This window comes from Chanodichthys erythropterus, chromosome 3 (assembly GCF_024489055.1).
Source record: "Chanodichthys erythropterus isolate Z2021 chromosome 3, ASM2448905v1, whole genome shotgun sequence".
Lineage (NCBI taxonomy): Eukaryota > Metazoa > Chordata > Actinopteri > Cypriniformes > Xenocyprididae > Chanodichthys > Chanodichthys erythropterus.
This window is the reverse complement of record NC_090223.1, coordinates 9,495,616-9,639,794: the sequence shown is the minus strand read 5'-3', so window position 1 is coordinate 9,639,794 and position 144,179 is coordinate 9,495,616. Positions and strand designations below refer to the sequence as shown.

At 38.4% G+C, this 144,179-nt stretch overlaps 1 protein-coding gene across 3 annotated transcripts; it reads right to left on the bottom strand.

Moving 5' to 3' along the window:
* Positions 1 to 28,703: 28,703 nt before the first annotated feature.
* On the bottom strand, positions 28,704 to 124,414 carry LOC137017032 (muscle M-line assembly protein unc-89-like). 3 transcript variants are annotated; one of them, XM_067380928.1, is made up of 13 exons: positions 124,374 to 124,414; positions 124,069 to 124,276; positions 104,852 to 106,136; positions 104,157 to 104,498; positions 101,844 to 101,972; positions 97,406 to 97,735; positions 82,172 to 82,483; positions 74,140 to 74,433; positions 63,767 to 64,075; positions 48,747 to 49,043; positions 47,521 to 47,832; positions 29,702 to 29,731; positions 28,704 to 29,138 (listed from the first exon to the last, which is right to left on the bottom strand). In XM_067380928.1, exons 3-13 carry the CDS (start codon positions 105,099 to 105,101, stop codon positions 29,038 to 29,040), a joined length of 2,706 nt encoding a protein of 901 aa, XP_067237029.1. In that variant the 5' UTR covers positions 105,102 to 106,136; positions 124,069 to 124,276; positions 124,374 to 124,414; the 3' UTR covers positions 28,704 to 29,037. The 3 variants fall into 3 exon arrangements, with proteins under 3 accessions (XP_067237029.1, XP_067237028.1, XP_067237027.1); XM_067380927.1 differs by having other exon boundaries at positions 124,069 to 124,273; XM_067380926.1 differs by having other exon boundaries at positions 124,069 to 124,411.
* Between the last annotated feature and the right edge of the window lie 19,765 nt (positions 124,415 to 144,179).

Below are 144,179 nucleotides of genomic sequence, written 5' to 3'. Positions count from 1 at the left end.
AGCAGAGTCTGTGTCCAAAGTTGCCCTGCCACACCAAACCGATGCTAAACAGCCGAAGGCCAAGCAGCACATCAGTTCTGTGCCTGCGTGAAATGAAATGCCTTTCCGAAACAGCAGGTGGCAGTAACTGAACAGCCAATCAGAATGATCAGATGGCCCGACGGACCGACGATTCCACATTTCGAATTGGCCGAAGAAAAGGCCGACGAGGACAAACTTCAGCCGACGGTGCGGAACACACTGAGAAAATTTAGTTGGCTGACGAAGAAAAACTGCCCGACGGCCGACTGTTGGCTTGGTGTGTTCCTGCTTTTAAACCTCCAGAATCAATCAATATGTATATATAGCTCCAAGGAGGGAACAGTGGTGAACCAGAGACCGGGTCATGGGCAGTTAAGGCCCATTGATGGAGAGTGAAGGCTGGCCCGTGTCCTGCCACAAAGCAAAAATGTTTCAGGAAAATTGTTAGATTTTGCTGTATTTGGCCGTGCAGTCGTTTGGGTGGCTCGCCAATGTACTAGATTTCTCTAATACATAAAATAAGTAAGCTTGGCCAGAGTTCTTGTGGGGAGAAGAATTTATTGAAAGTAGTAATGTAGCACAGTTCTTCAGCATCGATTTCAGTGTCTCAGCCTTCAAAACATCTTAACCCAAAGTTCTGTCTGTGGGACAGAACATTATACATGAAAACAAAAGGGCTACAAACAATAGAACACTGTTAGGGCCTCCCACAGGAAATCGATCTACCCTGCAATCTACTCTGAGGAAATGCCGTTTGTTTGTCATTCACACCCATCAGTTTCCATACGTCTGTATGGGCCATTTGGTTCACACCTTTACAAACACAGACAGTTGATTGCATCTGAAGCACAGTCACAATGTAAATGCATCTAACTAAAGATAATGAAAATACACAATCTTTCACAGGAATGGTTTGAGGAGCACAACGACAAGTTTGAGGTGTTGACTTGGCCTCCAAATTCCCCAGATCTCAATCCAATTGAGCATCTGTGGGATGTGATTAGAATGTTCAGTGCATCACATGATCAACTGACAAATTCAAATGTGCTTGAGCACTTTGGCTGTCGATAAACCAAAGACGGACACGCAGCACTATCCAGTGTTTTCAACTACTTAATGTTTATTTGAGGTTTTATTTAAAAGGTGCAATATGTAAGATTTTTGCAGTAAAATATCCAAAAACCACTAGGCCAGTGTTATATATTTTGTTCGCTTGAGTACTTAAAATACACCAAATCTTTGCAACTATTTGTAAATCATGAGAAAATTGCAATTTTAACCAAAGCTCCAGGACGTGTGAGGAGTCTCCTGTCAATTGCGCCATACCCACTAGTGATGCGTGGGTCAGCTTTTTTTCCAACCCGCGGGTCCCACTTTTATGAAATTATTTGGCCCATGCCAGCACGCCCTGAACCACTGTATACATGTATATTAGGCATTGTAATGTAAATGAAACAGCCTTTATTTCAGCCTGAAAGTGCTTGGAAACATCGCCCTTTAAACTGGCAACAACATACGATTATGAATATGAACAATAAATGTGGTCATATTAACAACAAGATAATGATAAACATTTTCAACATTTACAAAGCATGTTTGTATAATTTTTCACACGAGTTGCACTTCACGTAGCCGATACTGCTGTTGTCTCCTGCTCTAATTATGTAAATTCCTGACCTCAATTTCTCCCGCACCTCGTCTTCCATCTTCACTTTTATTTCTCCGCTTTCGTGACTTGTCACGTGATGCCAGAGTACTGCGGTGGTATTCTGGGTGGTTTCTAGGGTGTCGCTATGTGGTTGCTAAGGTACTCAGGGTGGTTGCTAGGCTCTTTATATGCAGTTGGAAGGGTACTCAGATTGGTTGCTAGGGTGTTGCTTTACAGTTGCTGAGATATTTGGAGCGGTTGCTAAGGTGTTGCTGTATGGTTGTTAAGGTACTCACGGTGGTTGCTAGGGTGTTGCTATGCGATTCCTAGGGTGTTGTTATGCAGATTCTAATGTACTCGGGGTGATTGCTAGTGTAGCATATGTACAAGTATCAGACTAGTCAATAAACTTTGGAATTTTCAGAATGCTTTTAGCCTCCTGAACTGTGCATGTAAATCACTAAATCAGCTCCGGCCGTCCAAGAGTGACTGTGACTTTTGGCACTTTTGTGGACCCACTGAGGTTAAACAGAGAACCCCATTTCCCAGCTCTGGAGACGTTAAAGGAGTCCCTCATGAGGCTACATTCCAGAAAAGCCAAAACCCAATACGCACACACAGAGACACCCACACAAACATGTTTAGAGATTGAATGTACAGTTATTCTCAAAATATGACTGTGCCAAAATGTACCCGTCGTGTATGTCAAGTGCATATATGTATCCCGAGTGTTTAAACCTAGTTTAAAATCACTGTAGTTGTGCTAGTGTCATTTCTAACGATAACATTTAACTGTAAACTATAACTTCTTTTATATGTTTTTCTTACATGGCAAGTTTGGTTTCGTTATAAAGCTCTCTGTAAGCCTCATTCAACAATGTATGTCACATTACTGTAAAATGCATTGTTCTATTTTTAATACTGTGAAGAAAGAACAATCCGATCTGATACCTCATAAATTATGCAAATCATGCCACAAGACAAAGAAAGTTTTGCCCGCCAAACACTGCACTCTGACCATTGGTTGTTTCAACCAAGGAGGCATGTTGGCTTGTTTGTCCATAAAAGACAAGCACAAACAGTTTTGCTTTGTCTCTCAATTGTCCTTGAATCATCCATCACCCTCTCTTGTGCACGTCTCTTCCGGACATCTCAGACGGCCGCGCTTCCATCACGCGCTCATCTTTCGGGACCACCATCTCCAGCAAAACAAACTTTCAAGTCCTCAGTTCAAATCTTCCCGCGGAAACGGAAGAAGCCAACGAACTGCAGCAGCACTGAACCATCACCTGTATCTTTTGAAACTCAATGTAAACTAATGCAAGTACTGTTTCTCGATCATTAGATGCAATACATCTAATACGACTTAATGAAACAGATTTTCTGTGCTGGCTCAAGGACTGTTAGTAAGTTTTGCTACTTGTCCTCTCTTTTCCTGCCTTTACTTTCGCTTCTGTATATATTTATATCCTCTTGTGCATATTTAGCCGTATAACCTTTGTATTATCAATTTCATATATTAAATACATTATATTCATGCTCGATTGTTCTGTTGCTGATTCATAGAACCCAGGTCATTTTAACATTTTTTTTTTTTTTTTTTGCGATCCAGCACTATTGCTTTACGCTTTGATGCTAAAATAGGAGTATATTCTCGTGGCCAGAGAATAATATTCCTTTTATAATAGTCTGTGAGGAAACTAACAGTTTGCTGAACAAATTTGGACAGTTTCACTAAACAACTATTAAACTAGGACTGATCATATATGTAACTGATTATACTTCGTTGTAATTGATTCACAATATATGTGAATAATTCCCTCTTGGGTCGACATATGTATCATAATTAATCATAAGGCTTTATGTTTTATTATATTCATATATTTCACCCATAAATTGATTAAATAACTGTACGATTCGTTACACTAGGGTGTTGCTATGCGCTTGCTAGGGTACCTGGGTTGGATGCTAGGGTGTTGTTATGCAGATCCTATGGTACTCAGGGTGGTTGTTAAGGTGTTGCTATGTGGTTGCTAGAGTACTCAGGTTGTTTGCTTGGGTGTTGCTATGTGGTTGCTAGGGTATCTAAGGTACTCAGAGTGGTTGCTAAGGTGTTGCTATGCAGTCACTAAGGTACTCAGCTCAATTACTAGGGTGTTGCTAGCATGATTAGCAAGTTATATTATTATTCTTACTATATATTATTATATATTATTATAACATCCTTAATCCCCCCCAAAAAAAGTCAGTTTGGTGTCAAAATGACCCCAAATATTATTTTTGCTACAGAATATGTACAGAACATTTAGAACATTTAATCATAGTAATTTTATGTTTACCTAGTTGTCAGACAGTTAGATTAGCCATTAAAGGGTTAGTTCACCCAAAAATGAAAATTCTGTCATTAATTACTCACCCTCATGTCGTTCTACACCCATAAGACCTTCGTTAATCTTCGGAACACAAATTAAGATATTTTTGTTGAAATCTGATGGCTCTGTGAGGCCTTCATAGGGAGCAATGATATTTCCTCTCTCAAGATCCATTAATGTACTAAAAACATATTTAAATCAGTTAATGCGAGTACAGTGGTTCAATATTAATATTATAAAGTGACAAGTATATTTTTGGCACACCAAAAAAACAAAATAATGACTTATAAAGTGATGTCCGATTTCAAAACACTGCTTCAGGAAGCATCGGAGCGTTATGAATCAGTGTGTCGAATCAGTGTTTCGGAGTGCAAAACATCACGTGATTTCAGCAGTTTGGCGGGTTTGACACACGATCCAAATCATGATTCAATACACTGATTCATTATGCTCTGAAGTTTGTTTTTTGTATGTTAATGAGCAGACCTCACTGAGCCATCGGATTTCAACTAAAATATCTTGATTTGTGTTCCGAAGATGAACGAAGGTCTTACGGGGAACGGAACAGCATAAGAGTGAGTAATTAATGACAGAATTTTCATTTTTGGGTAAAATAACCCTTTAACCCCTGGAGCCGTGTGGAGTGTGTTTATGATGGATGATGTGGATGGAGACACTTTCTTCAGCTCAAACTCATTGATCCTGTTCACTGCCATTATAAAGCTCGGATGTGTCAGGATATTTATTAATATATCTCACATTGTGTTCATCAGAAAGAAGAAAGTTATGCCTACATAAAGCAATCACATTTTTTTTAGCAAAGAAATATTTCAAAGGATGTGTTGGATTTCTTCATGAGAGGAGAGTGAAATAATTGTATCATTGTCTTGCGATTGTAAAACCAGCCTGAGACAATTAGCTGGTCTTGGTTTGTTTTTGCTCTGGCCTAGCTGGTGTTCAGCTGGTCAGTGGTCACATTCTGACCAGTTAAACAAAAAGAGTGATCAAAAACCCTCAAAACCTGCTAGACCAGCTATGAGCAGCCTTGAAGTCAGCAGCTTCATCTGATCCTCCACAATCCTGTTCAGCTCCAGCAGAGTTACATTGGGGTCAGTGCGTGTGTTCAGAGAGGTTTAGCAGCCACTAGATGGCGCTCTGGCAGTGTCAGACATCTGAAATTATGTGTATCATTTCTAAAGCACTGAGAACTACAGTGAACAGAAGTTAGTGTGTGTGTTTGGAGATGGGTTTGTGTTACAGTCAGTGAATTTTTTAAATAAATATGGAAACACATTTAACACGTCGTGCATTAACATGTATGGCCTAAAAAAATTAAGATCTGAGTAAAATGACGCCCCCTGATAGCACACGTTCATCTCAGAGACGTCCATCTGTGTTTGTTCATCTGCGTCTCTCTAAGCTGAAGACTGCTCTGAGACTAACTGATTTTCTAACACGTTTATCAGTTGATTTTCCAGATCTTTTCTAGATCTTTAGTAAACATCTTAGAGAAGTATTTGTGGATCAAAACACAAATGATGAAATGATTGTGTGTCATCAGCCAGTTTTTCCCTCCAGGAGACCCAGATTCAGCGCTTTATCTCCCCCTTATGTCTGAACACAAAAATATGTTATTTCAGCACTCTCACTAACATGCCAGCTAATAAAGGTTACATAATACAAATTGTCTGTTATTTTTGTAATTGTTCACACAAACCACACTCAACCAAACCACAGACGTCGGGATTGTTGGTCAACAACTCACAGCAAAACAACCACAGATGAGTTCAGTTCAGCGATCTGAGTGATTTACATCAACTAAACATGAATGTTTGAGCAAATATAGTAGCAAGTGATCAATTGAGAGCAGATGAGAGAGAAGAACTGTGAGTGTCGAGACACTTTAACCTTTAAACACACTGTGGTTTAATACGCTTCTGCTAAAACAAACGTTCATAAGCAGTTTCAGACGTCACTGATGCCTTCAGGAGCCACAAGTGTCAAAAAGAAGCTGATGTTTGTGTGTATTTGCATGTGAATGTGTGAGAGAGAGATGAAGTGTGAAAACCAGCAGAAATGCAGTGCACGAGAAAATTATTTTTAATAGTGAGCAATGAAACTCAATTAGACCCCTGCAGCTTAAACCTCCAGAATCAATAAATAGATAAATACCAGTCTGCAGTAGTCAGTATCTATCAAAAGTGCTCCAATAAGGAACAGTGGTGAACTGGCGACAGGGTCTTGGGCAGCCGAGGCTCATTGATAGGGAGCGAAGGCTGGTCTGTGTGGTCCGATCCAACAGATGAGCTCCTGTAGCTCAAACTGCTCAAGAAGTTAATGCTGGTTCTGATAGAAAGGTGTCAGAATACACAGAGCATCACAGTTTGTTGTGTATGGAGCTGCATAGCTGCAGATCAGTCAGGGTGCCCATGCTGACCCCTGTCCACCGCCGAAAGAGCCAACAGTGGACACGTGAGGTACTCCCTGATGTCTGTGGCCTCTTTCAGCAGGATAATTCTCCTGTCACAAAGCAGAAACAGTTCAGGAATGGTTTGAGGAGCACAACAACGAGTTTGAGGTGTTTACTTGGCCTCCAAATTCCCCAGATCTCAATCCAATCGAGTATCAGTGGGATGTGCTGAACAAACAAGTCCATAGTGATGTCCGGTTCACGAACAAATTGATCTTTTTAACCGGTTCTTTTCAGTAAACCGGTCGAACCAGTTCACCAAATCAGACTGAATCCTTCCAAACAGTTCGCATCACCAGTAAACAAACACTGATCCACAAATTACTGAAGTTACTCACTTTTGACGTGCCTGACACTACCTCTCGAAATAAACCAACATCCCGGAGTTATTCAGTTACTCCAACAGTACACTGACTTAACCTGCTGTAAAGAGAGAAATGATGATGATGAGCACGAGCAGCTGATATGAGTGAGCATGTGCAGCGCACACAAACGAATGTACACGGCCTGTCACCGTTCTTCTCAAGTCAAGAATAGGTGCAACAGTTTTCGGATCACCAGGACAACCGAGAACCGCTTCTTTCGGACATGTCTGATTTGAGAACCGATGAGCTGATGATACTGCGCATGTGTGTACTTTTTCAAGAGAACGAAAAGCATGTCAAGTTTTGTTGAACATCGGAAAGTGTGATAATATAAAATACACTGGAAATATGTTTATGACTTAATTCAAAATAAAAAAAAAAATGTATTGTGCTTTTCCAAATACACCATAACAGATTAATAGCATACAAAATACTGTACATAATACTGTACATAATAAACTACATGCCAGCATAAACATATTTTGTACACAGATCAAACTAATGTTCAGAAATAGTTCTACAATTTTTTTTCTATATTAATGAGAGAATAATTCAAGCTACAAGGGAATCTGCATACTGTAAGTGTTTTTCTGTTGTTTCTAGTTTGATTTTACTGCTGTGTAGTTGTTACGAAGTTTGTTTACTGTGGTCGCGTGGCAAATCGCGTTTGTTCTCATTTTGCTCTGAGTCAGTAAGGCGTGGCCTGCTAAACTAACTAACATTGTAACAAGTTGGTATAACTGTGTAAGTCTACCGTGGCAGCGGACACAGCAACCCTTGTGTGAAACCCTCCTCGTGTGAAGGACGAATAGTGTAAAGACCAGCGACTCTACCTGTGCGACTCCACCAAGCAAGGACACCGACAAGGCACTTGAGTATTGCACTTTTCTTTTTCCTTCTTTCCTTCCACTTTATATCGTGTTCTTGTCTGTCTGTCTTTTGACCTGTTTTAGATACGTGCTGTTAAATTCCCACTATTACGAACACTCGTAAATCACATGCTACACGTTGGAGGCAGTGCAACCATAACAACCTACGTATTTTACCCATGTCATCTAGTACATAATTTTCTATTTCTATTGGGCTCTGGAAATGTCAATCTGCTGTAAACAAAGCAGACTTCATTACATCTATTGCTACTTATTCAGATCTCCATCTCATGGCTCTGACTGAGACATGGATCAAACCAGAGGACACTGCTACACCAGCAGCCCTCTCTTCTAATTTCACTTTCTCTCACACCTCACGCCAGATTGGGAGGGGTGATGGTACTGGTTTGCTTATGTCCAGTGAATGGAAGTTCAATCCTTTACCATCTCTCTGTGACAATGGCTCAGTTGAATCACATGCAATTACCATCACCTACCCTGCTAAAATCCATGTTGTAGTTGTTTATCGTCCCCCAGGTCAGCTAGGTAACTTCTTGGAGGAGTTAGATGTGTTACTCTCATCCTTCCCTGAGGATGGTACTCCTCTGCTTGTACTTGGAGATTTCAACATCCACCTAGACAAACCTCAGGCTGCTGACTTCCACACTCTGCTTGCCTCATTTGATCTCAAGCGAGTGGCCACCTCAGCTACCCACAAATCAGGTAACCAATTGGACCTCATCTACACACGCTGTGGCTCCACTGACTATACACTGGTTACTCCACTACACACCTCAGACCACTTTCTCATCACTTTTAATCTGAACCTGCCCCCTAACTCAACACTCACTCCACCACGTTACTTTTCGGCGAAACCTACGCTCCCTCTCACCATCCCACCTATCCTCTTTGGTCTCATCCACACTTCCTCCCCCTAACCAGTTCCACACTTCCTCCCCCTAACCAGTTCTCATTACTGGACACTAACAATGCTACTGACATTCTTTGCACCACTCTAACATCTTGCTAAGATGACTTCTGCCCCCTTTTAACCAGACCAGCCCGCGCCACCCCCTCTGCCCCCTGGCTCTCTGATGCTCTTCGTGAGCATCGGTTGAGACTCAGGGCTGCAGAGAGGAAGAGGCCCAAATCTAAAGATCCTACCGACCTTAGCTTATATCAGTCACTCCTTTCTTCTTTCTCTTCTGATGTCTCCAATGCTAAAACCACACACTATCACACTAAAATTAACAATTTGACTGATTCCCACACACTTTTCAAAACCCTTTCTTCTCTTCTTTGCCCTCCTCCCCTTCCTCCCACATCAGCTCTTAGAGCTGATGACTTTGCCACATACTTCACACATAAATTAACAACCATCAGCGGCCAATTCTCCACACCACACACTGACAATAACATCTTAACAGAAAACACTGACAAATTCTCTCCTCCTTCTCCATGCTCTCTGAGGCAGATGTTTCAAAACTCATCCTCTCCAATCACCCTACTACCTGTCCGCCAGACCCTATCCCCACTCCTCTTCTTCAGGCCATCTCTTCCTCAGTTCTACCTGCATTCACTCACATTATCAATTCTTCCCTTCACACTGGAACATTTCCCACAGCTTTTAAGCAGGCTAGGATTACCACACTGCTTAAAAAACCCACTCTGAATCCAGCACTTTTAGAAAACTACAGACCAGTATCCCTTCTTTCTTTCATTGCTAAGACACTGGAGAGAGTTGTATTCAACCAACTGTCTACTTATCTCACACAGAACAACCTCCTTGACAACCACCAGTCTGGTTTCAAGAGTGGCCACTCAACTGAGACTGCCTTGCTCTCAGTCACTGAAGCCCTGAGACTGGCAAGAGGAACTTCACAATCATCAGTACTCATCTTACTGGATCTGTCTGCTGCTTTTGACACTGTTAACCACCAGATCCTCCTGTCAACACTCATGTCGAAGGGCATCTCGGGAACCGCACTCCAGTGGTTCGAGTCTTACCTCTCAGGTAGGTCCTTCAGGTTATCTTGGAGAGGTGAGGTGTCCAAGTCACATCATCTTGCTACTGGGGTACCTCAGGGCTCAGTGCTTGGACCACTTCTCTTCTCCATCTACATGTCATCACTAGGATCTGTCATTCAGGATCATGGTTTCTCCTATCACTGTTATGCTGATGACACACAACTCTACCCCTCATTCCAACCAGATGATCCGACAGTTGCTAGTCGCATCACAGCCTGTCTGACAGCCATTTCTGCCTGGATGAAGGACCACCACCTTCAACTGAAGCTTGCAAAAACGGAACTGCTTGTGGTCGGTGCCAACCCAACACTTCATCACAACCTTTCAATTCAACTTGGGTTGTCAACCATTACTCCTTCCAGGACAGCTAGGAATCTTGGAGTGGTGATGGATGATTGTTTAAGCTTCACAGATCATGTTGTGACAACGGCCCGGTCCTGCAGATTTGCCTTGTGCAACATCAGGAAGATTAGACCCTTCCTATCGGAGCATTCCACACAAATTCTTGTCCAAGCTCTTGTTCTATCCTGGACTATTGTAATGCTCTCTTGGCTGGCCTTCCAGCATGCACTATCAAGCCTCTACAACTGATCCAGAATGCTGCAGCAAGACTGGTCTTTAACGAACTGAAAAGAGCGCATGTCACTCCTCTCTTCATCAGTCTGCATTGGCTGCCAGTAGCTGCTCGCCTCCAATTCATGGCTCTGATGTTTGCCTACAGAACGACCGCTGGCTCTGCACCGCTATATCTTAACTCACTCCTTCAGACGTATGCGCCCCTCCAGAAACTTGTGGTGCCATCACAAAGGGGCACAAAATCACTCTCACGGACCTTCTCCGGGTCTGTCCCTGGTTGGTGGAATGACCTGCCATGCTCTATTCGAGCAGCCAAGTCTCTAGCCATTTTCAAAACAATGCTAAAGACATATCTTTTTCGTCAGCACTTGACCCAGTAATAGTAGCACTTACCTTGATTTCTATTCTTCCATCTATTCGTGTATTTAATAAATAAATAAATAAATAAATAAATCCTCCTGTGACTTCACACAACACTTACATACTGTTGTTCTCATGTTGATTTGATTGATTCTACTATTCTCATTTGTAAGTCGGTTTGGATAAAAGCGTCTGCTAAATAACTAAATGTAAATGTAAATGTTAAAAAGCAATATAGTAAAAATTGTGCAGTTGTGCTTTCAAGTAAATTTTTTTTAAAGGTTGGAAACAATTGTTTGTAAAACTATCAAACTAAACATTTGTTTCATAAATAATCCATGGACAGCTTATTTAATTTCTAAACAAGGTGATATAAAGATAAAAAATTACGTAATCAAACTACAGCGAGGGCAAACAAACGACTCCTTTTGAATCGCTCTCACGGTTCTCAAATCTCAATTTAAAAAACGTTTTTTGGATCACCAGTACACAACTGAGAACCTCTTCTTTCGGACGTGTCCGATTTGAGAACCGGTGAGCTGATGATACTGCGCATGCGTGATTCAGTGTGTGATCTGAAGCTACAGAACAGTAATGACTGTCACAGCACCGGTTAACTAGGACAACCGATGCTATGAAAGGACTCGAATGAGGGCCCAATCTGGCGAAACGTATGTTTATTTTCAATTACAAATAAATCAATGTAAGAGGATCATAGTTTCTGCGCTGATGAAGACTAATTTATTCACTTTATAACTGCAATGTTACAATGCTTTAGATGCAAAACTAAGTTGTAAGAAATGTTTCAGATTATAATGACGTTTTATTTGACTGATGTTATGATTAATGACTTTATTTGAATGTGTTAAGTGTTTTTTCATCCTGGCCCGCGATAGACGACATAATCGCAGATGAAGTCATTACGTCAGAGCGTAAAAGAACCAGTGAACCATTTTTTTCAACCGGTTTATTGAATCGAAATGTCCGAAAGAACCAGTTCGCGGAAAAGAACCAAACTGGTTTGTCCATGGAGGCTCCACCTTGCAACTTAAAGGCCTTACGTGAGGGGACGTTTTGCCAATGAGCAAATTCTCAGGGGCCCTGCGGCCACCTTCCTAATATTGTGTTGGTCCCCCTTTTGCTGCCAGAACAGCCCTGACCTCGAGGCATGGACTTCTCTAGATCCCTGAAGGCGTGCTGTGGTATCTGGACCAAGATGTTAGCAGCAGATCCTTTAACCCCGGAAATCCCTCACTGGGCCCTCAATATTAATCTACAACAATAAGTCTGGCAGCACAGGGTGTCAAACATTTACCATTAATGAAAATAACAGTTAATGATCGTTCAAAAAGAAATGGTCAATGACTCCACTCAAACATTCCCTAAATCACACTCTGTAAAATATAAATCTCTCTGATTCTGACCATTGTATGATGACTGATTCATCAATAAAGTAATCAACTTCATCTAACCAGTTTCTCTTGCAATTTGTGTTTAATCAAATGTGTTACAGCAGCCAGAGAAACATTAAAGGTGCCATAGAATTGAAAATTGAATTTACCTCAGTTAAATAACAAGAGTTCTGTAGTAACATCTGGATCTGCACAGCTGAATCATCAGACTAGGTAAGCAAGCAAGGACAATAGCGAAAAATGACAGATGGAGCAATAATAACTGACATGATCCATGATATGATATTTTTAGTGAAATTTGTGAATTGTCTTTCTAAATGTTTCATTAGCATGTTGCTAATGTACTGTTAAATGTGGTTAAAGTTACTATCGTTTCTTACTGTATTCAAGGAGACAAACACTAAACACTTGCAGTCTGTATAATTCATAAACATTCTAACTATAATTTCTAATTATGCCCCAAAATAGGCAGTAAGAAAAATGAATAAAAAAAAAAAATCTATGAGGTATTTTGAGCTGAAACTTGACAGACACATTCAGGGGACACCTTAGACTTATATTACATCTTGTGAAAGAATGTTCTAGGGCACCTTTAAAGTTAGGAGGTCAAGGGTCAAGAGCCCAACTAAAGCAAACACTGACCTCCATAGCAGTGACTTCAACTGTGATTTTCAATAAAACTTTTAATTTAATTTACTGCCAGTCATTTGACCGATTTATCTTCTTACTGTTTTGTTATTGTATTAATTACAGATTATTTTTGTAATTTTTAAAGTTGCTCTGGGCCCGATTGGGCTGATCCACACTGGGCCATCATGGGTTAATGTGGGCAGTTCTCTGGTGTGGGCTGATCACAGAGAGGCCGCAGTGAGCCCAAAGCTGTAGGCCTCGCCTGGGAAAGCCTGTACTGGGCCTGTTTAGGTTTGATGTGGGCTGGACCTAGAGCACTGTGCCCGCAACGAGTAGGGCTGGGTACCGAACTCTATACTTTTTAGGTACCGATCGAATTGCCTCGATACTATCGAGTATCGAAAAGTGTCTTGTCATTCGGTACAAAATTTCGGTACCTCAGAATGGAGCCAGGGAGAGCGGGCGGAGAAATGCTTTCGCTGTCTCGTTGAGGAGCAAGTAATGTTGCACTACATTATTTATATTTATAACTAAATATATAACTATGCGCGCGAGAGAGACCTTATGTGCGAGAGGGCGAGTAAATCAACGTTTTCAGTTTATCTCTGAATGGACGGGTGAGAAACTGCTGTTTATGTGAGCAGCTGGTTCACTACAGATACTGTTAACAGAAAACAGAAGTGTCGCACTGCCTGCAGAAACAGCGGGACGCGCAATGTTTTTTATAGTCTAGTTATGGACAGGTACAACACACAGCAGCTTTACATCAGCGTTCGTCCCTCAAGTCTACAACACGCGGCCAGTTCGTGACAGGCTCTAGTTCGCCTGCATGAGCACAAGCTCTGTCTCCAGAACGTGAACAATTCTGCTGGAAAAGGGATATTAGCATCCTCCTGATACTGTCATACTGCAGATAATCTGCGGGTCGGGCCAAATAATAAAAAAATAACATTCCAATTGCGGGTGGATGAGAGATGAATCATTAATGTGTTGATTTTAATAAAGACACAGAACTCTCATTTCACGGTAAGACGCGACGAATGTGCGTCACTCTTACTTCCACTTTGATCTTGTTCATAATAATTAATTTTTTGAAGAAGAACAACAATTGCTGAGTGATTTAAAAAGATCTGCAGTGAGCCTCACATACTGAATTTTTGCATTGAAAACTAAACTGTATTAAAACTATTTGCACTGATTTATTGTGTTGGGTAAATTTTGTTCATTTGTGTTTTTTTATTCCCTGCAGTGGCTCAGGAGATGAGTCTTTGAGTCTGAAAAAAAGTCAACAAAGTTAAAATATAAACCAAAGATTTTTTGAGGTAATGTAATCTTGTTAAAACAGATTTTATAAAATTGGTATCGAAAAAGGTATCGTTCAGGTATCGGTATCATCTCGGTATCGAAAATTTTTGAACGATACCCAGACCTAGCAACAAGTCAGTATGGGCCCTGCAGGAGCATGTTTGCAAGGATATGAATAGCCCCCCACATTTCTAACATAATTTAACACATTGCTATCTTGATATTAGACTGTTGTGGTTGCTAAGGTACGCAAAGTGGTTCCTATGTGGTTGCTAGGGTCCTGGGGTGGTTGCTATAGTGTTGCCCTGCAATTGCTAGTGTATAGCTATGGTATTCTGAGTGATTCCTGGCATGCTATGCGGGTGCTAGGGTATTCTGGGTGGTTTCTAGGGTGTCGCTATGTGGTTGCTAAGGTACTCAGGGTGATTGCTAGGCTGTTTATATGCAGTTGCCAGGGTATTCTGAGTGGTTGCTAGGGTGTTGCTTTACAGTTGCTGAGATATTTGGGGTGGTTGCTAAGGTGTTGCTGTGCGGTTAAGGTACTCACAGTGGTTGCCAGGGTGTTGCTATGTGATTACTAGGGTGTTGTTATGCAGATTCTAAAGGTACTCGGGGTGATTGCTAGGGTGTTGCTATGCGCTTGCTAAGGTACCTGGGTTGGTTGCTAGGGTGTTCCTAAGGTATTCTAAGTGGTTGCTAAGGTGTTGTTATGCAGATGCTATGGTACTCTGGGTGGTTAAGGTGTTGCTATGTGGTTGCTACAGTACTCAGGTTGTTTGCTTGGGTGTTGCTATGTGGTTGCTAGGATATCTTAGGTACTCAGAGTGGTTGCTAAGGTGTTGCTATGCAGTCAGTAAGGTACTCAGCTCAATTACTAGGGTGTTGCTAGCATGATTAGCAAGTTATATTATTATTTTTAATATATATTATATCATCCAACCCCCCCTTGGAAAAGCCATTAAATATGAATAATAAAAAATTATGTCAATCCTTTAACATTGAATGGGGTCAAATAAACTCTGATAGGAACATTAATAACAATGTTTAGCTCATGAGTTATTGATCCAGGAAATCAATAATCTGTGAATATGTTGCCAACTTTACCGATCTGATCCAGTTCAGGTGTCTTTCACTTACATCAAAACAGTGTCCTTGAACTATAAACACTGAACATATTTCTTTATACTTAAAGGATTAGTTCACTTTCAAATGAAAATTAGCCCAAGCTTTACTCACCCTCAAGCCATCCTAGGTGTTTATGACATTCTTCTTTCTGATGAACACAATCTGAGAAATATTAATAAATATCCTGACGCATCCGAGCTTTATAATGGCAGTGAACGGGATCAATGAGTTTGAGCTGAAGAAAGTGTCTCCATCCACATCCATCCATCAATAACATACTCCACACGACTCCAGGGGTTAATAAAGGCCTTCTGAAGCAAAGCGATGCATTTGTATAAAAAATATATCCATATTGAACAAGTTATGAAGTAAAATATGTAGCTTCTGCCTGATCGCCTTCCGTATTCAACTTACTTTTTCAGCTATGAGCAGTCTGGAAGACAGCAGCTTCATCTGATCCTCCACAATCCTGTTCAGCTCCAGCAGAGTTACATTGGGGTCAGTGCGTGTGTTCAGAAAGGTTTTGGCAGCCACTAGATGGCGCTCTGGCAGTGTCAGACCTCTGAAATTATGTGTATCATTTCTAAAGCACTGAGAACTACAGTGAACAGAAGTTAGTGTGTGTGTTTGGAGATGGTCTGTGTTCCAGTCAGTGAATCTCAAGTTTGAAATGAATATGGAAAGTACATATATAAAGTCTGCAGATGATTAACTGTTCTGATAGACCAATATTATTATTATGATGTTCTTTATTTTTGATATATCTTACCTTCATATTTAACACATCATGCATTAACATTCATGGCCTCAAAAATTAAGTAAAATGACGCCCCCTGATACACACGTTCATCTCAGAGACGTCCATCTGTGTTTGTTCATCTGCGTCTCTCTAAGCTGAAGACTGCTCTGAGACTAACTGCTTTTATAATACGTTTTTTTCAGTTGTTTTTACAGATCTTTTGCAGACATCTTAGAGAAGGACCTGCGTTTATGGATCAAAACACAAATAATGAAATGACTGTGTGTCATCAGCCAGTTTTTCCCTCCAGAAGACCCAGATTCAGCGCTTTATCTCCCCCTTGAGTCTGAACACGAAAATATGTTATTTCAGCACTCTCACTAACATGCCAGCTAATAAAGGTTACATACTGCAATTTGTCTGTTATTTTTGTAATTGTTCACACAAACCACACTCAACCAAACCACAGACGTCGGGATTGTCGGTCAACAACTCACAGCAAAATAACCACAGATGAGTTCAGTGCAGCGATCTGAGTGATTTACATCAACTAAACATGCATTTTTGAGCAAATATAGTAGCAAGTGATCAATTGAGAGTCGATGAGAGAGAAGAACTGTGAGTGTAAAGACACTTTAACCTTTAAACACACTGTGGTTTAATATGCTTCTGCTAAAACAAACGTTCATAAACAGTTTCAGATCTCACTGATGCCTTCAGGAGCCACAAGTGTCAAAAAGGTGACAATGTTTCTGTGTATTTGCACATGAAGGTGTGTGTGTGAGAGATGAAGTGTGAAAACCAGCAGAAATGCAGTGCACAAGAAAATTATTTTTAATAGTGAGCAATGAAACTCAATTAGACCCCTGCAGCTTAAACCTCCAGAATCAATCAATAAATATATCTATGTTGGTCTGCAGTAGTCAGTATCTATCAAAAGTGCTCCAATAAGGAACAGTGGTGAATCGGCGACAGTGTCATGGGCGGCCGAGGCTCATTGAAGGCTGGCCCGTGTGGTCCGATCCAACAGATGAGCTCCTGTAGCTCAAACTGCTCAAGAAGTTAATGCTGGTTCTGATAGAAAGGTGTCAGAATACACAGAGCATCACAGTTTGTTGTGTATGGAGCTGCATAGCTGCAGATCAGTCAGGGTGCCCATGCTGACCCCTGTCCACCGCCGAAAGAGCCAACCGTGAACACGTGAAGTATTCCCTGGTGTCTGTGGCCTCTTTCAGCAGGATAATTCTCCTGTCACAAAGCAGAAACAGTTCAGGAATGGTTTGAGGAGCACAACAACGAGTTTGAGGTGTTTACTTGGCCTCCAAATTCCCCAGATCTCAATCCAATCGAGTATCAGTGGGATGTGCTAAACAAACTAATCCATAGTGATGTCCGGTTCACGAACAAATTGATCTTTTTAACCGGTTCTTTTCAGTAAACCGGTCGAACCAGTTCACCAAATCAGACTGAATCCTTCCAAACAGTTCGCATCACCAGTAAACAAACACTGATCCACAAATTACTGAAGTTACTCACTTTTGACGTGCCTGAGACTACCTCTCGAAATAAACCAACATCCCGGAGTTATTCAGTTACTCCAACAGTACACTGACTTAACCTGCTGTAAAGAGAGAAATGATGATGATGGGCACGAGCAGTAGAGCAGCTGATATGAGTGAGCATGCGCGGCGCACAAGAACGAACATACACGGCCTGTCACTGTTCTCGAGGCAAGAATCGGTTGCAACGGTTTTTGGATCATCAGTACACAACCGAGAACAACTTCTTTCAGGCATGTCCGATTTGAGAACCGATGAGCTGATGATACTGCGCATGCGTGATTCAGCTTGTGATCTGAAGCTACCGAACAGTAACATCACAGCACCGGTTAACTAGGACAACTGATGCTATGAGAGGACTCGAATGAGGGGTCAATCTGGCGAAACAGAAGTTTATTTAATTACAAATAAATTGTAATGTAAGAGAATCAAGGTTTCTGCTCTGATGAAGACTAATTTATTCACTTTATAACTGTAAAACTTTTTTGCACATCACTGCCTGTATATGTGTTTGGATGCTTTAGATGCAAAAAATAAATTGTAAGAAATGTTTCAGATTATAAAGACGTTTTAGCTGACTGATGTTATGATTACTGACTTTATATATTTTAATGTGTTAAGTGTTTTCATCCTGGCCCGCGATGATTACATCACTACGTAAAAGAACTGGTGAACCGTTTTTTTAACCGGTTTATTGAATTGAACTGTCCAAAAGAATCGGTTCACGGAAAAGAACCGAACTTCCCACCACTACTAGTCCAATCCATGGAGGCTCCACCTTGCAACTTAAAGGATCGGCTGCTAACATCTTGGTGCAGATCCCACAGCACACCTTCAGGGGTCTAGAGGAGTCCATGCCTTGACGGGTCACGGCTGTTTTGGAAGCAAAAGGGGGACCAACACAATATTAGGAAGGTGGTCGCAGGACCCCTGAGAATTTGCTCATTGGTAAAACGTTGGCCTCTTAGCGTTGGCCTTGCACGGTCAGCTCTCCCTTAACCCCGGGAATCCCTCACTGGACCTTAAATATTAATCTGCAACAATAAATCTGGCAGCACAGGGTGCCAAACATTTACCATTAATGAAAATAACGACTAATGATCATTAAGAAAGAAATGGTCAATGACTGCAGGGGCGTCTGTCACTCAAACACTCCCTAAATCACACTCTGGAAAATATAAATCTCTCTGATTCTGACATTGAATCATCAATAAAGTGATCAACTTCATCTAACCAGAGTTTCTCTTGCAGTTCTTGATTAATCAAAAGTGTTTCAGAAACACACAGTTACAGCAGCCAGAGAAACACTAAAGTTAGGAGGTCAAGGGTCAAGAGCCCAACTAAAGCAAACACTGACCTCAATAATGGTGACTTCAACTGTGATTTTCAATAAAACAACATCTAAAAGTTTAGTATGAAAGAAATAGTCAAACTGGATTGTAGTAAGTGAAGATGTTGAGATCTAGACACATCTGTTAGTGTTTAATGTTCTGCTGCTGATCATGTGACAGTGTTTTCAGCTTATTTAAATAAGGAGATTTTACTTTATTCCAGTCATTTGACCGTTTTATCATCTAACTGTTTTGTTATTGTGTTAAAGAATTAGTCCACTTTTAAATACACTGTTCCTGATAATTTACTCACCCCCATGTCATCCAAGATGTTCATTTCTTTCTTTCGACAGTCGAAAAGAAATTAAGGTTTTTGAGGAAAACATTCCAGGATTTTTCTCCATATAGTGGATTTTAATGGCTACCAATAGGTTGAAGGTCCAGACTGAGTACCTTACGAGTACGCTGAATGTTCTACGCCTTCCCTATTCTACTTACGGAAGGAACATGGTGCCAGTTTAGTTTTTTTCCGTAAGTAGAATAGGGAAGGCGTAGAACATTCAGCGTAAGCGTTATGAAGAATGCAGAAGCGGAAAGTACTTTCAAGGCGATATTTTGTGTTTATAAAGCATAAACGGTTGTATTTTTTTCAAAAATGACCGATGATTTCTCTAGATAAGACCCTTATTCCTCGTCTGATATCGTTTAAAGCCCTTTGAAGCTGCACTAAAACTGTAATTTTGACCTTCAAATGTCTGGAGGCCATTGAAGTCCATTATAAGGAGAATAATTCTGGAATGTTTTCATCATTCAACTGAAGAAAGAAAGACATGAACATCTTGGATGACATGGGGGTGAGTAAATTTATCAGGAACAGTGTATTTAAAAGTGGACTAATCCTTTAATTACAGATTATTTTTGTAATGTTTAAAGTTGCTCTGGGCCCGATTGGGCTGATCCACACTGGGCCATCATGGGGTTAATGTGGGCAGTTCTCTGGTGTGGGCTGATCTGGGCCTGTTTAGGTTTGATGTGGGCTGGACCTAGACCACTGTGCCCGCAACGAGTCAGTATGGGCCCCACAAGAGCATATTTCTAAGGTACTTGGGATGATTTCTAGGGTGTTGCTATGCACTTGCTAGGGTACCTGGGTTGGTTGCTTAGGGTGTTGCTAAGGTATTCTAAGTGGTTGCTACGGTGTTGTTATGCAGATGCTATGGTACTCTGGGTGGTTGTTAAGGTGTTGCTATGTGGTTGCTAGGGTATCTAAGGTACTCAGAGTGGTTGTTAAGGTGTTGCTATGCAGTCACTAAGGTACTCAGTTCAATTACCAGGGTGTTGCTAGCATGATTAGCAAGTTATGTTATTATTATTACTAATTATTATTTATAACATCCTCAATCTCTTCCAACCCCCCTAGGAAAAGCCATTAAATATGAATAATAAAAAATGTCAATCCTTTAACATTGAATGGGGTCAAATAGACTCTGAAAGGAACATTAATAACAATGTTCAGCTAACAAATTATTGATCCAGGAAATCAATAATCTGTGAATATGTTGCCAACTTTACCAATCTGATCCAGTTCAGGTGTCTTTCACTTTCGTCAAAACCGTGTGCTTGAACTATAAAAACTGAACATATTTCTTTATACTTAAAGGATTAGTTCACTATCAAATGAAAATTAGCCCAAGCTTTACTCACCCTCAAGCCATCCTAGGTGTTTATGACTTTCTTCTTTCTGATGAACACAATCTGAGAAATATTAATAAATATCCTGATGCATCCGAGCTTTATAATGGCAGTGAATGGGATCAATGAGTTTGAGCTGAAGAAAGTGTCTCCATCCACATCCATCCATCAATAACATACTCCACATGGCTCCAGGGGTTAATAAAGGCCTTCTGAAGCGAAGCGATGCGTTTGTGTAAAAATATATATCCATATTTAACAAGTTATGAAGTAAAATATGTAGCTTCTGCCTGATCACCTTCCGTATTCAACTTACTTTTTCAGCTATGAGCAGTCTGGAAGACAGCAGCTTCATCTGATCCTCCACAATCCTGTTCAGCTCCAGCAGAGTTACATTGGGGTCAGTGCGTGTGTTCAGAGAGGTTTAGCAGCCACTAGATGGCGCTCTGGCAGTGTCAGACCTCTGAAATTATGTGTATCATTTCTAAAGCACTGAGAACTACAGTGAACAGAAGTTAGTGTGTGTGTTTGGAGATGGTCTGTGTTCCAGTCAGTGAATCTCAAGTTTGAAATGAATATGGAAAGTACGTATATAAAGGGATCTGCAGATGGTTAACTGTTCTGATAGACCATCTAAACATTTTTCTCTCCCCATCCCTTCAGCAAATTTTCTGTAAAAAGTAGTTGAGCGTTTAAGCAATCCTGGTTGAATGCGTTTTCAACTACTTCTGGAAGTGTTCGAAAGTGGACAAGCTCAAAATGTTTTATACCCCGTTCACATCTGTATAGCGTCGTCCACTTGTGATCCTAATTTAAAAATATATGTGCTTTTCCCGAATGGACTCGAGAAGTCCCGAATTCTTTTAAACTATGTTGGGCATTTAACACAATTCTATTTAAAACAATTCTAACTCACTTTTTCTAAGTTCTCTTTGAACAATCTCTTTGCGATTCTATGCACAATGCATTATACGCACGGCTGCTTCCGCATTTAGACACAGTTGCTCCACATTTTTGCCTACCGTTCAACAAGCGCCACCAGCATGGATTAAACTTTTAAAAATCATCTTGTGGTCAGGTAAATAAGAGTTTGATTGATCAAAACCCATCTTAAAAGCAGGTGGAAACAGTATAAACTTTACTCAGCAAATGACTGTGTTCTCATTTTGTTCTGTTCCCGAGAGGAGTAGTCATGAGTTCCTCTGTATTTTGTAACTTAGCACTATTCTGTCGACATTGCGGCAAAGTGAGCAAACTAAGTTAGGCTGGTTCAAATAAAGTGTGCTGAATTAATGTGATCAGATGAGCCACTCAGATATTTCGAGGTGTAACCCAGTCAGAACTAGACAGCTATTTTTGATCACTGTGACTGAAGTACGAGAAATTCTCTTAATAACACTTTTAAGTATGTTTGCCACATGAGTTCAGGTGGAACTGAAGTATCTAGTGTATATATATATATATATATATATAGGGAGCAACAAACTAATTGGTATTGTGTAATGTAATCGTGTGTACTTATTGCACAAGCTACCTATTACCCTTTCTACATGTGTCATCGTGTGTCGTCCACATCCTGAGCGTCGAGTTGATCTGCTTTTAGTGAATGCAGGAATTTTAACTTCCGCGCACATCATTCCTACACTGTCTTTAATATCCAAGCCTCGGTCCGCTAACACTAAAGCAACAGGCAACAGTTTGTTAAGATAATGTGCTTGTCAGATGCTCGCCCCCACCCCCATCCCTTTGAAATAAATTAAATTTGGCATTGGGGTGTAATAAATAAATAAATAAATAAATAAATAAACAAATAAATATTTATTTATTACACCCCAAGGCCAAATTTCATTTATTTCAAAGGGATGGGGGTGGGGGGTGGGGTTCATAACAGAAGGACATATTTTGATTTGAAACATTTTCCTGATATGCTGATATATGACAAACAATTGGAGAATTTAAATGATAAGTACAAAATATTATCATAGTTTCTTTTCACTTTCACTTTATCATCGCCCTCTACCGGTGAATCATTGAAGCGTTTAGAAACAGTGACGATGTAATGAAGCCTCGTCATAGACTGTAAAAAAAGATGGACGACGCGACGTCGCTTCCTTCCATTGTAATGAACTGGAGCCAAAATGGCCGACCGAATGGGCGCTGACATGTTACGCAATACGTCAAAAAAAAAAAAAAGTTTGGAGCCTGGGCATGCGCAGAAGGAATCGTCAGTTGAGCCAGAGGCGGAGTCGCGATATCAAACTTCCGCCCAGACGACTGCGTCATCATTCTAGTATTTTAAATAGACTATAAAAATTATGCACAATTTAAAAGTCTACCTATAAAATAATAGGCTATTCTGTTTCTAGAGCAATAATATTTTTGAAACAGCAAATTCAGTAGATAAAATCAATATAATATGCCACTAGAAACAACTCTAAATCGTCAGAAACGGTCCTGCCATTTTAAATCAAGTTCAACTAACGTTACAGGAGATCGATTGCTGTAATTAGAGTAAGCTATCATTAGTTTTGTCCTGCTAATTAGCCTATTATTTTATACCCATAAAAATAATAAGTAACTGCCAGATAACGATCACCTGCTTTTTCCCGACATGGTTAACATTAGGTGTGTTATCTTAACTAATAACATTTATTAATTAGCTTATAACGCCCACATTTGATGTTACAGAAAAAAAGTTCAGTGATCCGTCAGATCCTGTAGGTCGGTTAGTACAGTTTACTGCTGAACAACTCATTTTGTTGGTGTTAATGACAAAGAAATCGAAAATTAACAGTTAATACATCTTCAATCTCCCCTCGAAGCTCCGACAGTCCTCAGACAACCTGTCAATCAACTTCGAATCATGACGACACGCCCCGTTTTTATAGAATCAAATTGCTAGCTAAAATCTAAATCATCACAAAAACGAACAATTGAATATATATCAGTGTGATAACAACTACCTTAAATGACCAAAACCATCTTTTAGAAAGTTTTATTTGAAGCAGAATTTATTTTTAAGTTTTCACTGAAGTCTCATTCGACTGCATTGAGAGGGCGGTGTTTATGACCTGTACTGCATCCAGCCTCCAGGGGGCGATCAAAGAGCCCGTGGCTTCACTTTTCAGAACGTATGAGACACACCCGAGCCTCGTTTACTGAAATCACGTGACTTTAGCAGTTTGACACACGCTCCGAATCACTGAATCGAATCAAAAGATTCATAAAGATTCGGAGGCGGATCCTAATGATTCGGAGCGTGTGTCAAACTGCTAAAGTGTGTGTCGAAATCGACCATCACTGGCTGTTCTTCAGCTCTTCTGTCGCTGTATCACCAAATCTTCAACGTTTATGATCACATGATTTGTGGTTGTGTTCAGGTGTGTTTGTTGCTGATGCAGTGAAGTCAGAGTCAGTGACTGAGGGAGAATCACCCTGCATTCCAATGTCCATACTATCCATCCTAAATAGTATGTGAGATTAAAATAAGTGTGTCCCAAAGCATAGTATGTTGAAAAGAGCATGCCAAAAGTCCCCGGATGGTCTACTATTTCCGGTAGATTTTCGAAGTGTAGATCCGTGCACACTATAAAAGTTAATATTGCCCACAACCCATTGCGCATTGGACGAGGATTCAGTTCAGAACTACAAACACGATTAAAAAGTGTTAAAAAACTACAAAACATGGCGGATACGCGCGTTCGACGCTGAGAGGTTTGAGTGACTAATAATCAGTTTAACCTGATAGAAAATATATATTTAATGTTACCCGTGTTATTTTTCATCTGCAAATACCAATGTGGACTTTTATAAATATCAGAATGGCCATTAACTTTTAAATGCATCATTATGCATTAAAATGAGGAGATTTCTCTCCGATACGATAGGAAATTAACTAAATGAAATGTGGAGGATGTAAGATGATTGACAGGCCAGTTTACGGTGACAGGATGCGACAGAGAGAAAAGACGCGATTGTATGACGTGTTAGTATGTACCAAAGCTTGTCTACTCTTTTGCTACACACTCAAAAGTAAGTACTTTTTGTTCACCAAAAGAGTACATACTTTTAGGGCGTAGTATAAGTAGGCGAATTGGAACGCAGCATATGTCTCTCTGAACTCTAGTTTCACTCAAATACAGACACTATTACCTGTATGTATGTGTGTGTATATAATTCTCAAGCATCATTTCACTGAGTGTTTGTTTCTGTCATTATTGTTGAAACAGAGACTCGAGCAGAAGAAATCACTGATCCCACATTCAACAGAAGAAACAGAAATAAATCAGTAAGATCTTTGATTTCAGTGTATGGTGTGTGTCTGTGTTGTTTCGGTCTGATTTTAGCGTGTGTGTGTGTGTTTAATGATTCACACACAGCAGCAGCACAACATATATTGATAAAGCAGTAGATGTGTTTGTGGATTTACACTGTAGACCTTCATTTAGAGACACACAAACATTAGTCCGCTGACACACAACTTTAAAGTACAGCAGTGAATCCTAAAGATAAATCCTTAACAATTTAGTCAATTTCTAGTTAAAGTCACTCTAGACTTGTGACATTTCTACAGACACTGCTATGATCGCGATATGATGTCACACTTTATAAAAACATAAATTCAGCATATAACTGATGATGATAAATCCAAATGTACAAGAATAAAGTTCAGCATAAGCCTGTGTTTGTTGGTGTTCACACTGTGACAAGATTCAGTGTGTCAAAAACACATGAGAGGATCCACAGCAGAGAGAAGCCGCACACGTGTGATCAGTGTGGAAAGAGTTTCTCTTTATTAAAGTCACCTGAAGAAACACATGAAGATCCATGCAGTGGAGAAACCACATCACCACAGTCTGAGATCACGGTGAGTATTAATACAAATATATATATATATATAATTTATTAAACACAGAGTTTTTCATTTCAAAAGCATTACTAAATTCAGTTTATATTTCTAATAAACAAAAATGCTGGTGAAAAAACTGAGCTACCACCAAATCCAAACATTTCTAACTTTCTCTATGTGGTGATGTACATCTCTAAAAGCTGACACATGGACAATACTCACACTGAATAGAAATATAATACAGATATATGAATGTACATAATAATAATAATTTGCTGTCAGTTGGTAACAGTCTGTTTGTGAGCCACCAAGTGGCAGTTTTATGTAACTTCAGCAGCTCTGGAAATGTGACCAAAATCATGAATCTTATTGGTTTGACAGTATTTTTCACAGTGCAGTGAAGAGATGACATCACTTCTGTAAAAACAATGAATGACACATGAGTTACAGTTGTTGTTTTCATAAAAGTACATTTACTTGTTTTACATGTAGGTATATTTTAGTCAGTTATCGCTCTTCATCTGCTTGAGCTCATTCTGTAAAGTTGAACAGAGATTCACTCGCTCTCAGCACAAGCATTTGAAGGGTTAGTTCACCCAAAAATGACATTTCTCTCATTAATTACTCTACACCAGTAAGATCTTTGTTCAGATTCAGAACACATTAAGATATTTTTGATGAAATCTGAGAGGTTTATGCAATAAAATCAACGCTTTTAAGGTCCAGAAAGGTACTAAAGACATTGTTAAAACAGTCATGTGACTGCAGTGGTTCAACCTTAATGTTGTGAAGAGACGAGAATACTATTTGTGAGCAAAAAATAGCGACTTTATTCAACAATCTCTTCTCTTCTGTGTCATTCTCATATGATGTTTATGTCCAGCGCTTCCAGATTCTACATCAGAACTCTGACTCATTATTGGCCAAAGCTGGTCACATGATCAGCACGACGTGTGTGATGCTGACACAAGAGCCGACCAATAATGAGTCGACGATCTGACGTAGAACCTGGAAGCGCTGGACTTAAACAACATTCCTCTCAGATTTCATCAAAAATATCTTCTCACTGGAGTGATCTAGAATAGAGGTGATTCTGATTAATTCAGCGACACTAAGAAGGAAAAGTGATCACTGTTACACCATCATGACTCAGTTAAAGATGTGGCAAATGGACCTTGAATGTAACTTTGATGAAGTCCAGTGATGCTCTATATGTAAGATTGTTTTTACCTCAGTATACTTTAACAAAATTACAGGACAGAATTAAATTCCTCACCTCACTTTGAGTAAAATGTATCACCTATAGGTGGATCAATTGTGCAAATCTTCTGGGAATGTAGAAAACAAACATTTTTAGAAAAAAAGGTTCACCCACGATTGTGGGTATGCTTTAAAAACTGCATGATCATATTTTTGCTGAAACTGTATTTTTTTTCTTATAAATGTAATTTTTACTGTTATTATTTACTTTTAATATTATGACCATAATTGTTCTATCATCTGCTGCTGTTTCTATTGTTGTTTTTGTTATTTCTCTTTTCTTCTATGTAAAAATATCAAAACAATAAAAAGACAATAGAAAAAAGATAAAAGTGCATGTTGAAAGCCTTTTCTTGGCACTGGGTGAAAATGCAGTTCTTGAATTAGCAATAAAAAGAAAAAAACATTCTAGATTGTGCTGATTTATAGTTGAAGAAAAGTACAAAGTTATTATTTAGAGCTCTTGAAAGTTGAACAACAGCTGATTAAAGTCTCATTTTATTGCTGGACATTTGTCATTACAATCAACACAACTAGACAATAATTCATGTTAAAAGATTTATTAGGAAGCAAAAACTGTAAAATCAGTGTTTGTCCACTAGAGGACAGAAGAGATCAGACATTAAGATCAGCAGTACAGCAATATTCATCAATCACATGCTTATGAAAAAATAATACAACAAAAGAAAAATGTGGTATCATGTCACTAAATATTAAATCTGAACAAGTTTTTCCATCTTTCAATATACTGTAAGTGCTTCAGCATGAATATAAAGGCACTATAAATTCAAATATTCATTAATAACATGCTTATGAAAAAATAAAAGAAGAAACAACAACACTACAATGGTATTATGCAAAATGTCTCTTTTTCCATCTTTTTTTTAAATAGTTCAATAAGGCTACTTTAAGTTCTTCAGCATGAATATAAAGGCACTTTAAATTCAACTCACATTTACAATCAGACATGAAGATTCACTTCACATCATATCTTTAATATTCCCTTATTCAAGCATAATTACATCATAGAGCAAAAAAAAGCCATACATTTAAAACTTAAAAAGAAATATAAAAAAAGAGTCAGCTTAAGTAGTAGGTTATAATTATAATTATTTTTACAATAATACTGTGACTTACAGTGAAGCTGAATAACACTGAATGTGACACACTAATGCATTTCTACACATGAAGAGAATCTCAAAGACATGTGATTAGTTCTGAACTTGAACGTTAATCTGACACTGGTGGCCAGCAGCCATATCACCCTGTAGCCCAAGACTGGTTGCCCACTGAAGCTAAGCAGAGCTGAGCCTGGTTAGTACCTGGATGGGAGACCTCCTGGGAAAATCAGGTAGCTGCTGGAAGAGGTGTTAGTGAGGCCAGCAGGGGGCGCTCACCCTGTGGTCTGTGTGGGTCCTAACGCCCCAGTATAGTGACGGGGACACTGTACTGTAACATCTTTCGGATGAGACGCTAAACCGAGGTCCAGACTCTCTGTGGTCATTAAAAATCCTATGGCACTTCTCGAAAAGAGTAGGGGTGTAACCCTGGTGCCCTGGCCAAATTCACTCCAATCACGGCCTCCTAATAATCCCCATCCATTGAATTGGCTCTTTCACTCTCTCTCCTCTCCACCTTCAGCTGGTGTGTGGTGAGCGCACTGGCTGCACACTGGTGGTGGATGAGGAGAGACCCCTGATTGTACAGTTGTACATAGGAAAGCACTATATAAATGCCTCATTCATTCATTCAATTACAATAAACATCAAATTCAAATACTGTGGTAAAACATCTTATAAAAATCATATTCCTCACTGTCGATAATCACACAATCAAAGCTGTGAGACTCACACTAGTATTGTGTTAAAGGGATAGTTCATCCAAAAATGAAAAGTTGATGTTTATCTGCTTACCCCCAGCGCATCCAAGATGTAGGTGACTTTGTTTCTTCAGTAGAACACAATTGATTATTTTTAACTGCAACCGTTGCCGTTTGTCAGTCAAATAATGCATGTCAATGGGAACTCGAACAATAAGAGTACTGAAGAAACAAAGTCACCTACATCTTGGATGTGCTGGGGGTAAGCAGATAAACATCAACTTTTCATTTTTGGGTGAACTATCCCTTTAAAAGTGGTACAGGTATGAAGTGTAACATTATTAAAATGATATAAGAAAGTGTTACTATGTTTCTCAGTTCATATAAAGTAATTTTTACATGCAGGTTCATCATCTCAACAGACACGGGTTCATTTCTCACTGTAACTGGACGGATTCTAGAGGATTATGAAAACTGAAATGTGTTTTTGTTGTTGGAGATGAAGTGTTGATGATGTCAGAGTGATTGACACTGGTGGGCGTGTCTAATCTCATTAAAGTGTTGATGATGTCAGAGTGATTGACACTGGTGGGCGTGTCTAATCTCATTAAAGTAAACTCTCCTGCTCATTCACTCCATCCAGATCCTCTGCTTTCAGCAGCGGCATCACTACAGCGACTGATTCGTTCCCTCGTTTTTCTGTGGAGTCTGTCAGAAAATACACAGACAATGACAAATTAAAAGAGATGTACTGATCTGGATTCAGTCATATTATACGAGACATCAAAACTAAAGTCAAGCATTTACGTGTATAAAATCATGTAACACAGACTGTCAGAAGTTCATCTCACTTATTTGACAAGTTCAGTCTGGTTTAAGCACTTTTCTCACAAATGAACATCATATTTATTGTTCTTGTGAACAATGGGTTTTTTGAATGGGTTTTTGCCTGAAATAAGGTCTGTGGTTAACAAAGCCTCTAAATACTTTCACGTTTTGATCTATGACATAAAACACACCAGTTATAACCCACTTGTGATTTTTTAAACTTTTACTGTGTCTTAAAATCGGCAGTTGCTAACAAATTGCTAAAATGGACCGAGGTCCTGAAACTCAAGCATCTACTAAAATAAGCAACTAAAATATAAAGATAATTCAGACTGTGTTTGAAATCTGAAAACTGAATAAAAACTAAAGTGAAAGAAGCCGCATCTCACACATCAATCATGATCACATTTTAAAGATATTCAGCACAAGCGACAAAATCTCACCCTTCATCAATGATCTCCTCTCCTCTTCATCTGTGACAGCGGCACATAGAAACAAAGAAATACAAGGAAAATGTTTCCATTAGACCAAGTGTGCTTTTGTACTTAAAAACAATGAATATGTGTTTGACATTTCTACATATGCATCATTCAGATGCTGATTTATCAGTGTGAAACAGACAAAAACAGTTTTCTATTTCTGGCAAGAAGAAAACAATAAACATTTGTGCTTCATCTACAGAGCACTGATATAAATAATGCTGAAGCAATTCATTGAGGTGTTGCAGCAACTTAAATCATTCTGAAACTTTAATCATTAATTCGGCACTGTAGGTTTTATATAGGGTGAATTCAGGTTGATTGGGAAACTTTTTACCATTGAGATGACTGATGACTGAGATAACTGATATTTATATTGACATAAAAAGAAAACGCATACCTATTCAATACTTGGGTAAAGTTGGTTTTATATTCGCACATTCGGACATCCTTGTTAATCACACTACATTGGACATTCAGTGGACATTCACAAGTAAATATGCCATTAAAACAATACTTGCCTATTTTGATCCACTGTGAAAAATGTTGCAAGTTGACAATCGTTGGTTGTCAATATCATGTCGCTGCTTAAAATTTGCAAACATTAATTTATTGCACATTTATTGGAAAGTCTGAATTTATCAGAAGTTCGAATGTGCGAATATAAAACCAACTTTACCCAAGTCTATTCAATTGCACCTGCTTCCATTTATTTACGATCACAAGAATGCACAAAACAACTCCACTAAGGCTTTTAAATCCAAAGGCTTAAACATTTAGGAATATATTGATAACACACCCTATGTTTACGTCACTTTTCTGAGCCTTTCTATTGATTTTCCTCTAAATTATCTCCGTCTATCTATCCTGATCCTTTCAGCCAGAGCAACAGAGGGAGCTCATGAGAAGACAACAGGAGTTATGAGTTATACGAGTTAACCGGAGTGTGTGAATCTGTGAAAGATATGCATTTGTCAGGAATCAACAGGCACAGGAAAGAGACAGATAAAACATTAAACTAAATAAATACACGATTGTAATCATATAAGAATTGTCTTCGTTCCTCAAGCAGTCTTTGATATTTTCCATAAACGTGTGTATTTATCGCAATAGAGTGCCCCAGGGATGACGCATTTTTGTAGGCAAAACCCGGAAGTGAGTTAGCATTTTAGGACTTCCGGTTCCAACGCCGTCAAGTCTATAGGTTTTTTGAAGGGGTGTTTGCTAAATCGCCTGAAATAAGGTCTGTGGTTAACAAAGCCTCTAAATACTTTCACGTTTCGATCTATGACATAAAACACACCAGTTTTAACCCACTTGTGATTTTTTAAACTTTTACTGTGTCTTAAAATCGGCAGTTGCTAACAAATTGCTAAAAGGGACTACTTCCTTTGGCGGGGACTTTAGACGTCATCATTAAAAACGGGACATTTGGACAGCATTTCTCATGAAAAAGTGGATAAGTATTAATAACAGCGCAGATCATAATCAGCGAGCATGTTTATAAATAAAGTTGTTTCCTAAATAAAGTTTGAGGAAGCTTGGCGGTGACGACGTTGATCCGCGACCATGGTGTGCTGTAGTCTGTTTATAGCCTACTGTTAGCCTTTTACATCTGACCACTTTATTTAGGCTTCAAAATCTATAAATGTTGTGTTAACTTGTAAAGATTATCTTGATAGACAAAACGTGTAAGTGTCATAACCCTTTGTTAAACACAGAGCTTATTTTCTGTGATTTTCCAAAAGTCTATGGGAAAAATGCATAGGCCTTCAACCGAGGGAACCCGTGCGCCGCTAACTTCCGGGTTGGCCTACAAAAACGCGTCATCCCTGGGGCACTCTATGGTTAACATAAGTAGCCTTTAGCATCGCATATATGACAGTGGAAACGCGACTGGCTCTGGCACACACGACACGTTAGGAGTAAAATATCACATCATAAGGCTTTGGTGCATCAGTGACAGGTAGGGTGACCAGATGAGATTGGCTGAAATTCGGGACGGGGTTTTCTACGGTGTTCTATGATATTAGACTGCGTAGCATATAATAAAAGATAATGAATTTCAAACCTGAACCAAACATATTTTTATTCAAAGATCAACAGTCTGTCATTAGTCTTTAGTCTGCCACAAAAAAAACAACATTAAAATCATGAACTCAAATGTCATTGTGAAAAGAAAAACAACAATGACTGTTGTAAGTAACAGTGCATAAATCAGACCTTCTGTATAGCCTAACGCTAATAAGCTTAAACGAAAATAATGAAATAATTGTGTAGTGAAGTATTTTTTTGTACACAGTGCTGCGAACAATCAATCACTCCGTGTACGCGTTCATCACTGTCCTACTCGCGGCTGCAGCAACTTGCGCTCTCTTCATCAAGGCTTAAAACAAAAAGGACATGCATATCTAAATTCGCGCCTAGACGCCTACGGTATTTTTTTAGAACTTAGAAAAAAGATGCTGCAGCCAATAAGCAGCCGACGGGGGCTGGTTGCAGGACGACTCAACCTCCGCAGTTTTTAATGTTTATCAGACAATAACTTCTCAAGATTTTGCTTTAGTATAATTTTCGGGACAATTAGGGCCAGATTCGGGATTCGGGACAACAGTTTAGATTTCGGGACGTCTGGTCACCCTAGTGACAGGTGAAGAACAGACAGCGGGTTGTTCATGTATTGCAGGGTCAGGATGCTCTTATAGTCATGCAGCAGCACTTTTGTGGAAGGTCAGTAAAGTAAAGAGCAATTAAGGGCACGAAAACTGTTTATTGTATTGTGTCCGATTGTTTAGATTAAAATATCCAAAACCACTAGAACAGTGTTATATATTTTGTTGACGTGTACATTAGCCCAAATGTTTCCAAGAATATTTAAATCCAGAGAAATAAGCGTGTCCGTACGTTGCCCTCCAATGACATCATACCTGCGTTACCATTGGTTTCCGAGGGTATTTATTTGTAGAAACCATAGAAACACCAGAGATGCTTTAATATATTCTGTGTTTTATTAGACAGGTGAGCAACTGTTTGGATACATTCATCAACAGAAACCCGATCATTGGTATATAGCTCAACACAGTCTTATTGTCTTATTGTTTTCTTGATTTACAGCTAGTATTATGTTTTACCATGACTAACATTGATCTCTTACTGCAGTGTGACAAGTGTTTCATAACAGTCGCCGAGTGAACGCTCAGAGCATTATAACTTTCAACACACAAATGTATCTAATATGATAAACAGCGCTGCGTTACTACACACATACGCTTGAGCAGAAGAAGCAGAAGTGACACCTGCGGCATAATAAAAGCTCCACTGCTCTCGCACTCGTCTCTCATTAGCAATCGCTCCAGTGTCCTCGTTCCGCTTCAACATTTTTCAGCCACACTTTGTTTAATACTACAGTAATGTTAAATCTTAAATACATTTGCTCATCAATGAACATGATTTCTGTCCAAGTCCTGTCCCGATTCTTATCCACCAGCTGTAGACATGAAGACAACACCTCCCATGATTCAGTGAAATCAAGGAGTCATCAAGCTGTTTTGAATAAGCGACCTCTAGAGGTGAAAACTACACAGTGTGCCTTTAACAAAAACTAGGAGAAAATGAAGAAGCCATGGGGAAACTAAGGACACTCTTACTGTAACATAAGAATCAGGGTGATCAACTCTATAAAAGCAGGAAGAAGGAAGATTATTCACAAGTGGAAGCTGTTTGAAACAGACACCAGTCTTCTCAGGAGTGGACGTCCCAGCTGTATCCTGTATGTTTTCACATATGGTTTTCTTTATGTACCGGAACCATTTCCATATAAGGAACAAGGCTCTACTAGGATAGAATGGGAGACAGGGAATGGTCCCTGCTTTCTGCATTACAAGCATAGGAGAAGGTCTTTGGGATAGCAAGGAACTCCTGGATAGCTGACCGGGAGATGACCATATTTAGACTTGTTTTTCTATATGTATCACATTCCTATACCATGAGCTATATGATGTATTCTCTCTCTCTCATTGGCTGAAACTATACTACACCCCTTGTACTCTTTCTATATATTCTCTCTTTTCTTATCAATAAAATTAGACTATATTCTCCCTCAGCGCTGAGTGATTGCTCATTCAATTGCCAATTAAGAGGTCTGGGATGAGGCACGAATTAGGAGCAAAAACCTAACAATTACATTTTCATATCTTATCTCATTATGGAGTTGTAGACTGTTGAATAGAGAATGTGCACTTGTGACAATTTGCCCCATCGGCGGGTAAATTGTCACACTAGATTATCTAAAAATAAGAACAAAACTACTTAATTGTTATTATTGATTTTATTTTTTTAAATTCAAACCAGAACTGGAAATATAAACAATCATGCCTCGAGAATTTGGAAAAAAAAAATTTCAATCCAAACAATACACATTTCAATCAAAACACATTAAGTAGCAAGACCACTTTACTTTGAACTTTAAACTCAAACGTTCTCTGGCTTGCACATAGATCCATGATAACCGAATGAAATACTGCAGATAACTCGCTTAACTTAACATGTTTAATCTCTGAACATAACTGCATGAGCATGTTCTATGTGTTTATTTGTACTGGGGCAAGTTGTCACATGTGACGACTTGCCCCAAAGTCATTGAGACAACTTGCCTCAAACTGACATGTGTGCTAATGTTGGCTAAATCTCAAGGATAGCTCAACATATAAAGTATCAAAAGACATGTTATTGTCTCCTCTATGTTGTGCAAAATAAGAATTTTTAACATTCATATCTAACAATGTTGTATTGCATAAAATTTAAAGTGCAAATTTTTTACATTTTAAGCCACAAAAATAAGAAAATTGTGCTAACCTCAGATTAGAGCGATCTTGACCACATGTGAACAGGAAGTTGACTATAGAAGAAGAAGTCACACAAAGTGGCTATTTGATTTTTGAGATAGAGCCTCTAGTTCTGGAGTTATGAAGAGTGTGACAACTTACCCCGCTCTCCTCTATACACTACCAGTCAAAAGTTTGGACATGGTAAGATTTTTAATGTTTTTAAAAGAAGTCTCTTCTGCTCACAAAGGCTGCATTTATTTAATGAAGAATACAGTAAAAACAGTAATATTGTGAAATATTATTACAATTTAAAATAACAGTTTTCTGTTTGAATATGTTATAAAATGTAATTTATTCCTGTGATCAAAGCTGAATTTTCATCATCATTACTCCAGTCTTCAGTGTCACATGATCCTTCAGAAATCATTCTAATATGATGATTTGATGCTCAAGAAACATTTATTATTATTATCAATGTAGAAAACAGTTGTGTACTTTTTTTCAGGATTATTTGATGAATAGAAAGTAAAAAAAAACAAACAAAACAAAACAAAAAAAAGCAGCATTTATCTGAAATACAAAGCTTCTGTAGCATTATACACTACCGTTCAAAAGTTTGGGGTCAGTATACATTTTTATTTTAATTTTTTTGAAAAGAAATTAAAGAAATTAATTCTTTTTTTCAGCAAGGATGCATTAAATCAATCAAAAGTGACAGTAAAGACATTTATAATGTTACAAAAGATTAGATTTCAGATAAACACTGTTCTTTTGAACTTTCTATTCATCAAAATTAGAATAATACTCAGAATAAGATCAATAACATGCATTCAGAGAACAGATGGACAGATGTTTTGTTGTTAAATACGTTAATAAATGATCTTGATCTATAACGCGAGATGGGCACCGCCATGTTTGTTTGCGCAGCTGTTCAGAGAGTCCCGTCGGTCAGATTTACAGCTCATGAATTCATCAATTTCTCCCGAAATCCATGTAAGTGACCGCTGATCTGAGAGAAAAATAGTGTAAACTTTATAGTTACTTAAATTATTGTGTCTGATATGAATAAAACACGTCGGCAAATTATATTTGAATTTATTGTTACAGCTGCTTCCATAGACATCAGTATGTACTTTACAAACTCTAAATGTATTGTTTTACTAGTACTTATGTATATTTAAATGTCTAACACCTAAAATAAACATTATGTTGTTGAAAACAGCCAAAGCGCGAAAGCACACTTTGAACCTGGCAGTCAAGTGACGTCACTGAACGTTCTAAATCCCATATTTGGGACCGTACTCTCAGGGGCACATGAATAAAAATCCCATATGTGGGACTCAAAAGGTTAAAAGAGATGGGCACAAAAATGACCAGATTTTCTCTCGTTTGTCTCGCCCCACTTGTCATGTCTCTATTCCTCACCAGTGGGACGTGCCCCACACTTTGAGAAATGCTGGTGTAGTGTACACTAAGACAGACAGGCTAAGACTAAAGGAAGTTATAACTGAGCTACTGACAGTTTTTACCATGGAAATGTACTAATTAACAAAAACAAAAAAAAAAAATCTGAAATTTTTTTCTGAAAATCTGCAGATCTGGGGCCGTATTCACAAAACATCTTAAGGCTAAAAGTAGCTCCTAACTTGCCGATTTAGGAGAAAATCTTAAAAATAATGGGTGTGTCAGTCCTAATTTTAGGAGTCCTAAATTTTTGCTTTTTTACTCTTAGTGGTCATCAAGGGCAGTATTCACAAAACATTTTATCTCACCACTAAGAGTAAAAAAGCAAAAATTTAGGACTCCTAAAATTAGGACTGACACACCCATTATTTTTAAGATTTTCTCCTAAATCGGCAAGTTAGGAGCTACTTTTAGCCTTAAGATGTTTTGTGAATACCATAAAAGTTCTTAGTAAAGAGTTTCCTCTTAAAACCTATTCACAAAGCTGCTGAGACAAACTTTTACTAAGGAATAGAGAGTCTTAAAATAAGAGAAAGAGTGGGATTGACCTCATTGCTATGGATGATGTCATCACGCTTACTAACTATGATTGGCTGATGGGGAGGAGCCTCTGTCAGTGATTTAATATGGTATCATGTTTCCATATTCAAATAAAGATTTAAAAATAAAATGTTGTCATATTCAAATAAAGATTTAAAATGCAGGCTAAGTGTCACTAAATTGTCAAGCCTCTGCGTCTCGAGAGATTGCAGAATTAAAGCGACAAATTATGTTTTATAAACAAAGTCCAGGAGGAGTAAATTCTAGGGCTAGACCAGAACATTTGAATATTCATTTGGTAGGTTGGTATTCGATTTTCAATTTTGAGATTTGAATTTCGTGTGTTTTTTTGTTTGTTTGTTTGTTTTGTTTTGCACATCTGGCATTCCCCTCGCGAAACGGTTCTCATTCATGCTTGAATGTTTACAATATAAAATCTGGCGAAATACAATACTCTTTTTACAATTATCTTATATAACCTAGCCGTTTTAATATGATGGACAGTTTAAGAAAGCCAACCATTATACTTAAAAAATATATATGTTTCTTAGCCTACTAATGTGTTCCCTGCAACTGGAGTATTCTCTGTCTGAAGCGCACAACTGATGAAGTGATTTGTTTGTCAGAAATATGTTAGTCTACTTTATTAAAAGTATTGCTCTTAACAGACCCGTGTAGTTCAGTGTCCGTTCTCGTAGCATTTAAGCACTGCCCACGTGAGGCGCACCGTTTCTGGCTCACGCTGTTCTGTAGTTTATTAAAAGTTTATTAATTTTGAATGTGTTCTCGACATAATCAAAATGCAAACAGGCAGACAGACAGACACACAGAGATTCCTGCTGTAGCGCTGTGTCTAAGGAGCATATAGGGATAATGTTAGCTCACTTAGCTTGAGTTATTGATACCGCACAGACTTAACAGAGGCGATTGACATTTCACAACTGGCGCTTTATTCCCCATGAATATCCGAATGTTAAGGTAAAGAAAAAGTCAATGACTGTGCTTCTTGGGTCTGCATGCAAACCTTCTGAGCACAGATTAATGCCTCAACCAAAAGAAAGAAGTCGAAAATGTATTGCTCTTATTGTTGCAACAATATGCATTTTTTGGATCAGTGTGCTAATTTTGTCAAGCTTACTATGGAGCAGAAGAGACTGGATAAAGTCCAATAACTGTTGTTGGAAATGTGGATTCCGACATCAAGCTGCTCAGTGTCGTTTAAGGATTACCTGCTGCATCTGTAAAGGTAAACATGTTCAAGCATTGCATGAAGTAAATGCCAAGCCAACAGAGAATTTGAATGCAGCAACTTGTGGTCTGGTTAGTTCTGCTCCAATTGACATTCTTTATCTGGACCGGAGAGCTGGATGTTCTCAAGTATTATTGAAAGTCATTAAGGTTCTTTTAAGAAATGGCAATCACACCCTTGAAACCTATGCTATATTGGACGACGGCTCAGAAAGAACGATTCTCCTTCAAAAAGCAGCAGAGAAGTTGAAGTTACAAGGTGAATCAGAGAGCATCACTCTAAGAACTGTGAGACAGGATTTGCGGGTGTTGCAAAAATCTTCAGTGACAATCTGCCTGTCTTCTATCAACCAGCCAAACAAATTTTACACAATCAGAACGCGTTTACTGCAAACCAATTGGGTTTGGCGGAACATACCTACCCAGTAACTCGACTTCAGCACCAGAACAAGCATTTGAGGAAATTGCCCTTACCTCATTTAAACAATGTTAGACCACTTATACTGATTGGGTCAGATAATCCACAGTTAATAACTCCTGTCCAACCAGTGAGAATAGGACCACCTAGAGGTCCTGCAGCGGTCAAGACTAGACTTGGATGGACGTTACAGTGTCCAGGCAAAGGTCTTCCATATACTGGTAATGTGACTCCCTGTTTGTTCACTTCCAGTGTTTCTCCATCATCTGAAATCTACTGTCAAGTAGAAAAATTGTGGCAATTGGATGTATTGCCATATAGAAGTGAAAAACTGGTTACTAGATCCAAGCAAGATCACAAGGCCATGGATCTCCTGCAAGCTAAAACAATCAGAGTAGAAGTGGATGGAGTTCTGAGGTATGCCACCCCTTTACTGCGTGTAAGGAATATGCCCACTCTGTCAGCACCTCCTCAAGCAGTTTTGCCTAACCTTCGTCACACCGAAAAGCACCTTCTCAGAGATCCAGAATGTGCCTATAATGCAGAAATTGCCAAACTTGAACATGCAGGATATGTAACCAAGGTTGGAAGAGAAATGGATTGCTCCAAAGAATCCTGGTTTATACCACACCATATGGTAACACATAATGGAAAGAACAGAATTGTGTTTAATTGTTCATTTTCATATCAGGGGCACAATTTGAACGAGTTACTCTTACCAGGGCCAAACCTAACATCATCCCTTTTGGGCATTCTACTGCGTTTCAGAGAGCATTCTTTCACTCTAAGTAGCGATATTAAAGGAATGTTTCATCAGGTGAGGCTGTTACCATCAGATAAGTCAATCTTGAGATTTCTGTGGCGTGATCTTCTGAGGGAAACCCAACCCAATGTATATGAGTGGCAAGTACTTCCTTTTGGTACAACCTGCTCACCGTGTCATGCCACTTATGCACTGCAAAAGTATGTCATTGAACAAGGTCAATCAGAAGATGTATGCACAGCTGTACAGCAGCTATTTTATGTTGACAACTGGTTACAGAGTTTTCCTGCAATTGAGATGGCACGAGCTCTGTCTAATAAAATGAGGAGGTTACTTTCTGAAGGAGGCTTTGAGCTGAGACAGTGGGCTAGTAATGTTGCAGACATCATTCAGCACTTGCCCATGGAACTGCTATCTCAAAGTGATGAACACTGGCTTAATCAGAGTGATATGGAACCTCAAGAACCAGCTTTAGGACTTCACTGGCTGTGTCAGTCAGACACTTTGATGTACAAGTCTTACATACAGAAATCTTCCCCCATCACTATGAGAAATATTTATCGAATGATTGCTAGTTTATATGACCCTCTTGGATACACCACTCCTTTCACTACCAGGGCTAAAATAATAGTGCAGCAATTGTGGAGCAAAACTCGTGAATGGGATGATCCTTTACTCCCTGCAGACCTCTTAGAGTCTTGGAAGAAATGGGAAAGTGAGCTCCAACACTTGAATGGAATCAGACTTCCTCGATGCTATGCGAGTATGGAAATAGATCATGCTGATTGTTTGCAAGAAATTCACATATTTTGTGATGCTTCAGAACGTGCGTACAGATGTGTGGGATACCTGCAAACAGATGATCCACTGAAAAGGGTGGAAGTGGCCTTTTTAACAGCACGATCACGAGTTGCACCGTAAAAGCAGCTGTCGATGCCAAGACTAGAATTATGTGCAGCACTTACAGGAGCCCAACTTGCTCACCTGTTAAAGAAAGAACTTACTATCAAGATATCCAGGATCCATTTGTGGTCAGACTCCACAACAGTCTTAACTTGGATTCAATCTGATTCATGTCATTTCAAGGTATTTGTTGGAACCCGAATAGCAGAAATTCAAGAGCTGACTGACTCCCTGGATTGGTGCTATGTAGATTCATTGAATAATCCAGCAGATGATGTCACAAGAGGTTGGATGTTACAGGAGCTTATGGAGGAAAGTAGGTGGTTCAAGGGTCCCACTTTTCTATATTTGTGTCCAGAATACTGGCCGAAGAATCCTTCAGCCTTAGTAAATTAAGATACAGAGGAACTGTGCAAACCGATCATTTGCCTAAATGTAACTACAGTCTCAGGCTATTCAATTCCCGAACCCTCACAATTCAGCAGCTTCAAGGATTTAATTCATGCTACTGTAAAATCTCTTCATGGAGAAGCCTCTGCAGAGAATCAAAGTCCTTACGCTGAAGAGTATCAGGAAGCAGAATTGATGATCTTAAGATCTGCACAGAGAGACAGCTTCCCTGAGGAGATTCAAAGTCTTACCAGTGGGAAATCTCTGTCATCATCAAGTCGTTTGGTAACGTTAGCTCCAGACTTTGACAAGGTAATGCAAGTAATCCGAGTGGGAGGTAGATTGCGTCATTGCGATCAGTTGGAATTAGAAACCATTCACCCTATAGTTCTAGATCCAAGACATCTTGGATCTAGAGCCAAATTATGTACCAGTAATTTGGCTGTCTCTCAGCCAAATTATGTACCAGTTATCAATGTAAAGCTGCTTTGACACAATCTGCATTGTAAAAAGTGCTATATAAATAAAGGTGACTTGACTTGAATTGTTACCAAGCTGCTTATTCGACAGTATGAGTGATTTAAAACATCCTGGTGCTGAACGTTTATTCGCAGAGTTGAGAAAATACTGGATTCTCAGAGGTAGAGAGGCTGTGAGAACAATGTGGCTGTGCAGAGTGTCAAAAATGGAGAGCTCAACACATATCTCCAAGAATGGCAGATTTACCTCCGGCACGTTTACATTTACATCAACCACCCTTCTTCTCTACAGGAATGGATTGCTTTGGGCCATTTATTGTCAAAATGGGCCGAAAAAATGAGAAGAGATGGGGAATATTGTTTAAGTGTTTAACCACAAGAGCTGTACATATTGAAGTTCTAACCAGCCTTGATATTGATTCCTTCTTGATGTCCTTAAGATGTTTTATTTCCAGAAGAGGAAAGCCGGCTGAACTGCCATCTGATCAAGGAACAAATTTTAAGGGGGGGAAATCGGTAACTCGCAGATGCCTTTAATGCCATGCACTCATGCCTGAAAACCCAGTTAGCAGAGTATCAGTTCAAATTTTCCTTAAATCCACCTCATGCACCCCACTTTGGAGGCTCTTGGGAGAGGGAGATTCGGTCTATTAAATCTGCCCTGAATGTTACTCTCAATTCATAAACTGTAACAGAAGAAGGTCTTACCATTGTTCTTGTGGAAATTGAGGGGATTTTAAATTCCAAACCTCTGGGATATGCGTCCACTGATGTGGCTGACCCTGACCCTGTTACCCCAAATCTCCTCCTTATGGGGCGGCAAAATCCTTCGCTCCCACAGGCAGTCTACCATGAGTGCGATTTGCTCAGTCAACTACGATGGAGAACATGCCAAATACTTGCTGATAGGTTTTGGTCACAGTTCATTAGGAATTATTTGCTGACTTTACAAACTAGGTCAAAATGGCAAACCGACACTGATGCACTTCAGTCAGAGACTGTGGTCTTAGTGGTGGACCCCCAGCTGCCTAGAGCACTTTGGCCTGTAGGCCATGTCATTAAGCTAATTTCTGGTAAAGATGGAAGAATACGCACGGCAGAAGTAAGGGTGAAAGATAGAACATATCTACGACCAGTTAGTTGTTTAATAAGCCTCCCTGCAGTCCCTGACAGTAGTAGTTAGCTTCATTGTAAGTGCAAATTTGTTGGACAAATTTGGGGGCAGCTGTTGTGAAGGGGATGAGTCAGTAGGGGGCGATACTGTTTCTTTAAATACCCTGCAACTTGACATCCTCCTTGAGCACATGGTGGAAGCCATTGGAAGTTGACCTAGGCCTAGGAGAGTGGTCTTAACTCCCTCGGGTCGGCGGTCACGCCGGCGTGATCACTGCGTTTTTTTTCTAACCAGTGTGAAAGAGAGTCAAAATACTCCATCAATGTTGCACATACAATTAAGAGCTATACACCATTTTAATCTGTGGAATATCTTCTTTTATTTGTGTACACTCAGGGCAAAAAAAAAAATGTTGTGCTTTTTGTAAAATAACGAAAACTAACATGATGCGTGATCTCTCGTCTCCCTCTGAACGAAGTCCAATCTGATAGTTCTCAGAAAATGAACTGTAACTTAGTGAATACTAATAACAAAAAAAAATAGACTTATGTCTAAAAGAACGGTGAAATGTCAGGTTTTAAATCGTGTAAGTCAAATCAAAAACAAAAATTCTGTGTTTATGAAATCTGTATGAAAAGAGAGCCATGTCAGAAGTCCGTGATTCAGCTCATTATCTGCTAATGCGGCCACGCCCACGGAGCCAGCGCTATTCAGACGCAAATACTGAGGCAATGCATGCATTCATTGTCTCAATCGTGTATTTATTGTCTTGAAAAGTGTTTTGAATAGCCATAGTTAGCGATCTCTGGCCTCTGTTAGTTCAGTAATTTCCCGCATTGCCTATTCTTCTTTAGCATTGGCATTTGTGGACTAAAGGTGCACAGAGCGCCCTCCGGCTGCAAGTATGAATTGAAAACAGTATCCAGCATTCACAGTGATGACAATAAATATTGAATAAATATTAGGCTACTCCTCTGTATAGAAAATTGACATAAACATGAGAATCCATCAATATTTCTCCAAATGTGCATGCTTTTAAGGTAAAAGCCTATATGAAATGCCATAGAGGTAACATAACTGTTCAGACACTTTGTAGCCTATCATAGAAATGCATTATATTTTAAAGAATATAATAGAATACCATTGTTTTAAATTGTAATAATATTTCTTAGTATTGCTGTTTTTTCTGTATGTTTGATTTATATTATGATGAGCTTGAGACATGATCAACAGAGGGTTTTTACACAGCCTACCTGTCTGAAAGAGCTCATTATTTATGCAGGTTATTAGAGGTTCTTTATGCGATTCTTTTGTCTTCTCAGGTGAGAATCACCCATTATTCATGATGATTCACGCCTCCACGCATACTGTGTTTCTTGACCAAAGATGTTTTAGAAAATTTAAATCTCTCTATTGTTTTATATGAAGGAGTAGGAATGATAATTTTTACATAATTTTGAAGTAAAAACTCTAGTCTACAACCCTACAATACCCAGAAGTCTTGTGAACACAGATTTAATATATATATTTTGGCTTTATTTCAGTGACTGAAGTTTTTTGTTTTTTCAATAACCACACATAAACATTATTCCTTCAAAAACACAAACATGTACATACATGTTCCTCACATATTATTGTAGCCTAGTTTGTGCTGAATACAGTGTAATGACCCTTTTTCCATTAATATGTTTATGAACAACTGAAAAAAGCACAAATGTCAGGGCATGTCAAAAATCCTCAGACCCCTGAGGGTTAACTGGCTTGTTTATGGGGACTGTGTGTGTGCATCAATTGTAAGTTAAATATGTCTTTTCTTGAGGGGTATGTGTGTAAGTATCTATTGTTGTATAAGACTACTGAATATTTATACTGATTTTCTTGGATTTTAAATCTTTTAATCTGTGTTGAATACATGTTGTTGCTTGCATTGTTTGACCAATTGATGTTGGTTACAATTATTGAAACCTTTTGTAATCTATGATTGTTATATATATTTTAAACTAATATTCATATTCTTGTTGCTTCTAGAAACCACATTTGTTCCACTGAGCCTTCAATAAAGAACTTTGCATTCTAACAGATGCCCCACAGTGATTATATTTCCAACCAGCATTCATGAAACTTTATGACAGTGTCTATCTGTTCCCTACAATGCCTTTAATAATTTGAAAGAGGTTTGGTAAAGAAAGAATGCATGGGTAAAATGTTAAAGACACTATTTTAACACTGTACTTTATTTGGCATTAGTTTATACATGCAGCATGTGACAAATAATAGGGATATTATTTGTTGAATGGTAAATAAGCAATTATTTATCACCATTTAGAGAGCCATTAGGTGGCTTCCACAAGAAGCATTCCCATACAATTCTCTTCCATTCTACATTCAGTTCAACAGCATTGCATTTATCCATTCTGTGTTCACTTTATTTATTTGTTCTTTGATTATTATTTTACTATCTTTTAGAAGTGCATATTCATTTTCATTATTAATTGTTGTGGTATTTACTCTTGCATGTCTAATGTTAATAAATTTCATTGATTTTATTATCCATGGGTTTCAAAGACGTCACTTCCGCTACGCCCGCCGCCATATTTGTGTCCGAGATGGCAATTAACACAGCAGCGCTTCATTGTATTGATGATCATCTGAGCGCTCAAACAGCAACACAAAACATTATCTATGATTATGGCTGTCATATTAATAACATTTTATTTGTATACAATATTGTATTAAAATGTTGTTAATTCTAGTTGCTGTGTTTTGGCGTGTTGTTACAGGAAGAACGCATCCACAACAGGAGCTATTCTGACTACGTTACTAGTTCAAGTTCATGCGTGCATGATTTAGTGCAAATATAAGTTGTAATATTATGTTTATCTTCTATAAATATATATGAATTACCCTTAATGAGAGCTCTGTAGTCTCACCAATAATTCACCAAGAACGTTCAAACATTTTCATGACATTTAATTCGAAAAATGACTTTGATTCCCGAGCTGGTTCTGATCGAGGCTATCTATTACTATAACAGGAAAAACTTTTACACAGCGTGGATCGTTCCGGAAGCCAGAATCCCCGAAGTGTGAAATTGGCCTATAGAGAGAAGAATATCTTCAGCCCCCTCCCGCTGAAGCTTTGAATATTCGGTGCTGATTCCTACCGAACTTCGAAGCTCAAAAAAAAGTATTCGGACCAGCCCTAGTATATTCACATGATCTATCCTGTCAGCTTGGCATTCTTGGCAAGGCATGTATACAGTGGCTTAACTTTGTTTTAAAAAGTGGGTGGGACAGGAAGGGGGGGTATTGCAATTGTATTATTACAATAATAATAATAATAATATGATATTAAAATTAATATGATAGTTTCTTCCTTACATCTACTATAATACAATATGTCTCGAGAGTATGTATATTAGTTAATAAATACGTGGATCCGCTGTTCCAAATAGATTGTCCTGATGGACCGGAGGCATTATTTTCGTTTAGCATGCAAGAGGTTCTGGGTTAGAATCCAACCACGTATGATTTTTTTTTTCTCTCATTAAAACCCAAAGATGTTCGTCAGTGATTGTATATCAAGAGCAGGGACACGTTTATTTGTATTTTGTTTTGTGATTCGACGTAACGAATAGAGAGTCTCTGCAACAGTTAAGCGATAGATTGAAGCGCTCGTCCGTGTGAACACTGCGCTGTGTGCACGAGCGCCAAGAAAACACTGTTGCGACAAGGAGCACTCAACATGATTTCAAAAACAACACATCCCAGCGCCAGATCGCCTATTATTAACACAAATTGATAATCAACTAGAGGTGTTTCTTTTGTATTAGTTATCCGCGAGATGTTTCAAAAAGTGGTGGAGACATGTCCCACCCTTCCCACCCGCAAATTACGCCTATGTATATACATATGTGAACTCATGAAAACATTGCCACAGGTAATGGAACATTATATTCTTATTTACTTGTTTATTAAGATTTATTTTTGACGTTTTTATTATGATAGGACAGTGAGTAGACAGGAAACGAAGTGCAAGAGAGAAAGGGGGGACGGGATCGGGAAAGGTCCACGAGGTGGAACTCGAACGTGGGTCATCCGAGCTGCCCACAAGACTATCAGTGTCAATGATCAGATGTTTTCATTCAGTGCATATTGCCTGTACATAAATGAACCTTTATGGTATGCCACCATAGACTCAAATCTATAAATAAAAAAAAATGTATTTTATAAAGAAAAGGCTCAGATTCAAGACTTTATCACTATTGACTCAATGGTGTTCAGTGTCTTTGGGCAGATTGCTGAGGCGAATAATCGGCAACAGCCGTTTTAGGATTGTTTGTGATTTGGTCTTAGTGCATAGCTGTCAACCCTCCCGTTTTTTCCGGGTTTCTCACGTAATTTAGCTCTTTTCCCGTTTTAGTATTTTCCCGTAAAATATCCCGTATTTTTACGCTCTGATTGTGTTAACTCAGAACACGCAACTATCTGTGTCTGTGAAGTGGCTTGCACTTGACCACGGGCGATGCACGTATGCATGCGCCGAACGAGTCTTTCCGCACTCATGGAGTTTCTTTGAAAGGCTCGCGGGAAATGTAGTATATAAATTGTAATGGACATCGGGAGAAATGGGAACACGGGGGCACTGCGATGCAACTGCAAAGGGCACTTTCACTTTCACGATCAAAGTGCACGCCATTGATAAGCATTGTAAATGCAGTATTACAGATTAAACGCGCAGGTCTCCTCTCGTGCGTCCTCCTCACTGGACGAGGCAAATATCTCACTTTCAGATATCTCTTTCATAGATGCCATCAATGCTTTTACCTTTCTAGATGTATTTACCGAAATCAAAACAGTCCATAAACTATTATCCTCACGAAAACTTCAGTCAAGCCAGCTTGCGCCTCAATCTGAGAGATCAGCCTTCAGTTTCTCGGTTTCTGAATGGGCGGTTTGGCTTGATTGACATTATATACCATCGACCTGTCCAAAAACGTCAGCACGCTTTGATCGATGGTTTGGAGATCGCGTGTTTCTCCGTTCGAGAGCGCATTTCCGTTGATTGTTTACGAACGAAAGCTCACAGAAACGTGAAAATGAAAATGGTCTCATTTGAAAGAAAATATCCTAAGCTAAAAGTTGATATAGTGTGACTGATTGAAGCAACCCTTATCAAAAGTGCAGGGGTCCTGACCCCCTGTCCCCAGTGCAAACGTAATAATCGTGTAAAAAAAAATCCCTTATTTTGGGGATGGATCCCGGAAAATCTCCCTTATTTTCAGTGTTCAATGTTGACAGCTATGTCTTAGTGACTGAGGAGTCCTCTTGACTACTGCTAATGTTTCACAGTTTAAGGAGCTGGTTTTAGTGAAAATGCTTTGTGAAATACTCAAAGAGCAAAAATTTAGAATGTCCAAGTTCAAATCAAATTCAAACTGCTGAAGTATGAGGAGTTTTTGAGCTTTGAAGTTTTGTTTCCCCACTTTCAAAGGATTGACAGAAATCTTGTGATGAATAAAAGTCTTGTGGGTTCAGGACAACGTGAGGACATTTTTGGCTGAATTATCCTTTAAGAACGACACAATGCTGATCTAAAATAAAATCATAATTACAATGAAAGTACATATTTCACTCACCAGAAACAGTAACATTGAATATCTTGAATGAGGCTTTGCCATTTCCGATGATCTTTAGTTTGTATATTCCAGTGTGGACAATTTCAGTTTTCTTGATGGTGAGATCTCCAGTCTGATGATTCAGATCCACATTGTATTTAAATCTAGAATCCCAGTACTCATACTCTTCTTCACACTTCTCTTCTGTGTTTTTAGCTACAGGACTGTTGTGATCTCCAAACATCCAGAATATCTTATCTCCTGTCTGTATTTCAGTATTGGCACGTAGAGTCACATCCGCCCCCTTCATCACTGACACTGAATTCACTTCATCTGTCAAAGAAACAGAAAAATACAGAAGAGAAATCAGAAGCAGAAAACCAACAGCAGCAGAAATAAACAGAAGAAACATTGTCATATCACACCTGACATACTGGATCACAAACACATCATTTACTCTATTTTAAGATGAAAAGAGCTCAACTTGTCATTGTAGAAATCTGAATGTAAGTATAAATCTCTACAGCTCATGTGTGTTTGACTGATGAAACTGTGTTGAACTCCAGTCTGTGTTTCTAAGAGTAAAAATCCACTCAAATGACATGAAATATGAGTGTGTTGAATTGTGTTTGTGTGAAGAAGCGCTTCTGAATGTTTGATTTGTGATCAGATAATGACTGTATTGCAGTTCAATAATGATCAGGAATAATGAGGAGGATTGTGACTGATAAAGTTGATCAAACAATCCTGCAGACAGAAGCAACACAGTCTGTGTGAAGAACAGATTCAGAACAGACAACAGCATCTGAAAGAAGAGCTGCTTCATTGAGGAACCACATCTGTCTGAAACACCACAAACCAGCTCTGACTAAATACATTAATAAATTAATTCATTATTCAATTCAAATTAATTAATCTGCAACTGCCTGTATTTACAGTTGACTTCAGTTGACCTTTCTGAGTCTTCCAGCTTTGATAAAATAGAGACACATTTGAACACATTTTCAGTCCAGAATGATTGAACTCTGTACATTAATTCCTCTAGAAGCTCTTGATCCTGACATTACAGTGTGTTGATTTCTACATCAGTATAGATCTGCTATGGAAGCAGTGCAGTGATATGATGAACAGCTCAGAGTTTCTCCATCATTAATATAACACAACTGAACACTTTTATCATCATATTTTGACACAAGGTCTGTCATATACACTGCTGCTGTTTCACTGAAAGACTTTGTGTTACTCACCACAGACGATAATCCTGAAGAGTCTGAATGTTGAATAATCTCTGGTCTTGATCTCTAGTTTATATAATCCAGTGTGTTCATGTGTGGTTTGTTGAATGATGAGAGATCCAGTCTGAGGGTCCAGCTTCATTTGGTCTCTGAATTCATCAGACCATTGAGGATTCTCACGGTTCTCTCCAGTCATTTCAACTATGAGTTTCTCTCCAAACTTCCACTGTATTTTATCATCCTTCTGTATATCAGTATCAGAGTTCAGAGTGGCAGAACTTCCCTTCAGCACTGATTCATTCACTGGTCCTGCAGCAGCACAGAAACAGAGAAACAGAGATCAGAAATCAGAACCAGAAACTAACATCGTCTGACAACAAATCATTACTGATCAATTGTTTAACATCTCAAATGTTTCATTCACTCAGTTTATAAATATCAGTAATGAACTCAGTTTTCTCTGATTCTACCATATTATAGAAATCTACATGAAGATATAAATGAATTAAATGAGTCGACCTCAAATCTAATGTGTGTTTTGACCAACAGAACAGCCTGAAATCCACACAACAAACATCAGACGCACAGATTTAGTTGAGCTTGACTATTTAAAGATCCTCTTTTACACTAAAAGAAGCAAATAGAAGAAAAAAGTCTGAAACAAAGTCTGAATTCTACAGTGGCCCAGTAGTGCACAACACAACAAAATTAAAAAAGCAAACATAAGTTCACAATGCAACAAAATCGAACAAGTGTTGCCAGGGAAGTCACTAAAGATGGTGGATTTGTTGCTAAAAGTCATTGTGGGATGACGTCATCATGTAACTGTGATGCAAAACTGCATTATTGTGTAAATACACATAAAAATATGAATTGAAACCTGTTAAATCAGATTTGTTCATAATATAAATATAATATAAATATATTTATAATAATATAAACCTATTTTATTTGTAAAAGTAATAAACATCTTTTTGATAAAATATTTTTATTTTTAAATACAACATTGAATTACTGAACAGTTACACATTTTGAACAATTATAGTTTTAAGCTGTGTATAGGTAGTTAAAAATAGGGCACAATGTACTGTGTTAATATGAAGGAATTATCCATGTTGATTTTTCACAGGTGTTTTACCTGTATTATAATTTACACATTACAGGGTTACAACTTAACAGATCTTGTCCTCACAGAATATTACCAGAACCTTTTCTGTTTTTCTACAGTTTACAGTGTACCTAACCGAACAAGAATTATAGATACAAGCTAATAACATGCTGTATCATAAATCAACAATTATTATTGAACTATTTCAACTATCATCTTAATTCACATATGAAGTGTGTACTGTCATCTTTCTTCAGCTCTCTCCAGGCTGATGTGCTGCTTGACTGACTGTTCAATGCTTTCCTCTTTTTGAGTCATTAAGATGGTTTAAGTCACTTTTCAAAAGTTGATAAAAGTTGCCAAATACATTTTAAAAATATCTAAATTTGTTGCTAGGTGCTTTAGGTGCTTTGTTAAGGTAGTCTGAAAAGTTGCTAAATCTAGCAACAAAATTGCTAAGTTGGCAACAATGCACCTGGTAATCAATTCTGCTTTGATAAAGGTCTATTGGTAAGACTAACTTACTAAAGGTGAAACTGTACCTTCCTGTATGTGTTGGCAACATGTAATATGATTAATCTGGTGCACCTTCACACATCCAACACATCTAATTATAGGTTATACCTGCAACACTTGTGGTGTTAAAGGGTCAAGAATAAACATAAAATGTAGCTAAAAAAAAAATCAATACTTAATTTTGCCAACATGTTTCGGCACAGAGGCTTTAATCAGGGCTAAAATGTTACAGGCTCCTTTAAATACAAACAGAGTAATATAATATCATCCACCAATCACATCCTACTGAGAAAAAAAAAAAAAAGGTAACACTTGAAGGGGTGTGCATAAGACTGACATGACACCTTCATAATCTTGACATGACACGTGTCATGAATATGAAGGAGGTTTTATGCATGTTTATGACAACTGTCATCAAGTGTCATTCGCTTAATTATGTCATTTTTAATGCAAAGATGACATTGTTTGAGATGTCCGAGTTATGACAACTTGACATAAACCAATATATCATAACCTGTCATAAACATGACATAGCAGATTAATTATCAAACTTAAAAAACTACTTAGCTTTATGGGTTAACATTACATTACATTATTTTGGTAACACTTCAGTATATTCACTATGACTTTTCCCTCAATAAACTATCAATTTACTGCTTATTATAGTTAATTGTTAGGTTTAGATATTGGGTAGGATTAAGAATGTAGAATATGGTCATGCAGAATAAGGCATTAATATGTGCTTTATAAGTACTAATAAATAGCCAATATTTTATCCATATGAATGCTAATAGTAATAAGCAACTAGTTAAAAGGCCCTAAAATAAAGTGTTACCATTATTTTATAACAGTGTCATCTTATTTATGAAATTTGAAATTGTCTATTATCTGACCTTCTGTTGGAGGAAACTTTAAAAAAAAAACAAACAAAAAAAAAAAACATGAAATGCAAAATAGTCATGACGCTGTTATAAAATTATTTGTCAGAGTTTTGTCACTTAATGACATTTTAATGACAAGTTCAATTTGTACCACTGTACTTGAGCTCAAGATGCATATTCATGACACTATTATAATGGCCTCATGACAGCCAATGTCAAAACCAACCACATGACAGTTTAATGTAATGTTAACCCATAAAGCTAAATGATGTCAAGTCGTCATGCCAAAGACACTGAGAGTTATGATGTATTTGTTTATGTCAAGTTGTCGTAACAAAGACATCTCAAACAATGTCATCTTTGCATTAAAAATGACATAATTGAGCGAATGACACTTAATGACAGTTGTCATAAACATTCATAAAACCTCCTTCATATTCATGACACGTGTCATGTCATGATTATGAAGGTGTCATGTCAGTCTTATGCACACTCCTTCAAGTAAAGTGTTACAAAAAAAAGATATTATATATAATATATATATATATATATATATATATATATATATATATATAGAGAGAGAGAGAATATATATATATATATATATATATATATATATATATATATATATATATAGAGACAGAGATACAGGTATGTGGTATGGGCAAAAATACATCAAAATGTATTTTAAAATAAAATACAAAATACCTTAATTTTAAATGTATCAAAATAAACTACAAAATACAGCAGCCAAACCATGTATCAAAATAAACTACTATATTTTTGTATTTTGAAAATACTACAAAATACTTTTACAAGGGAGCATAAATTTCTTCGCAAACCTTCCATCAATTGGCCTCTTTGATCTATGCCTTCACCATTACACTGACTTGATTAAGTAAACAATGTTTGATAGCAACGGCTTTTCTTTCCCCGAGTCATACAATAAATCTGACATATGCAACCAATTAAAGGCACAAATTAGGGATGCACCGATTCGATATTCAGATCGGTATCGGTTCCGATACTGCCATTTTTGCCGGATCGGGTATCGGCCGAACGGGACCGATCCAAATCCGATACTATGCGTGTACTATTCTGTGTTATTGTTAAGCTCCACAAAAAGCACAAAAACATTAAAAAGCACCATAAAGTTTCTGTGCACTATATTCCAAGTGTTCTGAAGCCATTCCATAGTTTAATTTGAGGTACAGATGAATATTTAAGTGTTTAAAATTAAAGTTCACGTAAATGCCTCCCTCCGCTGCGGCTGTCAGTCATTCTCCATTCAGCATTCAGATTGCGTGTCGCGTTCAGCTACGACAGTCAACACAATGAAACACTCTCCAAGATGAATGGAGCGCTGCCGTTGCACGCTGATTCCATGGTGCTTCAAGCACATCATTCTGCACACGGGATGCGCATCAGCGCTTTGTCCCGCTCTGTATGGGAGCCGTTCATATTATAATACTTTTGCACAATGAAAGATTGTTAATATTTTTTTTTTGTTCTATTCTATCTATCATATGTTGCTGCATCATTTCAATTTTTATACTTTAATTATAAGACATTTAATAGCTTCTGATTTCGTCCACGTTTTTATATTTATTTACAAACTTATAGGATAAACAAATAGGCCTAGGCTATGCATTTATTTATATTATGAAAAGAAAGTATTATGAAAAAAAAGTTAAACGAAGTCTGCGTCCATGACCGCGGTGGCGCTGTTGTCATGTCGACCATCACAGCCCTAAGTGAGGCATACAGTTTATTAGGTAATTTAGCACTTATCTTATTACTTGAATATTGGATTAGATCGGTATCGGCTGATACTGAATCCCAGGTATCGTTATCGGAAGTGAAAAAGACGGATCAGTGCATCCCTAGCACAAAAATTTAGGATTTTTAGATTAAAATATTCAAAAACCACTAAAACAATGTTATATTTTTTTGTTGACTTGTGACCTTACATTATATTCTAAATCCAGAGAAATAAGCAATTTTAACCAGGACACACACCGTGTCCATGTGTCGCCTATCAATGACATCATTACCCTCGATTTCCCATTTTATTTTGTCGGAAAACCATGGAAACATCAAAGACACTTTAGTATTGTATACTATGAGTTTTATTAGACAGGGAAGCAACTGTTTGGATACATTCATCAACAGAAAACTCATCATGTTATATCGCTTAAAGGTACAATATGTAACATTTTTGCAGTAAAATATCCAAAAACCACTAGGCTAGTGTTATATATTTTGTCCAGCTGATTACTAACAATATCTCTAATGTTTTCAACTACTTGTAAATCATGAGAAAATTCCCATTCTAAACAGTGACACGGGGCAGTGTAGTCGCCTGTCAATTACATCAGTTACCCTTTGTTACCGCCTTTACTGACGTAGAAACCACATGACAACAGTGCCGTGGACAAATGCGGAAGTAGTGTCTAGCTTCCAGCAAACCACTAGCTTGCTTCAAGCAGTTCCTTATTTACTTCTTGCACGTTTTATGGTGGATTGTGTTACTTATTTATGGAACATAATTACTGTTTACCATCTGCCGCTGGTTCTGTCGACAAGGACAGCTCCCGTAAACTCATGACCGGAAAAGCGGAAGCGGCGCCGGCGACTGTGTCATAATAAAAGTCCCGCTGCTCGTGAGGCGTGTGTTGATCAATCGCTCCAGCTCCTCGTTCAGCTCCCGCAACACTCGGTCCTGCTCTGCTTCATACTACAGTAACGTTAATAATCGCATCCACGAACATGAGTTCTTCCAGACTCCAATCCCTATTCTTTTGCACCGTCCGTTGAGATGGAGACCACATGTCCAAAGATTCCGCTCTAAAACTTGGCGTCATCAAACTACGCCTTTGTTTTGAATAGGCTTCTAGCGACCTCTAGCGGAAAAAAATATCACAGATTGTACCTTTAACACATTAAGGGCCAGATTTACTAAATGAAGCAAATTACCATGAGAGCACAATTCCACAATGTGTTGATGGGATTGGCAAGTTTTGCACGTGATCTGCTGACATGCAAATATAGGCCAACATTGCTTGGCAAACGATATGTTCAGATAAGGTCTTACTCTGGCATTTCAAAGAAATTAATAATCCTTTTACCACATGTTCTCTGTTCTCTGCGGTGTCTCCTCCTAACAGCAACAATTGCAGCCATGTCACAAAATGGGTTCAGACATGCTTTTTTAGGGTGTTAAATAATGGAGTAAATACCAGTAAATTGACTAGGGATGGGACGAAATATCGTTTGACAAAATATCACGATACAAAACGTGACGAAACGCATCGAGGTCGAAAAAAATGGATCGCGAAATAAAGATAGATGGCACTGCTGCATGATTTGCGTAGTATATAAATAATTGAGTGTATTATATTTGTGTGTATGTATATGGGGCAGACATACAGTCTATGGTGGCAGGGTAAAAAAAAACTAAATGAAAAAAAAAAAAATTATATCCGGGGAACGGTGCGGTACGTCGTAACGTCAAGACAGCGCATGTTGCAATAACAACACTGCAGCGAGCTAACAAATATTATTAGCATTAGCACCAACTGCCTTGCCTCCAAACAGCCGACCATGGAGTCAAATGAGGACGAAATTGAGGACGCTCCGCCTGGATACAAGTCATATGTCTGGCAGTATTTTGGCTTTCTCATTAAAAAAGACAAAGACGGCAACAGAGTAACTGACAAGACTAAGACTGTGTGTAAGCTATGCCATGCTGTCATTCCGTACACCACATCCAACACATGAACCACCACCTTCAACGTCACCATAAAAATGTGAAGACGGCCCCGGAGAAAACGAGCCTACCGAAGGGACAGCTGACCATGAAACAAGCGCTGACACCAACTCTACCTCCGTCAAGTCCGCGTGCAAAACAGATAACCAGGCTCATTGGCGAATTCATAGCGGACTATATGGCTCCATTTAACATGGTAGTGAAACAAAAATAAATAAGTTGTTGTTATACAGTAATATTTTCTTCTTTTTTTTTCTTTTTTGATGTCGTATCGTGACGTATCGTATCGTGACCCTGGCATATCGAGGTGCATCGTATCATGAGTTTAAGTGTATCGTCCCATCCCTAAAATTGACGAGCGCAAACAATAGTAAATCGCATTGTGCGATTCATTTAAATACGCTCCTCCCGTTTTGCATCTGAAAGGGAAACTCCTAAAAATGCATACGCAATAAGGTCAGCCGCAAACTCAGTCCACACATTTTCAGCGCTAATTTTACACTGCGTGTCTTTAGTAAATCCCGACAGTAGTTTTTTAATGCCGAAAGAGGGTTTGCGCTGGCACAAGCTGTTAGTTTTACCATGACTAATATTGATCTAGCTTACTGCAGTGTGCAACAAGTGTCTCAAAGCAGCCGCCGAGCGAAAGCACAGAGTAGCACTATACCAACTTTCAACACACAAATGTATTTAATATGATAAACAGCGCTGCTTTACCCTATGTGCACATGACCTAAAGAAGCGGAAGCGGCGACTGTGGCATAATAAAAGATCCACTGCTGTCGAGGTGTGTGTTGCACTCATCTCTCATTAATCGCTCCAGTGGGCTCGTTACTGCTCTCACAGCATTCGGCCCTGCTCTGCTTCATACTACAGTAATGTTAATAATCTCTCCATAAACATGATTTCTGCCTGAGTCCTGTCCCGATTCTTTTCCACCGGCTGTAGACGCGAAGACAACACATCCCATGATTCTGTGAAATCAAGGTGTCAACGAGCTACGCCTTTGTTTTGAATTCGCAATCTTTAGAGGCAAAAAAAAATGTACATATTGTGGCTTTAACAGAACAAATATTCACATATCCCTGTGATCTCCCAGATGAAGGTTAGTTTAAAGTAACCAACAGTATAATGTTTGCAAATGACTCATAATTGTATCCTAAATTAGTTACTTGATGTTTGGTAATGAAGGGCCTACTTTGCATCAGCAACACTGACTCAATTTTCTGTTCTGGTCACAACAAGTCTCTGCAAACTATAGAGTAGGCACTAATCAGAGGCCGCAATTTTATGATGTCATTATGTAGACTTCTTACAAAGTATTTTACAGTAAAAATACAAAACACTAAAGTATTTTGATACAAATTACAGAATACTATTTTGTTTTTGAAATACGTGTTTGAAATACATGTATCATAAATACTGCCCATCCCTGTATATATGTATATATATATTAGGGCCTTTTAAACAAGTGTATATATTGTATATGTTTGTAAAACTACATACATGATTGTTGTTATATGGAAGCCCTAAACGGCCATGGATTATAATTTTTTTCTATCTTATTTTCTTGTGATCTCGAGATAACAAAAGTTGTTTTGTCGTGATCAGGACATAAAGGTTCTTTTTTCAATGATTGATTCTGAAACACACTCTACCTGGATTCTGCTGTAGCTATAGTAACGAAAACAACTTTGACAACTTTGCTCTTTGACGCGCATCTGATCGACGGATAAATCATGCGCCCTTATATCTTGCGGATATTTCATCTAAATGTTTACTTTACTTAATAATAAAGTTTACAATAAATAAATGCATATACCTGTAGGCTAATCAATCACTGTTCAATAAATGTGCACTTAACATTTTGTTTGTGTAATTATCTTATTTAATTATTATTAAAAACTTTTAGATTAAACCAACTTTATTTTCTTCACTCATTTGAAACAAAATTATATTACATAATGTGTGTTATTTTTATTCGTCATGTAGGATAGGCTGTGATGTGCGTTAAACTGTCTTCCTCCTATCTTCCATTAAAAAGAGGTGCAATACTCCAGATTTCCAAAACAAAAAAAACTTCAATCCACTTGATATAGGCTAAAACAATCTTGGGACGCTGTTTGAGAATGTGTATGTGTATATTACTTTACAGTAATGCAAATACTTGTTTTACTAATGTAGCATATGCACACTTATCAGGACAGTCAATAACATCTGGAATCTTCAGGATGCTTCTCGCATGCTGGACTGTGTTGTAATCTGACCTCGGCTCCGGCCGGTCCAGAGAAAAAAAGACACTTTGGCATGTTTGTTACCCTCCGAGGAAAAACAGAAGGCCCAATTTCCTAGCTCTTGGGACATCAAAGGGGCCCCTCATGTGAACTGAGTGCCAGATCACATTCCAACACACACCACACGCACACAGACACCCACACACAAAAACACACAAACATGCATTGAAGACTGTATATGTAAAATATAACTATGCCAAAACGTACCTGTCATGTATTTCAAGCGTATGCATGTTTTCTAGTGTTTAGACTTAGTTTAAATGAGTGTATTTGTGCTAGTGTTCATTTTAATGATGGAATTTTGTCTGTAAACCATAACTCCTTCTACATGCTTTTCTTATATATCAAGTTTAGATTCATTTTAAAGCTATTTCCACGTCTCATTCATCTATGTATATTACATGGCTGTCAAATGTATTGTTCGATTTGTTTAATGATGCTGTGAAGAAAGTACTCCATCTCGAAATCCGATCTGATAGTCATAAAGTATGCAAATTCAGCTAGGAGGCCAAACAAAGGAACTTTGCCCACCAAATAGTGCTACGCATCTATTGGCCGTTACAATTCAGGAGGTGTGTTAGCTTGGTTTTCCATAAAAACAACGACACACAATTTTTCCTTTGTCTCCTGATTGTCTCTCGACTGCCCCTGAACTGCCTCAGGCGACAGCGCTGTCATCACGCGCTCAGCTCCTTCCGGACGACCATCTCCTTGGACTCTCTCTCTTCGGTTATTTTACTCTTAAGTTTAAACCTCGTTTGAAAACCCAGCCGGAGCAAACCCTCTCGGAAAGGACCAATCGATCCAAGCTGTGCACTGAAACTCTACTGCACACTGACTTGAACCAATATGCAAGTATTATAATTCCTTTAAAATTCATTTAAACTGATTTCTGTGCTGGCTTCTTTGATCATCTTTCTTTTCCTGTCTTTACTTCCACGCTTGTATATATGTGCATATATCCTCTGTATATATTTAGACGCATAACCTCTGTACTAGTAGTTTTCATATATTAAATACATTATATCCATGCTTTTTGTTCTTTTGCTCGTTCAACAAAAAAACAGGTCACTTTAACGTTTAGATCCTATACGTGCTTTACGTTTGGATGCTAGAATAGGAGGTCTTTCTCGTGGCCAGAGAAAAACCTTCCTTTGATAATATTCTATGAGGAGCTTAGTTTGCTGGACAAACGAACAGTTTCTCTAAATAATTATTAAACCAGAACTAATCATATATATAATTGATTATAATTCATTGTAATTAATTAACCATATATGGTTAATTCCCCCTTGGGTCGGTATGTGCATAATAATTATTCATAAAGATTTATGAATTATTATATTCATATTCCACCCATAAATTGATTAATAACTGTACAACTGCTACAGTAACGTCTACAGTTACCCCAACCCTAAACCTACCCTTACAATAATGCAAATGTGTAACACAGTTCGTATATACGGGAAAGAGGAGGTGGGAACCGGCAACGTTTAACAAAACTTTAATATAAAATAAACAAAGAACAAAACGACCCTTGCGGACGTCTGCCGGCCACACAAACAAAATAAAACATGAAATAATATCCAGGCCTGGTCCTCTCTTGTCCTTCACTGTCATCACTCCTCCTTTTATGCCTCCGGAGCTCCTCCGTGAGAGGCCGGTGCGCCTCACAGGTGAAGATCATTAACACTCGCGTCACCGGCCTCGCGCAATTCCCTCACATACCCCCATGGCCCCTCACAGGCCGGAGGTACTCCAGAGACTCCGCTCTTTTTGGTTGAACTTCACTTTTTTTTCAGAGCAGCGGGGTCAAAGTCCTTTCTTTATTTTCTGTCTTTTGTTTTGTTTGCCATTATTGAGCAAATAGCTGTTTTGACAGCGTCAAAAGGCTGTTCTCACGGCCGGTACGGTGCGCTTTTGAGCGCTGAAAAGCCGTTTTTACGGCTGGTAATGGTGAGCGCCTTCAAAGAGAAAAAGAGAGCACACGACAGGCTGCACACAATCCCTGTCTGTGTTACGGCGGCCGTTCCCCTGCATGCTTCAGCACTTTTAAAAGAGTAAAGAGGCAAACCTCTTGCTCCTCTGCGTGTTGTGTGCCATCGAGCTGCCTGGCTGCAGCGCGGGTTGTCACGGCAACCCAGTGCTCACTCAGCGCTCTAGATGTGCGGTTCCCTTGTATAATCTCCATTGTAGCACCCTCTCTGGAGGTCTACTTTGCTGATATGGCTTGGGTGACATGAGGTTGAGGGGTTCCTTCGGGGAAACAACCCCCTAGGGCCCCTCCCTCTCTAGCGCATCACAAGCTGTGCAGTTTTTGGATTGGATTGCTGGTCCTTCTCATAGGGGAACCTAGCATTTCATTCAGAGCTCCAGCTGAGGGTCAGACGTCGATTGCAGCATTGGAGAGAGTGCTGTTATACTCTGGAAATGAGGGTGACACTGCCCACTGTAATGGTGTGCTTATGCTGACTCAGATTCAGAGTTTACAGCCATGTTTTCCCGGTTGTTCCGGATGTGCATAGAAAACATTGCAGTATGGAGGTATTTTGGTGCCATAAATATGGAACACCAAAAGTGCCAAAATCTGCATAGGTTTTCCTCTCTCACTACCCTCTTGGATGAGGTGGCTGTACACAGACCACACCAACCCTGCATGTGAGGCCAAGGCACTCTTTATGTATGAGGGTAGTTCTGAGCTGGGGTTGAGCTGTGCTTGTTGACTAAACGTGACCAAAGTCACGGCGCAGGCCTTCGGCCAGACGATGTCCACCTCAGTGGTCCAGAAGCGCTCCCTGGCTTACCTTGCGGAGGTGCGAGAGGTTGTCAAGCTAAATGCTTTCTCAACACTCCCATCTCACAAGGTGGCCTTTCCGGTGACACTGTCGGGAACTGAGCCCAGCAGTTCTCCTCAGTTAGTAGCAGACTGGGGAGCTTCCTCTGACAAACCATTGAGTTCCTCGTGGGCCACCCCTCAGTCTGCTCATTGCCAAGGGTGTCATCCCCTGCTGGAAAACTTCGGCTCAGCCTGTTCTACTGTCTCCGCTGCGGGGGGATGACGCCTCCAGTCTCTGCTGCTGTTTAAGTGGTTAGTGAGAAATCACTCCTGAGACGGGTGACCCAGAGATGGGTGGGGCTGCTCTTCCCCTCCAGAGGAGGGCCGGGTGATAAACCCTTTTGTTGGGTTTGTTTCTGTTCCACCGTTGGCCCAACAGCCAGCGGTACCCTAATTAAAAAAAAAAAAAAAAAAAAAAAAAAAAAAAAGAGCAGTTCCTCCATCTCCAGGTCTGAAAAGGGATTGGATAGCAGTGGGAGGAGAAAAACCTCACCACTCTCATCCCCCTCTTCCTTTACCAGAGGGCAGTAGCGTGCCATTCGAGAAGGTAGCCAAAGCCTCTCCCGCTACGGGCCGCCTCACTAAGAGAGCCTCCAGAGCCGCGTCCCTGCGTTCCACCTCGCTGCCCCATTGCGGGTACGCCTACGGTCCCTTTGATCCTGCTTGTACGGTCTCTGCGAGCCTGGTTAGCGCTCCCCAGTCCGTCTCGCTGGCTCATTTTGACCTTCAGGCTCGGCTATGTGATTTAGCTCGCCCGGCGTCCCCCCAAGTTCAGGAGCATCTACTTCACTCTAGTTAAAGTTTCAATGCTCATGTCTTGCGTGCGGAGATCGCAGTCCTACTGGCGTAAGACATGATAGAGCTGGTCCCTCCAGCCAATATGAGGTCAGGGTTCTACAGTCCCTACTTCATTGTACCCAAGAAAAGCGGTGGGTTACGACCGATCTTGGACCTGCGAGTTTTGAATCAGAGCCTCCACAAGCTACCGTTCAAAATGCTCATGCAGAAGTGCATTTTCAAATGCATCCGTCCCCGAGATTGGTTTGCAGCGATCGACCTGAAGGACGCGTACTTTCATGTTTCGATTCTTCCGCAACGCGGGCCATTCCTGTGATTTGCGTTCGAAGGTCGAGCATATCAGTACAAAGTCCTACCCTTCGGGCTGGCCCTGTCTCCCCACGTCTTCACGAAAGTCACGGAGGGAGCCCTTGTTCCCATGAGAGAACAGGGTGTTCGCATTTTTTGAACTATCTTGACGACTGGCTCATTCTAGCTCAGTCGCGGGATCAGTTGTGCAAACACAGGGATTTGGTGCTCAGACACCTCACCATCAACCGTCAAGGTGGTCTACGCTCCGGTCGCATGTCGTAATTCGCCCGCCATCTCCTCCTCTGGAGTCAGAAGCATCTGAGGTCACTTCATGCCATTCATGTCCTTGGTACGCTCAACTGTGTGGCCAACGAGCTGTCACGAGCTGCGCTGCCAGGAGAGTGGCAACTCCACCCCCAGGTGGTCCAGCTGATCTGGAGAGAGTTCGGAGAGGCTCAGGTAGACCTGTTTGCCTCACCAGAAACCTCCCACTGCCAGTTGTTTTACTCCCTGTCCGAGGGAACACTCGGGACAGATGCACTGGCACACAGCTGGCCCCGGGGCCTTCGCAAATATGCGTTTCCCCCAGTGAGCCTACTTGCACAGACCCTGTGCAAAGTCAGGGAGGACGAGGAGCAGGACTTGTTAGTTGCACCCTATTGGCCCAACCGGACTCCTCGCGACAGCCCTTCCCTGGCCCATTTCTCTGAGGAAGGACCTTCTTTCTCAGAGACGGGGCACTCTTTGGCACCCACGTCCAGACCTCTGGAAACTCCATGTCTGGTCCCTGGACGGGACGCGGAGGTTCTAGGCGACTTACCCCCCGAGGTACTTAACACCATCACTTCGGCACGTGCACCGTCTACGAGACGTGCTTACGTCTCGAAGTGGAACCTGTTCGTCGAGTGGTGCTCTTCTCGCCGAGAAGACCCCCAAAGATGCTCGATCAGAGTCTTGCTTTCCTTCTTGCAGCAAGGGTTGGAGCGTAGGCTGTCCCCCTCCACTCTCAAAGTCCATACTGCTGCTATCTCTGCTTACCACGACCACATAGTTGGCAAATCTGCTGGTCAGCACGACCTGGTCGTAAGGTTCCTTAGGGGGGCGAGGCCGTTAAATCCTCCTCGACCCCCCTCCATACACTCTTGGGACCTTGCTCTGGTGCTAAGAGCACTCCAGATTGCTCCCTTTGAGCCCTTGCAATCAGCAGACTTAAAGATTCTGTCTATGAAGACTTTGCTGCTGGTTGCATTGGCCTCCATCAAGAGGGTAGGGGACCTGCAGTCATTTTCGGCCGACGAATCGTGCCTAGAGTTCAGGCCGAGTGACAGCCACGTGGTACTGAGACCCCGGCCTGGCTATGTGCCCAAAATTCCTACCACTCCCTTCAGGGACCAGGTAGTGAGCCTGCAAGCACTGCCCTCGGAGGAGGCAGACCCAGCCCTGGCTTTGCTCTGTCCAGTTCGCGCTTTGCGACTGTACATACAGAACCAACGCTTCAGGACCTCAGACCAGCTCTTTGTCTGTTACGGAGGCCAACAGAAGGGAAAGGCTGTCTCCAAGCACAGGATGGCCCACTGGATAGTGGATGCCATCGCTCTGGCTGCCGCCTGCTTGGTTCGGCTCCTCAGCGAAAACCTGAAGATGCAACGCACCTGCTGCTCATTATATACCCGCGCTGCGAGGCGAGCAGCTGATGCAGCTGATGCCAACGTACGTCTCCATACCCTCCTTCAGGGTAATATACTGCCACCTGTTGGCACATTTGTGTAATTTAGAGCAGAGATTATGTCATGATCAAAACAAAACAACTTTTGTTATCTCGAGATCATGAGAAAATAAGTTGTGATCACAACAAATGTTTGTATTTAAAGTACACATGAAATCAAAATTTACCTGATTTATTTTGTTAGCTCATTTTGCTAGTTTTGTGGTGAACAATTCACCCGTGCCACGTCAAGTCAATCCACACAAAAAAATTGTTTGACTTAATACGTAATATTTAATCAAAATCTGAAAATGCTCCTCCCCTCTGCAACGGTGCCCCTTCTCTGATGACATCAGTTTGACGGCTTGGGGTCTAAATAACGCCTCGCGTTAAACCACTCCCCTCCAACCGTTAGTCTGCTATGAGCGAGAGATGGAGAGGAGGAGAGCTGAAGTAAAACTCTGCCCTCTATTAAATATTCCGTTTCACTTGGAAATACGTCACAGCACTGGAGAAAACTCGTTTGCAACTTCCGGTTCATGCAGACTTTAAAGGAACCTACACACACTTGTAACATTTTAGCCCTGATTAAAGCCTCTGTGCCGAAACGTGTTGGCAAAATTAAGTATTTATGTTTATTCTTGACCCTTTAACACCACAAGTGTTGCTGCTATCGTCTATAATTAGTTTGTGTTGGCAAAATGTCACCTGTATTTTTACAAGCATGAGTACAAGTAGCCTACATGAGTTTAGTATCAGGCCCAAAACCGATACTGGTATTGGTGCATCCATAATTACAATGAAAGGTTAGGTTAAAAAAAAAATTGCACTCACCAGAAACAGTAACATTGAATAATTTGAATGAGGATTTGCCATTTCTGATGATCTTTAGTTTGTATTTTCCAGCGTGGACAGTTTCAATTTTCTTGATGGTGAGATCTCCAGTCTGACGATTCAGGTCCATGTTTATGAATCTATAATCCCTGTACTCAGACTCTTCTACACACTTCTCTTCTGTGTTTTTAGCTACGGGACAGTTCTCATCTCCAAACATCCAGAATATCTTATCTCCTGTCTGTATTTCAGTATTGACACGTAGAGTCACATCCGCCCCCTCCATCACTGACACTGACTTCACTTCATCTGTCAAAGAAACAGAAAAATACAGAAATCAGAACCAGAAAACCAACAGCAGCAGAAATAAACAGAAGCAACTGTAACCCAGGTCATTAACCCAGGTCACTAGCATTTATTTGCAATTTTATATAACTATTATTGTTATAAAATATATAAATATAAAAAAAAGAAGAAAAATGCAGTAAAATTGCTTTATAAATTAAATTTAGAAATGCTCGAGCCGATTGCTCATTGGTGTCATTGGTGAACTGAAAAGTTAGTCCCGCCCCTTTCCGAAAGTTAGCGGACAAGCAGGCAGAACGAGAGTGAACTTGAACAAGAGAATACGCAGTTGCACAAATTGTGATTAAAATCCTCTGTTTAGTAATCCAGCGATTGATTATTAACGAGTTGAACTTACAGAGTAGCAAAATGTGAAGTACCCTAATTGTCAATTGGAGGTGTCGAGCTCTGTAACGTTAAATGTAACAATTTTTGGATGAGAAGAATCCTTATTAAGAAGTTAAGCTGTCACCCAAAATCATTTTTTAAATGGAAAATAAATTATCCTTATCTTTCTACTATTAAAGTATGGTCTGGTATCAATACATTTTTGTTACGTAACAAGATGAAAGAACTTTACTATAAAATTCTTCATAATTACTATCCATGTAACTCTTTTCTTTCTAAATTTAAATTGGACATTTCTTCACAATGCACATTCTGTAATTCTAATCTTGAAACAATACCACATTTTTTTTTTGAATGTGATTATGTAAATGATTTTTGGAAAGAAGTAGCCTGGCTTATTTTCTCTGTTTATAGCAAACTTTTTATTTTTGAAATAATTAATGTTCTGTTTTTGATGTGGGAAACAGGATCAAAGGAGATGAACAATGTGTTAAAAGTCCTGACAATATGTGGACTATTTCATTTGCATAAATGTAAAGTTACTGAATGTAAGCCCAACATTACGCTTTTTTGTATAGATTCAAAACTATTTTATGACTCTCTTTGTTCATCATTCAACAAGAAAGCTGCAAAAACTGCACAACTGCTAAAAATAATTATAATGTCATTATAATACCTCCTGTATATTTCCTGAAAATGGAAGTGTTTTTTTTTTTTTTTTTTGCTTAGACGTGTTAATTTTTTTCTCTCGCTTTCTTGTTTATGCGTTCTTTTTTGTATTTTGTTTCAAATCTATTTCATGTATCCCCTGTATGCTGTTTAATAAAATATATAAATAAATAAATATTAATGAGTTGAACTTGCATCTGTATATATAACTTTGAGAAACTCGACTCGTTTTGAGAATAGTATTGTGTGACGACGTTTGAACGGGATATGACGAGACTGACACAATAAGATATACATCTTTTCCCGGGGAGAAACAACCTTTTTTTTATTATTATTATTCTCCTTGGTGAGTACAAACCTTGTTATAAGAAGTGTATTCAGTTATTTTGATTGCAAATACTGTGAATTGTAATGTGAAAAAGGAATTTAAAAAAGAAATGTGATGTAAAATTTTCAAAAATGCTTTAAAAGTGTTTCAATATGATATGTGACTGTATAGTCGTGTTTAAAGGGTTATAGGATGTTTTACGTGTTAGACAGAGATAATTTCTTTACGTGAAATGTTTGCCATGCGGTGCTAGCTTGCTAACACTGTGCATAGGCCCTAGTGTTAGATTGAGCACATGGTCAATTAGCGTGCATGCCTTCATGTATGTGCAAATGATTGAGACAGAGTTTGATTTAATTTGAAATGATTTATTTGGACTGACAGTAATGTTTCATTTTGGCTTTGTTGTTACAAGGCTGTTTTTTTTTTTGTGTGTGTGTGTGTGTGTGAGAATTGTGTTCCTGAATCCTGTCCTTTCTGAATATTTGTATTCCGGTCAGGACTGGCGAGCCATTCCATCCATCGTACCTGGGAACAGAGAAAAGAGCGTGAAGTCTGCTGAACTGGTAGGATCAAACTATTTTTGCTTTGATTTTTTTTCTTGATTTTTCCCGAGTTTTTTTTCTACCTGGATCTTCAGTGGATCAAACATTGTTTTTTTCTCTCTCCTGGATTTAATTTTTTTCTTCCACTTTTTGATGAACACTTTTTGCTTTATATTTTTGAACTTGACATTGAGACATCGAACTTAAACTCAACTGGACATTAAGACTGAGTTGAACGCAAAAACTGAAACTCATTATTGTGAAACTGATTTTAAATTAATTTAAAATCTGGATGTCTTTGAGGAACTGATTTCAAAACTGAAGCACTGATTTTGAAATTCAGAGTGTGAAGTTTATTATTATTTTACTATTTTATTTATTTTTATTCAGAGTCTGAACCTTGATTTGGGTTTTTGAATTTTTATATCCTTTTGTTATTTTGGATTTTATTATTCAATTCACTTGTTATTTCATTGCCAATTTAAAAGAGAAGGATTGAAGACTAAAAATAATCAAAACAAAATACTACATTCTTTTCCCTATTGATTGACTTTATTCTTCATTCTACTTTATTCTGTGTGATTAATTGATTAGAGACTATTACTAGATCATACTATTATACTTACTACTTACCTTTGCTCTTGTGAGATGATCCTTATCTTCTGATTCTGGTCCAAAGGAATCCCCAGTGGTTAGCGTGGTTCCACAAGTGTTTTATGCAGTGACCTAGAGTTTGTTAGAAGAGGGCTACACGGTAGTAGGACCGCGTTACACAACACTGTCATATCACACCTGACATACTGTATCACAAACATATCACAAACATATTATTTACTCTAAGTTGAAAAGTATGGAAGCCTGTTTCCGCCAAAAAAAACTTTATATCTCAGAATTCTGACTTTATATCACGTAGTTGCGACTTTATATCTCAGAATTCTGACTTTATAACTCGGAGTTGCGAGTTTATATCTCAGAAATCTGACTTTATATCACACAGTTGCGACTTTATATCTAAGAATTCTGACTTTATAACTCGGAGTTGCAACTTTATATATCAGAATTCTGACTTTTTATCACGCAATTGCGACTTTATATCTCAGAATTCTGACTTTATATCACGTAGTTGCGACTTTATATCTAAGAATTCTGACTTTATAACTCGGAGTTGCAACTTTATATATCAGAATTCTGACTTTATATCACGCAATTGTGAGTTTATATCTCAGAATTCTGACTTTATATCACGCAATTGCGACTTTATATCTCAGAATTCTGACTTTATATCACGTAGTTGCGACTTTATATCTAAGAATTCTGACTTTATAACTTGGAGTTGCGACTTTATCAGAATTCTGACTTTATATCACGCAATTGTGAGTTTATATCTCAGAATTCTGACTTTATATCTCAGAATTCTGTCGTTTTATCATGCAGATGCGACTTTTTATCTCAGAATTCTGACTTTATAACTCGCAATTGACTTTATAACTCGACTTTATATCACGTAGTTGCGACTTTATATCTCAGAATTCTGACTTTTTATCAGAATTCTGACTTTATAACTCGCAGTTGCGACTTCATTTGTCACGCGATTGGGACTTTATTATCTCAGAAGTTTGACTTTATAACTCGCAATTGTGAGATATAAACTCACAACTGCAAGATAAAAAAATCTGAATTCTGAGATAAAAAGTCACAATTAATCTTTTAATTTTTTTATATAGTAGCAGAAACGGGCTTCCATAGAAAAGAGCTCAACTTCTCATTCTAGAAATCTGAATGCAAGTATAAATCTCTACACCTCATGTGTGTTTCACTGATGAAACTGTGTTGAACCCAGTGGTGTAGTCCTAAAAAAAAAAAAAGGTGGTGTATTTTTACCCAGACTATCTAAAAGGCCAAAAAAAAAAAAAAAAAAAAAAAAAACAGTAGTCAGGCTGAATGAAAATTTAAACCACTCTCTGTCAGTAGGTGGCACTTATGGAGCAGCAGAAATAGAGCTGTTTCCCCGGTAAACTCTGTAAACTCAGTTTTAAATTTACGACTATGTAAGCTTATCAGTTTGACAATTTTCTACTTCATTGTGTCATAAGAAGTCAAACTAAATAATTTTCCATTATCATAGCATTTGTTATGAAAAATAGCAATCTACACATAGCCTATAGAAACAACAGAAGATGTCACAGGTATTTATCTAGTGAAAATATATTCCCTTAATAGATTATAAATTCTACAAGTTAGCCAAATTTACCATAAATACTACAATAAAACTATATAAATTCTAGTAAGGGAGGGTCATGAATAGGGATGGGTACCGAAACCCGGTATTAAATTTTGAAAGACCGGTGTATCGATAAGCTCTGACGTTAACGGTTCTGCTATCGGTACTGGAGAAATTATAAAGAAAATACACGTGCATTTTTTGTTGCTATATTGACATTATCTTGCAGATTCTATCTTGCCAGAGTCGCCAGCTGAGTCTGTATGCAATAATATTAGGACATTTGTCTATGATGCATTTTTGTTTTCGCAAGAAGAGAGATCGCGCTCACGCAGAGGAGCTACAGCGCGCGCAGCCGCTCACATGAAAGCCGTTTAATGGTGACGATTGAGGAGAGAACTAAAAAACTAAACGTCCGCATACACTTTAGGCCTGTGCTTTGATATTAAGCTAATTTTATTTTTTATTTCGATTTTGGCTTTCAAGGATCATCAGAAAGAAGTTATCTGAGGTAAAAATATTAAAAACTAGCCGCGTTTCGTCTAGCACACCTTCATTCTCTTCACAGCTGCGCACGTTCATTCCTCCCTGAACCCAAACTTAACGTCAGAATCAGCACAATCGGTGATTGTTGTACAATGCAGTCTTTACGGTTGCTAAATTGCAGTAATGGTTTGAAAATTATTATCAACGTTTAAAACGTTGAAAGCACAATAATCCACGCAAGAGGCGCTTTTCCTCAGGCTGAATTGCGGCGCGTGCTTCAAAACGGATCGCAAATGGACAAACAAATTACACGTTGGGCTTCAGGGGCACGTCCAAACGATCAAATACACACAAAAGTATGTTAAAATGAACGGATTGGAGTGTGTTTAGCTACTTAAACACAGTTTATATCGGAAGTGTACATGAACAGCTGGGAGAAAATCCGATGTGTGTTAATATCTATTGTCTTAAAGTGACAGCAGTCACTTCTGACGATTATGCCATCAGTGTTAATCAAACAAGAAAATGCAAAGAGAAAATCACTCACAGCTCTTCTTCTGAATATAGTTAGCTTTAATAAGATTTAATCTATTAATTTATACTGTGAAAACAATTCAGTGTTATTTTACATTTGGTTACTTTACTTAGATTTCTTTTATAGGCTAGGCCTATATTACTTACATGAACACAAGAACAAATGAAAGCACTTTATTTCATTTGTTTCTTTGTTTTATTGTATTTGGCAGTTTGTTTCTTTGTTCATGTCCTTACTGTATCTTATATAACACACCAAAAATGCCAGACACTATGTAATAAAAAGCAAAGTTAATTCAGCTCTTATATATATATATATATATATATATATATATATATAACAAAAAGTACCGATAAGAATACCGTTAAAGTACCGGATCGATTATCGGTAAGAGTAGTAATACCGTTAAAACCTTAACGATACCCATCCCTAGTCATGAATAGTTTAAAAAGCTAAATGTTGGCGCAAGATAATGTTTGTTTTCTTTTCAGTCTTTTGTTCAGTCTAGATCATGCTTGACTTTCTCTAAAGTGTTTTAAAGTGTTTAACTCTCAATAGAATTCAAATGGATCGCACATTTTATCACCAGTGTCACGATAGGAATGCCTCGTGGAAATCTTATCTCACTTTTGGAGCGTGATAAGATTCAGATTAGCAGCATATTTTTATGATTCCCGCACCACTAATGCATTATAAACAAGGCTTCAGTTGCGCTGATGGTCTTTTCAGTTTGTACGGGAACTTAGCGCTTATAAAAGTTCCGAATGCATGATGTAGGCTAAATAATTAATTAATAGTCTTATTTACTCACCACCATGTTTCTCACGCCTTGATTGCTGCAGTGAGAGAAATGTGATCTGAATGTTTGATTTGTGATCAGATAATGACTGTACTGCAGTTCAATAATGATCAGGAATAATGAGGAGGATTGTGACTGATAAAGTTGATCAAACAATCCTGCAGACAGAAGCAACACAGTCTGTGTGAAGAACAGTTTCAGAACAGACAACAGCATCTGAAAGAAGACTGTCTGAAGCTGCTTCATTGAGGAACCACATCTGTCTGAAACACCACAAACCAGCTCTGACTAAATACATTAATAAATTCATTCATTATTCAATTCAAATTAATTAATCTGCATCTGCCTGTATTTACAGTTGACTTCAGTTGACTTTTCTGAGTCTTACAGCTTTGATAAAATAGAGACACATTTGAACACATTTTCAGTCAAGAATGATTGAACTCTGTCCATTAATTCCACTAGAAGGTCTTGATCCTGACATTACAGTGTTGATTTCTACATCAGTATAGATCTGCGATACTGATGTAGAAATCAACACAGAGATGGAGGAAAGTCCTTTCTGTGCTGGTTTAGAAAGGTATAAACAGAAAATTACAACATATGTTGGACGTGATCCTTATGTTATGAAGATGAGCAACTTTTCCACTGAATTGAAAGACTTGACTGCCATCGAGGAGACAGATATAGAGGATGTGAAGCTGCCGTCATGCCGTGTTCAGTTCTAGTCTGGGTTTGTTTATATCGCGCTGCCTTTCTGCTAGTGATGTTAAGGGCAGTATTTTGATTTTCTGTCGTGATTGTGAAAAATGTCGCCATTGTAGGTCATTTATGCTGAATCGAGAATTGTAATAGGAACTCACAATATCGTTCGTGGAAAAAACTGAACGGTGTAATACAATTTTCGCCCTTTCTACGTGTAAAAACACACACAAGAGAAGCAGACTGAGGCGGCGATGGGAAGACGACACATAGCAAATGTAATGTCACTGATTTAACCCACTCCCTATTACTCAATAAAATAATCACAAAGCTGAGTGTTTTTGAAAGTTTTGTATTTTGTTTTCGTGTAATAATTAACATTACACTTGCGAGTATGACTCTCACTCGGCTTGTGAATGAGTATAACCTGCACACAGCCACTTCAAAACTGTTCACGAGCTTCTATGGGTTTGATTTTGGTTGTCATTTGTTGAAATAAATACAAAAAAAAGTGTGTCGGTGTCTGTCATAGACTGTAAAAAAGGGTGTCTGTCCGCTGAATGTGCCCCTCTGATTCTCCTCCGTGGTCATATGGGAAAGGGAATATTTAAAAAGACAACATTAAAACTACACTTCGATTTAACGTTACACACTTCCAAAAAAGAAATGGATCGACTTCTGTCACCTTGTTAAACATTTATTTATTTGGACATTTTCTACCATATGATGGCTGAAGCAGCAGCGTGACACTTTTTACAGTAACCATCAACATTAAACAGAATTCTACAAAACTGAAGTGAAAACATCAAATTACCATTCAATGGGATAAAATATATTCTCTTCCCTGCAAACAATACCATGAAGAATGTGAATATTTAACCAAGTCAAAAACAAATAAGGTAAGCAGGTATCCATATTCATTTCAGTATCAGCAGACGCAAAACGCTATAAAAGGTGACAACTTTTAAAGTTAAAAAATGACATAAGTTATGTAAACAATAAAAGCTCCTTGTTGGTTCTTGGTTTGATCGATTTGAGCAACCATAAACGACGCAATTTTGAGTTTTTGATAGGATTCCTATATAGAAAAATCACTCCCTGCCTCCAGCTGCATTTCGCGTGCAGCAGTGACGTCATGTGCAAACAACCTATTAACACAACTGGAACACTTTTATAATCATATTTTGACACAAGGTCTGTCATATACGTAGCAGTATGGGGTGTTCTCCTTTTTTTTATTTTAATTTTACCGGAAATCATTATTTGGAATAATGAGGGCGTGTGCATTTAAATACGCGAGTAGGAAGCACTAGACAGTAGGTGTTGTCATGCCCGCCCCTCTTCCGGTTTTCAGTGTCACTGTAGCTGTGCCTGTCTAATACCCTGGGAATTGCGTCGAGCACTCCATGAAAGCTCGTAGTGGATCATTTCTGAAGGTCTTCTAGCATCTTGATGATCTTTGATCCGTGAATTTGACCTCCTGCGGGTCATGTGGTGAACGGCGGGTCGCGCTGCTGTTTTTCTGAGTTTGGTTTATTATGATTTTTTTTCCCTTTAATTATATGATGATTGTGTCTTCATTTTTTTTATTTTTGTGTTCAGATTTTGGTTTGTGTTGGTTGCACATCCTTTACCTCTGTGACATTTATGTGCGTAATCTTAGGCGTATTTCCGAAGCGAGGTATGACGCTGTATGCCATCTTCAACTTGGTATTTATTGTATGGTATTTTTCTTACATTGAAGGATTAATTGATATTGTACTGGACCCACTAATTTTTTTCTAGTTGAGACAAGGCTGAGTGTGCTGAGGGGGAGGCTAGTCACCTGGGTGGAGCACCAGGTTGTGAGCACCTCTTCCTATTGTTTGCTTTGTGCACGTGTGGTTGAGAGCATGCTTTCTTTCAGCTAGTTTGCCACCCCTAAGGTAGGCTTTAGCCTTGTAGTTATTTTGGTAATTAATTTGTTTGTTAAATATTAGGGGTGTAACGATTTATCGCAGTACGATATTTTGCGATGCAATAATGTTACGATATGCATCGTAGAGTCGATACTTTTACGATATGACGGCAGTCTAATCTTATTGGCTGAGCTGCCGACGTGACCTATTCTGCAACATGGAGGTGGTAGTGAGAGAAGGCGCATATTAAGGGTGTGTCTCAATCAGCTCTCTAATTCAGTAATTGTTTCAAGCACACATCCAATCTTACAAGCAGGTTTAAATGTTTCTCGCGTCAGTCTCGTGCATGGTTGCGTGAGAAAAGTCGTGGCTTTCTTTCACCACGGTGCCACAGGAACAGCTGTACTAAATGAAAAGCAAAAGATGCTTGCGATGCTTTGCTTTAAGTTAGGGGCCGTTCACATATTGCGTCTTTTCCGCGTGCAAGTCAGTTATTTCAAATGTAACCACGCAGCAGGCGCGCTCATAATGGAAGTATGCGGTGCGTTTTCCAGGCGCATCGACATGAAAAATTCTCAACTTTTCAGAATGCCACAAGCGCGTCGCAGCCGAACAGCTGATCATAGCTGTACAGGGTGCTTTTTTATATCTTATCTCCATAAATATATCTAGTAGTAAAGCTAATGCAAAGGCTAGAAATCACTTTATCCTTTGCAGAAACTTCCTGATCCTCTTGGAGAGCGCAGTTCATGGTTGCATAGCAACAACCGACGCCACGGGAGCGCAAGCGCTTTGGAAAGAAGGAGAAGCGGTGCGGCCCCGCCTTCCATGCTTTTTTTAGACGCGAAATGTGAACGGTCACTCAGGACTCTTAATTCTAATTTCATGTTAAATTTAACTTCTTTTTTTTTTCAGTTACAGACCTATTCAGCTGTTCATTTGAATACAGAAGGTTTTTATTAAACCTGAAATGTGATCTTGTATGTACAAGGAAAATTATTGAAATTTGTTAATGTTTTTTAAATAAATAAAAATTCAAATAAGATTTTGTTCAAAATATCGTGATACGTACCGTATCGTGACCTGAGCGTATCGTTACACCCCTATTAAATATACATTTTGGTGGGGAAGGTCCAATTTTCTTTAGTCTTTCACATTGATTGTGAGTAGGCCTTTTGCAGATGTTCAAAGAAATGTTCTTTTATCCTTGTGAGTTTTAATATTGTTATAATAAATTTATCATTGTATATGATGATTTTGATGATTCTGGGTTGATTTATTTTCTTTCTTTCCTTTGTTAATAAAAGTTTCTTGATTTAAATTGGACAACCCGTCTCTCTTTTCATTGTACCACCAAACCTGTGTCCTTTTTACTATATTTCCTTGGGTTTAAATCCCAGGATGGCGTAGTCATTATTAACTAAATCTCACCAGAAGATACTGCTCTGGTCACATATACACTGCTGCTGTTTCACTGAAAGACTTTGTGTTACTCACCGACAATAAGACTGAAGAGTCTGAATGTTGAATAATCTCTGGTCTTGATCTCTAGTTTATATAATCCAGAGTGTTCAGGTCTGGTTTCTTCAATGGTGAGAGATCCAGTCTGAGGGTCCAGCTTCATTTGGGCTCTGAATTTATCAGTCCATTGAGGGTTCCCACGGTTCTCTCCAGTCATTTCAGCGATGAGTTTCTCTCCAAACTTCCACTGTATTTTATCATCCTTCTGTATTTCAGTATAATACTTCAGAGTGACAGGACGTCCCTTCAGCACTGATTCATTCACTTGAGCTGCAGCAGCACAGAGAAAACATAGAAATACAGAAATCAGAAACAGAAACTAACATCATCAGACAACAAAGCATTACTGATCAATTGTTCAACATTTCAAATGTTTCATTCACTCAGTTTATGAATATCAGTAATGAACTCAGTTTTCTCTGATTCTACCATATTATAGAAATCTACATGAAGATATAAATGTATTAAATGGGTCGACCTCAAATCTAATGTGTGTTTTGACCAACAGAACAGCCTGAAATCCACAACAAACATCAGACTACAGATTTAGTTGAGCTTGACTATTTAAAGACCCTCATTTAAACTAAAAGAAGAAAATACAGGAAAAATGTGTGAAAAAAGTCTGAATTCACGTCAAACAAACAATAATTTGCTCAAAGAGCATCTGACATGTTCGTCTGCTCATTCAGAAAAACTTTCATTGTTGATCACAAGACAGATAACAAGCAAACAGCCTGTTTCACACTAGATGAGTAAGTGAAGCGTATAAAAGCTTGCAGGAACAGGATGAGAGTGAGTTAAATGATCAGAGAAGTTCTGCGTTCATCACCAGAGAGACGTCAGTTTATGGTTATGGCACCAGGGCGATCAGGGGCAGTATTCACAAAACATTTTATCTTACCACTAAGAATTCTTCTAAATAACAGTAAAAGTTCTAGCTAAGAGTTTTCTCTTAAAACATATTCACAAAACTGCTTATACCAACTTTTTACTTTTGTACTACGCCTTCCCTATTCTACTTATGGAAAAAAACGAAACTGGCGCCGCGTTTGTTCTGTAAGTAGAATAGGAAAGGTGTAGGAAATTCAGCGTAAGCATTTTGAAGAATGTGGAAACGGGAAGTACGTTCAAGGCAATATTTTATTTTTATAAAGCATAAACGGTTTTATTTTTTTTAAAAAATGGCTGATGGTTTCTCTAGATAAGACCCTTATTCCTCGTCTGGTATCGTTTAAAGCTCTTTGAAGCTGCACTAAAACTGTAATTTTGACCTTCAACCGTTTGGAGGCCATTGAAGTCCACTATAAGGAGAAAAATCCTGGAATGTTTTCATCAAAAACCTTCACTTCTTTTCGACTGATGAAAGAAAGACATGAACATCTTGGATGACATGGGGGTGAGTAAATTATCAGGAAAAGTTTATTTAAAAGTGGACCAAACCTTCAATAAAGACCTTCTGAAGAGAAATCATGGGTTTTTCTTTTAAGAAAAATATCCATATTAAAACTTTATAATCTAAAATAACTAGCTTCAGGCAGACGACTGTAAGCATACTTCACAAGTTGACTCTTACAAAGCTATGAAATCACAGATTTTTTTGCAAAGAGGGCAAGAAAGAATTACAGTGAGAGTGACGGGTACTTTATTGTCAGTATTGGGCTCACAGATCACGTGGGTAGGGCACTTTTTACTGGTTGTGTGGATGACCATGTCTGTCACCACCGAAGACCATTTTTGACCCAGGAAAAACCCTGCATTTTCAAGGTCTCTCCATGGCTGCGTCTGAAAACCTAGGTAGCTGTCTTGCTGCCTCGCTGTATTATAAGAGAATGACTTGTACAGCAGCATTTGTTCATGAAGGTACCTCACAAAACTGATTTCGGACAGACTTCTGAGGCAGCGTAACAGTTTAATTATCTACAGCAATATAGCGCGAGCTTTGGTGAGAACTGAACAAATATTTAATTACTACAGTAGTAATTTCTCGATAGAAATGATATCAAAATTGAAATATGTTGGTCAAAATTGTACATTTATACACAAACTGAGCAGCAAACGCAACTTTCGGATGCCATCTTTATTTTTCTAGCTCAACTGTCACAGAATGGAAAGCACAGGATTGTGGGATATCAAAAGCAGCTAAGGATACATCCATGCTTCCTTCAAAAATCGATCTGAGCAAGGTATCTCATGAGACAGGAAGTGAAGCTAACATTGGATTCGGACGTGCCTCGATGCATTACTACTTTGAAATGTGTCCTCAGAAGTCAGCATTTTCCAGTTTTCGGACGCAGCCCATGTGTGTTCAAGTCTTGGCTCTGGGTGGGTCACTGAAGGGCTTGGCACAGGTTTTCATGTGTGATAGATTTTCTTATCAGCCTGACTTTTCTTTTCTAACTTGCTTTATTAAAATAAAAATGAGGAACTGCTATTGTCAACCAGATGATAAAATTAAGAGACATTTGAAAGAGGTGATTGAAAAGCAAATCAGATTGCTCATATACAATTGTGGTTGGAATTTACATGCGGCTCTCTCTTGAGTGTTCATTTTTTAGAAAGCAGACCATGGCTTCTGGGATGTTGCCAAAATAAAGAACAACTATGCTGTGCACTTAATGAGGGAGAGAGAAGACGGCACACGGCTGGATGGACCATCAGCTCCACCCCGAAAGAGAAAACTGATACTGTATCTCAGAGGGGCTGGACTTGGAGAAACGACAATGCAACAAGCTGCCCTGAGAAGAGAGACAGACACAACGGCATCTTCTAGACCTCCAGTGCTCTCATCAGATCCTCAGACTGACAAAGTTCACTGGATCAAGAGAAAGACATGTGAAACTCAAAGACTCTTTCAGAAGGTCCAGTGCTAAACATCAGTCCTACAGAAATCTCAGAACTACCAGATGAATCTGAGAAAAGTAACACATTCACCTGACTGATGATCAAGCAAGACTTCTATCCCTTCCTTTGTGTGCAGGTACTGCATATTTAATGAGCACTACAGAGACCGCCTAAATTTTGATTCGTCACATTACTTTGTAGCTTGGTTATTTACTCATAGTAGGGCTGGGCGATAAAATGATAATGATATGTATCGCGATAGACACGTGACCAATATCAATAAAAAATGTGTTCGATAAAACGTTCTATATTTTTTATTCTTCGTCGGAAGAAAACAGAGTTTGCAAAGCAAGTTTGGTTGCATTAACAAAGGCACTTGCTCTCTGGTAACCTAGCAACGTAGGGAGTGACCGAGTGACACGCTAACAGCCAATCATGTAACCGTATCAATTTTGGTTGCGTCATATCGTTGTCTCGTGCTGGATTCCTCTTCAGTAACCGGCGACTGATAAGCAGAAAATGAGTGCAGCAGCGAGCGAGGAAACCGTAAATAAAAGAGGAAAAGTCTTCATTGTGACTTTAGACTAGGGTGACCACCTGACTATTGATCTGTTGCAGGACAGTAGATGTGATTTTGCGGGACACATGAGACAGATAAATTAACATCTATTGCTATGTAAATATTGATTTACATTTGTTGGCAAACTTGGCATATGCACCGATTAATGTTTCTGCCGGTGGGTGCCCACACTATAATGTTGCGCTTATGGCAACATTAAATCCTGGAGAGAAAACAATTCTAGATTCACGGCTGCACATGCAGGAGGACAAAAGTTTGAGCGCGAAGATGTGATATCTGAGCGAGTTTTGTGCAAGGGAATCTGAGTGGAGAGCAATCTCTCTGAGTGGAGAGATTGCTCGCGCATTTGATGCGCTCGACATTTCTCAATATAATAACGCCACAGAACCCGAATTTAAATGAAATATTAACGTGAGAAGAAAGTCGTGTCTGAATTTCGCAATTTTGTATTGGTTAAAACAAATGGAGAATATCTCGTTTTTCTGTAGGTGCTCGACCATTTCCGTGTGTGGCGCTTGATCGCCGCCGTTCGTTGGAAATATTTAGCATCAGGATGGATGATTACATGCTTTAAAGCATCGATTTGGGCAGCTTTGAGCAGCTCTTGAGGTTCTTATCCAGTATGGATGATGTAATCCTTGCTGGTGTAGTTGTGTTTACCGACTTTGTTGAGGCCTGCTCTTTGCGCTGTCCACTCAGTTGTCATCAGAGGGAAAACCTCTCTCTATGATTGCGCTGTTTGGTTATTTTCACAGCTAGAATATGACGGCTGCACAAATAGATTTTTAAATGCTCACAGTTTTTATTATATTTCTTACTGTGGTATTGTAATTTCAGGGATGACAAAAAAATTACAGGCATAAATGAAATGCGGGACACTAAAGTCTTGTGGGACAAAGCTCCTAATTTCGGGACTGTCCCGCAAAATGTGGGACGGGTGGTCACCCTACTTTAGACTTATGTTTACATTTTAATTATTAGAGTTTTCCATGGTTAACATTTCTGTCTTAATAACTGAGGGGATTATGATCAGAGGAAGGTAAAGTTTAAAGTAAAAATGTTTAAATGTAATATATTTTTATCCTGGTCCTTATTTTAAATGGGTCATAAAAAATATCAATAATTATCGATATCGACCGATATGAAACACTGATATCGTGATACAGTTTTCAGCCATATCACCCAGCCCTAACTCATAGCAGTTCTTTATGTTTTGATAAACTAACAACACTCTGCTTTCTGTTGATAGGCACCAGTCCAACCTTAAATGAAGCTAAATGTTTGATCTGATTTATAAATCAGTTAAAACTTTGGACTGGACTTAGTCTAGTTAGGAGATATTTCATAAAATCTAGGGTAAAATGTTAAATTAGATCACTGGTGAGGCTATGAAGTGTAGAGAGAGAAAGTGTAAAGTCTGCTCGTAAGACAGAGCTTCCTATAAAGCACGTTACAGAGTTCTTTGAACAAAAAAGGAGTGGATTACAATTGGGGCACAAAGTGTCCTAGAACAAACTGTGGATGGTAAAGCCATAATATTGGTCACCTCATCTTGGTTTATTTATATTTTTAGGGATAAATTGAACTAATTGCCTAATTCCTAATTTATGAAATTACAGATGCTGTCATTGACAGGGATTACGATTACATGATCTTTGGCCATGGATCCAAGAATATGTGGAGATCTCCAAACTTTTATCAGAGCAGCTCATGAGCAACACCAAATTAATAATGAAAATGAAATTATATTAGACAAATGAATGAAAAATTGCATTCAAGAAATTTGAATTGGTTCTTCTAACAGTGACATGCCTAGGTTTAAAAGATTATATGATCAATTAGATATTAAGAAATTACAAAACCATTGCGGCTGACTTCGCCTGACTGTATGAGTCTAACTGCTTAGACACTGTCGCACAGGGAATGCCACAGTGCCTATGTTCAGTAGTTTCTGTCGAAATCGAAGTGGTGTTATTCGATTGGACTTGGTGATATTTCACCTCTAACAATATACATTCTCTATTCAGTTCACTGTCTGTAGAGACAGTGACATAAAAGAGATTATTTTCTGGCCAGAAAATGGGGGTGTGAAAAAGTGTGAGAGTGATGGTGCACCCAGGCAAACCAAATGCCATAAACAGCTGTAACCAAATTTTTTAAGTGGGCACACAAATTGGATAATGTCCAATGAAATAATGGCCATGGATGAAGGTTAATGATCCTGGCCTGGGTTGTTGTTGTTGTTGTTGTGGCAGTGCCACACCTGCGCAGCGCACATCTAACTCTTCCTTTTCAGAATGTCATGATGAATTCCATTTGCAGAATTCCCTCAAGCTAATTCTGTGACAGGTGTATGAAACACATTGTGATTGTTAACATTTTAAAGTGGTCTGAGTGTTGTCCAAGTAGAAAAGCATTGGTTAATCATTTTGAAATGCAATGTATCGCGCCAAAAAAAAAAAAAAAAAAAAAAAAATGAAGAGGAAATCTAATAACAAAAACCAATGTATGGTATTGACAGAATTGGGTTCAAACCCTGCTCCATGCATTGGTGGTAATGAAAGAATGGACAGCCCTCACCCCACATTAATTTTATCCACAAGTTACTACAGTGTCACTACTGATGAGTGAATATATATTTTGTCTCTAACAGCATTTTAAAATTTCCATTCACAGGTAAAGCAGTTCTGTTAAAGGGGTCATGAACTGCATTGTTTTATTGTTTTATAATGTTTCCTGGGGTACACTTATGGTGTTAATATGCTTTTACATCCAAAATTGTCAATTTATAAAAGGCATTTTTCCTACTCTGATTTTAGCCTTCTGGTTTGAGCGCTCTGTTTTAAGGGGCGTGTCTGCTGTGAGACTTCAGTGTAAACGCCCACTGCTGTGATTGGGAGCATTATAAACGCATGCTATTTGATTGACAGCTTAAGCGCGCGCTGCTCTAATAATTGTAAAGGGAACTTTCTTTGATCGCTTTCTTATTTAATCACCGTTAAATAACATTATTTTCATCCTACTAAGACAAACTACGCAAGTTGACGTTTAGTCACAGGTTTGATATACTGACACACAGACAAAGAACATCTGACTGTACATGAATCATTAATATCAGATCACGCATTAGAATTAACACTGTTACTTGCATGTTGTTGCATTACTGTCGAGTCCAAGCACTGCACAATATTTTGTAATCCTCAACGGCATGTTTATTGCTTGGTAGCTTGATCTGGTTTAGTAACATGTAGGCCTATGTTACTTACTTGTAAGCTACCTATTCTATTGCATGTCATGCGCGATTCGGTAGGCGGGGCTAAACAGGCAGTGATGAAGTAGGCGTTGATCTTCTTCTGCAGAGGCGGTGCTTGCTGCCATTTGACGTCATAGATCCCCACTTTGTAAATCCTGTCGTTTGCTGGGTCTGGTGACAATTAAAGCTTTTATTGGACTAACAAGGACGTTTTCAGCTCTGAAACTTACAGGATATTCTTAAAGTATGAGGACCTCTAATATGTCAAAAGCTCAAGGAAAATTTGATTTCTCAGTTCACACCAATTTAATACAAATGATGTTTGACCTACAATCTGGGTACTGATGTATTTTTACTGTATGAAAAATGACAATGCTATTGTCTTGTTTTGGTCTTGTTATTTTGTGTGTGTATCCTCCATGTCTCCTCTATCTATCTATCTATCTATCTATCTATCTATCTATCTATCTATCTATCTATCTATCTATCTGTCATATATAGGTATATTTTTACCCACTATTCTAGAATATAGTAAAAAGCTTATTGAAGGTCAAGGAAAGTGATTAAGTGTTGTGAGGAAAAGTCATGCTATGATTAAGTGATCATTTTATGATCAAATGGGGGAACTGATAGATATTCTTATCAGCCTGACTTTTCTTTCCCTGTTTCTCCCTGTTTTCCCTCACCTGGTCTTCATGGATGCAAGGGCAGAACGGAGACTGGTTGTTATGGTTTCGTCACACATCTGGTTTTAATGTACACAATGTATATGTGTGTGTGTTTCTTGGAAAGCAGCCAAGAAAGGGTCCCTGCTTTTTAGGCCTTACTGGAGCCCAAGGCAGGCAGGGGCACTGGACCAGATGTTGACCATATTTAGACTTGTTTTTTCTATATGTACCACATTCCTATATCATGAAAGTATATTCTCATTGGACAATTGTTACACCCCCTGAACATGTTTAAAAGCCCTGTACTGAAGTAAGTCTGGGAGGAGGTTTTGTGAACGGATTGGCTTCATGTTCATGACTCTTTCCCATAGGCCTATGCATTCAATGAGTGAAAAAGACAAACTGAGAATGAGGCACGAATCGGGACAATAAATGTAAGATTAAATAACCTTGCAATGTGTCTATACGGTGAACTGGTCATTAGTTTAGGAGACTGTGCACAATAGTCCATGATGATCCATTTAATCTATGTGCAATAAAACAGTGAGGAAAACTGTGGCAGTCCACAGAAAGCAGATACTAATCTGTTTGTCCTAAAAGGCACACAACACATTACTGATCTAAAATAAAATCATAAATTACAATGAAAGTAAATATTTCACTCACCAGAAACAGTAACAGTGAATATCTTGAATGAGGCTTTGTCATTTCTGATGATCTTTAGTTTGTATTTTCCAGCGTGGAAAGTTTCAATTTTCCTGATGGTGAAATCTCCAGTCTGACGATTCAGATCCACTTTGTCTTTAAATCTAGAATTCCAGTACTCAGACTCTTCTTCACACTCATCTTCTGTGTTTTTAGCTACAGGACTGTTGTCATCTCTAAACATCCAGAATATCTTATCTCCTGTCTGTATTTTAGGATTGACACGTAGAGTCACTTCCGCCCCCTTCATCACTGGCACTGAATTCACTTCATCTGTCAAAGAAACAGAGAAAAATACAGAAGAGAAATCAGAAGCAGAAAACCAACAGCAGCAGAAATAAACAGAAGAAACATTGTCATATCACACCTGACATACTGGATCACAAACATATCATTTACTCTATTTTAAGATGAAAAGAGCTCAACTTGTCATTGTAGAAATCTGAATGTAAGTATAAATCTCTACACCTCATGTGTGTTTGACTGATGAAACTGTGTTGAACTCCAGTCTGTGTTTCTAAGAGTAAAAATCCACTCAAATGACATGAAATATGAGTGTGTTGAATTGTGTTTGTGTGAAGAAGCGCTTCTGAATGTTTGATTTGTGATCAGATAATGACTGTACTGCAGTTCAATAATGATCAGGAATAATGAGGAGGATTGTGACTGATAAAGTTGATCAAACAATCCTGCAGACAGAAGCAACACAGTCTGTGTGAAGAACAGTTTCAGAACAGACAACAGCATCTGAAAGAAGACTGTCTGAAGCTGCTTCATTGAGGAACCACATCTGTCTGAAACACCACAAACCAGCTCTGACTAAATACATTCATAAATGAATTCATTATTATTCAATTCAAATTAATTAATCTGCAACTGCCTGTATTTACAGTTGACTTCATGAAAAAAATAAAATAATAATATAACCTTTTTGAGTCGTACAGCTTTGATAAAATAGAGACACATTTGAACACATTTTCAGTCAAGAACAGGGGCGGTTTCTTCATTAGGGCAGTAGGGCAACGCACCACCAAAGTGAGAAAGGGACGGATTTTTCAATCACATTCAACCAGAGTTTCGCTAGCTGTCACTGCTAGGCTGTTTGTTCTGCCTCTGGATATAGTCCAATCAGCATCGAGTCACGCTCTGTGGAGTACCGCCTCTTTTTGGGCATTTCAGTCTGGCGGAGATTTGCCCCGACTGCTCCCATAGACTTCCATTCAAAAAACTTTTTTTTTTCGAACTGCAGGCGCTGCAATGCAATCTCTATGGGTTCCGGGAGGGCTCGCACTAAAGTGCTTTCGTCATCATACGTAACCTTAACTTGTGCAGCGATTGGTGGAAACTAACATACCTCTTAATATTTTTTTTTAAACGGAAGTGACATCCAATAATTTTCTCAGTGCATTATTTACATTTCACAGATATATTCTCCATCTGCAAATGTTAGAAAGTCGAGAAAATATTTCCATTTTGCAGTCAGGCGTGGACGAGCCTTCAGCAAGCACAAACTTCCGTGAACGAGCGCCGCCGCGCGCATGCATTCATGTTTGTTTTTATAGTCTTCAATATGAACATTGTTTCTAGGACAATATTGGGCAGGATGTGAAATATATATATATATATTTTTTTAATTAAATACAGATTTTTTTTTTTTTTAGATCCCAGTCCTATGCATGCTTTAAATACTGAATTTTCCATGTTTTAGATTAGTAATGATACATTATTATATCACTTGTTAAATGATTATTTAACAATTAGCCTATTCATTCCTGCATTTCTAAAAAAAAAAAAAAAAAAATTTGTGCCCCACCAAAAATTTTTTGCACCAGCCGCCACTGGTCAAGAATGATTTAACTAATTAATTCTGCTAGAAGGTCTTGATCCTGACATTACAGTGTGTTGATGTGAATTGGATGCACTTTGAAATAGTTAAAGGGTTAGTTCACCCAAAAATGAAATTTGATGTTTATCCACTTACCCCCAGGACATCCAAGATGTAGGTGACTATGTTTCTTCTGTAGAACACAAATGATGATTGAAGCAGATAAACATCAAATTTTCATTTTTGGGTGAACTATCCCTTTAAAGATGATCCAAAAAATGTAAGATGCAAGTTGTGCCAACAGCTCATGGCCTACCACTCAACAACGGCAAACACTGTGGTGCGCTTCTTATCGAGTTAATTTTGTATCATAATTAAACAAACAAATACAGCATTTTGCAAACAAACTCAATCTGCTTTGCAAAGGGAAAACTCGACTCGCAAACAAACAGAAAGCAATGTGCAAATACAAAGGCCTGTTTGAGCGAGAACACAGAGGAGTAACAAATGTATTGCGTTTTAGAAATATAAATAAATATTTCACAAATAATACAAACCATCCTACAAATTGCATATAACCTGTGAACAAATACCAAATGTATAGCATATAAATGCATACCTGTTTGTTACGATTTTGAGACACTTGCCTTTTTATGAGATCTCTCGGCTTGATTTTCTCACAAATGCATTTGAGCAACTTCCTCTTTCAAAACAGCAGATGGCGCTATGCAAGGGGATCAATTTAGTGTCAGAGAGCAAGTGCAAATCCTGGTAGTGGCAGGTTGCAGCGCCACTTCCTGCCAGAGCCACTACAGATTGTATATAATTGTAGATTGTATATAATAGGGAGATGAGAGGGTCTGTATCTCTTACCATTGGAGAAACCGTAACGGCTAACTTAATCAAGTGCTCACCTCTCAGCCTATCGTGTAATGGCAGTGACATCAGTGCCCGCTGTTCAAAACTCCTTCCCTGCGTACCACTGGGGGTTGAGCCTTAGAAAAAGCTGTTACGCTTTTTTGGCTAAAGGCTGCAGGCTTGCCTTCCAGTGGCTTTGACTACACTGTTCTCAGTGGTGTGTGGTGGTGTTTTAAAATAATGAGGCAAACACATGTGTATTATTATTATTTGACTTTTTTTTGTATCACTTTTATTTTAATTCCTGGTAAAATATACATTGCATAAAAAAGGCTACATGCAATTATATTTAGTATTTTTACACTATGTAATATTTTCTATTTATTAAAACCAATAAATCTCACCAAGTTAGTGTTTTTATGTATTTTTACATTTATTCCAAAAATAATGACAAAAGGCAGTAACAATACAAACAATATATTTTATTTGTTAAAGGGGTGGTTACATGCGATTTCACTTTTTTAATTTTAGTTACTGTGTAATGTTGCTGCTTGAGCATAAACAGTATCTGCAAAGTTACAGCGCTGAAAGTTCAATGCAAACGGAGATTGTGGCTGCGTCCGAAAACTGGAAAATGCTGCCTTCCGAGGACACATTTCAAGGTAGTAAGGCATCAAGGCACATCCGAATCCAATGTTAGCTTCACTTCCTGTCTCATGAGATACCTTGCTCAGATCGATTTTTGAAGGAAGCATAGATGTATCCTTAGCTGCCTTTGATATCCCACAATCCTGTGCTTTCCATTCTGTGACAGTTGAGCTAGAAAAATAAAGATGGCTTCCAAAATTTTCGCTTGCTGCTCAGTGTGTGTATAAATGTATGATTTTGACCAACATATTTCAATTTTGATATAATTTCTATCAAGAACTACTGTAATAATTAAATATTTGTTCAGTTCTCACCAAAGCTCGCGCTATATTGCTGTAGATCATTAAACTGTTACACTGCCTCAGAAGTCTGTCCGAAATCAGTTTTGTGAGGTACTTTCATGCACAAACGCTGCCGTACAAGTCATTCTCTTATAAGACAGAGAGGCAGCAAGACAGCTATCTAGGTTTTCGGACGCAGCCATTGTCTTTTAAAGTTATGGCAGTTTAATGCCTACAATAACGACTGGTTTGGACTACAACAAGCTTCTTCCCGGGTTGGTGACATCATAAACCCTGCAAAACACGCCCCCGGGAACACGCAACAAAGTGGGCGAGGCCATGTCTCAGAGCATAATGGAAGCGAAAGAGTCAAAAGATAATAGATTGAGCGACGCGTCAAAAGATAATAGAACCCATTATAATAATCTGTGATATTTTCACACTGGATGCGGCGCTGAAGAAGCTTCCAGAATCTACACAAGTTCAATGCTAGATTTGCACAAAGGCTTTTACTGAAAGATGAAGCAGTTCCCACTTTAAAAGCAGAAGCTGCTGTTTATCAGCCCCAAACTGTAAGTACATTTTATTGTTAGTACATGTCTTTTAAACTTATAGTTCTGTTGCTATTTTTGGTTGCATCAAGGATGTAAACAAAGACCAACACGTTTTTGCTTTGCTAGCCAGTTAGCTAAATTCTAGTGCATACTATGTTCATAGACAAACAGTTGTTCATGCTATAAATTAAACGCAAAAAAATGCAACTCCTCAGTCATGTATTCGGCTACAGTAAAGCTTTAATCAGGATAAAACTGTATTGAAAGCTAACAAACAGCAGTGACAGCATCTAAACACTTTGACACAAATACTAAATTAAATACCATTCATAAACGTCCTTTAAAAGGCGCGATTGCAGAGGTTCTCCTTTACTCTCTTCATCTGGGTCTGATTCGGGCTCAATCTGATACAACAATATAGACGCCATTATTTACATTTCCACTGAAGCACTAGTAATAGCGAATGGTAAGGGGCGTGACATTTCTGGACGCTTCAGCAAATCATGATACACTGGGCCAGCTACCAACCTGCCAACCAATCTGAGCACATTACGTATCTCGGAGGGAGGCAGGAAATCAAACGAGCCGTTCAAATGACATTGGAAACAGAGGTGTAGAATAAACGTAAAATATATGAAAAATATGGCTTTTTCAAAAAAAATAAAAAAACAAAGCATTAAGACATGTTAAACTGTGCCCCAAAAACACAATCAAGCCTAGAAAAAAAAAAAAAAAAAAAAAAACACTGAACCACCCATTTAACTAATGTGCAGCTGTTCTTTTTAACTTTACCAGTGGGTCTCACTGTTGGACAGAGTTACTATATAAAAACTAATGACTTTTACAATTTTTTAATGTCACATTCTGTAAGACTTGCATTGCTTTATTTTTGTAATATCGATCATTTCTCATCCAGTGTTTTCTCTAAAGAGACTTTGCCTCCCTTGCCTTGACTGATGGATGGCAACTACTGATGGCAGAAGCTGTACAACACACAAACATCAGAAATTCATTAATCTTAAATTATGATCCTTGTTTCTTTGAGGTTATGTAAGTTTTGGCAGATTATTTTACATTCGTTTGAAATTTGGCAGTTCAATAAGGTATAGAATTTTTTTGTAATATATACAAAAATGAAAATGGGTAAATGTGAGATCACATTAAAGAAATAAATAAAAATGGGAAAATGCCTATGCAATTTAGCTTATTAGTTCATATTCTGGTCACATCTGCTTGCTGATATTATGTGTAACCGGGTGGTAAATAACCTTACAATTTGTTTCTCTCCTTGCATGTTAAAATCTGTTATTTTATTATTCTTACACTGCATTCCAAATTATTATGCAATTGACATATCAGTAAGATTTCAGTACAATAAACATTCAGATTTTAGTTTTTCTAAGAAAATGTTTGTTTGTTTATTTATCCATGTCTTTTTAGATAACTGTTATCAATCTCAAAATAATTTGCCAGATCTATGGAAACCCTACTTAGAGGTTGTTCCACATTATTAAGCAAGTCACAGTTCTCACGCAATATGGGGAGGAAGAAAGATCTTTCTGAAGATGAAAAGCATGAAATGATGCAATGTTGTGCAAAAGGCATGAAAACAACTAATATTGTGTGAAACTGAATGGAGATTATCGAATTATCATAAGATTTGTGAGTGATTTAGAGCACAGCAGAACTCGGTCAGATAAAGGCTTATTGAGGAAAGTTCCTGTCAAAAAATTTAATTGTATTAAAAGGGCAGCTATAAAAAAGCCAGTGTTGAGCAGCAAACAGGTATTTGAAGCTGCTGGTGCCTCTGGAGTCTCAAGAAGATCTCCATGCAGGCAGGCAGTTGTGCGTAAAGATGCATTTCAGCCACTCCAAACCAAAGCTCACAAAGAGAAACATTTACAGTGGGTGTAGAAATACATAAAGACTCATTTTTAAATAGTTTTATTCACTGACTAATGCTGTACTACAATGGATGGTCTGGATGGATGGATGGTGAATGGCCACCACGTTCTAACAAGACTGCGACGTCAGCAGGGAGCTGACGGGTGATGATTTGGGCTGGAATATTGGGAAGTGAGATGGAGGGTATTAAAATGACTTTTGCAAGAGTTCATAACTGGCCATTTTCAGCTATGGTATGAAAAGGAGGATAGTGCATAGTACAACGCACTATTGTACAATGCACTATGCACTATCCCATGCTGCAAAAAAACACCACAGCAATAAAACAGTTTGAAAATGTATTTCTACACCCACTGTAAATGTTTCTCTTTGTTAGGTTTGGTTAGTGGTGTCTAAAATGCATCTTTATGCACCGAGTTCTGCTATGCTCTAAATCACTCACAAATCTTATGATAATTCGATAATCTCCATTCAGTTTCACACAATATTAGTTGTTTTCATGCCTTTTGCACAACATTGCACCATTTCATGCTTTTCATCTTCAGAAAGATCTTTCTTCCTCCCCATATTGCATGAGAACTGTGACTTGCTTAATAATGTGGAACAACCTCTAAGTAGGGTTTCCATAGACCTGGCAAATTATTTTGTCTGAGATTGATACCAGTTATCTAAAAAGACATGGATAAATAAACAAACAAACATTTTCTTAGAAAAACTAAACTCTGAATGTTTATTGTACTGAAATCTTACTGATATGTCACTTGCATAATAATTTGGAACGCAGTGTATTGTGTTCAGTGTATTAAGTTATGATAAACAGTGGTTGCCTGTATTTTCCAGGAGTGGTCAGCAGGTGGCACTGTGTGTGTTGCATATGAGACAGTGCGCATGCGTTTTCACTCAGATATCTGTTGAGTTTGCGAGCAGTCCGAGCGACACGCGTTCTCTGAAAGTGGTGGAGTTTTTGTGATCATCCACAGGTAAATACACTGTTTTGTGATTATGTTTTGGTTAAATACCCATTTTTGATGTATATTTTGTTATGTTGATTTGGAGAACTGTCATATTTGAAACGTGTATAATGTCCGTGATCTGTCCATGTGTCATTCCATGCGGCTTAGCCCGGTTCAGTTAACATTATGAAAATTAGTGATGGGCAGATCGAGGCTTCGTGAAACACTGAAGCAGTTGAAGCAAATGTGTCGTAATGTGTCGAGGCTTCGAAACAATCTGACACCTGTCTCCACGGTGACCCCTAGTGGTCAGAACAGTTTAAATGCAACAAAACTCAGGCCAAACATGCATAAAAACACTGTTTACAAATGTATTGCAAAAGTTTTATTGAAAGTAAAATCTATCAAATGCAATTAACTAATCATCTAATAAGATTAAATATAGATTGTGTGTATAATATGTGTTCTTTTATCAATTTTCAGGGCTTGTTTCTCTGTTCAATGGCTCAAGATAAACAGGCAAATAAGAGATTAATAACTACCGTTATTCATTTTAATTATTCTAATGTCTAATTAAAACATCTACAAATGTATAAAACTGATCAGAGATCAGGTAAATCCCACAGACACTTGTTCAATAGTTCTCTTTTCACTTTCACTTTATCATCGCCCTCTACCGGTCAACCATTGAAATTTCAACATTTTGAAACATACAGTGATGACGTAATGAAGCCTTGTTTACTGAAATCACGTGACTTTGGCAGTTTGATACACGCTCCGTGTATCAAACTCGGAGCTTCATGAAGCAGTATTTCGAAATCGGCCATCACTAATGAAAATGTTATACACTTTATTTTTCAAATGTTGTTGTGCTTTTCATGTGATGTGTATTTAATGCGATTCTTTACACAGTACAACATATGTTGGGGTTTTCAGCCTTTGTAAAAGTGTACGTGATGTTTTGTAGGAGCTCATCGTTATGTGAGTGTTATTTTCTCTCATTACACTCAAATGGTGTAAGTGGGTAATATAAAAATTTACTTATGTCATTTTGTTTTCTTTGTACAGTATTCCCACTGTATTGTGTTGTAACATTTTGATTTGTGTTGCATTACTCATAAGGGTTTTATTTTTTGTAATTTTTCTATTCTCTTGCATTTTGGAAATGACACTAGAGCTGTGAAGGTTTAATTTGTGTCATCAGCTCTGTGAAAGCACTAATTTTGATGATCTAAATTTTGTTTCGCTTTTCGAGATCTTTTTAGGTTATATGCAATTTGTAGGATGGTTTGTATTATTTGTGAAATATTTATTTTTATTTCTAAAACACAATACATTTGTTACTCCTCTGTGTTCTCGCTCAAACAGGCCTTTGTATATCTGCACATTGCTTTCTGTTTGTTTGCGAGTCGAGTTTTCCTTTGCAAAGCAGATTAAGTTTGTTCGCAAAATGCTGGATTTGTTTGTTTAATTATGGTACAAAATTCACTCCATAGCTTCTGCCGGCCAGCGTTAACAAGTTGACTAGCGCACTATTTGAAAAGACTCAAACGGACACAGGCAGATCACGTGAAAGACTGGATTTTTTTCTCTCAATCAGGTAGGGTACAAGTGATCTCAAAACATTTCAGTCGGTTCTAATTTGATTTTTGGATGCTGTGAAACTCCAGTAAAGCATTTATTGTCTCTGCAGTTAAAAAGACAAAGTTGACAATTCTGGCTATACGGTCCGTGTACTTTTGCGTCCATTCGTTTTTCCTTTTTTAAACCAGAAATGAAATATGGAAAATGTGGTTTCTTTGTTTTTTTATTTGAACACTGATGAATAGAATCAGCAGATACAAGCTGATTTTCCTTATGCAAGATTATAATTTTGTTAAAAATATAAATGATATACAACTTGTTTTTTATTATATAAAAAAGCTAAATTTAATTTCCAGTGTTTCTTGTCATACACACAGACGCTAAAGCGCCCTCTAGTGCCTTTTCCTCCGGCGTCAATAGAATGACTCGCTTCAAGAGCCAGCCTAAATGACATTGATTCATTTTCATTCATTAAATTACTATTATTATTATTTTTACATTTATATTTTAACCTAAACATTACATTTCTAAACCTTTTTGGCCTCTTGTTTAGCGCTCTAACATGATCGAGTTCCTGCTTGTGGTTTCAATCCCGTCATTTTGCTTTTTACTCTGTTTTATATGAATAAAGTCCAAAACGACATCTTAATTACTGTGACTTTTTCGTCTGGCTCTGTGTTTTATATTGAGAAATTGTTTGCGATTAGGAGTCACTTTATAGCTATGCTGTTCAAATTGAAAATATACTGTTACGTTCATCAGAGGGCTGTTTCATAAAACAAGATTAGAAAACAAGCCAGGCTTATTTTACTTAGTCAGACTTTTTGTCAGCGAATTCTGTTTCATAAAACAAACTTAAATTAGTTCAAACTCAGTTACCCTGGCAACTTATGCTGGGAAACTAGCCTGGTCTGGAGCAGGCTAACTGTCAGGCTAAGCTGAGCTCCTCTAACACTGACCAATAGGAATGCAATGATATTACAGCTGACTCTCTCACATACAATTTTTTGACTTTATTAACACACACACACACATATATATATATATATATATATATATATATATGTGTGTGTGTGTATTATATAATATAATATATACAGTACAGTCCAAAAGTTTGGAACCACTAAGATTTTTAATGTTTTTAAAAGAAGTTTCGTCTGCTCACCAAGGCTACATTTATTTAATTAAAAATACAGTAAAAACAGTAATATTGTGAAATATTATTACAATTTAAAATAACTGTTTTCTATTTGAATATATTTCACAAAGTAATTTATTCCTGTGATGCAAAGCTGAATTTTCAGCATCATTACTCCAGTCTTCAGTGTCACATGATCCTTCAGAAATCATTCTAATATGCTGATCTGCTGCTCAAGAAACATTTAATGTGTACAATTGTACAAAATATTTGTGTACAATATTTTTTTTCAGGATTATTTGATGAATAGAAAGTTCAAAAGAACAGTGTTTATCTGAAATCTAATCTTTGTAACATTATAAATGTCTTTACTGCCACTTTTGATTGATTTTAATGCATCCTTGCTGAATAAAAGTATTCATTTCTTTAATTTCTTTTCAAAAAAATTAAAATAAAAATTCTTACTGACCCCAAACTTTTGAACGGTAGTGTATAATGCTACAGAAGCTTTGTATTTCAGATAAATGCTGTTCTTTTGAACTTTCTATTCATCAAGGAATCCTGAAAAAAAAAAGTTCACAACTGTTTTCAACATTGAAAATAATCATAAATGTTTATTGAGCAGCAAATCATCATATTAGAATGATTTCTGAAGGATCATGTGACACTGAAGACTGGAGTAATGATGCTGAAAATTCAGCTTTGCATCACAGGAATAAATTACTTTGTTAAATATATTTAAATAGAAAACAGTTATTTTAAATTGTAATAATATTTCACAATATTACTGTATTTTACTGTATTTTTAATTAAATAAATGTAGCCTTGGTGAGCTGACAAAACTTCTTTTAAAAACATTAAAAATCTTAGTGGTTCCAAACTTTTGGACTGTATATATATATATATATATATATATATATATATATATATATATATATATATATATATATATATATATATATATATATATTTACTAAATAGTGCTAAATAAAAAACAAATATTGGACTAAGTAGCATTTTTTTTTATTATTAAAAGGTAAGTATGATGAACCAAAACATTTAAAGAGAAGTAATTTCTTAAAACTCTGAATCATTCTCAGACTTAATACTGACAACAATGGAAGCACTTGGGAGAGAACTGTCAGGAGTCTTATTTCTTAGCACAGAAGAGTACAAGAGGATTACCAAATCATTGTTTTAAGTGTGAAAATATAGCAAAAGTAACACAGAAATTCAAAATCAATAGACCTGTGACAAGGCCCCTGAAACAATCACGCCTTCATTTGTAAGCTTTCATTAAGTGATGAGTGATTTTTTTGCTAGACAATGAGCAGGAGAAATACTAAGTGAGTGTCTCAGATCCAGCAAAAGCTATGAAAAGAGTAACCGAGTAAGATGCAGTCTGCAGAAGTGACATGCATGGTTGTTGTCCACACTGAAACTACCCACTGTAGTCAAAGCACAATAAAGTCTGCTAGCCTTTTCCAAGGCCCATATTTAATCTATACTCTGGTCTCATATATATAGTGAATTCAGGTTGATTGTGACACTTTTTGCTATTGAAATGACTGGGAAAAAGTGTCCTAATCAACCTGAATTTTATATATATATATATATATATATGTGTGTGTGTGTGTGTAAAACCTACAGGTTTTCCCTTCTTACTGGCTAAATGTTTTGTGCCCAATATTTAATTGTTTTAAAATATATGAATACATTTCTCTCTGGTTTTGTTTGACAGCTGTAGTACTCTTTATGGTTATTAGAAGAGCAGAAATTAAAATCACAAAATTAAAAATTAAAATAAATACGCACAGACTAAATTTAATTGGTAAGATGAATCTAAACTCAGTAGGTAAATGGCCCAAAGTATTGATTTACCCCATTACAATAGTCCATTTACAGTTACTATCATAAAAGTACACTTACTTGTAGGTTTAAACTTGTACATAAAGCACATTTAATGTCCAACATAAAATATTTTAGCGAAATGTATATTTTAGAATTATTGCGCTTCTATTGCGTCCCGTCTGTTTAGCGCGCATGCGCGCAGCAGTGCTCGTTCACTGTGAAGTTTAGCCGCAAAATGGAAATATTTGCATTACTTTCTAACATTTATAGATGGAGAATAAACTTGTGAAAAGTAAGTTATGCACTGAGGAAAACACCATGTCTCAAACGCATAAAATAGCACAAAATGTATGCTGTTTCCTATGGTGGATCGATTTGATCCATGATCGACCTCTAGGGCTGCTTAAGAAAAGCGTGCACGTGAAATTATCTTGACTAGGTGAACCTGGATCGAATTAGCGGGACTGCGTGAACTTCAATTACCTTTTATGAAACCGTTTTAGCCCAAACTCATTTGTTAGGTTAACTCAAGTCAGGTTTTGGAGTTTAATCCTCGCTTTTCTTAGCATCTTTTATGAAACAGCCCTCAGGACGTATGAATTTATCTTATGAATTGTGTATCTTTTGTTTTTCTCCCCGTTTGCTCTTTTTTCTCCTCTATGCTGCTCTTGCTCCTCCTGTTTGCTTGACAGGCTCATGAGTGCCACCTGAATCCTATTGCCGCTCGTTAGGTGGAGTATAAATGAAGCTGAAGACTTCCAGTCCGAGAGAGAGACGGAGATGCCACCATCTTCTGGTCCCAGTGCTGTTGGTTTCTTTTTGTGTATATTGTTTTGCCTGTGGTGTTCAGGCAAAGAGAGGTGATGCGTTTCAGCTAGTGTGTGTATACTTAAAACTTTACAACATTTAAGTGGGCTTCAGTTGACTGGTTTACCTATGCTGTCTAGTGTTTCAGCTAATTTTTCCAACCCTGAGACTTGAGTGTAAGCTGAGCAGCATTGAGCTTTTCAGTTAATTTAAGAGTTATTTGTGAACATCAGTTATCCTATTCTGTTGCCTTAATTCTCTTGATACTCCAAGTCTTTTCGTTTTAGTTATGTAGGGAGGTGGATGCCTTGGTTTTATTTAAGAACCATATTTTCTCTTGTTTATGCAGAAAGGGAGTTAGGGAATTGTGTTTGTAGGTAAGTTATCCCTTAACTTTAAGAATCCTTTTGTTTGTTATTTTGGCCTCTCCCCTCCTAAAGTCTTTTTGTTAATTCCTATCAGTTGTTTAATAAATCTTGTTATCTTTGAATTTTGTGTTATTGAGCATTATTGTACCTGACCTGGGACCTGGAGACGGCAGTTCTCTCATTCTCTCCACTTTTTTTTTTTTTTTTTGGTTACTTGCCGCCTCTTACCCCTAGATTTTAAAGAAGGACTCGTAACAACACCAACATTTGTTATGACAAAATTATATCAGGATATGTAATTTTCATGAAGACAAAATTCCCATGCCCTTTTCCTCAGTGGAGGTTTGATATATTTCTCAATTCTCATTGAAAGCAATGTGTTACAGCTGCGTCGCTGGACATTAACGCTTTATGTGGCTTAATCCTACTAAAACAACAACCAGGCAGAAATTATTTTCTCGCACATTTTCTTATTATCAACAGCATCTAAGGCTAAGACTATGGCAACGTAAGCAAAGTGGAAGGACAATATTTTTATGCTAAGCGTTTACAGCGGTTTTCTATAACGCTAAACGTTGAAAGCGCGTTGCCTTCATATTCGGCCTGACCTCCTTGTCTGCATATCTGTATTGGTAATTTAATATCAGTGTCTTAATGCATTAAGTGTTTTCTTCATAACTGTGTTTTATTTTCAAGGAAAAAGCTTAACGTGTTAATTGTGTTTGTGGCCTGCTTATAAGTAGTGAATTTGCTCCTCCAATATCACTATTGCTGGACGAAGTGGGACATACTGGTTTGCTGCCAATATAGCATCTCTTGGACATGCGGCAGTATCAGACCCCTCGTGAGTGAGAATGGGGTGGATATCAAGTCAATTATTATCATGTTTCAGAGACATGGATCTCGATAGTGTGGGAGAAACGGCAATTTTACAAAAGAAAACTGACATTTTTCGGTCCTTTTTTAATTTTGTTTTATAAAGATGCAAAATAAACAAAAATCTGAAAATAAGTTAGCATTTATTTTGTGTACATGAAATTTGTGTATTCATTTTTATTTTAAATTTCGGTATTCACCATAGCATATAAAAATACAACAACCATTTGTTTTTTTGTTCTTCTTGACATGGTTAAAAAATGAAAATGGAATGGACGCAAAAGTACACGGACCCTATACTTTTGTAATTTTAATTTATTGATCACTCTGGGTTATCTAATTTAACTATTTGCGGGTTGTGTTTTGAATACATGTTCCCCTGCACTTCAGGCATTTTGCAGTTTGACTTGATTATAATTTCTTTTTATTATTATTTTTATTTATTAGAATGGTATATTCTGTTCTAATTCAAATTTGCAATTAATTTTTGATTGTTTTTTGGTGCATCGATGTTACACTTAAGATTAGTTAAAGTTTGCGCGCACAGGCAATTTAGCTGATTTAATTTGATTTGCCGACATGCAAACTGCATCTGCAGTGTGGCCTTTCAGCAGTCATTTATATATATTTTTAAGGTTTACTGATCCAATTGTTTTTATTAATTTCCTTTTATATCTTTGAGTGGTGTTCTGTACATCGTGGCTGTGAATGTTTATCCACATTGCCTTTCATTTTAGTTTAAAAAAATATAAGTCATTGTAAGTTTCGTCTATCACTTGATAGGTAGTTTGGTCGCTGTATTAGAAAGTTGTTTCTCTGTGTGTGAGAGAAAATGAAAGTTGTACCAGGTATAGGCCTTACTTCATTTCCCATGCTCCATCTCGCGCACAGCTGAGCGTGTGAGCCTTTCAAAGTAGCCTATACTCCTTTGGCCTTAAGCACAGAAAGAGTTTGTTCGCACTATCTAGTGGACTGCTGTTTTTCAAGTTTTTTTTATGCAATATTTCAATTTTTTGCAAAAGTTAATTCTTTGGATAGAAACTTGCAGATTGTATGAGTGTGCACTTACAGCCAGTCAATCCGCATTAGAACGCCACCTTCAGGCTGAATTATGTAAGGACACAACACTGCAAAAGAGTGTCTGCATGTGTTCAGCAATTACAATGTAAAATCTAATATAACACTATAACCCAGAATCTACCCCAGCTAAATTTATGGCCATGAGCCAATACTGGTATCTACTGTACATATCCAAAACAAACCAAGCTTTAAAATTAATTTGTTGCTGTTCAACATTGCTAAATTAAGAGCTTGACTAAACACACTTCACATTGTTCCTCATAGCTGCATGGAAAACAAATGTAATTCAAATAATATATAAAATATGCTGATCAAATGTCTTCCATATACCTGACTCTGTGCAAGTGTACCTACTAAAACTGATGCCGTTTTAAAGGACATGACATCACAACATATCACTAAATTACCTACAGAAAAATCTGAATGTATGTGGAAGAATGTAATCATTACTACATTGAGCAACTCACCTTTGACAGAAACGATGAATGTTTTGTTCAAGTTCTGCACAAGTCTTCTGCACAAGTTCTGTACAAGTCTGTCACCTCTGATCTTCAGTTCATAGAAACTTGTGTCTTCAGGTCTGGTGTCTGTGATGATCAGAGATCCAGTCTTCTCATCCATCTCCAGTCTGCCTCTGAATCTCTCATCAGGAACAGTGACCTTTCCAGTCCCTCTTTGGATTTCAGCTATGACAGTCTTCTTCTTTTCATCTCCAAACAGCCACTGTACCTCATCATCTTTGTTTATTTTAATGCCAGAGGTTAGAGTGAGAGATTCTCCCTCTTTGACTGATATAACTTCATGTCACAGCAGCACACAGAAAAAGAGAAAAGAGGAGATTGTAAGACAGTGAACTGAAGAACTGAGAGGATACAGTGTGACTCTTCATGTGCTTCAAATAATCACTTCATTTGGACTTCTAACTAAAGATCTGCAACAATGCAATAATGTTTCATGTTAACATACATTAATTGGTTAGAGGATTATTTCATCCAAAATGAAAATTGTGTCACTAATTACTCACTAATTACCCTCATGTCATTCCACACCTGTAACCTTTGTTCACCTTCAGAAGACATCAGAGAGTTTTCTGTCCCTCATTGACAGTCCACATAACTGTTGTCAAGGTCCAGAACTGTATTAAAGACCTCTTTAAAATAATCCATGTGACTCCAGTGGTTTATCCTCAATTTATCGCACAAACACATATTGGAGATTAATATTTTGTAAATAAAGTGGTAAATTATATTTTTTTGTGCAAACAAAGCACTCATGTGACTTCATAAATTTGAGGATTACTTTAATGATGTCTTTACTAGTGTTCTGGACCTTGAAAATGGTCGTTGTGTAAACTGTGAATGGAGGGACAAAAAAAATGATTTCATCAAAAATATCTTAAATTGTGTTCTGAAGATGAGCAAAAGTCTGACTGGTATGGAGGGTGAGTAATGACTAAATTTTCATTTTTGGCTGAACTAACCCTTTAATAATTCACCACTGAATTAGCACTGAGAAAAAAAAAATCAGGTTTTAGTCAAAGGAACAAACTTGTTTGTAAATGATTCATTCAATATTTTACTGTATTAACGATATACATCTGTTTTTAAGTACACATTCATTTTGTCAGAACAGCACTGCTTTTTTAATTTATAAGAGCCATTTGTCACTGTGCTTCAGTGATGTGTCACGTCTAGGGTTGCCACTCGTCCCGTGAAATACGGAATCGTCCCGTATTTACAGGCAAAATGACGTGTCCCGTATCAAATCATTACGGGACGCAATTTGTCCTGTATTTTACATACAGTAGCTCCACATTATGCAGCATCCCATGCAAATCACCCCAACCACATTGTGTGAAGACCAAGTGGCAACCTCCCCCAGTCTCTCGTGAAGCCAATACGGAAGTAACTTAAACTGCGATTCATCGACTGGCCGCTAGGGACAGGCTCCAAAAGAGAGCAGAATCTCATAGAGTCCCATGTTAAATTGGCCAAGTTTATAGCAGAAAAAAAAACGTTTACAAGTTGGTTCAAATTGTGGTTTTGGTCTATACTGCTAATTTTGCCCTTCATGGCAACTGTGAGGGGGTGAATTTTTTTCTAACTCATTCTTTTAAATTATATTAAGCCTTAAAGTTCTGCATAATTAAGGGCGTGGTCACTTGAGTGACAGGTGGATGCCGCTGCTGTCTGTGAGCCGTCACTTTACCTCAGCTAATTCCAGCCGCTGAATTTGGCATCTCAGCCGTATTTGTGCTCGATTATTTTATACAATTATAAAATATGGCTTGCTGCATAATATTCGAGACTGATGTGCATCTGTGTAGATGTGCATGCATGCGGAAGAAACAGAACACATGTTGTTGGATCGTGGCATTGGCTAAAAGTTTTGTTTGTGAGATTTACTACAGTGACAATGGCGGGAGGATATACAACTCTGACAGCACTGCTTGGATATTTTAACTAAAACTGCTGCACTATTTTGAAAAATATACTTTGTACACAGGCTCATTTGTTTGTTAGATACGATCGTATACAGTGTTACAACATGAACGCTGCTCAGATTGCATTATTTCTTGAAGAACGATGACAGAGAGCAGATCATTCAGAAGAAATGTTATGCAAACAATGGATAATATATCAATATTTCATGGACAAAAAGTACCGTTTTTTGTTTTGCAATGGACATTTATATTTTACCCAAGTGCCACAGATTGGATTCATCTCGCGATCTCTAAAGGTATGAAGTCCCATTTTTATTTTCCATGTTGTTATTTGCACACCCAACACTACTGGTGTTGGAGCATCTATATCTTAAAGAAACACCGTAGATTGACAGTAAACCTTTAGAACGTTCTGATGATAAAACTTATCTTCATTAATAATTTAGATAGTATCTAGATAGATAGCTCCTTTGACTGCTAACATGGTCACGTCGAGCTAGGCGGGCGTGGTTTCAGCAACCAGTCACATCAGCTCAAACCACCTCCCGCCTCTTTGCCCATTTTCAGTTATCCGGGAGTGACGTGCGGTGACGCGCAGCTAAGATGGCCGCGGCCTCATTTACGCGTCAAAACTGCTGTTCAGAACTCTATGGGTGACGTCACGGACGCTACGTCCATATTTTTTTACAGTCTATGGTGACGATTCTGCCCCTGATTGGGTAATACTCGCTGCCATCGTTGGTTTGATTGGTTTGTTTCAGGTTCACGGGCCGTGAATCACGGCCAATCAGAGTCAGAGGAGGGCGGGACGCCGCCTCGCCGGTTCTTTTGGCAGAGTCTGAAACGATGGCGGAGGCAGGTCCAGATTTTTTATTTATTTCCAGTTATTTAGGTGTGGTTTCACTGTTTGGATGGTGTTACTGCAAACAATGACAAATATTTTAGCCAAAATCTTTGTTCACAACACTCTATAAAATTACTCGAGTTAATTAGCAATTTCTTATCCTACTCCCCTCTGGGTTACAGCAGCTGAGTTAATGCAGGTGTTGTTGGCCTATGTTTATTATTGTCATAGCTGTGTATTCAATATGACCACTTAAGTTGTGATAGTGAGAGACTGCATCTGTTCACACTGATTTCAATAGCAGATATCTTATTATAATGTCCATTGGTATCAATCTTAATATTTTTATGAAAACATGTTTTATATAAGTGATATACCACCACTGGCACGCCATCGGGACTGTGGTCATCGTGGCCCAAGGGGTGTGGCCCCCGCTGCGGCAAGCGTCCCTCATTATTCTGTATTGAAGATGGCAACCCTAGTCACGTCTGTGACATTTAAAAAAAAAATCTGTGTCTGCAATAAATATAACATTCTATTCATTATTTCATTATTTACTCGTCCTCACGTTCTTCCAAATGAATGACTAGATTCTGAAGAGTGTTCCTGCAGCTCTTTACAATGTAACAACAGTTTATAGAGGCCTTCATAAAGCTCAGACATGATATTTAAACACACCAGAAATGCAGTTTATCCATATGATAGCTTTGTGTGCAGCTTAAGTGTTTTTTTCCCTTAAAATATCTTCTTAAATCTTATTTTTCATAGACAAAACATGTCAAGTTTAGCAATGAAACATTCAACAACTACTTCTCTCTATCATCGACGACAGGTAATCTGGTGGTCTGTTTGTGACCAAATACCTTTTGTGTTGCTTTTTGAGAGCTTTGGTAAAGGGGAAGACAATCAGTGAATAATTACTCATATTTCTGTCTGTTTACATACAATCACATGACTTAAGACTTCCAATAAGCGAATAAATGAGTCACATGATACTTTTAGACAGATGACACTCTAAAAACTACTGTGTAAAGTGCTCCTGTTATCAATGACAAAGCTGGGATAATGATGACAGAATTTATATTTTAGAATAAACTATCTCAGTCTTTATAGGGATAAATAACACTAACTGTGATGATGTGGTAGATAACACTAGATGATGTGGTAATAGACATGCAAACTCTCTTGACATTTTCTTGTTTTTCAGTTTAGAGTTTCTGTATTAATAGTCTATGATGTTTAAATGAATGAAGAGCTCAGGCAGCCCTGATAAACCTCAAAATTACAGAAAAAGGACAGCAGAGTGATTTTAGACCAGTTTCTGTTAAATTGCTCAAACTTTAATGGCAGAAGAACAAAACTACATGAACTATATAATCAAAAGATGTTTAATTCAGCATTTTAAACAGAGAGAGATTCAGTAATTAGTATTAATGTAATTCAGCTCAAGTCGGAACAATCACACAAATCACTGATTACTGCACTAAATCAACCACAAGTAGAACTGCTAAAAAGGTAGAAATATTGATTGTGAAAAAGTGTGTAATACATTTAATCTGTAATGCACTACAATAAATCTCAATGTTTTTTCTCTTGCTGTATCAGCTGTAATACTTACTCATTTGATTTTGTAGTTCAGAGACTTTGAGACGATAGTAAGAAACACCAGCAGCAGCTGTGACAGCTGAAAATACCAGCAGAACACCGACAACAATCCCTGCTACAGCAGCTGGAGACAGACCTGGAACTGGAATAGATAAAGAGAGACAAACATTAGTGTGAATGAGTCTGATCTATAACAAACACTTTAAACATCAGCACTATATAACCTGAGTGAAGATCTGATACTGTAATGATAAAGAGTCATTAGTGTGAATGAGTCTGATCTATAACAAACACTATAAACATCAACACTATATAACCTGAGTGAAGATCTGATACTGTAATGATGAAGACAGGCATTATTGTGAATGAGTCTGATCTATAACAAACACTATAAACATCAGCACTATATAACCTGAGTGAAGATCTGATACTGTAATGATAAAGAGTCATTAGTGTGAATGAGTCTGATCTATAACAAACACTATAAACATCAACACTATATAACCTGAGTGAAGATCTGATACTGTAATGATAAAGAGTCATTAGTGTGAATGAGTCTGATCTATAACAAACACTATAAACATCAACACTATATAACCTGAGTGAAGATCTGATACTGTAATGATAAAGAGACATTAGTGTGAATGAGTCTGATCTATAACAAACACTATAAACATCAACACTATATAACCTGAGTGAAGATCTGATACTGTAATGATGAAGACAGGCATTATTGTGAATGAGTCTGATCTATAACAAACACTATAAACATCAACACTATATAACCTGAGTGAAGATCTGATACTGTAATGATAAAGAGTCATTAGTGTGAATGAGTCTGATCTATAACAAACACTATAAACATCAGCGCTATATAACCTGAGTGAAGATCTGATACTGTAATGATAAAGAGTCATTAGTGTGAATGAGTCTGATCTATAACAAACACTATAAACATCAGCACTATATAACCTGAGTGAAGATCTGATACTGTAATGATAAAGAGTCATTAGTGTGAATGAGTCTGATCTATAACAAACACTATAAACATCAGCGCTATATAACCTGAGTGAAGATCTGATACTGTAATGATAAAGAGTCATTAGTGTGAATGAGTCTGATCTATAACAAACACTATAAACATCAGCACTATATAACCTGATTGAAGATCTGATACTGTAATGATAGAGTCATTAGTGTGAATGAGTCTGATCTATAACAAACACTATAAACATCAACACTATATAACCTGAGTGAAGATCTGATACTGTAATGATAAAGAGTTATTAGTGTGAATGAGTCTGATCTATAACAACACTATAAACATCAACACTATATAACCTGAGTGAAGATCTGATACTGTAATGATAAAGAGTCATTAGTGTGAATGAGTCTGATCTATAACAAACACTATAAACATCAACACTATATAACCTGAGTGAAGATCTGATACTGTAATGATAAAGAGTCATTAGTGTGAATTAGTCTGATGTATAGCAAACACTATAAACATCAACACTATATAACCTGAGTGAAGATCTGATACTGTAATGATAAAGAGTCATTAGTGTGAATGAGTCTGATCTATAACAAACACTATAAACATCAACACTATATAACCTGAGTGAAGATCTGATACTGTAATGATAGTCATTAGTGTGAATGAGTCTGATCTATAACAAACACTATAAACATCAACACTATATAACCTGAGTGAAGATCTGATACTGTAATGATAAAGAGTCATTAGTGTGAATGAGTCTGATCTATAACAAACACTATAAACATCAACACTATATAACCTGAGTGAAGATCTGATACTGTAATGATGAAGACAGGCATTATTGTGAATGAGTCTGATCTATAACAAACACTATAAACATCAGCGCTATATAACCTGAGTGAAGATCTGATACTGTAATGATAAAGAGTCATTAGTGTGAATGAGTCTGATCTATAACAAACACTATAAACATCAGCACTATATAACCTGAGTGAAGATCTGATAGTGTAATGATAAAGAGTCATTAGTGTGAATGAGTCTGATCTATAACAAACACTATAAACATCAACACTATATAACCTGAGTGAAGATCTGATAGTGTAATGATAAAGAGTCATTAGTGTGAATGAGTCTGATCTATAACAAACAGTATAAACATCAACACTATATAACCTGATTGATAAAGAAAGTCATTATTTATCAGATCTACTGTATTTAAAGGTGTCAGACAAGCTGTTTTAGATAATAAAAGTTCTGGCTGAGAAGTTATGAATCATTTAGTCAGCTGATAAACAACCATTACATTAATAGTCAGTTACTCACCGCTGACAGTCACAGTGAATCTCTTGTTTAAAGTCTGTTTGCTGCTGCTGATCTTCACTGTATAAAGTCCAGAGTCTGTAATTCTGGTGTTTGTGATGATCAGAGATCCGGTCTGATGATCCAGCTTCAGTCTGTCTCTGAATCTCTCATCAGGATCATATAATGGTGAACTCTTGGCCTCTAGATCATTTTTAGCTATGAGTTTTCCTTCATCTCCAAACCTCCACACTATCAGCTCTTTTCCGTGTGTTTCAGTATCAGTCTGAAGAGTGACAGATTCTCCCTCCGTCTCTGATACACTCTTCGTTTCACCTTTAAAAGCATCAATAACAGCTGGAGACTCTGCATGAGACAGATTCACAGATATTAAACATTAAACAGTTACTGGCACTAGAATATTAACTTTAACTATCAATGTAGCATCTCGTGGTTACTACATAAGGCATTTAGGAATCATATATTAATTAGTTTATGGTATTTATTTAATCTAATTTAAGTGCTGTGTATAATTTTCCTTAAACATGTTTCTTTATTTAAATGTATATTTTATTTGTGTTGATTGAGTTTTCTCCTTATTCTGTAAGATTGTTTTTTTAAGATTTTCAGGCTGCAGTTTAAATCAGTTTAATTCATTTTAATTAATAAAACAACAAACTTAAAAACATCTAATTTTTCAAAAATAAAAGTGTCCTCACCATAGACAGTAACTCTGAAAATTAAATTTAAGGTCCCAGAGTTGTGGTTGATCTCTACTTTATAAAGTCCAGAGTGATTAGTTCTCATGTCTGTGATTGTCAGAGATCCTGTCTGATCCAGCTTCAGTCTGTCTTCGAACATCTCAGTGAGACTAGAATATGAAATCATATTTCTATCGATTTGAGCAATGACTAAACGTGAATCTCCAAACCTCCACTTCATCAGATTAAATCCTGTGCCCGGTTGCATAAAGCACCTTAAGTTTTTCCCTTAAGTATGACACTTAAGGCGTGATTTCCCCTTAACTAAGGGAATGACTTAAGGGTGTTGCATATAATCTCTTAAACTGTTCTCTTAGGTAAGGGAAACCGTTAAGTGTTTAACGACAGCATCCCAGGTTTTGCCGTTAAAAAATTCTACTGTTGCCATGGACACGTTATTTGTTAATACGTATCGTGGTAAGTTTTCACAGAAAACAACATAATATGGATAAGGAAAACAAAAAAGAAAACCAAATATGAAAGAGACGAGAAACTCAAATTGATTGTTTACTCAAAATTGAGATTTCTGCCGTCATTCACTCACCCTGACGCCCTCATGTCGTTCCAAACCCATAAGACTTTCATTCATCTTTGGACAACAAATAAAGATATTTTTAATATTCTCTCATCATTTATGTCCATTTATTGAAAGACATCCATATGATTACGGCTGTGTCGGAAGCTCAAATGTGCGCGCAAGAACCAATGAGGGTTGTTTTTGCGTGTGATGCACGCACGTTTGCGCTTCCGTTTACCATATAAGATATGTTATAAGATGTTATATTTCATCAATGTTTATGTGAATAAACCGCTAAAGTACAATTTGTCTATCATATAAAGCGGCCGATCGTGGCACGTTATACGACTTGGATTGAACCTGCTCACTCTGTGTAACACTTAAGGTGAAGTTTTACGAACCTTACGATATACTTAGGGAAATGAAGGTTAAGGGGCTTTATGCAACACTTACGCATTACTTAAGTGAAAAATATATACTTAAGGGAAATTCTTAAGGGTTTATGACGTTTCGCCTAAAGAAACCCTTAAGTAACACTTAACGGTTATTTTCTGCAACACCCTTAAGTTTAAGGGAAACATAAGGGCGATCTTAAGGGAAAATTACACTTAAGGTGCTTTATGCAACCGGGCACTGGTATTTTAGTAAGATCAGGCTTTAGAGTGACAGATTCTCCCTCCATCACCAACACGGTTTTCTCTTCATCTGTTCCAGCACCACACACTCCTGCAGAACAAACACAAACAGTTTCTCAGAGATTTAACTCATAACACTGCTGTTAATGTTACTGAACAGAGTTCAACAGAAATCAGTCTTGACTTATAAACAGTGGCGGCTCATCAGGGGAGGCAAGGGAGGCACAGCCTACCCAAATTTGAGGAGAAATTAAGAGAAAGGATGATTTAATGATAAAATTTTCAGTTATTCATTTCATTTCATGTCTCAGAATGTGTATTTTTTGTTCACTGCTGTAACACCATAACATGTCACTGAATTTAAAAACACTGCTGTTCTTTCACAAACATGCCAAAGTCATTACTACCGCAGCGGATAGAGAAGAGGAGGGGGAGGCACAGCAGAGCTCATCTTGTGTCTCAGTTTGTAAAAAATTAGCCAATCACCGTCAAGTGTTTTACATTCAGCGCTTAGGAGAGTTGAGAAAAGATACATCGCAGGGAAGGCTAGCCTCACTTCGTATATAAATCTTAAAAATATATCTAAACTACGACATATGCTCTCAATGAAAAATGCGGAACAGTTAGTTCATGCGTTCATGACCTCAAGGCTAGATTACTGTACTGCTCTACTGGGTGGTTGTTCCTCCCGCTTGATAAATAAACTACAGCTCGTACAAAATGCAGCAGCTAGAGTTTTTACTAGAACTAGGAAGTATGACCATATTAGCCCAGTTCTGTCATCACTGCATTGGCTTCCTGTTAAACATCGTATAGATTTTAAAATCTTGTTAATTACTTACAAAGCACTAAATGGTTTAGCCCCCCAGTACCTAAGTGAGCTCTTAATACATTATAGTCCTTCACGTTTATTGCGATCTCAGAATTCAGGCCAGCTGATAATACCTAGAATATCAAAACCAACCGCAGGCGGCAGATCCTTCTCCTATTTGGCACCTAAACTGTGGAACAACCTTCCTAGCATTGTTCGGGATGCAGACACACTCTGTCAGTTTAAATCTAGACTAAAAAAACGCATCTCTTTAACCTGGCATACACATAACACATTATCAATTTATATTTTCAAATCCGTTAAAGGATTATTAGGCTGCATAAATTAGGTCAGCTGGAACCGGGAACACTTCCTATAACACCAGATGTACCTGTTACATCAGAAGAAGAATGGCATCTACGCTAATATTAGTCTTTCTGTTTATCCCGAGGTTCACCGTAGTCAACCGGATCCGGGCCGTATCCAGATGAGACCAAGGACCGGCGCCATGACACGACCACAACGCAGCCCTGAAGTATCAGCAGAGATCGAGTCAACTAGATCATCCATTGTGAAGGCCTCATCAACACGACAGCCAGTGCCACAGTTCCTCAACAAACCGTCCATATCGGCATGATGAATACGATCTTCAACTGGATGGAACTGAAATAAATACTTTGAATGTTGCGATCCTATCAGATTTATGATAGCAACCTGATTCGTAACAAAGCACTGTTCGCCAGAGGAAACCTGGCCTCCGACTAAGCCTGGTTTCTCCCAAGGTTATTTTCTTCTTCCCTTTTTTAACACTTATTTGCCACCTGTTTGCCACATGATGTCACCTGTTGGAGTTTAGGTTCCTTGCCGCTGTCGCCTTTGGCTTGTTTAGTTGGGGACACTTGACATTTGACTTGACATTTGATATTCAACAGTGCTTTGATCTGCCTGCATTGACACTATTTTTTAAGGGCTGATGTGCAGCCAAAATACCAGTTATCACTGTAAAGCTGCTTTGACACAATCTGCATTGTAAAAAGCGCTATATAAATAAAGGTGACTTGACTTGACTATATCAAACCAATCATCGTAGAGATGTAAATTTCGTGAATAACGTGATATTAGTTTTTTTTAGAAAATGTGTGATAGCTTCTCTAGAAAAGACTCTTATTCCTTGTCTGGTATCGTTTAAAGCCCTTTGAAGCTGCACTGAAACTGTAATATTGACCTTCAAGCGTTTGGGCTCCATTGAAGTCCACTATAAGGAGAAAAATCCTGGAATGTTTTCAAAGACAATTTCAGTAATTTTAGGTAGTTATCACGCCAATGTATGTTCAAGCTATCCGAGAATGCTTTGACGCGCTAACACATTGCACGATGCCTAACCGAATGTCTGCTTTTAGATGAATTGCAGCATTTTTTTCTAAAAATATTTTTGCACTGTACATACAGTAAGGGAGATATTGGCAACATTTAACCTGTAGTAAATCAGTTTTATATCGAGGAAAGTACTACATCCTTTGGAACATGTACAAATTCTAGCACGCACAAATTGTGACCTACAATAATACAAAATCAAAGTTTTGCATTCACAACTATATACAATGCCCTCCACTAATATTGACACCCTTAGTAAATATGAGCTAAGGTGGCTGTAATAATAAATAAATCTGCATCATGGATTCTATCAGATAACAACAGACAAAAAAAAAAAGTCAAAACCTGACCGCTTCTGCTAGAAATTCAATAATGGGCCGTGGTTGGATCTTCCATCAGGACAATGATCCAAAACAAACATCAAAATCAACACAAAATTGTGTCACTGAGCACAAAATGAAGCTTCTGCCATGACCTGAACCCTAAAGAAAATGAGTGGAGTGAACTGAAGAGAAGAAGCACCAACATGGAGATGGAATCTGAAGCATCTGGAGACATTCTGTATGAAGGAATGGTCTCTGATCTCTTGTCAGGTGTTCTACAAACTCATCAGGTATTATAGGTGAAGACTCAGAGCTGTTATCTAGGGAAAGGAAGCTGCAAAAATTGGGTGCCAATAATTGCACCAGGCTTATTCAGTTGTAGTTGTTTGTGTGGGGGATGTGAAATGCTTGAAAAACGCAAAAAAAAGAGTCTCAAAATCCAAATGAATCCAATTAGATAAACTCAGAAAAGGCGTCAATAAATGCACACGTGTCACCTGATGAACAAATGCACATCTTTATTGCATGCGCAAATTATGATACACTAATACAAAAGAAAACATTTTTATTCACACAAATGTCTATGTACAAATTTCTGCACATTAATTTAATTCTGAATTTTACACACATAAGTTAAAAAGGCATTTGTTTGTGGATAGTGTTACATCCCAGTCTAGGAGTGTTGAGGAGTAACATAAATGAAGAACGTCACGTATGGAAAGATTTGTGTTTATTGTAGGAGCTTAGCAATTTTTCGTTTTCAATCCATAGTCTCAGGAATGGGCATAACCAAAATAATAAACAAAACAGAAACTATTTTTAAAAGGCTACCTTAGCCTAACAAAGAAAAATTAAACAAAAATACATCCCACTTCCCTGTCTCCCTATCTGCTCAAAACCAGGAGAAAATAATTCTAAACAAAATAGGTGCCCACTTCCTACAAGTGTGGCGTAACTCTATTTACAGATTACCTTTTAATACCGACACATTTTAACCAAATAAGACAAATTCCTACTGAATAGTGACGTTTACAGATTACCTTTTAATACCGACATAGAACTAGTAGAAAAAACAAATAATAGGGCTGGACGATTATGGCCCAAAATCAAAACCTCGATTAATTGAACATTTTATCTCGATTACGATTAATGAGCGATTATTTTTTTTCTTTTTCTTTTTTGCCCTCATAGTTCACTGACACGGTGTGTACTGTAAATATGATTTGGTGGGATATTTTTCCTATTGAAAGAGCGATCTGACATCATAACTCACTATCAGCAGTTATTTTGTCTATGGTTTGTAACATTTCTTACAGGTTTCTGCTCATTATAAATCAGATAAAGATAAATTAGCTCAGTACCAGTACAAGGAATTGCTTGTGTGAATTAGTCATTCCGTCTCTCTATTAATTGTGAAGCTGTGGGTTGTAAATGGTTACTTCAAATGTAGAAAAATATATGCTATAATAAGTTTTGAGTTTCTAAGCTACTTTAGTGATAAATCACAGGACAGCTCTGACTAGTTTCTGTGTTCTTCTCTGTGTGCGCGAACTTCATGTTTTGTGCAGCTACTGTTTGTATGAGTGTTGGTGCCACAATGCAGCTGCGCGAGCACGGTAGCTTGATATAATAATACACATCCGATCGTCTAATCGCTTGAATGTCCAAACCATAAAACAAATACAACTCTTAAAGTTTAGTGAAGATCCAAGGTTCACCGCTCACGCGCCATCACTGTGTTGAACCGGCGTTCACCTCCGTGTTTTGCTTTTATGCCACTGGCTGGACAGGGCAGAGTCATGTGGCTACACATGCTATGTTTTTAAGGGGGAAGTAGATTAAAAAAAATGAAATAACCGACATGGGAAAATTACGTCGGTTAGAGGTTCTGAATTTTGGTTTCGATTACTTTTCAATTAATCGTCCAGCCCTAACAAATAACCAAAGAAAGATATGGTGGGAAAAACAGTAGGGCAATATCGTAAGGCATACAACAGGCTGGAGCATTATAGTCCACTTTACAACAGGCCGGAGGAACGCTGACAACACCACGTTCTCCCGACAGAACACACACACAGAGCCGCGCCTCCTTTGCATTGCGCAGAAGCGCATTTTTAAAGGATGCGATGGCGAGAGAGGAGCCAATCTACTTTCCCAGATGGTTAGAAGCCGGAACCTGGAGCAATGATGAGCTAGAAACTCAAAAAGAAAAGAAAACAAACACTAATCACAATAGAATATTACATACGTCCGAGGACGTAACAAATTTTTGCAAAATGCTCTGTAATAGCCCACCATTCCGAGAAAACAGCGCAACTCTCGTTTGGTCTTAGGTGCAGGATACTGAAGGATGGTGGCAACCTTCGCATCTACCGGGCAAATTTGACCACGTCCTACTTCCTTTCCGAGATATGTTACCACGGCCTTGCAAAATTCACATTTAGCTATAGGTTGATGGTTAATGAAGCCTCACTCAACCGGGTAAAGATCTCCTGTAAGGATTTAATGTGCTCTTCCCAGCTATTGGAATATACAACAACGTCATCCAAATAGGCTTAACAACTTTTAACTCCAGACAATACTTTCTGCATTAACCTTTGAAAGGTAGCGGGAGCGTTTCTCATCCCGAATGCCATTACGGTGTAATTTAGAAAGTTATCTGGCATCACAAAGGCCGATATTTCAGACACATGGGCAGTCAGCGGCACTTGCCAGTACCCTTTTAGAAGATCTAGTTTCGTTAATAAGCGGGTCTCTCCTACTTGATCTATGCAGTCTTCCATACGGGGCATAGGGAAAGAATCAGGTTTTGTGACACTATTAACCTTTTGGTAGTTGGTACAAAATCTATGTTCCGTCAGGCTAAGGCACAAGAATACAAGGTGAGCTCCAAATCAATGGAGCTGGGAACAGCAAGCCCCTGATCGAGCAAATACTTCACCTCCTCTTTCATTATTTCCTGTTTTACAGGATTAACACAATAGGGATGTTGACGTATGGGAGCTGATCCCTCAATCTCAATATCATGCACTATTGCAGTAGTCTGAGAGGGAGTATCTGCAAATAAAGAAGGATATTCTTTAATTAACACCATAATATCTTGACGCTGCTGATCAGGAAGATAAGACAACATTTGTTCAATGTTTAACAGCATTTCTGAATTTTTCAGCCTAGAAGTTCATTCGAAACTGTTGACTGCATCTTTTTCGACGCGGCCGACAGGTGTTACTATGGCAACAGATGGGACATCCTCAGCTGCACTAGCTCTTATATAGTAAGGCTTCAGCATATTCACATGACAGACTCGTGTTTTTCTTCGGCGATCTGGAGTATGCACAGCATAGTCAGTTTCACTAAGCTGACTTTCAATTTCATATGGACCATCAAATTTCGCCTGCATTATCGAACCTTGGACTGGAAGAAAGACCAACACCAAGTCTCCAGGCTGAAAGTTTCGTTTGACACTTCTTTTATCAAAGTGAGATTTCATTTTGTTCTGTGCCGTGACTAAATTCTCTTTTGCCATTGCACACGCTTGATGCAACCGGTCACGGAATTTTCTCACATAATCTAGAACAGGCATAGGGGAAACAGACTCATCAAGTAACTGTTCGCATAACATTCTCAAAGGACCGTGAACAGTATGCCCGAACAACAAATCAGCAGGAGCAAATCCCAAGGATTCTTGTGTGGTTTCACAAACCGCAAACATCAACATAGGTAGTCCCTCATCCCATTCTTTTCCCGTTTCCACACAGAATTTACGCAGTAGCGTTTTCAGGGTTTGATGGAAACGCTCTATTGCTCCCGGACTTTCTGGGTGGTAGGCACTAGATAGTATATGTTTCATGTTTAACTCACAAGTAACTTTGGTGAATATTTTCGATGTAAAATTCGATCCTTGATCAGTTTGGATCACTTTTGGCAGCCCAAACACCGAGCAGAATTTAATCAATTCCTGGACACCTTTTTCACTTTGATTGTAAGCAACGGAATCGCCTCCGGATAGCAAGTCGCAGCGTACATCATGGTGAGGATGTATTGATGCCTGGCTTTTTATTTTGGGAGTGGGCCAACACAGTCTAAAATAATACGCTCAAAAGGTTCTCCTACTACAGGTATTGGATGTAAAGGAGCAGGTGGTATGGTCTGATTGGGCTTACCGGTCAGTTGGCATATATGACACGAACGGCAGTAAGCGGAGACATCGGACTTCAACCCCAGCCAAAAGAAGTAGCGGAGCACTCGCTCGTATGTTTTCCTAATGCCTAAAACACGTGAACTCACACAAACTCTTGTACACACATGCACATACATATTCAAACACACCCCACTCAAAGTACATACACATACTATTTTCTCTATACTATTTATTTTTCCTGCTCATATACAGTAGGTAGACAACCAAAATGGGTATTACCGCCGCGCATACCGCCGCCGCAGGGCCGTTGCGTTAACTAAAATTCAGTTGCGTGTAAAAATCATTCGCGAAACTACCGCCAGGTGGTGCAAAGGGACGGATTGGAAAGTGACCGTATTAATAAAATATCGGTTTGTAAACGGAGATAAAAGGACGAAGTAAAACAACAATAACATTAATATAGCTGCAAGCAGCAATTACGGGGCCAAGAACAAAAACGGCACAAGAAGCCAGCCAACACGGCTGGGAGCATCAGACTAACTGCAACAGTGAGCAATTAAAGACCTATTAAGATCATTTTAGGCAAAAGAGCTGAAAAATTAGGATTTACTGGTTCACCACTTTCGACCAATAAGTGGCGCTGTGTCCAAATTGTTGTGGTATGGTCAGAGTGAGGTGACAATGACACTTGCAAAGTTTGGTGTCAATATGTCAAAGCATTGCAGAGATACAGCTTCAAGAGTGGGTTTTGCATCATGCCTCAAAATCATTGCTCCAGTATACGAAAACGGTTTGATGTATTGACTTGAAATCCATAACTTTTTGTTGGCATGGTCTGAAGATGATACTGTTCGATTTTGGTGAAAATCGGAACAAAGGTCTAGGAGGATTTCGAAAAAGTAGGTTTTTAAAGAAAAACAATATGGCGGACAGTAAGTTCAACCGACTATGGCAAATTTGATATCTGTGTTCTCGGCATGACCCAACGAATCATCTGAGACCAGTTTCATTACAATGAGTTAAAATAGTCAAAAGTTATTAGCATTTTTGTAAATTTTGTTATAACTTTTGACCACAAGGTGGCACTGGTCCGAAACGTCTCAGGCTCCTTCAGGGTATTGTGCCAATGACCCATACAGAGTTTCGTAAAGATACGCTAATGCGTTCGTAAAATACAGCATTTTAGCACAAAATTCAAAATGGCCGATGGTCAAAATGTCCGATATGGGAAAATTGGATATCATTCGACTCGGCATGATGCCCCGAATCTAACGAGACAAATTTATGATTTTTGGACAAACCCATCAGAAGTTATAAGCAAAAATAGCCATTTGTCATATCTCCGCACCAGTAGGTAGCACTGCGCCGAAACACTGCATCATGCCTCAGGTCATGCTTGTGATGACATGTACCAAGTTTGGTCTGAATATGATAAAGCATTGCGGAGATACAGCCTTATGTCTATGTAAAGGACCATTTAAAATACTGTTATTAATTTTCTTAATGTAAAAAGCAAGCATGAATTGGGTTATGAAATATTGATGTTTGTGTAATTTATTAATATGATGAACTTTGTATTTGAATGTCTATTGCTGTACCTCGTGTGTGTGTGTGTGATCAGAAACTTGTTAACATTTGCGCTGAAATTGTCCTTCTCAGACGCCACAGTGATCAGGTGTTCTAATGAGCTTAATAAGATGGCGGGTGGACATGTATGTTAGACGCCGATTGTTTGTTTGAGCCTATACTTTTAACACAGATTTTATACTTCGCATCATTGGAATTGAATTGGATGTTGATGTTGACGAAAGGATTATCATATTTGGTTTGCACTCCTTGGAGAGCGGAGCGAGGTATGTTGATTAATGAATGTATCAATGAAAGTTTGTTGTAGCGTAATATTTGTGATGCTTATCTGATGTTTGTTTATTTGAATATGGATTTTTTTTTTATATATATATAGTTTTCACGGTGCTGTGGGGTGCTTTGATTTGTTGCATGGTATACGGAATAAAGATGCTGTTTGAATACATCGCGTTGTCATGCATGGTTGAGGCTCTCGGATCCAAGGGGTTGTTACAGTGAAAACTCGACACTACCTCGAGATCGTCTGCTGCACTACAAGCTTGTCTTCGAACTGAATCGCCGTTGATTGCTCCACATTTTCAGGCAAGACTATAGACTGATAAGCTAAGCAGTAACTACAGAGACACGGTGTGAGATTCTCTAATGAACATGAAGTAAATCGTCGTATGACGAATTGAATTGTTATTGTGATATCCTGTTTGGGTTCAATTATAGGCTCAAATATTTAAAATGAAATGTTGTCAAATGCTATGATTATTCATGAAATGTTGAATGTTTTATTTCATGTTTAAATTGTTCATAATCTAGTTGAAGTCCCCCTGAATAGGTCATTTAAAGGGTGTTAAGCATTCCATTTTTTATTTTAGAAGTTGAAGTATAAGTTTGAAGCTGATTAAGCTCAAATAATTTTATATGTAAGACACAATGTCTTTGCTGGGATAATGGGGAAAATTAACTAGTGGAGAAACCTCAAGTTTTGTAGAAGACTCTCTTATGTAGTAGTACTGCACGTGACTGTTTCTTCCTGTCAGTGACTGAATTTACTGCTGCGTGGAGTCGACCGATCAAATGCGGCGTGAAACAAGTGAACTTGTTTTGTGTGTGTTGTGGCAAATGCAAAGTAGAACCAAACTAATCTTGTTGTTTGTTAAAGCCAAAGGTATGTTCTTACACATCTGTGCATTGTTCACAGTATGCCCACTCTTTTCCCAGTGTACCCACACTTTGCCCACAGTGTGGGCTTGCTGTGGGCCCACTCTGCTTAGTGTGGGCTAGCCCATAGTCAGCCCACACTTTGGGCTGTCCACTTGGGTAAAGTTGGTTTTATATTCGCACATTCGGACTTCTGATAAATTCAGACTTTCCAATAAATGTGCAATAAATTAATGTTTGCGAATTTTAAGCAGAGACATGATATTGACAACCAACGATTGTCAACTTACAACATTTTTCACAGTCGATCAAAATGGGCAAGTATTGTTTTAATGGCATATTTACTTGTGAATGTCCACTGAATGTCCAATGTAGTGTGATTAACAAGGCTATTGACCCCTTAATCGCCTACGTCACTGTGACGTCACCGCTCTAGCTGGAGGCAAAACATGAATAAGAACTAATAGCGGGCGCGCTAAAAGTTTGAGGTTTTGACTTTCAAATGTCCTCTTGTTGTGTTTTGGCTGCCAGAATAGAAGGAACAGGACTTTTGGTTCAAAACTAAACTTTTACCAGATCCCGGCAGACATTCCTTCACAGAAATCAAAAAGATAATTGTGGTTGAATGCAATACGGCGTACAGACTGGATGGAGACGATCATAAATAATTAGGGCTGGGTATCGTTCAAAAATTTTCGATACCGAGACGATACCGATACCTTGACTTCGATACCGATACCTAAACGATACCTTTTTCGGTACCAGTTTTATAAAATCTGTTTAAACAAGATTACATAACCTCAAAAAAAATCTTTGGTTTTATATTTTAACTTTGTTGACTTTTTTTCAGACTCAAAGACTCATCTCCTGAGCCACTGCGGGGAATAAAAAAAGCACAAATTAACAAAATTTACCCAACACAATAAATCAGTGCAAATAGTTTTAATAAAGTTTAGTTTTCAATGCAAAAATTAAGTATGTGAGGCTCTTTTTAAATCACTCAGCAATTGTTCTTCTTCAAAAAATTAATTATTATTAACAAGATCAAAGCGGAAGTAAGAGTGACGCAAGTTCGTTGCGTCTTACCGTGAAATAAGAGTTCTGTGTCTTTATTAAAATCAACAGATTAATGATTCATCTCTCATCCACCCGCAATTAATTTGAATGTTATTTTTTTATTACTTGGCCCGACCCGCAAATTATCCGCAGTATCAGGAGGACGCTGATACCTCTTTTTCAGCAGAATTGTTCGCGTTCTGGAGCCAGAGGCACACTGTCAGAAAAAAGGGTACAATGCAGGTACAAGTTTGTTCCTAGAGGTACAAAACTCATTTAAAGGTCCATAATTGGTCCTTAGGGTACAAATATGTACCCAACATGGCTTATAAAGGTACAACATTTTAGGTTTAGATGTGAAAGGTCCATTTTTGTACCTTTTGAAACTTTTTTTCAGTTAAGCTCCAACTAACTTATGTCAGTTTCTTTATTAATTAAATGTATGTCAGGTCATAATAACAGCAAGACAACACATTTTTAGCAGTTTTAAATGTTAAAACTAAAATGGTGAGATGTTTTGTATATATAATATATATATTCATGTAGTCTGTCCTGTCTGTAAAATGAAATAAATGTTATTTTCAAACACATTAATGACTAAATTAAATTAAATATATTTATAATAATTGTTCATGTTTGTTGTAATGTAGTATACTTTTTTTCAATGTTGTTGTCGCTTTAAGAATTTCCCGCTCTGCTTGAGTCGTTCGTTTATCAGTCTGCGCGCGCGGTCCTGTCCTGACAGAAATTCAGAACACGATTTCGTCGTGTTTTTTGGACATATTTTTCAGGTAAATGCGAGATGATGGTATTTATTCATATTTCTTTACGTATTGTGCTATGTTGTGTTGATTTTGTCTAATTCGATGTTCCCCTGCTTAAAGCCGGAATAAGTCAGACGTCAGACTGGCTGTTGTACGACGGATTTGGGAAGCGCCTTCAAAAGTTCATAATGGAGTTGGGGAAAAATGAATACCACACAATTAATAAAGGAGCTTATACAGTTTGGCATTGAAATCACTGATGAGGAGAGGAAAAAAATTGAGGGTGAGTATGATTATTATCACATGTTGAGAATGTTTTAAGAAAATCGAGTATAACAGCCTTCATCAATACAGACGATAAACTTTCATACCTTTGCTTCGCATACCATATTTATTTGATAAAAACGGTGGCCGACACTATATATTGGCAGGGCTAGCCATTGTAATTAGTGATTATCTAAGTTTTTTACATTTTGAGACTAAAAATATCCTGCCTGTGATTGCGTCATTTTGTTAGGCCGCACGAGACTTCCCCGACGCAACCCTCTTGGCCATCAAACTTAAAATCAAGTGATTAATAAGTATGGTAAAATTTACAGCACAGAGGCGGTACGAATATTTATTCATTTGTTAAGTACACTTGATAATATAAAAATGATATTTGATATTAAAGCAGCATTATACAGCTCAGTGTCTTAATGCAGTTAATTAATAAACCATCAGTTTATTATATCCGCCTTTTTCATGCTATAGCCGATATGCCGATGGTTGTGAATTGTCAAAAATTGGCCAACAATCTCTAAAACTAACTTAGTGATACATTTTCCTGCAGCGCCACCAAATCAGGTGCTGGCGCCTATCTGTATAATTTAGTGGCACTAGTGCCACTGCTCTCAAATGTTAGTCTGGAGCCCTGTGTCGCTGCAATTGACAAATTCAGCTGTCTCTTAGGGCTCGTGTTATTTCCATGTTTTTATATTTTAATCTCTATTAATTATTATTATTATTATTATTATTATTTTAATCTTAATTTCATTGCAGAATTTATTAGTTAGCCCTGTAAAGTATTCCCCACTGGTTACTATTTTTGAGTGTGCATTTTACCTGACAGGCAATGGTGCCGTGTTCCAGCCTCAAAAATACTGGTTTAGTGCATGGTTCTAATGATGGGTAATTCAGTTGTACTTTTCATGATCTCTTTTATGTTATAGACAATGAGAAGATTATTGGTGGGATGACTGTAAAGGATGCTGTTAGCAAATATCCATTCTTGAAGAGTTCATCAGGGGTAAGTGTGGAAACTATAAAAGTACACAAACCCATTAACATGTAGAACATGTAAAAATCCTGACTTTCTTATGTTTGTGTCTTTTTAACAAATTTCAGCTTTATCAAGAAATTGGTTTCCTGTACAAGTCTGTTAATCTTTGCCGGCACTTTCAAGAAAGCTTTGGAAACATTGCGTCCAGTGTGCTACAACTTGCTTGCGGGAAATCTCTTTTAGCAAAGCCACACATAGAAGCTAGAGAAGAATCTCTCATTGAAGACCATCATGGTAATTGATGTTTTTTTAATCTTATCCAATTTATTAAAGGTTTAGTTCACCCTAAACTGAGAAATCTGTCATTAATTACTCATCCTCATGTTGTTCCAGACCTTCAAGACTTTTGTTCATCTTTGTAACACAAATGAAGATATTTTTAATGAAATCTGACAGCTTTCTGCACCACCATTGATGGCTATGTAAATACCACTTTCAAGGCCCTGACAGGTTTTATATCATGTCAGTATCATGTGTTATCTTTTGTTTCAGGAACTGATTTCAAAGCAGCACTTCTCATGTTGCCAGTTTTGTTCAGAGAGCAGCTTGAACACTTCATTGTGCTTGGGGAGGTATGTGCACGTTTCTCTGTCTATGACTTGAATGTCTATCATAAATGCATTTTATAATTCTTAAATCATATTTACTGAATAATAATCATCTTACTCCTAATGCAGATTAGTTAAAGGTGCCCAAGAAAGAGTTGAAACTGTATTTTATTTGTACATAGATTGTACATAGATTGTATGTGGCTTATTTAAGGTCCAAAAATGTCCAGATATCGTTTTACAGGTCCATTTACAACCCTAGAAATTGTCCCTAGAATGAAATAGGCTGATATTGCCTTATTTGGAAGGGTCATGAATAGTAATGTGTAGCTCTGCTCTGATTGGCTGTTTCACTGCACAGTCAGTTGCGGCATGACAGTGGAGAGATTGGGCATTGATCCAACCTTATATGTTTGAGCCTGTTTCTGTAAAAATGCACTTGTTTAAAGCTCAAATCTGTGATTTATTTATAAAAAAAATGTATCTGCAGTGAGATCCAGTCGCCCACTGGGCACTCAGCGCTCATTAAGCCTGGCTAGAGCAGCCTATTCTCGGCTAGACCTGACGTCTGCTGCTGGCTCTGATGTCGCTGTAGTGGTTAAACATGAGTTATAATTCATCTTGTGCATATCTATCGGGGCAATCTTTGGCCTCATGGATCTATAAATTGTTCCTTGGCTATTCGTTTTGGCTGAGAGTAAAATTAAGTTTTTTTTTTTGATCATTAAAACTTAACGAAACGAGAGTTGATAATCATATATGCACACTTATTGCGTGAACCACATATTAATATGCTTAATATTTTTTTAAATGTATGCGAAAAGAGGCAGGGTTGTTTTATAGTTCGTGTTAATTTATATGCAGTAAAGATAATCAATGTATGCATTGCCTGAACAACATTTGTATGGCTATTAATAGGTTTACATACAGAGATAACTGGAGTAGCCAGAGCGAGCTGAGTGATGCTGTAAGAACGCTGCTGTTTTCCATCTAAAGAATCACCAGACTTCCTCTGGAGTTCGTTCTCCTGAGTCGAACTTGGCAAGTCATATGCTGGCATATGCAAATGCTAGGGGCGTACATCCCGGTGATTGCGTCACAGTCAGTGTTATGTTGAGATTCGCCTATTTTTCCATGGTGTTTTTCACGCACGAAATTTACATATGAAGGAGGAAACAATGGTGTTTGAGACTCACGGTATTTGATTTCCATGTACTGAACTCTTGTTATTCAACTGTGCCAAGGTTAATTCCATTTTTCATTCTAGGCCTTTAACCTGTATGATCATAAAATTAGACTAGGGCTGCACGATTTGGGGAAAATGTCATATTGCGATTATTGAGGTCAATATTGCGATTGCGATATGCGATTGCGATATAATAAACAAATAGTGTCATGAGTCATCTTGCTTTGTTCTCAGTAAAAATGCACACAATTACTGATAATGCTGAAATGTGTATTTCTAAACAACAACAACAAACAAATGCACAGTGTTTTCAAATTAAAATATTTTTACAAAATTAAATAAAAACATCTTTGCATTGCTGCAAATTTGTTATAATCCCATTTAAGATGTTTGTTTCTTTACTAATCTGTGGTTCAATGGATCACAAAACTCACGGTTCGGATCACATCACGGTTATGACGTCACAGATTGGATCATTTTTCGGATCAGCACAAAAAAAAAATTGGGGGATGGGGGTAACTTAACTTTGCATGTATTAGCCCACTTAAACTACTCTGATATCACAGCAGAAACTACTAGCCTAAGTAATACATTATTAAAGGCAAGTGAACAGACTGTAAAAAGAACAAATACTGTACACCAATTACAACAAGCATAGATAAATACTACATAAAGTTACAAATAAAGTATAAGGTCTAACTGTAGTATTAATTTTCATGCACAGAAATGTAATAATTAAATGTAAAATGACACTGGTCACTGTATAAATTTAATATAGATTAATCTTTGTTAAAGCTGTGTTTTGTTGTTCAGACAGCAGCAGGTATTTATAGGTTGCTGTCACTTTAAGAGACATGCACGCACACATCCAATAGATACACATCCGAATTCTCACATCGTTCAATTAAGACATAACTGAATGTGTTTACAAGAAGACTTGCTGAGAGGGGTATTTTGACTGACATAATGCGTGTATGTGACCATCCAAGTACATTGAGGACGCTAAAGAGAAATTGTTGGAGTTCGCAAGCTATAACGCGCCTCTCTCTCTGTGCGCCCGAGCCTTGTATGTATGTGCGTCGTGCGTCACCGATAACAGCGCTGCGTGCTATACCGAATAAAATCCTCTTTTGCCTCTTCTAGCGCGCTGGAATGGTTTTATATCTATTTAATGTGAACACTAGCAAGACAAAACACATTCAAATGATAACCTTTCACTCTATTGCGGTTAAAGTTGCAATTGATCCACGAATCACATGCGTCCCAAACCGTGGGCCTTGGTCCATACGGGTCACGGATCAACAACGATCCCTTTAACCACGACTAATCTGGGTTTAAAATCTTATAGCCAAAATATCACCATATAACAGACAGAGGTAACAGACATTTTTTTCTTGCCACCAGTTCAGTGACCGTTTGCTCCGCATCCATCTTTGCCCATTCTCTGCGCTGCACACCGGAAAAAGTCATGACAGGACCATGCGCGCCTCACGTGCCACTGCCTAAACTGAAACTGACTGGTCTTCTTTTTATTAGCGGTGTATAAAATGGGCAAACAGCTCTCAGATAATGGGTTGTCGTGTCCACACATGTATTTATTTATTTATTAAATTATTATTATTATTTTATTGAATAAAATCGCAGCATTTTGCAACATATAATCGCACAACCTTCACATCCCGATTGCGATATGATTAATCGTGCAGCTCTAAATTAGACTGATATCTTATTTGTGCTTTTGTCTTTTAGAGTGACCCATCTTCCCCATATCCAACTGTTCAAGTACAGGAAGCCACAGACTGGAAAACTGTGCTTACAAGAAGAGCCACTTCTGTCATCAGAGTTGATGGGATAGACATCTGCCGGGCTAGCGGTGTGGACGAAGGGGTTCTTGCTGCATTCTGCGCCTATTTTGTCTTCAATTTGACATATCTACCTCACTTGAAGAACACTCTGGTGTTTCTTCCGCAGTATGTTTTGAAACTTACTGTGGATGGTGACAAGCCTCTAATCATCCTTTTACATTAACATCTGCAAAAATGCAGTACATTGTTAACATGGACACAGACTGGTTATTGTGTGGCAAGCTGTTAAAACCTGAATCCTTTTGTCATCATTATTATTCATACTGTGTGAAATATGAAAATGAATGGACTGTCCTTTCACCAGGTAAGGAGGTTGATTACCAGGCATTAGATACCTACAGTGTTGATGACAAATTATTTATTAGCAGTAGGTATTCTTGTTGAAAATGCCCTTTAGCTTCAATGTGCAGAACATGAAATAGCCTAATAATGAGCTTTATATCAGTTCTTGTATTTTTTTTATTTGATTTGTAAGGATTCTACAGTAAAGACAAATCTCTTGTATTCCTGATGATTTTATTGAAAAGGGCTGGTGTTTTAAACTGTTTTATACCTGTTTATATTTAAGTAATGTCTGATGAGCTTTTATGTAATTCTCTTTGTAATAGAAAGTTTATAAATAAAATTGCATCTGTAAAATCTGCGTGTCTGTAAGCCAGTTTAAGATATTTTATAGATTTTCACCCACATAGGATCAAAACTGCTTACAAAGTTATAAGGTACAATTCTGTACCTTGCTGTAAAGGTACAAAAAGGTACCTTTGAGGGTACCACCCCAGTGACGGCCACTTGTACCCTAAAAGGTACAGTTTTGTACCTTTTTTCTGACAGTGTGGGGTACAAAATTGTTCCTTAAATGGTACAAAGTTATAAGGTACAATTCTGTACCTTGCTTTAGAGGTACAAAAAGGTACCTTTGAGGGTACCACCCCAGTGACGGCCACTTGTACCCTAAAAGGTACAGTTTTGTACTTTTTTTTCTGACAGTGCAGAGCCTGTGTTCGTGCAGGCGAACGAGCCTGTCACGAACCGGTCGCGTGTTTCCATAGACTTGAGGAACGAACGCTGATGTAAAGCTGCTGTGTGTTGTACCTGTCCATAACTAGACTATAAAAAACATTGCGCGTTCCGCTGTTTCTGCAGGCAGTGCGACACTTTTGTTTTCTGTTAACAGTATCTGTAGTGAACCGGCTGCTCACATAAACAGCCGTTTCTCACCCGTCCATTCGGAGATGAACTGAAAACGAAACCGTTGATTCAGTCGCCCTCTCGCACATAGGGTCTCTCTCGCGCGTATTAGTTTTATATATTTAGATATAAATAACAATGTAGCGCAACGTTACTTGCTCCTCAACGAGACAGCGAAAGCATTTCTCCGCCCCTCTCCTCGGCTCCATTCTGAGGTACCGAAATTTGGTACCGAATGACAAGACACTTTTCGATACTCGATAGTATCGAGGCAGTTCGATCGGTACCTAAAAAGTATCGAGTTCGGTACCCAGCCCTATAAATAATACTCGTGTTTGCAGTGCACACTTCATATCAGGTAAAATAATCGATGCATATGTAATGGTGTGTTGGTTTTATCTAGTACAAATCAGCAAGTTTCTGTTTTATAGGTGAAAAGTCGCCAACTTTCTGTGTTCAGCTGCGGTGCGCGTGATCTCGCTGTTGGAGAGAAGAGAGAGAAAGCGCTGCCGGTGTATGGATACCTATGACGAATACTGTAGAAAAGCGACATTAAACTGTTTAACATATTTTAATAGAGAAAAATTATATTTTGACAGCACTGTTAAGAAAGCTCAAACCAGAAAGATTCGAGGCTTTTGGGAAAACATTCGGGGCTCCAGCCCCCTTAGCCCACCCCTAAAAGTAAACAGAAATCATGAACTTACCGCACATTAGTAGAACAATCTGAACAAATTTGAAGTTGTTCTTCATACTGTCGAAGATTCCAGCAAAATCTGATTTCGATGAATCTCTCTCTCTCTGGTTTTATTGGCGGGTCGCAACCAACTTGTTCAGGTGGATGAATATTATTAATGCTCGCTGTTGTTTCTGAACCACACCCGACCGACCGACAGCGATGAGTGTTAAAACCTGCTAAATACCAACAGAGAGATCTGAATACCGACTGGAACTGATTAATGCATTTTCATTTGGCTATAGTTTAAATATGCTACTAAAGAAGAACTTTTACGTTTCCAGATCTGAAAGTGAAGCGCGGAGACTACTTCTTCTTCTTCTTCTTTTTGATTTTTATGGCGGTTGGCAAACAACTTCAAGGTGCATTACCGCCACCTGCTGGTTAGGAGTGTGGACCAAGAACACAAGGACCTTTACCTAATACCTTCTAAACACCTATAATCTTTTATCTAAATCAGACATTTTCAAATATTGTATTAAAAAATCAATACACTCTTCATGTGAGTTCCTTTGAAATACATTTGTCAAATTAAACTTAATCTTAATTCTTTTCAAATTAAAAATTCTCTCCTTTCACTATTATATTTTGGACATTTCATTATAACGTGTTCCACTGTTTCTTCTTGATTACAATACTCACATGCTCCTGTCTGATGTTTCCCTATTTTATTTAGAGTACTGTTAAGTGCTGTATGTCCAAATCTAAGTCTGGATATAATTGATTCTTCCTTTCTATTTCTCCTTGTTATTCTACCTTTACCAACAATTTTTTGGAAGTTATAAAGCCATCTTCCTGTTCTTTAATGTTCCCATTGTTTCTGCCATCTATTTTTCACATGTTGTTTAATTAAAAACTTCATCTCAGCCTTACTATTATTTACTTTCATGTCTATATCTGATTTTCCTGTGGCTTCCTTTGCACATTCATCTGCCAATTCATTCCCCTTTACTCCTATATGAGCAGGTACCCAACAGAAAGATACCTCTAAACCCATCATCTGAATCCTGTATAATGTTTGAAGGATCTCGATCAGTACGTCAGGTCTACTCTCAGATTGACCACTTTCTAGTGTCATTAATGATGAACTTGAGTCAGAACATGTAAGTGTCCTCAATGGTCTATTTTCTTCAACCCACTGTAGTGCCAATAAAATTGCAATCATTTCTCCAGTGTATACTGATAGATTTTATGAGATTCTCTTGTTAACTTTGACATTAAAATCTATAACTGTGAATGTCATGCTTACTCTGTTTTCTATATTTTTAGATGCATCTGAATAAATCAAGACATGACTAAAATAATGAGTTTGAATATATGTCTGCACCATTTGAGCATTATAACCATCCCCCTGGTCCTTGTCCCTCTTCTCTTGCAGTGACATGTCCACTTTGGGCTGTGGTAATAACCACTGGGGAATTACTGACCATGGAACAGTTGGACTAATGGCCATCTCATTTATTTCCATTTCTTCCGCCACTTTAAGTATCACCCACCCAAAACTCGTGATTTCAAACTTTTCTTTTTCCCAACATGGTTTTACCACTTCTTTTGCTGGATGATCTATAATATGTCCTTTTACACTGACCAAATAATTTGGTGACAGTTGCACTATCCTAAGTTCTAAGGGCATTTCCCCTTCAATCTGCAATGCTGCAGTAGAAGTGGATCTTATAGGCCCTGTTAATAACCTCATTGCCTTATATTGAACTTGCTTGTAGCAGCAGATTGAAATACTATAAAACCATAATCGAGCACTGATCGCATTAATCCACTTTTCAATGCCAACCTTTCAGCCCCCCAGTCCTTCCTTACCCACCAAACATCTCATAACATTCTGTACTTTCTTGAATTTATCAATAATTTTCTCAATATGCATTTTAAATGTAAGTTTCTCATCAAACCATACCCCTAAAAACTTAAAAACAAGAAACTCTTTCTATGTCTTGGCCATATAATTTTAATTTTATCCCACTGTTAACTCTCCATTTTGAAAAAATCACTGTTTTTGTTTTTTCAACAGAAAATCTAAACCCCCACTGAAATGACCATTTTTCCACTTCTGTTATAGCAGCTTGCATTTTTCTAACAATAAAATCCACATTTCTTCCACGTTTCCAAATTACCCCATCATCTGCAAAAAGGGAGAATCCTATTCCTTTCTCAATACTTGTGAATACATCATTAATCATAATGTTAAATAATAAGGGACTAATATCATAAGCTTTCTCAATGTCTAAAAATATAGCCACTACACTTTCTCTATTAATCTGCGCTCTCCTTATTTCATACTCTAAACATACTGTAGAATCCATTGTACTTCTTCCTTTCCTAAATCCACTTTTATAATTTAAAATATATCATTTTGTTTCCAAGTAATATGTTAATCTTTTATTAATAATTTTCTCCATAACCTGTTTCCTTCCTCCCTTGCTTTACGTATTGGTACTATTATAGCCTCTTTCCATTTGCTAGGTAATTTCCCACTTTCCCACACCCTGGCCTGTTATATAATTCCAGAAGTATATTTTTAGATGAATCACTTAATTTAGACATCATTATATAGCATACCTGATCTTTACCTGGTGCAGATACTCTAGTGTTTCTTAAAGCACTATTTAATTAACTTAATTCACTAGTAAAAGGTAAATTCAATGCGTCATAATCTAAATCTATACTAAATTCTCTGTGTCTTAATATTGTTTCCTCTCGCCCTCTTCTCCCTTCTTCACTGATATTGTCTGAACTATGAATTTTGACAAATGTTTCCACAATCATTTCAGCCTTTTCTATCTATGTAATTGCTGTACTCCCATTAATTGTTAATGTTGGATACCTATACTCTCTTCTAATCCCGTTCATTTTCCTTACCATACCCCAGACCTTATCAATATCTGTTTCTCTACCCACTGTATTACAGAACCTCCTCCAATATTCTTTTTTTGCTGTTTTCACTGTTCTTCTAACACATGCTTGCGCCTTTCTGTACCTAATTAAGTCCCCAAAATTAAGTGTTCTTTTAAGTCTTTTAAATGCTTTGTTTCTCTCTTTGACTACTCTTCCACATTCTTCTGTCCACCATGGAACAATCCTCTTTTTCTTATTTCCTGTGCGCCTTGGTATTGACTGGACTGCAGCTTCAATTATAGCTCCACTAACACACTGATTTAACTCCTCTGTCTCTTGATTAATATTAATTTCACCCATTATCCCCTCACATACGTCTCTAAATTTACCCCAATCTGCTTTGTCAAAAACCCACCCTCCTGATCTATTTATCTCATTAATTTCTACTCTTGCCCCTACTTCAACAATAATAGGATAATGGTCACTCCCCATCGTGCTTTCTTTCTTAACTTCCCACCAACATATCCCTGCTATTGACTCAGACACAAGGGAAATATCCACCGCTGTCTCCTTCCCAACTGTAACATTTATTCTGGTACCATTTCCATTGTTAATACAAACAAAATTTTTCATATCCATAAATTTTTCTATAACCTCTCCATTAATATCATTATAATTATCCCACAATGTATTATGACCATTAAAATCTCCACAACAAATAACCTTACTCTCTGAAGTGAATTTATAACTCCTCCAAATTCCCCAAGGTTAATCTCTGGATTATAATAATTTGCTATTAATATTTCCCTCCTCTGTCCATACCTCCATTATAATAAATTCCAGCTTTTTCCCTCTAGCTGTTACCCTATACTGAATATTTTGTTTAATAAATATTGCACAACCTCCACCATTACCATTGTCTCTGTCTCTCCAAATACTATCATAACCTGTAATTATAAAATCTAATGACGGTTTTAACCAAGTTTCCTGTATGCAAATTATTTCTGGTTTTGCTTCTAACTCATTAATAAATCCTTTGAATTCCTGTCCATTAGCTATTAAACGTCTTGCATTCCACTGAATAATAAGCATTAACCTTGTCCATTCTGGCTGGACGATTTTCCTTCTGATTCAAGTCTTCTATTGATTTGTTCCCATGACATGTTAGCCTGACGTGGTCATTCTAGTTCAAATATGAGTCTGATACTGCTCCATTGGGCTTTGATTATGGGGGCGTATTTCAACCGATCAAGGAAAGACCTCAATTGGATAGACCTACAACCAATCAGAGCTACAGAGTAAGTGATGTATGTTGAGCGACTCATAGTTGTCAACAGAACTCAACTGCACGCATGCTGGAACTAGTAGAAGATGAGCGTAAACAATCTTTGCCGGTGTTGTAAAAAGAATAAGTATACATGGAGTACTTGCCAATTAATGCGCTGTCGATATCTTCTATAACGGACACGATGGCGGAATCTACACATCTCAGTTCTTCAACAACAGCCATCATTGTTGTAACTAATTCAACCCAATTAAGCGCTCTTTGATGACGTGGCTGATTACGTTTCTGGTGATAATCTGTCAATCATCGCCCTGACAAATGTGATTGGTCCGAACAGTTTCTGTTCGGGCATAATTACTCCTCTACAGATCGAGTCCAGACCGAACTCCCCGACCTCAAAATGTTGTGGGCTGGGCTAAGTTCGGCTGGCATCCAGGCTAATGACATGTGTTTGACTGATAAAAATTTCTCAGCACCTCTCACAATTACTTTAATTTTCTCTGTTTTATGTCTCGCTTGATCTGTACAATTAATGGCATATGCTATAAATAGAATTAAATTCTCCATACTTACGGAAATGTCTCTCAAATTTATTTGTCCTCCCAAGACATTTCCTTCATTACCTGTCCTCTCCTTTGTTTCCCCCTCTCCTTGAATTCTTTTCACTGCCTCTGCATAGCTTATGTTGTTTTTAACTTTGACTTTCTGAACTTCCACTGCTCTTTTTCTTACATCACATCCTCCAAATGCTGCATTATGATCCCCACCACAGTTGCAACATTTAGCCTTCACATTTTCTCCACACTCTTCATATCCATGTTCTCCACCACATTTAGGGCATCTTTGTTTACCTTTACACCTAAAAGGTGTTGGAAAATATTCTCTGACTGGATAACTCATGTATCCTACTTTGACCCTGTCCAGAAGTTTATCTTCTTGAAACTCAATTAAAACCTACAAGCTTGCAGTTCTTTCTCTATTTATTGTTTTATTTAATCTCCTTAAAATCTTTACATTTCCTCCTTGGATGTTCTTTTTGATGTTATCCAGGTCTTGTTCAGTTGGAATGCCCCATATTACTCCTTGAGTTCCCTTTCTTCCATTTATTAATTTTCTGTCTGCTACCTTCTTTTTACATACGTTTCCAATGAGCAATGCTTTTCTCCTTTGTTCCTCTGTTTTACATTTTAACATAATGTTTCCATCTCAAAGTATTCTTGCCATTTCTATTTCACCTAGCTTCTTTTTTAATTCTTGGGTAAGTGCAATTGGACTTAAGCGTATGTGCTCATCTTTTTTCTTAAACATAAGGATAACTTTGAGTTCCCCATCATCCATCTTCCTCCGCGCCATTCGCTCGTTTTCCTCAACACTATTCTCCTCCAACCCCCTTTTTTGACTTAGGTTAGTCCTCTCATTACCCCCTTCTCCCTGCCTTCTTCCTCTACCCCTCTCTTTTTCACCCCCAGCAGCAATTTATTTCTCACTATCCATATCATCAACATCCTCATACCAAGATCCTGCCATCCTGACCCATTCACTAACCAGCTCATGCCCTCCGCCTTCCTTCAGCTTCCCACTTTGTGCCAGCGTCCTTGGTATTATTTTGCTCGCAAACACTTTTCAGATTCGCAACTCACGTATAGCCCCGTCCGTCCTCGACCATCAACAGCTCCTACCTGATTCCAGATGTCATGGCGGAGACTATTTAACGGTTTGTCACGGAAGGCACAGAGACAAGAAGGTAAGATCCAAGTGCAGCTTTAATGGGATAATCCAAAAACGTAGTCCAGACAGGCAAGGGTCAAAATCAAAAACAGTCCATAAAAAAACAAAGAAAACAGAACCAAACACCAGTGACAATAAATAAAACCTTGATAACAAAAGCAAAAACAAACCAAGTATAAACAGACAGACACTGATGAGCAAACATCAGCTAGGTGCAATAAAACGGGATAATGAGTCCGGGAAGTGTTATGGGCAATGTAGTCCGAGTGGTGAATGATAGTCTGTGTTGGAGTGCCCTCTGGTGGCTAAATAGGGCACTCCAACTCGTGATCATGACAGTACCCCCTCCTTACGGAGCGGCTACCAGACGCTCCATGAGACAAAAACAAAAACAAAACACTCAGGAGGGAGGTGGACTGGAGGAGGACCAGGGGGAGGGACGGTGGGCCAGGTCCAGAGTTCGTGACTGAAGGCCAGGGAGGAGCCGGAGGAACAGACCATGGGGGCTCTATAGAGGTCGGATTCCTGGCTGAGTGCCAGGACGGTGCTGGAGGAACTGACCATGCGGATTCCTGCAGGTCTGGAGTCCTGGCTGATTGCCAGGGCGGTGCTGGAGGAACTGACCAGGTGGGCTTCAGCAGGAATGACCCCCTCCTTATGGAGGCAGTGCTGGAGGAACTGACCAGATGGGCTTCAGCAGGACTGACGGCCTGGGAGGCGGCGGCGGCAGGGCAGATGGCCTGGGCTGTGGTGGCGGCATTTGTGTTGGATAAGAAGTGAGTTAACACATCATCAATATATAAATGTAGATTTGAGCACATCAATCTCAGAGGAAACTTGAACCTTGTCTAATGTTACAGGGACAGATGATCACATGTTTATCCGGTGGAGGATGCCATCAAAGGCTTTGAGTGAGGATACTACAGAAATTAATACAAAATCTATTTAAATCTTAACTTGTAGTTTATTTTAATTATTGTAATTTCAAACAGAGTTATTACAGCACTTTACTGATTCTTGATGTCTGTATGTTTGCTGCAGAGCTTTTGTGGTGGAGGAGGACCTGCAAGGAAAGGTGACGGAGGCATTTGTTAGAAAAAAAAAAAAGAAAAACCTGAAACAAAATATAAAGTAAGATCATTTTGTTACTTCTAATACAGAAATCAAATGACATTGTGCTGTTAAAATGACTGCTTTTGTATTATATTTGTGCATTATTGTAGGATGTGAATGTCCTCAGACTGGTTTGAGCACTGAGGATGGAGAGACACAGCAGATCCTGGGAATGGTTCAGTGTCATGGATGAGACCCTCCATCACTCCTCCTTCCAAGTGAATCAATCAAGGACACACTGGAGGAGACACTGCAGAGATCGAACCAGCAACCTTCTGCTGACCAGCTCCGTGGTTTAGACCACAACACCACAAAAGTAATGAAGCTACAACAAAAATTAGCAAGTAATTGTAGAAATATGAAATGAAATATGGCAAGAAACAGAATGCTTACATGAATGAATTGTAAAATGTTTTAATCTGTTTATTCAGTCATCCTGATGGAGAGCACACAAATGTTTGCAGCAGACACAGCAGTGGTCAGATTGTCCCGCACATCTTCTCCCACTCCTGCTTCAAGGTTGTGGGGTTCAGGGGTTCATCATCATGGTCTTCCTCATCCTCTGGATCAACGATGTCCCCATTGAGAGGAGCAGCAGTGAGGGACATGATGGATGAAGGTGTTCATCAGCTGCTTCATCAAAATAAAGCTGCAGAATTGGCACGGTGTTGTGATGGCAGCAGGACTGTAAATACGTGATTGTTAGATCAATAAATTTGAATTAAGCATTGTTTCATGTGTTGTTGACTTGTATATGCATTTATTTATTGTCATTATTATTTTTATTAATTCTTTTAATTTTTTATTAATTATGGTATTATTATCAGTAAATGTATATATTTTATTAAGCAATGAATTAATGCATGAATTGACTGTAAATGGAGATGTATTCACATCAGCTGTATTTGTCTAGTGTGTGTTCATGCACAGCTGTCATATAACAAAACATTACATTTTTCTTGTTTTACTAAAGAAGTAAAATGTGTAACGTCTGGAACAATCAGCCACACAATTATTCATTGTATTTAATGAATTACCCATAACTCACTCTCACTATCAAAGTTCTCTGAACTCATCCCCCTAAAACTGTAACCAGCATCCCAATGTTGCTAGCACACAGGCCAACCTAGGTGTCCTGTTACAGTTATATGGTACTTTTATGATCCAGAAGAATTCTGGAGAAACTAGTGACTCATTCTTCCTGAGAAGGACAAATAAACTCTCTTAATCCTATGGATTCTCTATATAACCACTTGGGAAATGTATAAACATGTATCCAAGTTTCCCATCTCATGACTTTCCTTTTATACGCTTTATTCTATGTATTAATTCTCTCTTTTGAACTATTTTGGTATTAATGTTCCATAGTTGCAAATGTATAGTTAACTGAGATCACATTGGCAGCATGCTTGGTATCTACGGACTCCAACTTTCATTTCCTATTTGGTAATTTATGTTACATGTTACTAACTCTGTGACACATTAGTATTATAAGAATCTAGAAGGTTATTCTCTCATTCATCCAATCCAGTGTCTTATGCTAATATCTTGCTACAGAACAAAGACTCGTAAAACTTCCCTCTGAAAGGGGAACTCCTTATTGGCTCAGACACCTCAAGAGGGTGTGACATCTTCACCCCTTATATTCACTGATCACAAGGAACCCCCTCTCTTCCTGCTCGTCCTCCTCTTCTTTTCTTTTACTGACAAATGCTGATGTCAAGATGATGCTGTAAGAAGCTAGAAGCTTCTAAGGAACCCCAAGCTTGTGCCGGGCCTCGGCCTAGACCTTCCATTCACCAAAGATCCTCTGAATCCAACTGGTTCTCTTTCATCAAGACAATATCAGCAAATATTCAATGGAAGCCTCCACAAATTGCATCAGGACCGTTTTAATTCAACTTGGAGAGACATGCAAGTATCAAACTTAGTCTCATTATCGGATACATTGAGTATCCTTACCCCTTTGAAAGAAGGGCCTGTTAAAACTAAACTGATGGTTTGCTCAAGGCTGTTGATCTGCTGAAATGTACAACAATGCTGTAACCTCTTGCTTCCTGTACTCTGCTTTAGCCCTCTCTCTCCTGGTAAACTGTATGCATGTATGTGTGTGAATGTTAGAGTAGTTTGAGTGTTTAGTCTAGTTAATAAAGTCTTGTTCATGTCACACGTAAGGTTGTCTGTGTTTTGCGCTCATATACGGGAGTCCCTATTCATGTCGGTCCTGACTACAGGCTTTTAGTAGAATAAGATTGTTATTTCCCATAACCTGGAAATGAACATTTCTTAGAATTAATAAACAATTAACACTGTGTGTTCATTGAACAACAGGTTAATTGATTGTAATATTAATTTTATTACATTAAGTTAATTTTATTAACTGATTAAAATATTAATAATTAATTATAACTAGTTATGATTAATTATTCATATTTATTTTGAGCTAATTTGCTACAAATGAAAAGTAATATAATTAAGTTTTGGTCAGCATTTATCATTACTGTTGTGTGTAAGTGTTGGGGTGTGCTAGCAAAGTAGGTCATTCTGGTGTAATCTTAATTTTAGGTAGTTATACTTACATTTTTTGAGTATAAAATCAGTCTTCTCCAAAGGTGAGATATTCGAGCAGCTGCTGATGTCTTCTTTGACTTCAGACATTGCTAACACTGAGGAAAACTGCACTAGGTAGGGTTGTGGAGTTACTGATGCTGTGAGGTGTTAGTGCACACAGAAAAATCACTGGTGTAAAAAGAACACCCACAGTGTCAAATTTTACACCAGCAAAGTGTCTATATGTGTCCACACTATAGAGGGTAAATTTTACACTTTTGATAGTGTTAACTTTCTGACACCCTTTGAGTGTAAATTCAACACTCAATTTTAATTTTAAACCTAGTCAACACTATGTATTGTTGTTTCTGCACTACACCAGTGTTAGTACTCAATTACAGTGTTATTTTTTAACACTCTCCTTTTAAGATCAACAGTGTAATTTCAATATAACAATGATGAGTGTTCAAAATACTTGAAAATATACAAAATATATTAAAAGCATCAAAAGTGCTATTATAAATCAGTATTTTGTATTCAGTATTGAGTATAGGATTTATAGTTACAACAGTTACTATTGTGAGATTCTAGAAACATCCTTGTGCCGTCTCTTTTCATCATGTGGTCTTTCTCTGTTAGAGATGCAGGCCTCACGAGTGACCTTATATTCCTTTTATGTACTTCAGTCACTGAACTGCTAGTTTCACTTCTTATATTCTAATTATATAATGCAACTCTGGACAATAAAGTGTGTGCCATGATTGAACTGCACTTTATGTGTCTGTCTAGTCATTGGTACCCAGGTATACCTGGTTTTCTGTGCTACATCGCTCAACCTGAAAGATCTTCTTAAAATACTTGATCTCCAAATTATCTTATCTGACAGTTTGGGGGCTCGTCCGCGAAACGGGGGGGATTCTCCCTGTGAACTGGGAAAAGAGAAAAGTGCGCCGGGGATCGGAGGACCTACAGAAAAGGGGGTAAGTGTTTTTGGATATTTCTTAAATGAAGTATGCACTTACCCCTGTAGGATCCTATTATAACATCTCGTGGAATTACGAGAGGTTTTTTTGTAATCACTAGTAGCTATTGGAATATATCCATTGTTGTTACACTACGGCTGGCAACAGTAGTTTTATTTAACTATTAGCGTAAGAGTGATTGGGTTGAATCACCAATTGTTAGTGGAATTTATTTTCCATTGTTGTTACTCTTCAGCTGGCAACAGTAGTTTTAATAAACTATTAACATGAGGATTGGGTTTAATCACCAGATGTTAGTGTACTATCAGTTCCATTGTTGTGACACTACGGCTGGCAACAGTAGCTTTGATTAAGCTATTAACTGGGGTGGTTGGAAGTGCAGTACTGATCACACTGTACTTCGGATCACGGCAGCGTATACTAATTTGCGGAAAAAAGAAAAAAAAAAGAAAAAAGTTTTAATATTTGATATTGATGAAAATGATTTCAATTGTTATTGCATGTTGATATATTGTGACAAAAAAAAGGTGTTCTAGGGGCGACCCGAATTCAGTTTGACGGGAGCCGGACTAATTAGGCGAGAGCCCAAAATGAGCTGAAAACACCCAAAACAGAAGGTGACATAGAGGCGATCAGGACGAAAGTCTTGTGTGAGTCTAACATTGGACCATCACCCACGTCACAATACGATGCATGTATGGCAATTGAGGTTGGGCAATTGAGTACAGAAAAATTTGCGTACGCTACTAACACTGAAATCAATTACTAACACTGAAGTGGAAGATGGGGGGTTCGGTCTCTAGACCACTACCTAATGAAATGCCAGTTGAATTCATGTTTAGAAACAATCAGGGATTTTACACTGAACCCTATGTCAGTAATATGGCAGGGTGGTCAGAACAAATGAAACCACAAATTGAAGTATCATACCCCCGAGAGGGTTCGTTTACAGAAGAAAATATATAATTGGCTAAACGTTTAGTGAAGCAGGGATGGGGGGACCCGCAATGGGATTATGATTATATGACAAAAAGTTTTAATGTCTGGAAAGAAATAAAGAAAATTTGGGATGAGGGGCCAGAAAAGAAACAGATAGCTGCTTATGTAGCCCAGAAAAAGCACTCGTAGCAGAAAAAACCCCACCCTATTGTATGGGTATTGAACCATCTGCACCTTCTGTGATAAAACCAAAAAAGTTGCAGAATGATTCGAAAGTTGTAAAAAGGGGAAGCGAAACTGAGGCGCCCAGCCTGAATGCAATGGTATGGCTAAGAGCTGGAAATGTGATATCTGTGAAACCACTAAAAATGTCTGATATGGAGTCAATATGTAAAAGCCTGCCTTCTCCTCAGAACCCTGGTAAATTCGTGACTGTTCTGCAAACGCATACAAAATATGCTCACCTTACAGGGGCAGATTACAGAGCAGTTCTGTTGAGAACTTTGATAAGAGATGTCACTGAGACATTGTTAATCGATGAATGTCCAACATTAAAACGTGAAAATGATAAACCAACAGGCTCAGGTACAGCTGCCTCACCCCATGTTTATTACTGAGAAGAGCCTGAAAACCGTAATACCTTTTTTAAGGAACTGAGAGCTTTCTTAGTCAAATGCATCGGTGCAAAACAGACACCTCAAGGGAAAGTGCACGACCAAAAAGCAGAAGTAAAACCACCCTTGACCCAGCAAAGAAACTCAGCAATAGTCTGCTATTACTGTAGGTGAGAAGGTCATATACGCCGTGATTGTAGGAAATTAAAAGGTCACCAAAGGAGGAAGCAATGGGTGAAGCCACAGCAACAGAGAAATAAACCACCAGTAGCCATGTATCCCACTACAGAGCATGATAACCAACAACAGGGGAGCCAGAGTTCCCCAGTCTGAGTCAGTTCCGACTTGTCAATGATGACCCTAACATTTTCAAATCATAGTGAAGATTTACCTTATATTACATTGATGGGGCATGGTCAGCCACAAACGTTCCTTTTGGAATCGGGAGCAGATGTGACATCAGTGACCTCTGCACATTACTCCTCTCCCGCAACACTACCCCCACTCTGGATGGTGATTAAACTTAACACCACTCCAGCACAATAACAGGACTGGTACAAAATACATCACCACACATATTAACAAAGATATTACCATGGATTCACAGAGTTAATAGAAGGCAGAAATACATTCAACATAATGTCTTCCCATATTTCTCTTTCCTTTTCTCCATTTTTTTTTCAACAGTCCCTATGCAGCTCCATTGCCAAAGCATACAGTCCATTCAAGCAACTCTGCTCAACGGAGGCATTAGCCAGCATTTCTGACCCCCACGTGGTGGGGTAAACAGTCCATAAAGTAAAAGGATAGCACGGTGCTGGGAGGGGTTTAAGAGTTGCTTTGTAAAGTGGTTCTTACTTGAGTAAAGTCCAAGCAGCACTAGTGAAGTAATTATGTGACAGGCTTCACTCCCCACTACTGGCCTGCAAAAGGAAAGAAGTTAACAACAGCCGCAGCATACAAACAAAGTAAGTTAGGCTTAGTTAAACCTATACTGGCTTGTTTTCTTAACAGCAAAATCCACCCAGGTTACAAAAGGAACACATATAAAGAATACTTTCCACAGATGACATGCATCATTTTTTTTTAAACAACAGTAGAACAATAACAAACTGTCAACAGAGTGTTCTTTTTGCTCTTTTTTTCCCCCCAAGTCATTAATAGTCAATTAGTCCAGTCCCCAAACCTCCTCGGAGGTCTCCTGACTCGTTGCGGCCTACCCCTCATTTGGCCGTTAACAGTCCCTGCTGAATCCTGTTGCACCGTGCTACCTTCACTCCACTGAACATCCTTTGGGTCCTACTCTAACATAGACACACCAGTGTCATCCAGGGAAGGTATACTGTCTGTGCCGCTGTAATTTTCCTCTGTGAAGAGACTAGACAGATCCAAGTCAAGTTCAGCTCCATTGGCTTCCAGGTTTGGGGCAGGAACTTCCTGTGGTTGCCAAACTTCTTAGTCTTTAAACACCCAGCTGTTCTCCAGGGGTTGCCGGGAATGGTAAGGTTTGAGCTTGTCATGGTGAACAACTTTTACCATGGTAGACTAAATCGTCCAGGTGCCCCAGGATAAAGTAAGGTCCATCATAATTGGGGAGAAACTTCCATAAGAATGTAACAATTGAAACCTTCTGTTTCATTCATGGGACCCATCAAATCGACAGCAATCCTTTCCATAGGGGCACCCACCCGCACAGTGCCCATGGGTGCTTGGGGCCTCTTTAGTGTTCGAGCCTTTGCAGCACAGCTGGTACATGTGTGACACCAGAGTGAAACGTCTTCTCGCATCTTGTACCAATAATACCTTGTCTGCAGCCGGAACAGCGTACGCTCCACACCAAAATGTCCACCCACTGGCCCCTCGTGCATCTGGTGCATGACATCTTCCCGGAAAACTTGTGGCAGAATAATCTGGGGGTAAAACTCAGGGCCCTCCGTCAGGTAGAAGCGTCGTACCAGAATGCCATCCTTTAGGTAGAGTCTCTGCCACTGGCTCCAGTAGGCCTTTGTTGCCGGCCCGCAGGGTGACACATCTTCCCAGGAGGGTCGCTCCTCACCACTCTCCATCCACCTTTTAATGGGAGAAATATCAGAGTCAGCAGCTTGGGCACAGCACAGTTCCTCAGTGGTCCACCCAACGAATGGAGCAGCGCTTGTGGTAAGGATGGGTTGTACTACCCCCACTAGACAGGACTGCGGAGTAACAGTTCTAGATGCATTATTTTCAGGTCCATTGAAGAGGTCACACTGGATGGCCCTGTGTTGGATCTGGGGACAAGTTAAGGAGGATTCTTCAAGGTTGCAGGGGCAAGTTGAACAGCATGGCCTACGGGACAGCACGTCCGCATTCCCGTGATAGTGCCCAGGATGATGCTCCACCCTGAAATAATACTCCCCCAGCTTCTCAAGCCACCAGGCTAACTGTCCTTCTGGTTCCTTCATTCTTATTAGCCACTGTAGGCTGCTATGGTCTGTGCACACCGTAAAATGTTTGCCCAGCAGGTATTGACGGAATCGTGCTGTGAACTCCATCACTGCCTGCAGCTCCCTCCGAGTGGTGCAATAATTCTGTTCGGTTGGAGTCAAACTTCGACTACCATATGCCAGTACACGTTCCCCACCCTGTTGGAGTTGGGACAACACAGCCCCGATTCCAGAGTTGCTGGCATCGGTGTCAAGAATGAGAGAGAGAGAGAGAGAGAGAGAGAGAGGGCAAGAGAGTGCCCAAGATCCAAGAAAGAAGAGCCTAAAAAAGACCTAGAGAAACAGTTACAATCTTCTTTTATCCCTTCCTTGACCATGTGACCAAAACCCAAATGTGAGACATCCAAACTGACCAATCAGAAGATTAAAACTTCCCCCACTGTACTAAAGGTGTGACCATTTGTTGACCCCCAATGTCCACACATCTTGGCCTACAGGGCTTGATCACTATTGACACCTTTGTGCCTTCCAAATGGCCCTTGCAACAAGAGAGAGGGGGTTGAAACAGTAAAGCAAATGTTTTTTACTTTGTTCATTTTAAAATATCTTTAGATATTTTCAATTCTTACACCTACAGCTACAGATAAGGCATTTACATTTTACTTTTTAAAAACACAATGACAACTTAAAAACTTTTTTTTTTTATCTGTGCATACATATTTCTGTGAAATACGCGTTAGGTTGCACAGAAGAAAGCCGATATATGACATACACTGATATAGCAGAAGAGGACTGTTATTTTGTTGAACAAACTGATGGTGACGTCACTGGCTCAGATTTGATTGACTAATCAGCTGAAAGGGGCGTGTAATGTCCGCCCACATGTGGAAAACTAGTTTTGAAGTCGTGTTTCCATTTTCGAATTGTGACCCGAGCCAAAATCTCGTTTTTCAGGATTTTTTTTTAACAAATTAAAAAACGGAAAACGACAGTCGGTGAGTCCCATGAATCTAATGCTCCTAAACAGTGCCGAAACTGATCAACATACTAATCGATGGCACAAACAGGGAGCAAGACCCAAAGGCACTCGAGACATCAGATTGTCATGAGTATCACATATTGCAGTAGCATCCTCTACCCAAAATACTGGTTCCTTACCACCCCCAGTACATCTGGAGAACAGATTTGAGGTGTTAATGAATGTGGGTGAGGAATCTCCAGACGTGATGAATATGGGTGAGAAATCCCCTAAACATGATCGGACACAGATCAAATCAGCCAGCAGCTAACACTGATGCTAACTGCCGCTCAAGTTCGAGCAGACAGAAGCACTCAGCTCTTAGAGCAGCTGAGTCCAGGTGTTATAATACAGAGGGGATCGGAGACACAGGTAGAGTTAATGATGTTTATTGACAACCAGAGGATGCAGGTGAGCAGAGACAGACAAAGTTTGTGAACGTAGAATGACTGGAGTAATGATACTTGTTTCCTTAGGGTATTTGGATGGCGGATGATCTTGGAAGCTGACAACACACAGAGACACTCACAGAAGACAGGAGAACACGGATGATCTAGGAGAAACACTAGAGACAGGTAAGTAGCAGTTCGAGGAGTCTGTAAGGTAAGCATACAGGTATGTTTGCATTAACGAGACCGGACAGTGACTGAGTGTCTGTGAGTGTCTTAAGTAGTGCTGCTGATTGGGACTGTGATGAGTGTCAGTCAGGTGTGTGTGATCTGGTGAGGGAGTGTACTCTGGTGAGGGAGTGCGTTGCGATTCGCTGGGTGCTGAGCCTGGCGTGTCTGTGACACCAGGACTCTGATAGTGGGTGACTCTATTATCAGAAACATTAGCAGCAGGAATGCAACTACATGCTGCCTTTCACAAGCAACAGTTTCTGATGTAAACAGGAACTTAAGAGCATTCTGATGAAATATAAACTGCAAATTGACTAATCATCCGTGTGGGGAAGAATGATATTCGGAAAGAGCAGTCAGGACTTCTTAAAAGGGATTTCAATGAACTTTTTGAAATGCTTAGAAGATTAAAAGTTCAGTTGTTCATTGGTGGACCACTCCCAGCAAGAGGAACAACTAGATTTGGCAACATGGTTGCTTGGGCTAAACACATGGCTGCAAAAAACCTGCAACTTAAAGGGATTGAATTTCATTGAAAACTTCAATCTTTTCTGGAGTCAGAGACAAATGTTCACACATGATGGCCTGCACCCAAACAAACTGGGCTCAAGAGTGCTAAAGGACAATATTATACAACAATACTTCTGCCTCCATCCTTCAGCAGTGTGTGCAAATACAAACACACCTGGACAGAGTACAACTGACCACAGGACTTCATTTCAGCACCTGAATGGACATGCGGTTGACACATCCCACAAGGTCAATGATAACACCACGCAGCCACAACAACCACTGCTCACGGACACAATCCTGACTGAGCCCTGCTCACAGAGCTCACCGAGAGACAGTGACGTGTTAGAACTGCTCCAAGATTCAGCACCCAAGACGACTTTCGGGAAAACAGCCACATCACAGCAAAGATCATCGTGTCCGGACCACTCCCGATGTACCGACGTGGACATGAAAGGTTCAGTAGATTATTTGCTTTAAATTAATGGTTGATGTCTTGGTGTAATGAACAGAAGCTGTTCTTTATAAATAACTGGAATCTCTTCTGGGAGTGACCTAGGCTCTTCCGTGCTGGTGGCCTGCACCCCAGCAGAATCGGAGCAGATCTTCTGTCGGAGAACATCTCCGTTCCACGCCGTATGACTAGTAAGTCAAACCTCAAATCACAGTCTGTGTTCTGCCCACTTAATTGATAGAAATGTGTGTGTAGTACAGTCTATAGAAACTGTGTCTATTCCCCGAATAGTGAGGTTTAACAATAAAAATAAAGCATCTAGAAAAAATCTGATCATGATCAAACCAGAAATTTGCAAAATTACTGAACAAAAACAATTTGTAAAGCTAGGGCTACTAAACATTAGATCGCTTACACCTAAGGCGGTTATTATAAATGAAATGATCACAGATAATAGTCTTGATGTAATTTGCCTTACTGAAACATGGCTTAAACCAATTGATTATTTCAGTCTTAATGTCCTCCTGGCTACTGTTATAATTAAACAAATGCCATCTGATTGGCCGTGGCAGTGGTGTAGCAACAATGTATAGAGATGATCTTAATGTTACACAGAAAACAAACTACAGATTTAATTAATTTTAAATTCTTATGCTCAGTGTTACACTCTCAGATATAAGTAAAAAGTCGCTACTATCTCTTGCTTTGGCTACCATTTATAGACCTCCTGGGCCTTATGCTGATTTCCTAAAAGAGTTTGCAGACTTTCTCTCAGACCTATTGGTCAACGTCGATAAAGTGCTCATTGTTGGAGAATTTAACATTCATGTAGACAATACAAATGATGCGTTAGGGGCTGCGTTTACGGATTTACTTAGCTCCTATGGAGTCAAACAAAATGTCACTGGACCCACTCATCATTTTAATCATACTCTAGATTTAATTATATCACATGGAATCAATCCTACCGATATAGAAATTCTACCGCAAAGTGATGATGTCTCTGATCACTACCTTGTAACTTGCGTACTGCATACTGATGATATTTGTCAAATTGCGCCACGATATCGACTAGGCAGAACAATTCTCTCGACAACTATAGATAAATTAACAAATAACCTGCCTGATCTGTCTCAGCTGCTCATTGTATCTAAACACACAAATGATATCGAGAAAATGACTAGCAGCATGCGCACCATTTTCACTAGTACATTGAATACCGTCCCTATGAAAAAAAGTAAGGCAAGGCAAGGCAAGGCAATTTTATTTGTATAGCACATTTCATACACAATGGTAATTCAAAGTGCTTTACATAAAGAAGAATAATAAAAACAGAACATAAGGAATAGAAATAACAGTAAAAACAGAGAATTTTGCTATCTGGATGGATGAGCTAGGACGTCTCAGGGAGTTTTTGTTTTTGTTGTTGTTGTTGTTGTCCGTCAGAGTGGATATAAACAGATCTATCCATCAGAGCAGATCTGAATGGATCTTCCTCACACGACAGGACTGCTACCTGTTAAGGCACTTCAAACTGATAAACAAAGTTTCAATCTCCCCTTTTGCCAAGACACATCAAACTGCACCACACAGCCCTAATCCCCCTTCCGGAGATATGTTATCTATGCAGCGCAGTTCAAGTTTCCCCTTTGGAAATTTCCCCCTTTGGAGAGTGTCCTGACTGTAATCCAGAGATATCTTAACCATGCACAACAGCACAAATTTCCCCATGGTTTGTCCCCTTATCCAAACTGACCAAATTTTAACCTAATCACAAATGCTTTCTTTCTAATCTCCCAGTTCTTTCAACCAGACAGCAATATTTAAAATGCATTATAAGTCAGATTAACAAGATGATACATAAAAGATATAAAATATATTAAAAATGAAATAAAAACAGGAAAAGGAATTAAAAGAATAAAAAGATAATACATATAAAATACAAATAACAGTTTGGACATAGCACAGTGCTCAATCAGCAAATGCATAGATAAAAAAGATGTGTTTTGAGTCTGGATTTGAATGTGGCTACTGTTGGAGCACATCTGATCTCTTCTGGAAGCTGGCTCCAGCTGCGGCTGGCGTAACAGCTAAAAGCAGACTCTCCTTGCTTTGAGTGAACCCTTGGTATTTCTAAATGACTTCATCCTGATGATCTGAGTGATCTGGTAGGTGTATATTCTATGAGCATATCTGCAATGTATTAAGGTCCTAGGCCATTGAGTGATTTATAAACAAGTAACAGTACTTTAAAATCAATTCTATATGCAACTGGAAGCCAGTGCAAGGACCTGAGGACTGGTGTGATGTGTTCATGTTTTCGGGTTCTGCTCAGAATCCTGGCAGCAGCGTTCTGTACGAGCTGCAGCTGTCTTATGGTCTTTTTGGGAAGAAAAATTACAATAATCCACCTGGCTGGTGATGAAAGCATGAACAAGTTTCTCTAAGTCTTGACTGGAGACAAAGCATCTAATTCTTGCAATATTTTTGAGATGATAATATGCTGATTTAGTTATTGTCTTTACATGGCTACTGAAACTCAGGTCTGACTCCAAAATCACACCAAGATTCCTGACTTGATTTTTAATTGTTTGACCCCTAGAGTGAAGGTACATGTTCACTTTCAGAACTTCATCTTTGTTTCCAAACGCAATGACTTCAGTTTTGTCTTTGTTTAACTGAAGGAAGTTTAGGCACATCCAATTTTTAATTTCATCAATGCATTGACACAGGGAGTCAATGGGGCTGTAGTTGTTAGGTGATAGGGCGAGGTAAATCTGGGTGTCATCTGCATAGCTGTGATATGCAATTTGGTTCTTTCTCATTATTTGGCTCAGTGGCAGCATATATAGGTTGAACAGGAGGGGTGCAAGAATTGAACCTTGAGGGACTCCGCATATCATGGATGTCCACTCAGACTTATGGTCACCGATACTCACATAATAACCTCTCCCTTCTAAGTATGACCTGAACCATTTAAGGACCATCCCAGAAAGCC

What these genes read in the sequence shown, in the direction of transcription:
- LOC137017032 (XM_067380928.1), bottom strand. Translation starts at nt 105,101, where the DNA reads ATGCAACCGGGCACAGGATTTAATCTGATGAAGTGGAGGTTTGGAGAT. An exon ending in ATTCACTGTGACTGTCAGCG is followed by an intron (nt 101,973 to 104,156) that starts GTGAGTAACTGA and finishes TATCTATTCCAG; the next exon opens with TTCCAGGTCTGTCTCCAGCT. An exon ending in ATTCACTGTTACTGTTTCTG is followed by an intron (nt 74,434 to 82,171) that starts GTGAGTGAAATA and finishes GTGCTGCTGCAG; the next exon opens with CTCAAGTGAATGAATCAGTG.